Here is a 144,179-nt window from a genome sequence, read left to right on the forward strand (position 1 = left end):
CACACACGCCTACCAGAGTGAGGATGGGCCTCTGCAGGAAAAGAGGGCACCTGAGAAAATGGCAACTTCGCGCTCCGCGTCTAAACTATGAACAAAGAAAAACGAACCCTTAATAGTCATCATCTTTCTTTCATTCATAGCGAGGGTCTCGTTCTGGCAGACTCGATGCCTTCAGGTAGTACGTGAGGGATTATTGGTCAGCTGCCTGCTCGTGAAAAGATCACGTGCTACGTGACGCCAACAGGCAGAAAAAAAGTGTTCCACACTCGCCGCCATGGCTGCGATCAGCGCTAACACTCCTAGGTTTGAATGCACATATATACACCATAAAGTCGACGGGAGGGCGACCGCCGCCGTAGCTTAGTGGTAGAGCATCGGATGCATTATTCGAAGGTCGCAGGTTCGGTCCCTGCCGGCGGCAAGTTATCTTTTCGTCCACTTTACTTTTACATTTATATCCTAATTACTACAAATAACATCCCCTATATATCCCTTGGCATTATTGTCTGTTAGTTCTCATTAAGACCCCATAGGGCCTCTTTAAATCTTGGTTATGCAATGGGAGTTAAAAAGTTCTCATGGCAGAACTTTAGAATACGGTTCAGTATTGATGTGGCAAGTACAGCACTAAATTTATTTTGCACAAATTCCCAATTACTTTTGAGATCAAGAATGAACCAACTCGCCCACATCCATCCGTCACGGTTCAGTGTTATGGGAGGCAGCAGAAACTGAAGCGTGGTAATATCATGCTGCAGTGAGGGGAGATACTTTTCCCTGGAGCCCGATCACTGCTCTTGCCTCCATCAGCACACATAAGCAAAAATTTTCCCCTGCCTTCACCCATACAAGAGTGGAGGATATATTATTTCTTTTGTCATAAACCCAACCTCCTTTCTTTATCACTCTTCTTTTCTTGCTGTTTGTCTTGCCCACACTGCTTTGGACTATTTGTGCACTACAGGAACAATGTATTTGATGTGGTATGCCGAATTTGGACATCATCTTGTGTGTAATGGGTATAATTACTCTGCAGATACAACTGTCACTATGCGATATCTGCCCTGTGCTTGTCTGCGGGTAATGCTCAAACCTGATGAGAGACCCTATATTGCCAGTAACAGTTGTACTTTGTGGTACATTTTAGAACATGGCTGGTAATTTCGAAATTCTAGTTTCTATGACAAAAAATATAAACATGCAAATTCAGGAGTCTCGAAGTCAGCAACGCCCGAATTATAAAATATGTTTAAGCAACCCAAAATGTTAAAAAGTGCTTGCAGAAATTAAAACATGTAGTCAAAGTACAAAATTAGCAGAATATGTATTTCTTCACCTTCCTGAGGTCACCTTTTTGTGACAAAAATAAATGCGAATGTTCACTCTATATATCAGGCAACGACAAAACAATAAATTCAATCTGTCTGAATTCAATATTCCTGTAGATATCCGTTGTTAAGGCTTTGAATAAGGTACCACATTCCCGTCCAGTACGAAAATTTCCTGCTAAAACCTTCACCAGGCCATCATATCATGGGTATAAGCATTACTAACAAACCGACAACAATTGGTCTACACGAATTCACACTCGTCCCCTCTTTCTTCTGCTTTTACCATAGAAGTTTTCTCAACCCCTCCTCTCCCTAGTTTACATAAACAACCTACCACTTAACATCTCCTCTAACATGAGCATCTTTACCAATAAGTAAATAAATAAATTAATTATCAATTATTAAACTTTAGATAACACCATCTTCTTGTTAGTTACTCCCCATAGCATTTAAAGGAGTACTGACAAGATTTTTAGACATCGCAAAAGGGACATTTTTCACTTTCTTGGCATGCAGTGTTAACTCTCTCCACACACCGGAGTCAGACAAGACGTATAAAATATTTTACTTTGATTTTAAAGTTTTCGTCACTGAGAATGTGCAAGCCAGCTCCACTGCAATAGACACTATCCCGACGAGTCAACACAGTTCCACCGAGTTTGCGAACTCTGCGTCTTGCATGCAGCTTAAATCGCAGAGATCACTGTCGGGGTCTCTGGGCAACAATTCACTCATCGTTGTTTACATGCACCATGAGCAGATGACAGATCTGCCGCTAGTACGTCGCGAGTAGCTTTCTCCCCGTGACGTCACAACGCAATGACATGTCACTGAGAAGCCACCCCCTCGATATCGAAACTGAAAGTGTTTTTTTCCGGTAACGGTATTAAAAATATATTCGATGCATTCCCAGGCACCACAATACTCTCTTTAGGGATCTTGACACCAGTGTTTTTATTTAGAGCAACAATCAGAAAATATTTAAAATTCGTGTCAGTACTCCTCTAAATGCCAAACGGAGCTGACTGAGTACTGCCCCTTTTTACTCCATTGGCCTACATCGCTCACATTTCACATGCTAATTTACAGAGCTAGGAAATGGAGCAACTCGTGAAACCCACCTTTATTGACATGTGGTATGTGTGAGGATGATCGAAGTTCACACTACATAAGATATTAAAATGACTAACACTAGGCTCCTCTCAAAGAAGCACAGACATTAAATGTTCCAAGTGTTGAAAAACGAGCTTTGTTACGGGGAACATACTTAGTAATACACTACCTACTAAACATGTGCTAGTAAGCCAATGAGCCTCTGCAATATTTTTACACAGCATCAATTAAATATAAGTCCTGCCATACAACAAACATTTCAAGGCCCTTTTTGCTCTTATAGGATTCATTTACTCTAAATTATTTAGAGAGAGAAAAAAAGAAGAGGCTCAATCTGTTTCACCATTGCCAACAAGGTTGTCACCAAGTGGTGTCACCAAATTAAGATGTTTAAAAGAAAAAAAAAAGAAAACTGCTGCATCCAAGGGTTGCATTGGCCAGCAACATGGTTCAGCAAACACCTGCAGAGGTAGCTGCACAACCAAAAAAAAGGTGGAACTTCAATGGGCCAGTTGCTACTTAGAACAGGACTACTCACAATGAAGAACTATTGAATTGCGATGCTTCAGAATATATTTTATGAACAGTTTCTAGAAAAGAACACTCACCTTCTGAGCAGCACAACATAGTTATACTCTCAAAACTACAAGCAAAATAGTATGCCATTTCAGCAATGCTTCGTTGTATCACTGGCGCATACGTGCATCTGTGTGTGTTACGGAAAAGCCTGTGATTAAAAAATGTGTGTGGGCCGGCGACAACAAGTCTTTTGCTATAAATAGACCCATAGTTCACTTTAATTATGGTCAAATTAAGGTGCGAAATTTGGCAACGGTGAGATCAAAGCTCCAAATTATGATCATGTGCGATGTAATAATATCATCCACTTTTTTTCCCTTCTACATTTCGCAAACATAAACATGAGGATTAACCATGCAGACCAGAGGTACACGACATCAACTACCTGAAACGCTGAGAATCCTTCGGAAATTTCTTCGCCAATGCCCCAGACTCAACCTGGCCTTTGGACTCTTGGTAGTTAGAGTCAACTGAACGAAAAAAGAATATAAAACAAATTTATGCATCCTGCTGCTCCACTTTTAGAAGTCAATGCTAGTCTTTGGCCCAAATTGCTTTTTCAGTATCCGCTTAGCAGTACTTGGTAGTCATGAAATAGAAAGTGACACTAACTGTGTCCGAGAGCATTTCATTAAAACAAGCAAATATCTATTATTTTCCCAACTCTGAAAAAGCACACTTCATAAAGATAATTGTGCCAAAGGCTAGCAATGACGTCTCCAAAAACTACACACGACAGAATTAACAAAAAGCAACATTATGAATCATGCCTTATGTAACCTGCTACCCTTACAGAAAAAGAATAACTAGGTTGTATATTAAAAAGCTACACAAACCATCTTTTAAATTTTGTGGAAACATCTAAGAAGAACATGCCTGACCATAAAAAACAAACGAACTATAATAACAATAGTTGTATTACAATAAGTCAACATAGAACTCAGTCAGTATTCATCTAAAAATTACTAATAATTATGAAAGCTTAAGAAAAATGTTTTACTGTATTTGTTCACCAAATCACAACATTGAATGCCTCTACTTTTAAGTTTAACAAGGCTTACTTTAAACGTGAATATTCTCAAAATTCTTGCCATGCACAAATGCACTACAGATCACAAGCTAAGTACAACAAAATCAAGAAAAGAATTACCACAGTTAGTACAATCGGTAACCAATCATGCCAGGTGAATCCCGTCCTTGCACCCTGGGCTTCACCTATATACAAACAGCAGAAACAGATCAATACCAGAAGCCATAATGCTGTGCACACAATTTGTGGCGATACCAATAAATTGAATTACCACGAACCTCTGCAGTAACATCCTAGTTTTCAGCTGGAGAAGCTGCTAGTCACTTCAAACTTATTAAGTCTCCATCAACTTCTAATGGCTAACACTCAGCATAGCCATCGTCGTATTAGCTCACAAAAAGATTTCTTACACAACTTAACGACGAAAACATTTTAAACAAACTTCATCTTCAACCAATAAAAGAAAATATAAGTTTCAGGCACTTTGTTCATCTCAGCTTGTTCACATTAGAAGAATATTGTGAACAAACTTTCTGCTGATGCAGGTGTGCCCACATGTAATGTAGAATTGTGTAACAAAAAAAAATAAGCAAGTTGTGTGTGTGTGTGTGCAAGTACACGCACAGTCAGTCAAACAAACAGCCATACACTGCTGAAGCAATGGAAGAAAAAAAAATCAGAAGAGGAGCAGCAAGACAAGATCTCATACACTTACATAAATCATTCACTTCACAGAGCAATATCATGACAAAAAAGTCAAGTCCTATGAAAGAGCCACTAGAAGTAAGGACAGTAAGCTGGATGCTTTTCATTGAATGTACAAGGCATACCAAATGATGGGAAGAAGACAAAGCTTGCTCTGTCTCAGCAGTTTCCGTGCCCATCATATCTTGTATTGTGTATCTACTGTGATATGTATGAACTTCAGAAAGCAAATGTTACTATCTCCAACTACTACACTGATGTCATGAGGTCACCGATTTTTTTTTAAATACATGTGCTACAGTAGAGTAAAATTGATTACTAACATTAAAGCAATTTATTTTTAGCGTACGGCAACAACTGGAAGGCATCGGTTCTAATGAGTATGACGTACCAGGTGTTGCATAAATAGAAGTAATACACAACCCATCCCCCTGAAATAACGGCTTGTTTACACTGAAATTTTGCACAGAGGTAGCGTTTCATGGCAGATTCAGTTGAAAACTAAATTTATTTCCACACTTGCCCAGGACATTCACAATACAAAATGAAAGTGTGCATCATCTATTAACAGAACGTCAGCTAAATTCACTGCAATGTAACAGTTCTACTATTAGTGATGACAAATAAAGCCATTGTTCAACTAGGGGAAAATCAATATTTTTAGTAGCATTGCCCTGGACGACCCACATTTCAGTTTTATCACGGATTAAACGGGCAAGTTATGCATGCAAGTGTGGCATTAAGCTGAACCAACCACAAAATGCTACCTCAAAGCAAGATGAGCCAGTGACTTAGCTAGGAGAAATGTGTATACCAGAAACTCGTAATTTTTTTAACAGTTGTTACATGCACGAGCAATCTGAGAGTACATAAACAGCAAAACTTGCATTCTAACATTTCAACCAAAAATTAAATGCTCCATTGGATCAAATATTCAATGGAAAAGCTGCTTGGTGCATAATGACATCAGGTCTTAATCCATGTCATGAGTAACCCTGTGAAAAGAAACTTAATGTACCTTCTTCTAAAGATCACAAGTGTACAATATACGTTCAAAGGCTGCCATGGGTCCGTCAAGTGTTTGGGTCAGACGAGTGTTTCAAAGGCTACCCAGCAGTCAAGTGTTTGGGGAAAGTTGAAGATAAATGTTTCAGCTTTGTCCCAAAACCAGTCTTGAGCAATGCAGCACTGGGAATACAACATAGTATCCCCATTGCCCATTGTACAGTGGCCTTAGGTCAAATGCACTACCATCAAAAGCAGCATATCAACACACAGCATATAGAATCTAGATGTTTAGCCAATGGCAGCTTTTTGTTCAAATGGATGGCAAAGAATACCTTCAATTTTCTGCTGGCCTTACAGCACAGCCCACGAATGCATACGCCCAATGCTTACAGCACAGAGGCAACTGCAAACTGCATCCCTTGTGTACTAGCTGCATAGCTGCAGCCTAAAAAGTCAGAATTTGTGTTTTATGGCTTCCATCTTTTGAAAACTTAGAGAAGTAAGCTACCATGGACAAATATGCAAACGGAAAAGTACAATGCTGAATTCCTTTCACAATAACTAATGAAAAAATGCTATTTTGCATCACCATTGAACCATCAAAGAAAATGAAGAATTAATTAAAAGCAAACAAACCAGTCGTCCAACATCATGTTAAGTCACAAAAGGAGAAACAAAACACTATCCTTTAGCCCTAACTTGATGACATTTCATTTGTCAATGAAGCTGCACACATATATCCCACACACACACAAACGCACACATTAAAATTACCTTATCAAATAGGACTAATGACAAATTATTGGGACAGTAACACACACCAAATACATCAGCAAGAGGAACAGTGTAAAACAGGAATGTATACTTGATCAGGTGAAGGTTACGAATAAAAGCATAGATATATAGAGTACATTGTTTATTGTGAAAATAACTGAACTATGCGAAAAAATGTGCAGATGATTTAACTCACACAAATTGCAGTTGTCTTATTTGCTTGTACAAAGTTTTTGCCTCATACCTTAGTACATGAAAGACATCCAATGCAGCTGCACCATAAGCTAGGTATTTAGTTGCCTACATGTGTGTATAAGCAACTGCCAATGCTTCATTGCTTTCATCAAGACAAAGTTCATTTAACACTCATTAATTATGGAATGCAACATATTATAAAGCATCAAAAAGGCAAGAGCCCTGCTGCAAATTCATAGTTCAAATAATGACATGCCCAGTACACCCAATAGCATGAACCTAGTCCTGGTTGGTGTTGTGAGTATAGCATATCCTATCAGTTTTGCACTGTTCTTTGTGCCCCACCTGCATGACACTGCCTATATGTATCGTGAACAGAATGCCAGCAATGCAAAGAAAGTTCTATTTGCTACAAGATTACTAACAGTTTCAACATTTAAAAAAAAAAAAAAAGTGAACTACCACATAATTCACTCCCCTAGGACCATAACTAGTTCCTGCCAGAACCTCACACAGTCCATAGATATTGGCTTTCATAGACAATTTCATTTGATACCACACTTCGTATCAGTACTTGTTTGTAGAGATGTGCATGTGCCCAGGCCAGCCTGAAGAGTTGGATCCTGCCCAGCACATGGGCTGTGCTTGGGCAGCCAGGGTGGTACTCCTTTAGGCTCGGGTTGAGAGGCATATTTTGTCCAGTGGGTTGGTTTAGCATTGGAGCTAGATTTGTACCCAAAATTCTTGCAAGCACTACACTTCCACATGAAAATCATACTACACACAGGTCCACATGCCTGTTTTGCATTAGCACACAGTTAAAAGCATTGCTCACAGCTGGGCAGCCTCTGGCAAGCGGCATGATATTGTAGGTGACATTGTATAGGGTGGGGCATGCCGCTCGCTATTGTTTGTAAGGTAAGCAGCAAGTGCCAAGTGAGTGGCACGCCCGCACTCCATACAGTGACATCTAAACTGTAGCATGTCACTCACCAGCACCTGCTTGATACAATCGATACGACCGTTTCATAGCACAAAACATTCCAAGCAATAGTTGTAAGAGCAGCAGACAGTACCTGTCTCCTATGTGTATAGTTACATGTTAACAAGCAGTGGAGATAGCACATTTATTTGCCTTAATACACATGTAACCATCATGTGTTACCATGTACTTTACTAGAGAACAGCTGTAGGAAGGCATACTGGTCCACCATTGATTGGGCCGGGCTGGGTGGCCCGTGCTCAGTGATTTGATGGGCCAGGCTGGCTTGCCTTCTACAAGCATCAAAACTAAGGCCACAAAATTAAAGCACAAGCAGATTTCTACTTGTTCGCCTTTTAAAAAAAATAAAGACATGCCACCGGAAAGCAACTAGTCTGTCATTTGGACTTGTCGAAAGAAGGTTAGACATGAAGCAAGGTAACCAGCGCAGAAGTTGCTCTTTCAGTTCTTATTTGTAATGAGCTCAGCATGTGTCCACTCAGTTTTCGAACTTAACACTTCCATGGCCATGTTGTACACAATAGAGGCCTCAAGGACTTTCACATGAAGCAAGTATACCAATGTCAAGAGATTTACAAGCAGGGCAGTTGGTGGAATTTAGCTGCCTTGTGATGTCGGGTCACACACAAGCCTGAAGCATCGAAGAAGAGACATTTCAAATCATTCGCTTATGCTCTTATTCAAAGTGTTCAATTCATATCAACTGCATTTCAGACAACTTTAATACAAGACAAAAGCTTAGAGGTGGGCAAGTTTTCAAATCTTGCAACACATTACATGCATGTTATCTATGTCCGATGAAGACATCAAACACTGTATTGCACATATAAAACCGAAATAATGTAAACATAATCTGGATATTCCATGGAATAAAACGAAACATTTAACAAAAGAAAAGTAGTGCTATATATACATCAACTGTGTTTGACATGTCATGTCTCGCACGATTTTTTTGTGGTTAATAAAAATTACTACAACATTTCAGATTCCTTTTACGGTGCTGACATGTTTTGACTTCACTGGAAGTCTTTGCTATATCTAATTAATAATAATAATTTGTGGGATGTTGCATGCAAGAACGATGACACAATTATGAGGCACACCGTAGTGGAGGGCTCCGGAAATTTCAACCATCAGATGTTCTCTTGCGTGCACTGACATCGCACAGTACAAGGGCCTCTAGCATTTCACATCCATCAAAATGCGAACATCACGGCCGGGATTAAACCCACGACTTTCGGTTTAGCAGCCAGGCACCGTAACACGGCAGACTGATATATCTAATTACTAAAATATGTTCATTACTTTACCTATTGTAGTGATCATTTGTCAGTACAGAATATTCATACTGCTCTTGAAAGCAACATTAATTTACAAACTGGTGCAGGTTCTAGATACAGGGAGACAATCTAGCTATCTGTGCCACATAATTTGTAGTAAAATATGATACGAACAGATGGTGGGGTTTTTACAACTTAGCTGTCATATTATGCAATGCAGCAACAAAATACACAATGATGGCACATATGAATCTAATATTGCAACCATACACCTAGAACCATGAGAGAAATTGTGATGGGAAGCTTTGGATCAATTTTCATCACCTGGCATTCTTTATGAAGTGATACCAAACATTGGTGAATGGGCGCCTGCACATCTTGCCTACAGCAAAGTCTGGCTGCTAAAAACAGTCGATGAGCCAGCAGCATCATGGACAGCAACACAGTGGCCCAACTTATGAACTGCTTGTGACATCATAAATGCATCCACACCATACATGTTGACCATGTGCCACATAGAAGATAGTTATATGGATATTACACACATAAATGCCAGAGGAACTTCACTAATTGAGCAACGTTGCATTGCTTACAACCTGACTTTAAATAGCTTAATTATAAATATGGTAAAAGAGCACTCCCACTTTTGCAAGCCCTATGTACACTCCTGCCCCCAATACACTTATTTCTCTTCACCTACTTACATTATAATCTAATAGAGGGTGTAGGTAATCAACAATGTTAGCCAGACTTTTGGCCTTGAGATTTGATATTACTATTGGAGAATACATAAAAAGACACAAAAGATGAGTTTCACACAAAGTAACTTTTTTAGTGAAGCATATGCACTGCTCATCCCATCAAAGCTTCAAATCAAATTCAGCGAGTTAACCTTTAATATGTCTACGTAGGTACAGTACTCATGGATTCAAACACGACATCAAATTTTTTAGTATAACGACTTGTATGCACAATTGCTCGAGATAACCACGTCATGGCGCGACGAATCTGGTCTCTAAAGATAATGTTGGCTCTGATCTATGCATTCCAGTTGAAATTACGCCGATATGACGTGAACTGAAGACTGTAGAAACGAAAACATCTGCATTACTTAGCCCTAAACTGTCCTACTTCAATTCGTGAGTACTGTACACCATCACAGTCTTCAACCCATATTATGTCCACTGCAGGACAAAGGCCTCTCCCAATGATCCCAACCCACCATGTCCGGTGCGAGCTAATGCTGTGTAGGCACTATTGGGACAATAGTGGCCAGGACAAAATATTTGCAAAAAAGCTGAATTCATGTTTATCTGGAGAATATAGTTTCAGCCTGCAGCAGCTTTTGCAACCTGTACAGTCATCCATTAAATTATAAGGCTGATGCATTAACATTAACATAGCCGAAATTCACATTTGCCACGGAGCCTGTGTATTGGAGACTTTTGTCCCCAGGAGTATTATACTGCCACTTTTTTACACATACGCACCAACCTGACTATATCAAACGCTAAGAAATCACAAAATAGATATACTGATAATTCAAAATACAACATTTGACAATATGAAGCTTATCTAAAAACACCACACTTCTCCGACAATTTCAAAAGGTAGCAAAATGTGGAAATTTACTGATTTGTTTCTCTATGGCCACAACAATAACATAAAAAATAGCATAAAAGTTCATTACTAATTTTTCCTCCATGCCTTCTTATGAAATGTGCATATCAGACCTAAAGCCTTTTGCATTCATGAAGCAGCGTAGTGGCCTTCTTTCCGATAACAAGAGACAACAGGTAGTACATTTCACTTCACAGTGGTCATTTCACAGTGGTACTGGCATCCTTCACCACATTACAAAGCTGTGCTGCAGTGAAGGTTATTAAAATAAATTCATCATAATGGGGAACAGACAGCGTTCCTGCTGCACAACCAATCTATATTTTGACACATGCACGTTGCCTATTTTCCCATCATGGCTAGCACTGCCTTTCCGATTCAATATACTGCTTGACAGTGTCGGCCAACACAGCGCCCCTACATTGGCAGAGATGTTACCATGATGTGATCGAGCATGTCAATAAGGAGAAGTGCACCTGCAGGAGTGCAGCATTCTATATATCAAATATGGAAGGGAACAGGAGTTTGATAAAGGCATAGTGCAGTGCTATACAGTTGCATGCAATTTTCAAGATGTTAAGACTCTTTTACACAATGCGTAATTCGATATATACAAGCTCCGACTGCAAAACATATGTCAGTCATATGAGACTGTTATACGGGGTTGATGAGTTATATATGGCCGATTTGCCTCTCCTAAGAGAGAGGTCAACCATGCACACTCCCCAATATTGTAAAGGTAAGCAGAAATTTTACTTGCTTATTGGGTTTTCACAATAAACAAAATTTCAGATCAAGCAAGTGAACTGTGTAAACATCAGCCCATTTTTCACCGCTCATCGAGTTCATTTAGCACTCCTCATGCTGATTACTATTTAAGGCTCACAGCACCAGCAATAATTTCACCTTGACAGAAACAACCATATCCTCCACACGCTTGCAAAAAGAAAGGTTTGCTAAGAGAGTTATTAAGTAACATCACAATGAAAAGTATAATTTGCACACAAGTAGAAAAGGTTCTTTCATAAAATGCGCCAACATTTTACTCAGCCAGTACGTGGTTACTGGCTGAAACTCACTTGGCCATATTTATTTTATACAAAGGAAACTCAGAAAAGCAGATAATATATTATTACAGCTGCTACATTAAATGAGAAAAAACTTTGACTTCTCTCGTTCCTGAAGGTCTCTGAATTGCTACCAATGTTCTTAACTGAAAGGTAAAATTCCTTAGCCATATAAAGGTGCTCGGTTTGCAATTTAACATAGAGTGAAAATTTGCATTAATCAGAGAAACACCACCATCACAATAAAACTGCATTGTTACTGTTTGTCTAAAAGCATCACATACAAGCACACATATAAATTTTTTATGGCAAATAAAAATGTACAAACCTGCATATAAACACTGTGTCATCACAAGGATCTGCGCATACAGCTGCCCATCACATATCTCAAGATATTGATCACACTGAAAAGTTGGTGCTCCTAATCCCAAGCCACATCACTTGTCAGCATTGTAGATCATGAATCGTTCACAAAAGTACTAGTTCATTGTATGATAAGGATACTATTTTTTTGTAAAATGTAATAGTATGCAAGTTCCTGTATTTTGCTCAGTGTTAGACTAATTTCCTTAACGTGTATTGGTATTTTACTTCATATTTTCTTACCCCCTTCTGCGCAATTTCTGCAACCACTTCCTCTGAAATATTATTTGCCTTGAATAATAATAATAATAATATCTGGGGTTTAAAGTCCCAAAACCACGATATGATTATGAGAAACGCCTTACTTGGCAACTAAGTTAATTAATTAAAAAGTCACAGTAAATTACTACTTTTAAATTCTCTTAGCTAGTGGCAATCGCAGCTAATGTGCCAAAAATGAGAACGAATAAATAAAAATTTATTGTAACTACAGCTCCCAGTACCTTCCATGAATCTGAAGCTGCTTTAGTCACATATTTAATGGTAACTTGCAACAAACACATGGATATTAAAGAAATTATGTTGGCCACCCATAATAAACTCTTTTCCTGTATACAGTAAACTGCACAGAGCACTAACATACTTTAGAGCTACTCTGCTCAAACAGCACAATGTAAGCCTGTCTTCAACATTACAACAGATGGTGCACTAAACTATGCTAGATCATACAGTGTATGAGAATTATTCAAATGAGTCCATTAATTATTTAAAAGGCAAACAAGAAAATAGATTAATTAATCAAGTGTAATTTTTCGACATAGCCCACTTGACGTCAAGTGCACATATTTTAATGCTTCAGAAGTGCATAGATACCCTGTGAGAATAAGACTCTTAGTTGTGACTACAGCCACTAGACTGCATTCACAGTTCATTAAGCTGCTCACAAATAAGAAAATGATCTGTCTACAAGGCTGTGTATCATTAATCTTATGACAGCAACCAAAAGGCAATAAAGGTAATACAATGATGAGAGTTCACAGCAACATGCCAAAATTGGTCAGTATTGCCTATAGTTCTAAAACATGTAACAGACATCCATGCTAAGAATAGAAAAAAAATGTTAGGGAAGTGTCTATAGGGTTTCCACTAAGCAAGTGAAATTGCAATCGAGGCTGGACAGCTCTGATCCACTGTCCATTGCCTCTGGACCCATTTTATATTATTATAAGTAAACAACTTCTAGATTTAGCAGCTTTAAGGAGCTGTTAATCTATTACAGGGGGCGAACCTCTCGCTTGCGGCCAGCACATGACTGTTTTCGTCCCACATTTAAAATTTTTAAAAAATAAGTATGTTCGTGAGCTACACAGGCATGATTGATCTAATGCATTGTTTTCGTGAGGCACCTCATGTGGTCACCATGTGTTGTAACATAAACGTGAAACAAAAGCTATATTTCAGAATACGTGTCCAGGTTCTAGTCAGTTTTGCGATCGGTATCGACAGGTTATTAGAATCCTGCGCGTCAAATCTTCAGAAATGACCCGTATAGGAGATATGAAAAAAGTTTTCTGTCAAATGGCAACGTTTGTCGACAATTTGTACAAACTACCCCCCTTCGCCCTCCCACTCCAATCCACTGCCCCCCCCCCCCCATTTGCTTTTGCCTGACAGTGCAACGGATAACCCGTTGCACTGTCAATTGTTTTACGATGAACATCCACCAACTAGCCCAACTCGCGATTCTTCTTCCCTGTCCTGGCTCTTGCAGGACTAAATTGCGTGACTGCGGCCTGGTGGCTGAGGTGAGTTTTGAGACCCCTGATCTATTAGTTGCAAAATTCGTAGCCCCAAATGCACAGAGAAGCGACTTCTCATTACTGCACACACAGCCTTTCACCACTGGTGGCAAGCTAACTCATGAATGTGAGCCCTGAACCTACTTTTCTCCATCACTCACTGTAGCTGCTACTACACACCAAGCTCTTAAACTAATACAAGAGGCACATAAAGAAAAACGATTTAAAGCGACAGTGGTAAAAGACACTAGTAATGGCCAGGCCCCCGGACCTAGAGCCTCTGCATGTCTTAGTCAAGTCTCTTTTCCAATCCCCCAGTTTATGGAAGTAAACTGAGGGATAGGAGATGGAAGTAAACTGGATAGCTGTTCTGGTTAAATTCCCTACCTTTCCTTTCTTTCATCTCTCTCTCTTTCAGCTAGTCAAGCTATGGTGATGGTTGTATTACAATACACATTCTCACTTACACGGTTTGCAAGTGTTATAGAGATAATAAGCTCTGCGGCTTAATGTGCCAAACCCACACTATGATTATGAGGCATGCCATAGTGGGGGACTCCCGATTAATTGTTACCACATGTGGTTTTCTAATGCACACTTAAATCTAAATGCAGAGGCGTTTCGGTAAGTGCAATCCTCCTGCAGCAACTTTTGCATTTAAGCAGTCAACCATTTTGTTTACAAGTTGTTCGCACTTGCCCACTGCACTACTACCGATGCCATAACACTATGTGGATGTTCAGTATTGAAACTAACTTACAAGACCTCTGTTAAACCAACAGAAATTAAATTTCCAATGCCATACTGGATCTTTCAGAAATCTACGGGCATAATGCTTGTGATGTCAAGAAACAGAAAATGTGGCGGCCATGAACAAAGTTATAATTCAGTGTGTCACCACTAGCTAACTGTTTCTGCCACATCCAGGGGGGTTCGATCCTGACCTTATTGAAATAAGACTAGAGCAGCAGTTTGGTACGGTGAACATAGCACTCGCGTGTCATACCACTTTGGGTGAGCCAGGGCAGTGGCATAGACACAAAAGCTTTGCGCTTGTTTTTGCTTTCCATGATTATGGAGAGGAAATTGCCAGTGCAGTATCAAACCTCCACCTCTCAGGTTCAACAAAACTGAACTTTTTTATTCGTTTTTCTCCGACTGCCTTATTATTCAGACATTTTTGCAGCCCATTCAATGCAAAAGAAAAAAAAGAAAGAAAGGTTGGCAACACTCTGCAGAAAAGGTACAATTTCAACAATTCAGTATAACAAAGTTTTGATACAATGAAGAAATGTCTACATGAAATGTGAAAGAAACTTGACTTTTACAATGCTCTGAGTGTGAGTGCTACATGCAGACATGCATGCTGCATTACTGCTAGCCATCGTTTGTAGTTTGAAGGTCATGGGGGGAGGGGGGGGGGGAGTTCACAAGCATCACTCTTATATCTGCCTATAGCATATACACCCGTCAAGAACTCATGAAGTAACTGTTAAAAGTGCATGCATACGCCACAAGCAATAAAAAATACAAGTGTTTTGCTGAAATCGTGCAGCTGATCTACCTATCAACAAGCTTTCATATAAGATACGGTGACCAATTAACATATCAATTCACTGGGCATCATTTCACAAGTAGCATGTTCAATGTCAGAATCTTCACTGCTTATGGAACCAAAATGCCATTTTCTGAGCACTGACATTTACTTCTTTAGCTGATCCGAGATTGAACTTTGCACACGCTACACTGCACAGAAGAGGACCTTCTTTCTTTGTTAATGTGTAGCAACAAATGCACAAAATAAAGGCCCCTAACATTCGAACATTACAGACATTGCCACACACTTTTGCACAGACCAAATCTGCAAATGTTTTCCAAAACAACCTACTTGTGCATTACATTACTCAGATGTCATTGGCAGAATGCAGCAAATAGAGATATTTGATTCATTTTAAAATGCCACTACAAGCCTGATGCAGGAATAACAGTTTTCTAATGAACTACCCATTCCTTAGATTTTTTAAAAAGACAATAGTCTTGTTATTGAAGTTTTTTTTTTACCTTGCATTGGTTGGTGTACTTTGTACTTTGGTCAATATTTACTGTATATTTTCTCACACTTGTTAAATATAACTATTGCAACTTCCTCTGGGGCATAAAGAAAGCCTGAACTAATTTATATAAATGAAAAAAAAAAGGTAAAATAAATTAAACACCAATACGACTGTTTCTTGTAACAGTTTTATACAGCATGATCGTTTCAAATGACCAACTCATTTTATGATCTGCAAATGACATTTACATCACAAAGATACAGAATTAAAATACAGCACATTTGCTTGAAACCAACATGCAGTATTACATGGCTTTTCAGAAACAACACAAATACCAAGCATACAAACTAAATAAAATCACTGAAAAAGACTTACTAAACAGGGCTCAAAGTTCATGCATAATTTAACAGAATTATTAAAATGTATTGCTATTTTCCATTAAACACATTTTAGGAACAAGAAGTTACTGGCAACCACCAGATGCATCATGGGAGATGATTCAGAAGAATGAACTTATAACGGAGTGATGAAAAAAAAAAACTTTACACCCATCTCACTGACAAGATACATGCAGGTGAACTGCATGAATCTAAGTCAAGTGAATAAAATACTCCACTACTCTTATCTCTCTTTTTTTTACGATTTTTATTTTGTTTTTGATATGCAGTTTTTACGCAACATACACTAATGGGTGACCGCGGTGGACAAATGAACATCAACCATTTGCGCTGAAGTATGTAAGAAACAATGCAATGTGTATGCTGTATAACCTAAACAAAACTGACACAATAAGTGTTTTAATCTGGAAAGCACAATTGAGCAGCTGATGAAGAAAAATTTACCAGTGTATACAGAGCAATTCATAGCTGATGCATCAGTGCTTTTCAACAAACACTTATCTACAAATCCCTAAAAATTTTGAAGCAGCAGGCAATTATGTGCTGACCTTCCTGTATGTTTCATGCTTTGTGCCCAAATGTGATGCCATGAACGTGGTAATGTAAGCAAAAATGCTCAATGTTAGCTGACACTTGTACTGTGCTAGAAATACCTGTCAGAAGGCAGTCCAAAGTGCCTATCAGTTCTCAACATATTGGCAAGCAACAGGAGCTGCCACACACACTTGTAGTCCCCAAATAAGATGCTTGAAAATTCCTTCAGTCCTTTGACCAAAAACTTCGGGAAGATCCAATGCCCTACAGAAAAGAAGACAGCCCATCACGTTCAGCTCAGATTTTCGTGCCCACTACACCATCTATAAAATCGCTGGACGAGAACAACCTGTTTGCAAATGACGGGTACTTGCTCGCAGCCATCACTGGAGAACTGTTGCACAAATATGTAGCAGTGCTCCAGTGATGCAATGTGATGCCCTTGCAATAAAGGGCATATGCTTTTTTTATTAAAAGTTTTCAACCATTTCCACACCACAGTCATTTCATACTTTGCAGACATGATCGCCACTGCGTGACCTACACACCACTCCTGTTCATTTGCAATGCTCTAACATAATAATAATAATAATAATAATAATAATAATAATAATAATATATGAGGTTTTACGCATTTCGCCTCCATTAAAATGCAACAACCGTGGCCAGGATCGTACCAGCAACCTTCGAGTCAGCAGCCAAGTACAGTAACCACTGTACCACTGAGGCAGATTGCTCTAACCTAGTGCAGGGCCCTTTATTACAACCCTGCTAAGATAATATATGCAAGAAGGAAACGTTTCAGACTTTATTTGTACACAAATGTCTAAAAAAAACCAATCAGTACTCAAGCCATTCCATATTCAAGAGATCCATGTGTTTTATTGTCATCGTTTTATTGTGCTCCTTGTTCAAGTATATCTCTTTGTTACGTCAAAAAAACAATTTTTAGCCTTATCATATGCATTAACACATTTACCACATGACCGTCATAGTAGGAAACAAAAAGAAACAGTGTAGTGGAGCAGATGCACCCACAGGTATGCGCCTGCGGAAGACGACGACGACAAAAGACCGGTGCTGTGATTGCGCGAGAGCCTGTGCTGCTTTGCGGGCCTTGCACTGCTTTACCGTGTGGTCATTCTTCACCCCAACGTCATTGCATTAATAAACCTCATCAATAAACCTTACTACAAACAGTAATTACAATAAACAGTAAGGAATAGTCTAGCATGGCCACACAAGAAGCTGCCGCAACTATGATACAGTCGAAACCGCATATATCGAACCCACATATAACAAATTATTGTGCATATCGAACAGTTGTAAAATTTCCTTGAATATGTTTTCGACATATAAAATATTTTATATATCAAATTATTTATATATAGAACTCTTATGATCCCCTTTAAGTTCAATATATCCGGTTTCGACTGTATAACAAACTGGAAGAGAACATCAGAAAGAGTTGCACCATAAGAAAAAATGCCAGGCCTGCGCTGAAACCGCAGCACAAGCACAGCGAAAGCTGGAAGAGCGGCATTTCTACAGCCCATTGTAAGCTCTCTTGGGGCTACAATACAAGTACACTAGAAAGGTACCCACACGCCATAAATCACAATTTTTGTGAAGTTGTGAAGCACCTACTAAGCCATTATTCGTCATTCTGCGGAGAAGCGAGGCACCAGCTACACGTCTGTAAGGAATTATGTGCACTTTGTTGACACGACGACTGATGACGAAGAATTATGGCTCAGCCCTTTGTAATGGATTGGAAGTTTTAAACCGCCCACCAGTTATGTAATTTGCATTGGGTGACGCCCGGTCGCTATTTCCCTCTCCCGTCATGCTGTATAACATACGTTGACGTGGGAGAGAGACGGGGGAGGGGGGGTGAAGAACTTTACTGAGACCCCGAGGAAATGGATCATGCGCTTATGGGCTTCCTTGGCAACCAATACAAGTGCACATGCGAGGAACCCACTACGCTATAAATCATTGTAATTTTACCGAGACCCCAAGGAAATGGATCATGCGCTGATGGGCTTCCTTGGCAACCAATACAAGTGCACTTGCGAGGAACCCACTACGCTCTAAATCATTGTAATTTTACTGAGACCCCGAGTAAATGGATCATGCGCTTAATGGCTTCCTTGGCAACCAATAAAAGTGCACTTGCGAGGAACCCACTATGCTATAAATCATTGTAATTTTTGAGAAGTAGGGCAGCGGGCACTGTGCCATTTTTCGTCATTCTACGGAGAGCCACGGTACCTGCTTAACGCATGTAAGGCATTATGCGCACTTTGTTGATGCTGTGCCTGATGACGACAAAGAATTATGGCAGATTCCTTTGTAATGGGTTGGAAGCATTCAACAACCTACTCGTTGCGCAATTCGCATTGTGTGATGCCTGGTCACAGAATTCGCGTTGTGCGACGCTTGGTGCTTATTTTACTCTTCTACCACACTATATCGCATATGCTAATGTGGTTCCTTCCCGACATGAAGCCTGTATAGGATCTTTTTGCAAAGCAGTTTCAAGCACCGGCATGGCTCAGAGGTTGAATACTGGGCTCCCACGCAGAGGGCCCAGGTTCGAACCTCGTTCCATCCTGGAATTTTTTTCTCATTTCGTTTTTTTTCTTATTTCGAGCGATACTGGTTACGGACACCGGCGGCGGCGGACAACTACGGCGCCCAAAACAGCCGGTGAAATGATCTCATAACAGCTTTCGCTGTAAAACACAAACAGGTGTTACTGAGTGCTTACACTGAAAGTGTAAGCACTCCGCTGCTACTTTCCTTCACCAGCAATTTGTCTGCTTCCCAAGCTTATACTCCATCTACAGTACCCCCGCTTTTTTGCTGTAACATTATACAAAGCACAAGGCAAAGAATGTGACAGAGTAGAAGAATATGAATATTAATCTCAATTAAGGCCTACTTTTTCAGGTACTACTCAGCATAGATGTGAAATGCTTCCATAATTTTATTCAGTATTCACCAATAATTACAATTTTACACTGAAACCTTAATATTTTAATTTTTTTTTATAATTAAGCTTTTCCTGTAGTTAATGCTTAATATAGAACAGGGGTTCTCAAACCAGGCTCGCGAAACTCTGAAATTCCCACTAACGGGATTTCAGAGTTTCGCGAGCGGTCAGAATGAATGCGAACTGCTTCATTCTACCCCCATTAAAGGTGCCCTACACCCTAAATTACAAATGTTGTTTCTATCGTCCATTAGCTATCTATGGGTCTTGATGATTGCTGTGGCAAAAGTGAAAGCAGCGAGAGCAAAGCAAGTAATATTTTAATTTGTTTTTGAAGTGGATTTCCGCGTCAACTGCAGCATCGTACATTACCTATTTCTGCTCCCATGCTGGGCATATTCTGGGCATTTTGACTAGTTGGAAATAAAGAATATACTGTGCATGCTTGCAATGTACACAGTGTGAGGAATTCACAAATTGTGAAAAGGGCATAAGCTGCGAAAAAGACACCAATTCGCGCATTACAATTTCGATTTCCGTGCAAATGACACAGGTCAAACGGTCTACACAAAGTACAGCCTTCATCAATACACCGTAGTTTGCATTTGTGCATCAGGGCAAAACCATTCAATCCTGTCTGGCAAAACACAGAATATCCCTGTACTCATCGTTTCTAAACCATTCTGACCGCTAATTTGCCAACATAGAGTCATCTGTTAACTTGTGCTGCACCGAAGCTGCCAAAAAGTACAGCGGCTACTTGCAACAGAAAGGCCACAATGTGCTGCAAGGTTCCGGCACACCAATTAAATGTAAGCTGCGTTTTGATTGGAACCAGATTGACACATCACTGGGTGAGCGAAAAAAAGTCACAGTTTCACCACAAGGGCGAAGCAATGAATGCGATAGCAACAAACTGTAGTGTTACACGAAGTGAGGCTGGCAGCTAACTGTTTTGTATCCTATCTCGTGTAACTACAAAACGCTGGTGTAAGAGAATACAGCCGCTCCAGGCAGCGATACTCTCCCTATAGTCACTTCGCGTTGAGAGCGCAGGACGTAGAAGGGTATACGAGCCGTCCCGCTGTGACGGCTTTCAAGATAGCGCGCGGGCCAGCGATTGCGACCGCGTTCTTAGATCCAAAGTCTCGCGCGACAACCCCCCCCCCTTGCGTCTTTTTTCATGGTCATTATGACGGTGGGGCGCTTCCTGTCTGCTTGACGGCAGGCCTCCCGAGCAGGGTGATGTTATCGCATGCACCCTGCGAGCGACAGAAACGGGCCGGCTCGTTTGATCTCTGCTTCAGCCGCATTCGTCGCCCCCGCTCGCGATCTTTTACCCGCAGTAGAACAACAATGCGCGGGGGGATCTTATCAATTTGGACTTCATACCGGAAGGACATGACGGCGACGGCGACGGCCAAAACCCGTCGAGACTGTCCGTATAATTGCTATCGTAATAATACGAAAGGGTATGTCAATTTCTGTCGTCTGGTTTCATCTTGAACTTGTAAGTTCAATAACTTTTGTTTGCATGCGTCCATCTACAAAATTATTTTTGCATTCTTCTCGGGACGATACAAGGAACCCATTTCAATGTAAAAGTCGGCACGTAAAATTTGGGTGTAGGGGCCCTTCAAGATCCAATTTATTGATTTGGACAAGAAAATTTGTATTGAATTTTGCATTTAACATAGCTATCACACGCCACATCTGCACGATGGGAGTCTGTGAGTAACGAGATTCGCACGGTGGCAGCACTTCACACTTCTAATAGTGCATACCATGAAATTTATGCGATTTGTGCACCCGTGGTGATAGCATGCGCGAATAGCTCGTAAGTCATGCTTTCGAGCACAGTTTGTAACATCTGTGCACATATCAATTCGGGAATTCTGCAAGCCAAGAGATGGAAGATGATCTTGGCTGTTTAAACGGAATTTTGTAATGGACATGTGGGCTGCGTTATTTGCGGCTCATGGCGCATCAGTGTGCACATGGTGCAGTTTCTATACACGTCGATTTGACACAGCACTATGTTGGTTTTGTAATCAAAATGCACGACGAGCACTTTGATGCAAGCGAGGGGCATTGCTTCGCGATGACTGTCGGCTACACGAGGATTTAGGCTTAGGCTTATGACTAGTGTATCGATGGCCACCTCATATAGTGCAATTCGCATCTTTTTGTTCTTGTTTTTTTCACAAGAAATAAAATGTGCCTTTGTATGCCAGGACGTTCGTTTCCATGAAGATATTGTTTATGTCATGCAGTGCTTAGAGCATGCAGTATCTGTATGGTCGGCAAGTTCCTTAGGGTGCAGGGAGGAGTCGCCAGTCGATCCACGTATTATCGCCAGTACCACATCAACAGCGATGGACTTGATATTGAAGATAACAGGCTGACAAAACATCATTAATACTTTGATTACGCGAATCCAGAAGCGCTGTGTGCTCCCCCTTCCCGCTCTATTTTCTATTTCCTTTAAAAGCACATGAATGTAAAGAGGGAAGCTAGGGGCTCCGTGGCACGCTGGAAAAGCTGTTGATGGTACCCAAGCCAGAGAATTTGAGAACCCCTGGGCAAGAAAAAACAAACTTTCTAATGAATCTTCACCATTCTAGTTCAGTAGTCTGTATGTATGTAGATAATACGCAAGAACAGCTTTTTTTTTTTCCACCATCTCTAATTACTCAAGAATAAAAAAAAACATATCTGAGACAAAAGTGCAAAAACACTTTTACTTCATTTCCTTCAGAAATGCAGTAATATAAATTATTCAACTAGTAGCCACCAGACAAGTACCCATTGCCACAATCATTTTCCTTCCTCTTGGCTTGTTCTTATTCCCCCACCTCCTTCGACTACGAATTTCGGGTGGCAAAGTAAGCTCGATGGTGATTAATGCATTTTTGCTTCTGTAAAATGTAGTGCAATGCTGCTATGCTTAGGAGTTATAACCACACCAAAATGTTGCAAATTTAAACATATCTGGGGGCAAATGAGGACATCTTTTGGTGCAAACCTCAAGGCTTGAATGCTCTCCTGTGCCGTAAACCACTTGTATTCATCAGTTACACCGCCAACAAGCAAAGCTGCTGGCGGTGTAAAGCTTCATGGGTCACATTCACCAAAACAGAGAGACATTCACTAAACACTGCACAATGTTCTGCAGAACACACAGAAGATATTCAACCATCTTGAGGTATTGCTTGAAAAGAATTTATTTCTTTCCTTATTCAATGCAAACCTATTTTCATGGAAGCGATGCTTCACGAACTGTTTGTTCTGTTTGGGAGCACAGAAGTTCTCATCCACAGATGCACACCAATGAAGATGATTCCTTGCACGTATCTGGTAAACTGAACACTAAAGTTTACTAGATAAAATATTGTCACCTGCCTTTGATTAGTATGAATGTTACCGCTAAGGTTAGTCATTTTTAATGCTTAGTGTCTGTTTTTAACATTGGAAGTAATAATGGCTGGTTACCACTTGGTTCTGAAGTGTAATGAATTTTTAGGCTGCACTTATATATAAAGAAACACAAAGAAACTCAATGTTAAGAAATAGTGTTGAGGAATAACATGCATAAATTGCTGCAATTTTCAAAATAATTCTTTTAAAAGACTTTTAACCTACCCTATCACCTTGCACCACTGCCACTTCTGCAAGAAAAGCCAGTGAAAAGAACTTTTGTGGTTTAGATAAATATTACATATATACATATATTTTAGATATATATCGTGGCCTTCAACATGTGCAACAACTCCCTGTCGAGAAAGAAAAACAATTCATTTTCTGAAACAAAAAGGCAGTTAAGCACATTAAGCCCTATCCATAGTGTTGAAAACATTTTTTTCTGCAAATGGCACTCAAGACATCAGAGAAAATGGAAGTGACAATATTATTGGGTCCCCAAAAAATGCTTTTGTGCATTTCCTCATTTTCTTTTTTAAAAACCATTGAACTTCAACTTCACGCTTCAAGTGATGAGGTGTGCAGCCACATGTGCATTAAAATATGTGCAGACATAATGCTACCCTTAAGGCTTATCCACTGCGAAGGACTAATGAGGAGGGTTGTTCAAGCTGCTGTCATGAAACGAAAATTCTTCACATGTTGACGTACGAGGGGCGTTCAATAAAGATTTCCCCTGACTGGCTTCCATTTATTGCAGGATGCTGAAACTGCGCATGCGTAATGACATAAGTCGCTGTAGGTCGCGTGCCAATTTGCAACTCTAAACTAATAACGGTCTTTCTTTTAGAGGTGCTGAAGTGGTGTGAGGTGTGATAATGGATGCAGTGGAAGACAGAGCAGCCGTCAAGTTCCCGTACTTGCAAGGCCGCACTCCAAGGGAGACGTTCGATGAGATAAAAGAGGTTTATGGGTAGGATTCCCTATCATATGATGTAGTGAATAACTGGCATCGCCAATTCAAATACGGTCTGATTTCCGTGGAAGCGGCTCCGATTGCAGGGTGACCCCACTCCGCTGTCGATGAACACACCATCCAGCAAGTGGAGGCCGCCATTTTGGAAAATCGCCGCGTTAGCGGTCGAGACCTAGCCCAACATGTCAAGATTAGTGTGGGGTCCATGGAAAAAATCATTCAGGACCATCTTCATATGCGTAAGGTATCCGATCGCTGGGTTCGCTGGCTGCTCACACCTTTCCAAAAGCAGGAACGAGTCGAATGCTCCCAGGCTCTTTTGACCATGTGCCATGGAAACCAGCAGGACTTTTTCAACAGACTAATTACACAGGACGAATGCTGGGTCCATCACTATGATCCGGAGACTAAAGTCCAGTCGATGCAATTGAAGCACTTGGACTCACCGCCTCCAAAGAAGGCACGCACCCAGCCCTCGGCAGGCAAGGTCATGCTCACAGTCTTTTGGGACCAGCACGGAGTGGTCTTGATGGATTTCCTAGCAAAGGGTGCCACGATTACTGGGGCATACTATGCTTCACTGCTGCGGAAATTGCGAGAGACCATCAAAAACAAAAGACGTGGCATGCTCACCAAAGGCGTCCGCCTTCTGCGAGACAATACCCCAGTTCACAACTCACATGTTGCCCAGACGGAAGCACGCTCCTGCGGCTTTGAAATTCTACCGCATTCCCCTTATTCACCCGACCTCGCACCAGCGGACTTCCACCTCGTTCCAACATTGAAGTCATATTTGAAGAGCAAGCATTTTACAGATCATGAGACTCTGATTTCTGAAGTTACAACATAGATTTTGCAGCAACCTGTCGACTTCTACAAGCGAGGTGTTTACAGTTGTATAAAATGATGGGAGAAGTGTGCGTTCCGGGGTGTCACCTATGTAGAGAAGGACTAATAAATCTGCAAGGTTTCGTTGCTCTCCGTCCACAGGAAGTAGGTCAGGGGAAATCTTTATTGAACGCCCCTCGTAGTAATGCTTCTAAGGTGCCTTCATACTAGGCCAAAGCAATGGCAATGCTGATGATTGCCGGCTGATCACAAGAAATTGGTGGTGTTGGCAGACGGCTTGTCAACAATGGAACATGTTGACAAACACAGACACACACAACTGTGATATGCTTCTGGCCTTTAGCACTCACTGTGCTATTCTGGGGAAACAAAGCTAGAGTTCACCACATGTAAACCTATCATGACATGTGCCTACTGTCCACATAAGAAAAGGTCATGTTATGTGACAGCAAAGACCAAGAAAAAATAGGCAACGCTAATCATCAAGATGCCTTTTCACTGATTACATGGTACCAACACAGGCACTTTGCAGACAGCAGCTGCTGTGAATTCATACCATGCTTTTTCTATTGCCATTGTGTCTAGGTGTCACAAAGCAGTACTACATTACATTCTTAGCCCTTCATTTTTATTTTATCGTACACGGCTCAGCCTGTGTGTCATAACACTCAAACTTTTGTATTTATTTCCCCAGGTCATCACAGCATGTGCTGTGTACTAAATTTTTTTCTTTCATTTCATTTCTAATGCAATGCAGCAGTTATTTATGCATAAGATAAGACTTCATCGTGTGAATGGCTCCCTCTTAGGAAAAGCTATAAGCAGAGGGAAACAGTGTCACTAGGAGAGTGCATAATATATACCAAGTTAGCCGGCAACGTGTTGTCTGGCTATCAAAGCGAGAAAGTTGGCAGTCAAATGGACAGTTGCAGTCTTTCGGATGAGCATGCACTCAAACCAATATAGTGCCGTAATTGTTTACATTTGGGTCGAATGCTAATGATAGACCAAATCGACCAAATGCTCGCCTAGTATGACAGCAACTGGGCTCGTATTCCGAGATGATTGCTAAGGGCGATAGTGTCACTTTGAGTGATGTATAGTCTGATGTGTTCAATAACTGAATCAACTACCGTATATTGCCGATTATAAGTCGACCCCCCAACTTGCAACCCCTTCTAGGGGAAAAAAAATTGACTCCGAACACAGCCCCATGCTGCGGCCATAGCTCACCAATAAGTTTTTCAGAAGAGGGAGTGATGCAAAGAAACATTTATTTGCCAGTGAAACATTGCTTACGACTCGTCGTCGCTTGAGAGAAGGACGCAGTCACGGTCATTGCCATCGTGTGAGCCACTGCTGCTGCTCGCCGTCGGAACTGGTGCCAGTGGTACTGAGATGCCGCACGTGGAAAGCGCCACGCGGACCATGTCAGTTGGCAGTCCATACCAGGCATCGTTGACCCGAAAGGAACGGCGTGTAGCAGCGCATGCGAAGATCTTGGTCCTTTGTTTTCTCCATTCCCTCACGCACTTTTCCGACATATCAAACTTGCGCCCTGCTTCAACGTTGCTTTCCAACTCTGCGTAGAGGATCGCTTGCCTCTTGAAAGCAGCGCTGTACTGTTGCCGGGGTAGCGGTGGCATCTTGGCGTCCATTTGGCAGCGTCACAAATCGCGCACACCACTGCTCGCAAGTGAAGCGAAATGCAGAAATGGCGAACAGGCGTGAGTGCAAAAAGATGCTAAGACGCTTGCGGGCGTATGTGACTGGTCATGTGGTTTAGTTCCCCGCGAAGTGTTGCCAGCCCACACGGCGCTGCCAGCTTTTCTGTGGAACGCCGATACTTTGTCAACTAATCGTTTCTATTGTATGAAAACAAAACTGCAGGGCGCATCGCAAGATAAATTCCTCTTTATTCACAGAGCATCGTTCGCCCTCTATCAAAGGTGGGGAACACTGCTTTCGAGACCGTGTTTCCCAAGCAGTTCGCATTATTGCCATGCGGCGGTGATTTTTAAACGCGCTCCGTAGTTTCGCCTTGCGTGGTTTCGCTATAGTTTCGTGATCGTCGTGGCAGATCGCAAGAATGTCCAGCTCCGGAAGCGGCGCGCGCCCGTTGGGAGATAGCTGTTGCCGCGACTCCACTGCCTCTGCGGCTGTTGTTATCGATGCGTCGAATAGCAGGAAATCCGAGGACGACGACCTTTCGTTGGACCCCACAGATAAGTCGACGTTACGATTCCGCATATAGGTCGACCCCGATTATAGGTCGACCCCCAAACTTTGGAAGGTCATTTTATGAAAAAAAATACGTCGACTTATAATCGCCAATATACGGTACTTGCCCGTGACGTCGTTGTTGCACTGACCACTGGTGATTTCGAATGTCTCGCAACACAAGAGTGAGCGCACTGTACGAGCGCAGCGTGACCCGAGTGTGCCGTTTTCAAGCGTACTGGCTTCTACGCTATGGCCAGGGCTGGGCAAAGATACTTTGAAATTGTATCGCGATACGATACAAGATACTCGGGCAAGAAGTATTTGAGATGCAGATACAAGATACTCGCGGAATATTTGTATCCGATACGATACTTCCCAATTGTATCTTAAGATACTTCGATACATTTGCAAATTTGCTGTTATATATCTATATAATGAACCAGCAAAGGCCTATGTAGAAATGTGCTTACTTGAAAATTTCTTAACTGCGACCAGCTTTGTTTAATTTTAACAAAATATCTGTTTGTATCACAATATACAAACTTTCTTGCTCAAGGCGTATTAGTTTCATTTCTGAACGACTTATTGGGATTTGTTTGGCTGCTTAACATGACAGCTATTTAACTACTGTGCTGTTAGTTCTTTTTGCGTGACACTTCTGTAGTTTATTGGTGTCGCTGCTCTACTTGGCGACCAGCTAGCTGGTTACCATGTACTTGCAAGTGCCTTCGCACGATGGCGCAAATACCGCTGTGCAGTCTTACCTTATCCACAAGCGTATTGTTTTCGTAATACTGCATCCACCAACAGGTCTACAACAGCAACAACAATGGTAGCTGTATTGTTTGTGACGCATCGTGTAAAGACGATGAACTACATAGTCGGCTATCACAATTAATTGAGGGTGTAAAACTGCAGTGATTTTTTATATTTTACTTATCTGCTGGCGTAAAGCGTTCGTTAGCAACATATTCACTAACGTGCAATCTTTTACCATTTGTTCTCCGAGAGAACCTGAGCTGCCAGGAAATGTCTCAGACGTACTCTAGCGGCACAAAACGCCGCAGGTTATCACTGCTATTCCCATTATTGCCATTTCTAGCTCTGCTTACATGCGGATTTGTAACAACAATACTTTAAGGTGACCTAAAAGAAGGAAAACTAATTATATTTGAGTCAAACAGCAAGGTGGTTCCGTATTAAACAATCAAAGTAAATAAGTATACAGGATGTTTCACGTAAGTAAAACCTAATATTAAAAAAAAAACAAGTGATTAACCGCCGCTGAATGAAACCAAAGGTATTTGGTTTGCCGTCATGTGGCACTCGTTATTGTATGTTTTTATTAAGCTCAACTGGTTAATTAAATAAGGTCAATTAGACGACATTGCGACATTTTTAATATTCACTTTAGGGCCAACTGCACTTCGACACATCGTAGAGCGAATTTAAAAACGACCGACCCAATTTTTTTTTTTGGCAGCGTACATGCTGCGTGGTGAATGTTTTCGGGCTTTTAGAGAAAGTCCACGAAATATGAAATAAAACCACGTTCGTAGACAGTTAAAAAATAATAATAAAGCGGAGAACGTATTTTAGCAGCAGGTTACGAAAGAAATATTACAATAAACAGATGGGCGAAAAGCTATGCAGAGGACTAGGTAATGTATGGGATGTAAACGGAAGACAGCAAAGAAAGCACTTGTGCTAACACTCAAGTTTTAATTAAAAGAACGTTTTGAATAATTTAGCAGGTAGAACAAAGACACTGTACGTCAAAATATTTCCTGTTACGTAAATGCTTGTTCTATTGCATCTAACGTCAGCACCGATAGTGGGACGTTTGTTAGAATCTCCTCTGCATGCAAGTCAATCTCATCGTACTATGTAAGTCAAGCTTGCGTCCACAAGGTCTTTCAAATCGCTGATGTGTGAAAGACGCGAGACGCAAAGCAGCCCCATTCTTGCATTCTTGAGACATTGCAACGAAGCATCACGCAAGACAAACTTCGATAGCGACAGTATAGCGACAACAAAATTTGTGCGAAAGACGCCACACGCATTGGAGTACGTAGCAGAGTGCAGGGTATATGAACAAGTGTCATGACATCAACACGACTAAAGAGAAAGAAAACATCTAGAAAAAAAAGGTAGGCTGCGCGTAGATGTTCGCACGCTTGTTTTTGTCGCGATGGCTCGAGCGCCATCACGTGACTCGGCTCCACCAATAGGGACGCTTAAACATCATCGCTTGTGATCGCTGGAGCACTCTGGCGGAAATATACAAGAATGTTACTGCCGTTAGTTTTATTAAGGTGGCTCAGTGGCAGCAATATCAGCTTGAGAACCGGAATTCCGGTCGACGTTTATTGTTTCGCACGGTGGTGTTTTTATAGCAGTATCTTGTATCTTAAGATACACGATACATTATTGAATGTATCGGAAATACAGATACAGATACTCGTTTTGCAAGACGTATCGCGATACAGATACAAGATAACCAAAGAGTATCTAAGATAGTATCGAAGATACATGTATCTTCGATACTGCCCAGCACTGGCTATGGCTAGGCTCGGCTATATAAGTTTTAAAAGTGCTTTCAATGTTTCTGTGTAATTGTTTAAAGTGCAGTATAATTTTTAAAGCATGCAAACCCGTGTAAAATGTATTTTTGTTGAGAGTTTCACACGGCGTACTCGGAGAGTTCAGCTGTGGTGACCACCGCAGCAACATCATCTTAACACCTTGCCGGCACACAATAAAACACGCGGGCAATGCTTGATTCATGCTACTGTCACATTCAAACCATAAAAAAACACGCCCTCACAAAACTACAATCACTGAAAACACAACAAGGTAATGCTTGTTGAAAGCTTCAGCATAAAAAAAATGTTGCGCACTTACACCAAGGAACAGTACAAGCAGCTACCATTTCTGTCAGTGAAATGCTAGCCTTCACCACCAACTGATGGTGTAAAGATGTGTTCGTTTATTCCAGGCATGTCAAGAGCACCATAGGGCACCATGACTCAAAGCTGTCGTCAGCGGAAATACTAGATGACACAACCAATTTTCTGGTTTTACTCACTAGCCAATCATCGTGCATCAAAGGCGACAATTTGGCAATATCCCTTTTTGCAATCATCATCTTAGTATATGGCCCCTGAACATACATATGGCAGCTTTTCATAACTTGGATTATGCCCCAAAATGACTGATGCACAATGTAGAGTAAAAGCTGATTATTCGAAAGCCCAGCTTTTCGGACATGCGTGATAATTCACAGGCCTTTAGAGAACCACCACATGCCCCATAAAGCCAATACACGAGGAAGCTTGTAATTTTATAATCTGACACCCTTTGCCGTCCAACTTTTCTGGACTTACCGACGTGAATGCACATTCAAAACGGGATTAAAAAAAAGGCACAACCACTGCCATTTTTATAATCTCACCACATCAAACCAGCACTCTTGTGCAGTGGTCCACTCGATACTACCGTGATTCGATACTTGCTTCCAAGCTTCCTGCTGTTCAACACCATGACTTATTGAAAGAATTTGCCTTTGTCAGCAATGGCACTTACTATGTTCTCTAATGTCTTTGAAGAATGGAAAGGATCTAAGAAGCAGTGCATACCGTATTTACTCGCATATTATACTCGGGGACAACTTTCTGTGGCAATGCAGCCAAGGCTACAGAGCCAAACCACGCCGTGTCGCTGCGCAGCTCAAAGTAGTTCCACAAAAAGAAACGTTTTTTGTGCGTAACCTAATTATTTATAAATGTGCAGTTATAATTTTTAGCTGCTAATTGGTAATGCCAGAAAATTATTAGTGATATTATGTGAAATAGCGTTATATTTTACATTTTTTAGGGTTTTTTTAGTTGCCGCGTTCCCCACTGGCGTCGCATTGGCTCTCTTCCTTCACCATCATCCCATCCTTCAGAAAAAAAAATGGCCTCCGTGTCGCCTGTGCCTTCTTCCTCCAGTTGCTCGCCAAGTGGCGAGCCGCACAGGATATTCAAGAAGCTCGAGCACCAAAAGCTGTCGAAACAAACCGAGCAAGTGGTCTGCAATATGCACGCCCAAGTGAGATTGATGCAACCGAGACTCTCCGTCGCTTCCGTGTTTTGTTCGGTTAGCCAGCTTACCGGCGTGAGCGAGCGTACTGTCGCACGGCTCAAGGCGGATGTTTTAAAGGGTACCCTGAAGTCCTTGAAGCGTAAAAGGCCTCGTTTCACCGCTGAATCACCAGCAAAAGTTACTGGAAAGACAAGAGTGCAGCGGTACGATAGTTTTACCCTGTCTGCTCTTCGCCGGAAAGTACATCAGTACTACATTCGCAACAAGGCGCCAACGGCAGAAAAGATCCTCAGCAAGGTAATCGGTGACACCGACCTGGGGCTACCGAAGCAGCTGAGTGTCAGAACGATGCGCAGGCTTCTGAATAACATTGGATTTGAATATCAGAAGCGAAAATGTAACTGTGCACTGCTAGAAAGGAACGACATCATCGTGTGGTGGCGGAAATATCTGCGGATCATTCGAGAAATGCGAAAGGAGAAACGGTACGTACAGTTACTGCTTCGATTTGTTGGACAGAGATCTAAATGTCAACGATATCAATTAAAACACAAATGCCGCATGTAAAAATTCAGAGTTGAAAGAGTAGGAAGAGGAAATAACGATGGAAGGTTCTCGTACCGCTAAATATTTAATTTTTAATTAACCCGTCCTTATACATGTTGCCGTTCATCTTGATTTGTATTTTTTTTATGGCTTGCTTCTGCATCTGTGGCTCTTATTTGTATTTTGCCTGTTATTCTGGTTAGTCAAGCGAAGGCACAAGTACGTATCGACGTGTTCTAATGAAGTATGGATAGCTCTGGATGAAGGTATTTTGTTATTCATGTGAGTAGGTACCTTCTGCGAACATTTTTTTTATTTTTGTATTTTTCAGTACCACCCAAAAACTGCAAATATCTGCCTGCCCGGTAGAATGATATTAGATGCACATCATAAATTTCTTCTGTCTCAATTGACCCCTCTCGCTAAAAACAGAAACCTGGCACATCTTTCCCTTGCTTTCGCAGGGCTATATACTACCTTGAAGACACTTGGGTGAATGCTGGGCACACCAAGGAAAAGGTGTGGGAGGACGCCACTGTGTCGTCACGTGAGGATGCCTTCCGCAAGGGTCTCACAACTGGGCTTCGCGCACCGAGCGGCAAAGGTGGTCGGCTCATTGTCCTCCATGCTGGAAGTGAAAACAGCTTCGTAGATGGGGCATCTCTCGTTTTCCGGGCGAAAAAGAGTGTTACCAGTGACTACCACAGTGAAATGGATGGCCCACGCTTTGAGAGATGGTTCAAAGAACAACTTTTACCAAACATTGAGCCACGGAGCGTAATTGTCATGGACAATGCTCCATACCATAGTGTTCAGCTCGAAAAGTTGCCCTCGATGTCGTCGCGCAAGGCCGAGATTCAGTCTTGGTTGACTGAAAAAAACATCCCGTGGTCTAATGACCAGTTGAAGCCCGAGCTCATTCAGCTGGTTAACCAAAACAAGCACCGTTTTTCTGGATACTGGATTGATGCCCTGGCCAAGGTTGCTGGTCATGACATTGTTCGGCTTCCTCCTCACCATTGTGAATTCAACCCTACTGAAATGGTATGGAGCCAGGTCAAGGGCTATATTGCAGCCAACAACAGGTCGTTCACTCTTGCTGGTGTCGAAAAACTTCTGGACGAAGCCATTGCCTTTGTAACTCCAGAAAACTGGGCGCGCGACTGCGCTCATGTGATGTGTCTTGAAGAGGAGGCCTGGGAGCAGGATGGTGCAATCGAAAGCATGCTTGACAGCATCATAATTACTCTGGGATCTGACTCCAGCAGCTGCAGTGACAGTAGTGACAGTGAATTGAGTGGTATAGAGGAACTCTGGTGAACCCGGTGTGCGCTGGCTCATGTGATGCTGATTGTTTGTGAGATGCTATGTATTCCTTTTTGATGCCCAACAGCTTGGAAGTATGCTCTGTCATTCTAAAAAACAGGGCGTGCAAACAAGGACACAGGAAGGAAGCCAAGACACCACAAACGGCGACTAACAAGTGACTAAGTGCACTATCCACTTACGTGATTCTGGTTGCATGCAGCACCAAGCAATCATTTAGTATGTTTGTTGTCAGTCTGTGAATTAGTCTTTTGATTGTCAGTTGTGGGTGGCACTTGTACTTCACACATAAAACGGCAGCTGAGGAGTGCAAGCAGTGCTGAGTGATGCATCACATATCTTGTTTCACCCGAAAGAAATGGTGGCAAAATTTTGATTACAATCCAAGAGACTGTAAACAGCCTTTCCAAATAGCTGTTACGGGTGGATGAACTGACAAGACTGGATGAATTATAGCTCAAGAGCTGCGAGATGGAAGTGAATTCCAGAAATTCATTGTCTCATCATTTGTAACTGTTTCACTCATCTGGCAAAAAAATACCACCATCAGTTACACTATGTACGTGGATAATAATTAGTATCCACTTGCTCATGTTTTGTTTGTCTCTTCGATTGCACATGTTAATTGCTTAAGTAAATGGGCACGTTGAGCACAAATGCTTTTTCAAGTGCGTTTTTACAGGGCCAAATGACGAGGTCTTAAGGGAATACGCGCAGTAATGTGTGCGTCTTCATGAAGTTTTTACTGTACATCGTAGTCAGGTACTTCATATAAGTGCTCACGGAGTCATAAATGTTTCGTTGAAAATACACGGCTGTCTGGCTTTGATAGATTAAGTTGGCTTGAAAGAAGGGGGGACAGTATTAAAGGTTTATTCCTGTGACTGATGTGCATGTGTGTGTGCATTACTACTTGAGCAACTTTTAGATTTTAGCCAGCTGATTATGCAGGAAATATATAACAAAACACCTTGTTTTAGCTGCTGCAATTTTTCACGTGGCACAATTTATTCCTTCTGACAAATACACGCCATGTCCAGATTTAAAACTGTCTGCAACAGGCCGTGGTAGCCCGGTGTGTTCAAGGGGTTTCCTTGCTGGTTCAGAAATAGTGTGTGTGAATACCGGACCCAGCCACGAAAATCGAAATTGTAATGTGGAGGGAAGAGGGATGATGTAATTACCAGGCTGAGTATGGTTCATAATGTTGGCGTTGGACAAAGTTAGCTAATGAAATGTGCTTTACGATGTCAGGAACCAATTATTGCTGGCGAAATGGTAGGTGACCATTTATTTTTGAACTTTAGAACCAGCGCTAATTGTGTAGACACTCAGAAAGCATGACATTTTACAGATGTGCAGGGGTTTACACGCCTTCCTGTTCTAAGTAACCTAACAAGTGCAACATACAATTGCTATCCTGAGGCGTACATAACCGGAGTCATGCAGTATCATGAGAAATGACCGCATGCCCGTACGGTTTTAATGAAGGAGACAGAAACGGGCAGCGGTTGGGATTGAGCACAGGATTCGTGGGTTCTGCAGCGGCGCAAGGTCGCTGCTATACGTTTGCTGAGCCACGGAGCGTGTGGGCAGTGGGCCACCAATGCCTTTTGATGCCGGCGTAACTCAACGCGATCCAAACTGAATTTCACTTCGTGCCGCAGGATGTGCGAGCTGCTCTTTGATATACCACGCCCGCGCCATGTAAGCACGCTACACGCCTCAGTTTTCAGCTCCAGATGAGTTTACATATCAGTGCGTGCCCTAAAAACTGCAGTGCTGAAAATATTCACGTCATTTCTGGATGACACAGGATGGCACAGACAAATTAAGTGTAGGGAACGAAACGCCAATATGCCTGCATGCTCGGTAATCGTGGTTCAATGCAATCAACCAAGGAGCACATGCGAAGAAATGAACTGCAGGAAATATGCATCTGTCACGCCGAAACTGAAACCGAAACAAGTTCATCGGGGACTACTTTGGCGCAGTAACACAGAGCAGTTAGCTCCGCCCCCGAGCTTTCCCTTCATTGCCACAGAAAGTTGTCCCCGAGTATAGTTGCACTTGCTTTATAAAAAAATTTACCCAGATATGAGGGTGTGATCGTTAACCACAGTAATATTTTCAGGAGAACAATCTAGAAGCACCAAGAATTCAAACAAGTTGCAGGTCAAAATTCTTACAACAGCTACCATGACCATAACCAAGGAATGAGGTTGAAGAAAGCCTTTCTTTGTAACCAATGCACTCACTGCGCTATGCATGAATTGCTCCTCAGGAAGCTTGGCGCCCATGTGGGGGATCACAAAAAATTGCAAAAAAAGAAAAAAAAAAGCTTTTTAATTATAAACTGACTCTTTTGGCATCTTTAACGCCTAATCGACACTGTACTGAAACGATTTAGGTGAAAATGTAGCACGTAAAACAAGAAAGGAGATCAATATCACCAAAAATCACCAATGTTCACGGAGGTGTCTCGTCTTTGAACAATACCAAGATGGCAGCCTGAGCGTCATCATCTTGGTATTGTTCGAAGTTCTGCTTTTCCATCACAAACCTCCAAACATACAATGCTCATGTAGGAAAATAGGAAAAAATAAAAAAATAGCAATGATAAAGGCTAGTCTGAAAAAATTCGCGATGTACGCATACCTCCAACTAGCCCTTGCTACGGCAGTTTGTGTGCTGACGCTACAGTCTGAGTGCTTGCCTGCAGGCCTTCTTTGAAAACTTCGCTAATCCACAGTTTCTCTGTTGGATAACTTGGCAATCATAAACAGCAGCAAATAGATGCTCATTTCAAGTTAGAAACTGGAATTGCATATGAAGAGCAAAGCCCAACCCCTGATTACCTAGATTACCGTATCTGATCATATGGTGACAGAGGGGACGTGCTTATCGCAAGGCTCGTAGCCAGTGATCGCACTTACTGAAGAAGTCAAATACGTCGTGCAATCTCATACCACATTGTCAATTTAGTGACAGCAAAGCACTCATGCGTCGTCGAGCTCAGCGTTGGCATCTCCACATGTATTACATGTGACGATGCAAACGATGAGCGAGGAAAGAGCAGAAGAAAGCGAGGAATGCCCCTGTACTCGTTTCTGTAGTTCTCCTTGCGGCCACAGGTATTTGCCGACCATGTCCTGTTTCAAGATATGGTGCATCCAAAGTAACCATTAGGGAAACGATCCGGGACATTACATGGAAGCTACGCTGCCTCTGTACTTGAGTTCATATTCGATAGCCTTGAGTTCATACTCGATAGGCGTGTAACTTGCAGTCATGCCGAAATGGCACAAAGCAAGATCAAGGCATGAGGCACTGAGGCTGCCTCACTGCCATCAACACGACAGTAAGTTCGAGATGTGATCAATACGCAAGTGCAATTATTATTCAAGTAAACTACGATAATGCCTGTTCCTAAATATAAGCTTTACCGCAATAAGCAATATTACATGGTGAAGCACACACCATATGTTGTGGTGAAGCAAACTAAAAGTGGAAAGCGGCTTGTATCAATAGTTATAGTATTTGCTCCTTAAAGGGGTGGTGCCATCAAATTTCGAGGCTAATACAAGCCTGTTGTTGGTTTCCTCTGTATGCAAGGACATTCCACACGAAGGGTCGGACACAGCAGACGTTTAGAATATATTTTAATTCACTGCCAAAGTGTACCTAAATGCCCATTCTCCCGATCGAAATCCATCGCGAGCGCGCCAACACTGACGTAGATCTGTAGGATAGGCAACGAAAGTTGTAGTGACGTCACACCAAATCTGCTGTATTAACGTGAGTGGCCTCCGCACCTCCGCCACCTCCGCCACCTCCGCAACGTACGTACCGGCTGTAGTGAACTAGAATACATTCTAGTTCACTATAGTACCGGCAAAGCATCGGTTGCTACATCACTCGCCGAGTTTCGATCGCTTCCTGGCTATGTGCGTCACAGCCTTGTGTGGTCACGTGACCACGCCTCCTACACTTCTACGTCACTGCCCAACCTCGGCGCCCAGAAACCGAAACCGAAAGTTGTCCACATCAAAAGGCGATATTAAATTATTTAGCGAGAATACATGCATCTTGGTGCGTGCATCATGCTTCGTGGAGCTATAGGAAACACCTACAGCAAAGAACGCGCAAGCCACAAATTTGGTGGCACCACCCCTTTAATAGAATTTTTATCATACCAAGAGCCCCAAATGTCTAATAAGCATACTGGAAGATATTCACAGCTATTTTGAACATGGTTATGGTGATTTGAGCCCTTGAGTGCAATAAAAAGCATGCATTCATTGGGAGTCCAGAAAATCGGACAATGACTGTACCAAAAAAAAAATTATTTCATACATTACAAGTACTAAATTAACACTTACACTCAAATCTTGTCATGTATGAATGGGTGGGCCAGGGCATGATTGATCGATATCCGCTTTGCAGGGTCAAGCATCAAGGTCTTCTCCAAAAGATCCTTCAGCTGGCCTACTTTCTTGACTTGATCTTCTGGCAGCCGCTGCCGTCCAATTAACTCACTGGATAAGTCACGGGTCTGATTGATGTTTGTCATGACCACCACTTTCTCCTATACAGTGGCAACCAGAGCATACAATTATTTTTCATTGCATTTCAATTTCTCTTTTCACAGTGAACAAGGCAGAGCATATTTGGGAGACTTAAGAGCAATTACGCATTTCACAATGTAAAAGCCAGGTAAGAGGCTTTGTAATTCTCATTGTTTCATTAAGCAAAGCAAAAGAACAAAACAATACAGAATGCAGTATTTCGATGAGCTTTGATGAAGGGTTTGGAACTTTGAAGCAAAGGTCCAGAATTGTAATACCCATAAAGAATACTGGCAACCTTCAGAGAACCCTAAATAGCTTTTCTAATAGCTTTTCTTGTGAAAGTTTCAGTTTTGTTTTCCTTGAGATGACTCACATTGTGATGTAATAATAATAATAATAATAATAATAATAATAATAATAATAATAATAATAATAATAATAATAATAATAATAACAACAACAACAATTCATGGATCAAATACATGGGACAGTTCCAGCTGGAATAAGCCTGAAGGCTTGTGTGTGTGGCTGGGTAGCTGTAGGAATATGCAGAAGATGGCCACTGGGAGCACATTCTGGTATTTCAGCACTCCATCCACATTGCTTGGTCACCTGTTATGCTGCTATTCATAGTTAGGCCTGAAGTAACAGCATAGCAGACTACCGAACAAGCCCGAATGAGTGTCAAAACATCGTAATATAACCAACATCTGAGTCATGAGAATACAACACAGTCACCTCCTGAAAATTAACCGAAGCTATCAGTAAGAAAGCTATGACAGAATTTAAACGGAGCCTCAAGGACCGGAAATATATGTTCGGATTAAGAGGAATTCCATTTACTGAAAAAATTAGTGATGTTTCATTAAATGAATGCAGGCTATGTGCAAACATATGTGCATGTTCCCCTTGTTGTCCAAACCACTGCACATAGAATGTTTTAAAAATGCTTTTACTTTCTGTAAGCATGGCAGTTTTTTCAAGGCTTATATTTTTATTCTGCATATTTCGTGTCCATTTTTTTCATTTTGAAAACGTCTAAGGTGCCATTAATAAAGATGGTGAGCCATTGTAAGTAAATGCAGTGTTTATTAATTCAAGCAATAAGGTAATGCACTATCACAATATTCATTTCCCCTTTTTCCTCTTGTTGTTTGCCATCTTTGACTTCCAAAGGGTGATTGCAACACTTAACCAACACATGGCAGCACTAGTTGAGATTAGCCATCATTAGCTGACTCCTGCCTAATATAGTACACCCAAACTGTCACAAGCCACCTAGCCCATTTCTCGTCCATGATAATTCTCAGGATGAACGTTTTGCCATGACCAGCCACCCCCGTATAGAATATCTGCAAAGGCGGTGCTTGAGTACACACGCCTCCTTTGCAACATTTAGGCCCGTATTCATAAACGCTCCTCGACTCGACCCTCCACCTCGACTCCGTGGAGTTGAGGAAAAGGCTTCTCCTCAACTCGAGGGGCGAGGGACATTCAAGGATGTCCCTCAACGTTTTCTCTGACAAGGAGCCCTTCACGAAGGTGTCCTCCAACTCAACGCACCTGAGGGTCGCACGAAGAAGAGAATATGCAAAATATGCTGTCTAAAGCATGCCTTGAGCCTCAAAACAAGAATGTTTCTTTTTATTTTCCATTCTAAACAATTGCTGTACGGTTTTTTTGAGTCGGTGGTACAGCGGAGGAGATGTTATCGTGTGTTGTGGCGACTGAGTTCCTGACGTTGTTGTGTCTGGCAACATAACAGCCTAGTATGCGATCGAGCGGTAGCAGGTTACGATATTACTTCTTTACACGCATCGAAGATCCCAACACGTGTACGTGCCACCCGCATATTATTCTGTAGGCAATGGGTTCAGTAATTGCTCGCCGGAGACGACGACCATTTGGAAAGGGGACACACGCAGCGTGCTCTTATTGTAGTTCTCGCACAGAAATATTCCGCTGTCAGGTGGCAAACAAGTATAAAACGGTGTAAAACAGAAGACCACAACAACTGAATCTTACCTTGACTTGCTCAACTTATATATCACGGCATAGATTCCATCGCACTGAAAATGTGATGCAACGATTGCTTCGCAGACGAACGAAATGTAGCAGACGACCAAATGTTGCAGACGACCACATTTCTCTGCGAGCGCCGTCTGTTTGTAAATGAGTCGTTCGCACCTGTAGTTCATTTTGGTTATTTTAACGGCAACAAAAGAGAAAAGTCTTAATTTACACGACGTACGTTGTTATTATTATAATACAAAGGTTTATTCTAATAGCCACTTCCTTGCGTGCTCGATGCTGTGCAAGGGCCCCTGTGTATGGCAGACGACACAACAGTCGGCTGCAACAGTTGCAAGTTCCTCGGAAACATCATGAACATGAAAAGCAAATTCCAAAAAGCAGTCAAGTGACGGTACGTCTGCCATGTTTGCCTGCAAACTGTTCTGAGGAGCGCTCAAGGGAGCTTCTGACCTACCTCGAGATTCTCAAGGAGCACACTGAGGATTCTCTCCATTCGAGGAGCGTTTCGAGTGTAGAGTGACTTCTGCAACTCGAGACAGTCCTCAAGGATCCTTTGAAGTCGAGTTTCAAGTCGAGGAGTGTTTGTGAATACGGGCCTTAGACACACCTCTCTGCTTCCTCAAGTGCGCAATTCTCTTCTCGGCCTCCATGCACTATCTTTCTCCAACACTCACTTCCCTCGCAGGGACACACATAACATCGCTGATATTGAAGACAGGTCATGTATGCTTGTGCATAAGAGATCTAGAGAGATGCAGCGCTATATATAGGTCATACGCCGTCCTAACATTGTTGGATACATTATGCATAAAGATGTGAAAGTATAGCAGTTAATCTGTTAAATTGTTTAGGTACGGTCAACAGCTACTGCACTTACTATACTACGCTTCACCAGCAGAGGTGACAGCAACACATGAAAAGGAAAACATAACTCTTATGTGCTACGCTTTAAAATTTATAAATTTTTGTGCATTTAAGTCTTTGCCACTGCTTTTTTCTGAAGAAAGCTTGCTTCCGTGGTTTCATTTACAGAAAGCAGGGTGGAACAGCTGGAAAAGCTTTTGGTCATGAAGGAATTTTCTGAGCAGAACATGATGGAGCAGTGTGAGAATAAGACATTTTTCGAACTGCAAACTTTAAATTTGAAGCAGAACACCCCAGATAGAAAGTAACTTAATGATTTCAAATTTCACTCTATTCCCTCTTTTGCATTAACTTCTGCAGGACTTCTCAGTGTGCACAAGACTGCTACATACCGCTTTCTAGTGTTTACCAGATGCAGTGAGGTCCTGGCAACACTAGCTCCCATAGTTAAGCTAACAGGTAACTCGAATAGCAATTGGGGTCCCAAATTCGGGTCAGTGGTCGAGCACCATAACCACTAGGGAGGTGCTATGAGGCTTGCTAGTATAGTTTTCTTAGAGTTTAGAAGTCTATATTTAAGGGGAACTTTTTATGTCATTGAAGGAAAAGCTCCAGAGACAAGAAGAGCAAAGGCAAGAACACTGCTGAAAAATGCCTCACATTCTCATCAGCGTTAGCTTGAGCTGGCGATGAGAAAACAAGGCTGCAAGATAAAACCAAATATATCCCAGAGTGTTAAATTTGATAATTCTTCTACACTTCTACATTAAATGTAGCATTAAATGTAGTGAAACTTACCCTCTCAGTGACTTTGTCTACTTCGTGGTAGAGAAAGTTGCAGTTTGCATCAAAATGTTGGTCTCTGAAGATTCCTTTTCGAATAAGACGATTAGGAAACTTTCCTTTCAGATCCATACAGAACTTTAGCATCTGGTTGTTGGACTTCCCAGGAAACATGATCTTGCCCGTATAAAGTTCATACAATGTGCATCCAACACTCCACATGTCAATACCAAAGTCATAGCCCAGGCCAAGAACTGCATGTATACAAAAGATGCAATATGATATCAGCTGAATTCAACCCAAGCTATCATAAAATGTGCCACTGTGCGCTTTTACGAAACTCTTAAATAAACAACTCAATCTTGTTCGAAGGCGTGTTTAAAAAAACATTTGACAATGCAAAAGAAAACATTTCAGTTATTTTAGCCCAAATATCAATATGTCTTGGCTCCCATGGTTGTAGACTCATTTCTGTCTTAATGTCTGTTAATTTCCCCAATGTCTGTTTGCCATTGATGTTGTAGTATGGGACCATTTAAAAATGTTGTTGGCATTGTAGCATAGCCGTGCTACCTAAAACACAACAAAAATGGTCTTCATTGGAGATTGCTTTTTTAACTCGTAGTCTATCAGGAAACATGATATTCTATCAACCAGCATGGACACTGGCCAGTATGGTCACTAGATCCAGTGTGCAGTAGCATGTGATAGCCTACCATACGCAGGACAAAAGAAAAGTTGGCAATACAAGTATCATTAGCTCAGATGTTCAGCTGCATACATTTTTTAAAGCTTCATTATTGCATATTTTCGAAATAATAACTGCATATTTCTTATGTCCCTTAAGTCCTTATTTCTCTACAAAAAATATTTGTTACTAATTCCTAAACCAAAGTCCATGTTCTGAAAATATTCATATATGATTGAATTAAATTTTGACTTTGATCACTCTTACGCACCCCTAAAATCATCTAACGTGCTAGCTCCACACTAGCAAAGGCACATATACATATATATGATTTTTAACTATACAGGGCTGTCGAGTAAATCAGGAAAAGTCACTATACAAAAAAGACTGCATGAAACAGAAGCGAAAAAATCAACGTATTCATACAAATATTTGTCCAGAGTTATAAAAAAACTTGCCAAATGAAACTATTTAATTGTAACCTCCATCAGCTGCCCCGACGACCTTCTCAAGCCTAGACATGAAACAGCTGCAGATTTGCTTCACTTCCTCTCTGTCTCGGTTCATCACCTAACCTATAGTTTCCTTGAGGCCATTTTTGGTCCTGTGATGTTTTGCATTGACCTGTGCCTCGACGACGCCCCACATATGGTAGTAGAGTGGAGCGCAGTCGAGGCTGGAAGGAGGTTACAAGTAGGGTGACTAGTGAGTGATAGGGCACATTATCATGAAGCTGCAATTGTGTCTTCTTTACCCTATACACTGGAGCCAAGTTAAAACAAAGTTAATTTATTATGAGTTAAAATAAAGTTCATTCAGTAAATACAGAATAATTGCTTTCATGTATGTCACGTACGCAGCAGTGCTGCATGCAGCACCAAAGGCCAGTGTCCACAATTGTGAACTGCACCTCAACTGTTGCCTTTTCTAACACACAGCTCCTTCTAACACAGTGTACTTGATCCAGACACATCCGAAATCTCTCGTTGTTTCCCAAATATTTCCAAGCAAGGAGCTGAATGAAGAAAATTCAATGATGAAGTTATGAGCAGGTTCTTGCAGAAATTCAAAGAGGTCATCTGTATGACATTAACCTCTCCTATGAGCAGTGCACTGAACACAATACAGAAAACGTATCTTTTTATGGAGAAGGGTGCATGTAAGTGAATACACGTATGCGCACCCTACTTGACTTGAAGGGGAACTCCGGCGTATTTTGACCATATTAGGATACTGCCGTTTTCAAATGTTATTGACAGTCCTCATAACTGAGGAAACTTTTTGGCACAAATTGAATGAGGACAAAGAACAGAAAGGAACAGGACGGACAAGGATGGGCGTCCTCATTCAATTTGCGCCAAAAAGTTTCCTCAGTTATGAACCAGTACCAACTAGCTCAAACCAGTATTCTGACAGTCCTGAACTGCTGGGGTGGTTTAGTTTGCTTAAGAGATTCGTCAATAATATTAAATAACCAAAAAATGACGTGCAGCCTGCTTCGTGCAACGTCTACAATGATGTTACAGAATACTATCCTGCTGCAGTGAACACACACACAAAAGTGTTTTTGCCAGGGGATGAGTTGACACGCCGGACAGCAAAAAAACAGAGCGCTGTTGGGGGGAAAAGAGTAACAACAGACAGCCCTGGTTTTCACTGCTCTTTTCTTGGAACCTTCAGCACTACACCAGCTTCCCCCCCCCCCCTCCACTGCTTTTTACCACACACAATGTGGCTTAGAAAACCGAACAATTATCTGTGGGGACCGTCACCTTGGCGTCCGGTAGAAGAAAGAGCCCGGTTTGTCTGGTTAGTTAGACAGGGGAGATAGCGAGGTAAGGTACGTAACTATGCCACAAACACAGGGTGGCCTGCATTTAAAGGTGTTATTCTGGAATTGGTTACCAATTTAAAAAATTCATTTACAGAGATACTAATGACCTACAGTCATACAGTTTGGCACATATCATCAGGGTACCTAAGAGAATATATATGCTGAAAATTTTATTGAAATCAGAAAACACTGAAAAACTGCCGGAGTTCCCCTTTAACAAATAGCTCGGTTTCTTTCTTTCTTTTTTCTTGGAAGGAGGAGACGTGGCAGTGCAGCCACATATTCAGACCTGCTTCTCTTGCACGTTGTTTCATTGTAAGAAACATGGGTAATAAAACGTCTTAATGTCACCCTTTAGTATCGTTGGTAACAGCACAGCTTGTGAAGTGCTATTTTATTGCCTTTGTTGTACTTTAAGGTGAAGTTGTGTCACTTATACTGGAACCACAAGCACTTTCAAATGCCAGACACTCTGTACAAGGTGTACTTAAAGCTTGAGGCTCCTGTCTAAAGTTCTTAATACTACCAGCATGGCAGCTTAAACTCTTTACTCTACAACTTATCTTTTTGTCCACTTTGCTTTCTTCACATTTACATCATAATTACTACAAATAACATCCCCTATACTTTCCTTGGCTTTCTTGCCTGTTAGGTCTAATTAATGTGTCTAGCAAAGAAAAATGAGCCCTTAAATTCCCCCTTTCGTTTACTCCACAAGCCTTATTTTAACTTCCTAATGCAATTTTGAAGATATAAGGGATAAGAGTTAAGTTGCTAAAAGGTTCTCTCACCTATTTCTGGTGCACGGTAAAACCTGCTGACAAGATAAGGTGTGATGTCATTTTCAGCCACGTGAGAAGCCGAGCCGAAATCGCAAAGTTTTAACACCAGCTTCGTCTCGTTTACCTGAGGCGAGAAGAATAAGAAAATCATATCAGCATCAACAGATCATTAAAGATGAGGCACTAAGGTCAGCACCCCGCCATAATGCCCAGTGCTCAGCAAATGAAACGAGATAACTGGACCACAGGGTGCCCGGTGCTTTCTTGCGACATTGTTGAGCGCTGAGGATACCAATATAACTCATTATGGTGTCTAATGAAAGAAAAGCCTTGCTCCCGCATTGTGACAGCATATGACCACCGGGCGAAAACCCAGCATTCGCTGATGGCTCAAAAATGCACCAGCCGCCATGCAGGCCAACTATCACATTTCAACCAGACATCGCGTCGAGGAATGTGCAATGTTTTGTAGAAATGGTTGGCTGCCCTGCGTAGCCATGCACTTGTCACAAGTCAACCATAGACCGGTGAGCTTATCGTTGTCACCTGGCGAGCGAATGGCAAGAAAGTTTGTCACAGCACGTAGTGGCCACACTATCTGCACTACGCAGTGACACAGAACATAGCCATGTAACACAATGTTTGCTATGTGCATGACAACACTGGAACGCATTCTTGTTTTCACGCATCCCAGCACGGCCTTGAAGTAATGCTGTAGTATACTCTGTATGAGACGTGATCAACTGAGGCCCATAGTGTTTGAAAGAGCAAATGTCAGGTGCTGCCTGACACGAGTATAGGACAAATTGAAACATTAATCAAGCAATCGTCGATTGAGAATGAAACAGCAAATATGAAATATTAGTTCGTCCTTATCCGACTTCACAAGGAAATATATTTTACAGTGACAGAAAAAGCTAGTAAAATATGAAAAATGCCAAGTATGAACCCGCACACACAAGGAAGCAGTTTCATTAAAGAGTCACCGTGGGGAAGCAAGCTGCTCATCTATTCCTTGGACAAGCAGCAATGATAAAAGACACATTCTTTCCACAGTGCACCAACAAGTGGCAATTATATGATGCCAACATAAAGGAAACACGCTGCCCTAAGGGGCAAGCCAGACAGGAACGGCTCGCTTTCCCAATGAAACTGTTTCATGCCATTGCTACCCCATGCTTGTGGGTGCATAAATCAACAATAACCACTGAAGTTCTGTCAAGGAGGAACACGCCAATAAGTCAGTTTCTTCTTCTGCTATAGCACTGGCCTTGTCATCTCGATACTCTAGCTTTCTCTTGAAGGTGCATATCTATTTTTGAAATGGTGTGCTTTGACATGAGAGCACTTCCTTTATGACACAGTATATGTGCTCACACATCACAATTGTACCCTAACAAGCATTTCAGAGAAAGTTATGAAAATAAAAAAATTAAGAGCCAATTATATGTTGTAAATCAGATTGAAATACAAAAAAGCACGCAGCAAAGTCAGAAGTTATATTGCGTCCTACTCCTTCCTTACTGTGCTGTCCTGTTACTCCCAAAGGGCACAAGAAAAAGTTAAGTCACTTCGCAGGAAGAACAGTTACTCATTAGGCCTCACAGTGCATAGCTCGCAACACTTCACAATGCATGTTCTTAAGGATTTTTTTTTTAGTAATGAGTAATAAGTGTACTGGAATGGAGGAATGGGTCAAAAGGAGGCAGCAGCAAGCACAAAGGGTAAAGCAAAATATGCTGAAAATTTGGTGGTGTCAATTGCCTTATCCTGAAGTTCCGGCTGTTCTGGATGCACCAATTTGTTGTGCACCCATTCAAGCTCACATGCGAATCCTCTGTTGTCAGCTCAATGCATCATCATTTTTACTTAGTCCTAATCAATCTTTCTCTACTTTCTTTACAACACGTCAGAGGGGAATAACATCACTGTTTAAGTAATGCTGAATACCTTTTAATTTTTAGGTAACTTGGAAAGACAAGTAAGCCCAGGCAAAAGAACAACTGTTGTGCACCATCTAGCAAAACTAGACACAACAAAGTGAAATGCCTGTCAAGCTCTCACTGTTGGGAGTCATCCATGAAATCAAAGAAAGGAGCCAGGTGTGGAAATGGCATCTCTATTGTGCTGATGCAACCTTGGAAGCAACCAATGTCGTGCACGAGCTGCACAATTGGGAGGAAAATATTTCCAGTAATTACACTCACATCACTAAGGTAAGTCGGTATGTAAACCACAGGAATAACCAGTGTTTTGACGTCATGCCATACCAACATAACAATGCTGAATCACCGCTTTCACTCGTTTAAGCAGCCCACACGAGTTAAACTGAACACTCTTTGGCCTCACTTACTGCCCTTCATTAAAGTTAACACTGGAAATAAAAGTGTAGGTTTCCAAAACACACTATGCATGCTGCCACAATAGGGTCTTCGACAACATGTCCAGATGGCACAAGAGGCCCTTCATTCATGTAAGTGCGCCAGTGGCACAACTGATACTTCAATAAAAAAGTCACAGCTTCACCACAAGGGCGAAGCAATGAATGCGATAGCAACAAATTGTAATGTTATACGAAGTGAGGCTGGCAGCTAACTCTTTTGGATCAGATCTCGCGTAACTCTACAAAACACTGGTGTAAGAAAATACGGCCACTCCAGGGAGAGATGCTCTTTCCGCACAGTCTCTTCGCATTGAGAGCGCAGCACGTAGAAGGATATATGAGCCGCCCGTTGATGGCTGCCGAGATTGTGCGTGCACGAGCTATTGCAACCCGCGCCCTTAGAATCAAAGTTCAATGTTGCTGCTTCGACAGCAGGCCTCCCGAGCGGGGTGATGCTATCACATGCGCCCTCCAAGTGACAAAGATGGGCCGGCTCATTTGATCTCTCATTCAGCTGTGTTCGTCGCCACCACTCGCGCGCTTTTACCCACAGTAGAACATACGATGCGCAGGGGGATATTATCAATTTGGACATTATATGGGACATGACGGCGACGGCAAAAACCCGTCAAAAGTGTCCATATAATTGTATCACAATAAAAAATACCTCAGGGTGAAGCAGGTTCTGGATGGTCTCCCCCCATCTAGCACGCTCTAACAAGGACTTGCTTCCTCCAATTTCCCTGCTGCCCACTCTGGCTGATATGTCCGATACTTACCAAGTTGTTCATGACCCTTATCAGAAAAAAACTGAACAGCACTTCTAAAAGGGCACAGTGATAACTACGGAGCCATGTCTGTTGTTTTCACTTTATCCTGTTTGAAGCACTGTTCGACTTCGTTCCGGTATTGTATCAACCAGTACATTTCTCACAGTTACCAGACTTACCAAGGGGGCACACTGTAGCACGCTATGGTCATGTGAAAGGTGGATGGCTGCTGTAACGGACCTTGAGATCAACTATATCAGGGTAATCATCACAAGGCAGAACCCGAAATTTAAACACATTTTGGCCCTCTTTTGAACCAATCCTGAAGATAACCATTTTGTACATTGCAAAAACACTAGTACTTCACACTGACATTGACTTCACATTGAAAATTTCTTCCGAAGTTTAAAATAAGCCCTAACACCATCCATTCAGAAAGGTACCATATAAAACTAAGCCCAAATGTAGCAAGTGTATAGGTTTTGCACAAATACTCTAGCACAGGGCTGCAATAAACACAGCCACAAAGACAATGGAAGATAATATGAACAAAACTTACCAAAATGTTGTCAGGTTTGATATCAGCATGTAGAATATTGCATCTTTTCAGCAGTTTGAGGGCAAAAAACAGCTGCTGACTATAAGACCGCACAGCCTTTATGTGCAAACCGACATCTTTGCCGTACTTCTTCAGTACCTCTCTAAGGTTCATACTGGAAAAACAAGATCAAGTCTTTGTGTCTTAAAGCATAATATTAATACTTGCTCAAAGGAAGTGATATCGTTACCCTGAGCTGGCATAAGCACTACAAATTGAGCAAAGAAACAAAACAGACGCATCACGTTCAAGGTTTATGGGGCAGACATTACTTCCAGTTGTTTATTTTGTGAAAGCATTATCAAACATATCAACTAATGAAGTGCATGCACAGCTGCAAAGACAGAGAGACAAAATAAATCTATATCAAAGATGAGAGTAACAAGGCTGTATGACAAAGTAAAATTTATGTCTGAACTGAACAGTACAAAACAGAATAGTTACCAATTCATTTACCCCTCACCCCCTTTATATTTTAAGGTTTACCAGTATCAAGCAAGCATGCCTACTCAAGCCCTTGCCAAATCTTCACTATTTCAAACAATGGCCCACTGTGGGAAGACTTGACATGAGCTGCAAAATACACAGATTCATTTATATTTTATCATGAAGAAGTGAAGGTCACTAGCAAAAGCTAAAAAAGGAACACCAATAACTAACATCTTTCTCAAATTAACTTTGAAGGGACCTTCAATGAGCAGTAGCACAACTGGGATTTAACAAGTTGATGCTTAGAACTAAATAGCTGGGACCTGCCATATCTATTCGGGCCCTTAAATCGAGCAGTGTGGTTGAGTGGGCTTGCTGGTGCATAGTGAGACGAAGAATAAAACAGCACTTAGGACGGGACAAGAAAAAGACACAAACACAGTTCAGTGTTAGTTCAGCGCAGTGTATGCCTTTTTCTTGTGCCGTCCTGAGTGCTGTTTTATTCTTCGTTTACTAAAATCAAGTATTGCTGGCAATATGAAAAGCTTGTCTTGTGAGCTGCATATTCAGAGATAGAAATTATTGGTGGCCCTGACATGGTGGCTAGTGTTAATCGAAACATCAGGCATAGAAGTGTGCTTAACAGGAACGCTTATTTCCATATTTCTAAAGCAAGTGTAAAGTATAAAACTGCTTACCTTAGTGGCTCAAAAACAAGACACAGATGTTGTTTGTGAAAGAAGTGCCTAAACAGCCGAAGACAATGAAATTTGTCATCAGGGTCAGCATCATTGAGACGTCTCAGCATTTCAAGTTCCTTGAGCCCTGTACGGTGCCTGCAAAAATTTTTCTTTTATAAGTTTTCTAGCACTATAGAATGCACAATGAGAAAAGAGCTCTGGGAGGATTTCTTTCACACAGTTACATTGGTGCTTTTTAGTGGAGACTATCCCACGAGATCTGGCCCACAAAAAAAAATTTATTGGCTAAAGCAAGCTACAGCAAACTATGCACTGACTATTTTCAGTCTAAGATTACTTGAGTGATTTTTCAATGATGGCGATTCCAGACTTTTATCAATAGCCAAACAGTGAAAGCTCGATAATTCAACCCTCTTTATTTAGGAAAATTATTTACTTGGTAGTGTAATCTGGTCACTGTAAATATGGGTTGTACCAGCTAATGTTAGTCCGGCCTAAAGAAAAAATCAACTACAACTCACAGATTATGTGGTTATTAGCCCTACAAGAAATTCGGCCATCTGTCCGTTCCCCAATGTAACAAATTTGAGAGTAGCAATTATCCAGTGACTAAAAAAAAACTTAATTTAAACAAACTGCTCGGTTAGAGTTAGCTAGGCACTGACACAAACGAGCCCGTACACAAAGTTTGCGCCACCACCTACTAACGCCGTCAAATTATGACCACCAGCCGACAGCTCTGACCGAGTGCACGCAGTGATAAGAATTGGACACAATGGCAGTGCAGTGTTTCAATACGGTACAACCATCAGTACTGCCATGTGGAAGTATTGTATTTAAATGAAAAGGTGTCAGCTTTTCACTGAGTAGCAAATCGCAGTGAACATGCGAACATATGCATTGTACATATGTATATTGCGGAAAGCTGATTTGTGTGTCTGCCTGCACTGTCGCTATGTCAGTCACTGTGTTCCGGACCTTGTATTTGTTTAAAAATGCTTAATCCTTGGCATTGCCATTGCGCGTTATAGGGCAGTTGTGTGAGAGCCAGAATATTGTCTGCGCTTTCACAAAAAGAAAGAAAAGGCTTTATAGTGGGTACTTTAGGCAATATATTTGCTGTGGCATTGCATTTATTTCTTTGTTGGAAACGACAGCACATGTCGGGAAATGCAAATTTGTACTTGGTGGTTAGTGCATACTAATTCCATTTAGTGCATAGTTATACCGCATTCCCGGAAGGTACGTATTACCAAGTAAAGTAGAGAGGTGGGCGAGTTGGAACTGATGCATTCTTGAAAACTTTTCAGCGCAAACTGGACGGAGCACAAAGAAGAGGACATAAGAAGAGCGCTGAAAAGTTTTCAAGAATGTATTACCAAGGTTTTACTGCACAAGCAGCAAATCAAGACTGATCGGTAATAGCAGTTCAGTTCTAGCAATTCCTCAGAGCAGCAAAAAGTTGAAAAAGCAAGGTACAATCTGTACTGTATCTATTAAACTGTCCAGACCACGAAGTTTTGCAAGGCTCCGAATGAGCCTAGGAAAGAAAAAGTATGCAACAACACAGGCATGTAATAACGGCATGTAAAGGTATGTTGGAACAAGAGGCCAATGACTATGTAAAGAAAGAGCTTGTCACGTAAAACGGGCCTTTACTCACATGACTTCATTGTTTCGTATAATCTTCACAGCAACGTCCTGATTTCCTCGTGCCATGTCCCTTGCTCGCACCACATTGCTAAAGACTCCCTGACCCGTGTAGCCATAAACAGTATATCGTGTGTCCAGTACTTCACCAATACGAACACCTGGACAATGGAAGAAAAAAACAATATTTAACTTTCACTGCCTATTTTACCAGGCACAGGAGCACATTTGAGTTGAAGCAATTTATTTGTAAGGCACTTTCATACAATTTGTGCCTTTATTTTGTTTGTAACATCATAAGCTGCATTGAAACTTGTAAATTTTCAAAGGGTACAATGGTTATACTTTTAAAATGGCATGCCTGTGAGCATCCATCAGATATGCTAATGCACCTAACATAAAGGAGATGTAGCTCATAGCTTTGTGCTACTTTTAGATACAATTTGACTACATCTCCCTTATGTGAAACTTTTTTCACTTTGCAGACTTCCATCGAAATGATCTGCACTATTCAATCTCTGTGTGCTTTAGCTGTCAATTAATTCGACCCCACAAGGCTGCGATTTGCTGGCCTCCTGGTTAACTTGGAATGGAGAGAAACCAATCCAGAGGGTACAGGCCTCTGGGTTGCTCTACCTTTTTAAAGGTTAGAGGATGTCTACCAAGTTGACATGTAAAAATTTCCCGAGTTTACCAGGTTTTTCCCAAGTGCTTTTGCTAAAATTCCCTGAATGAAACAGAACTTTTATGTGAAGACTGGCTGACACCTATGTCGCCCGATGATGTCGCTCTTTATTATGCATGTTAAAGAATATAGAATGACGTTAATACCATTGGAATAGTATAGAGTACAGTCAAACATTGATATAACAAAGTCAGAAATTTACTTCGTTATATCAAAACATTGTTAAACTGAAACTGAAATACCTGTTAAGCAAGGTATAATTGCTGAAGGATTCAATTTTCCACTGAAAATGCCACAAGAATGCTCAACTAATATGGCAGTCTGAAAAAACTGACTTTTTTTATGTGAAAAAAATAAATTTTGTTGAAGCGGAGCTTTGGCGACCACGACTAGATGCCGTGCCGGCGAAGTCCTCTTCACAGAGTCGGTGCATCATGCGTACACTCTAAGAAAAAATCGAGTATTTGGAGAGTATTTCTGCCACGCAACAATAATTGTCATCTGGCTTGCTCGCGTTTCCTTTTCTTGAAAACCGGGCTCTCGTCACTTTCCGATCGAGAATGCTATGTCACGCTGATAACGCGCGCGCCGTTCGTGACCGGGAAGTGCCGGGACCGCGGCAATAACGCGAGGAAAGTACGCGAGATGGATGACGATTATAGTTGCGTGGCAGAAATACTCCCCAAATACTCCATTTTTTTTTAGAGTGTATACCAAAAGAATTGCATGTTTGATGCACTGTGCAAGTGCACCTATTCCGCTCCCACGGCTTGTCATCAAAACCTCGGGTGTTGCCCAGAGTGTTACTGAAAGTGCAACATGGAAAACCGTCGCACACTAGGGCAGAAAAGTCACTTTTGCCGCGAGGGCGAAGCAATGAATGCGATATCAACAAATTGGATTGTTCTACGAATAAGTCTAGCAGCTCATTTCTTTAGGAAACGTGGCCACTGCTGCAAGAGAAGTGACCCGTATATGGCTTCAACAGAAACTTTATTGCGATCAGAGCCCAACACGTACAAATGTATGAGCTGCCTGCTGATCCCCTCAAAAGATACAGCGGTGCGCGCAACTGTGGGAGATCACACCCGGTGGTACAAAATACGCATTTCTTGCCGCATTTATACCCGTGACACACGGGCATGTTTGAAAGGCCATTGAGCCGATGGCCATCGAAACGCTACAACTCCATCGAACTCGATGGAGTTCTCGCGTTGCCACACGACGGTTTTCAACGGCCGTTGACTGATTCAGGTGTTTCTCGCAAACATTTTGTGGCGCTGCTAATCTTATTTTTCGTTGTCATGTCGTTGTAAGTGAACTAAAATAAATCCACTTAAAAGCACACATTTGTGCGTTGTCTTGTTCTGAAATATAAAAAAAATGTTTATACATAATTATAAGTGCATTATTAGTTATAAGCAGAGTTGGTTATAAGTTTGTTGAACAGCGAAACTGTGGCTACGTTATAACCGCTTTACCCGTCCGGCCGCTTTTCCGGGTTTGCGAAGTTTACCACGTAGTTTTGCCTGGTTTTGCGGTTGCGTGTATTCATTTCGTTTCATTGGTTTCATTACGTGCCTGTTCCACCATCATGAGTGACCGTGAAACAGATGACAAGGCTGCTATGGTGTTCTACGCGGCTGCGATCATGCAGCTTGATGCTGGGATCGAAGCGGCGAAAGAGGAAGCCGACGCCATCAAGAATGAGCTGTTGCTCGCATGTTGCTCGTGAACAGTTTGCTGACGACTATGGATGCGGTGACAGAACGAAGCGTGAAATCACACAAATACTGTAGTAAATAAGTTACAACGACCATGCACACTACTTTCAATGCATACTCGTTAAATTTTTCCTTTTCTAATCATGAGTACGAGCACACTGGGAACGAGAGGGCGTGGTGACGCTGTTTCCACTTCCGCCGCTCGATGGTCGTCGAAGTTTCAATGGAGTTGTGGAGTGCTCCGTCGACTCGATGGGCCACTGACTCAATGGCCTTCGAAACTGCCCGTGTGGCAGCGCGTGCATCCCAGTTGAGTCAATGGACCATCGGTTCAACGGCCTTCGAAACGCCCGTGTGACACGGGTATTACACAGCTCCTCAGCCCCCCCCCCCCCCCCCCCCCCCAAATTCCAGCTCATCTCTCCACGTGCCTTTCGCGTGGTAGATGGCCGGCTCGTTTCACCTCTGCCTGAGTCCTGTTCGTCGGCAGCGCTCGCACGCTTTTACTCGCACACAGAACATACGGTGCTCGGGCGACGTTACTGATTACGGACTTTATATGGAAGATGACGGTGACCGCAAAAATTCACCTGGAGTGTCCCTATAACTACTATGGCAATAAAAAAAGCAACACAGCTGTGGCCTAAGATTGCATGAAAGCACGGCGACGACCCAAATTACGGCAGATCCATTTATGGTGGCCACGTTTTCCATTTTGCGACATCGCAAGCCTAGTCGAGAAAGTGCAACGCACACCTGTATCGCGAATTTCGGTCACCGCTATGCATTGGTTCAACAGAAGTCTTGTAATTCGGCTTTGTCACAAAACATCCACACAATGAGCTGGCAGCGGTGTGGCTGCTAACTATAAGCAGCTGCAAAAAATATTGGTGGTGGACTGCTTAAAACTTGTTGCAGCAGTGCCCTCACAGAAAAAAAAAAAGGAACTCTTAATTGTAGTAAATGCGCCTGCTAGTCACGATTGCTCTGACCTAGAAATTTATTGTATTCTTCACAGGGTCCAAAATAGCTTCCTTGGAGCTCGGGATCACAGGCAGTGAGCCAGCTATCTGATATCCCAGAACAAGCAGTGGCGTCTTTTTTCTCATCGATAGGGACGGCTTGCAAGATACCAGCCTTGTTGGCGACATGCACTGCCTGAACAGTCACGATCACTTGCAAGGTAACTGCGAGCTAGTTACATCTACTTCTGCTGCCTCTATGGCTACTGATGCTTGTTACTTGACATGTGGTCATACTAGCGGCGCAGAATACGGAACTACAGTGCGTAGTCCCAGAACACTTAATTAAACAACAGTGCATGATACGATGTGTCATGGTCACCAAGGTTCCCGCATACCACGCCCCTACGCATCAGCCTGGTTCTCTCCCACTCCACCACTCCGAAGGCGAGGAGAGCATCAAGGTGCGCCCTTTCCTCACAGCCGCAGTGGCCGGGGATTTGAAAAATGCATTCACAAAATCTCGAGCCAGCGTTACCACGACTTTCATTTCGTTTCAATAAAGTTACACAGCATTTTTCCCTGATGGAAGCCCAAATTCCCTGCATTTTCCCTGAGTATTTCCAGACTATCCAAAATCCATGAGAATTCTTGGTTTTTCCGGTTCGTACCTCAGGTTGGCCTGAGGTTCAGTCACCAGACCAAGAGATATTTTCCAACTGCAAACTTTGCAGCAGCGAAATGCAGTTCAACTGTGCACAAAAGCCCCTAAATTGATGTGAATGCCTCAGAGTTATGACAATGCCTCCACAGTACACAGCCACTGGTTGGCAGTGATACAGTAATGCATTCGCATTCTAGGCAGAAGCCGTTATATGGCTGCTTGAAAGCTAATAACATATTTTATCATGGAGGTCGGCAACATGCCAATGAGTGTTCCTTCTCTTTCACTATGTAAGAGTAAATTCAAGTTTAAAGATGTGGCTATGTGATAATGTGTTTCAGCTAGACATATTTCCTTGCTCTCTCTGGATCTGCATATCAAAACAGTCAATATGCAGCTGTTTTCATGAAATTCAATTTAGTTGCACGTTGGTGCTCTTTCGGTACGTTTCTTATTTCTTCGACAACAAACACAGACAATAAAATGTTTAAGCATTTGACAATACTTACGATAATAGCCCTCTGCATCATCCCAATTGTCTGTAAGATTGGGATTTTCTTGAGCTCGCGAAGATATCTTCTGAACTGAGTTGGGACTCTGAAAGAGAAAATTTCGACCACAGGTTACAAATTCACAATTAAAAATAGAAACAAAGTGAGAGCTTTTCTCACTAGCAATGGTAATCCAAATGCACCTTTCACTTACAGAATAATTCTCAGCAAACATGTCCTCTGAGAACATATCCAACTGCTTCTTTTTCTCTTGACCTAGAACAAAATTCAACAAGAATACTGGTCAACTTAGGCTACAAGAACAGACTCAGAAATATCAAATGTGTGTGCATAAACAATTAAGTTCAAATACAGCCAACTTTGCACTGTAATATTGTCCAAAAGTATGTGGTTGTTAGAAAGTTAGACTTCCCCACCTGTGTCCGATTCATTGTTGCCTTCTTGAACAATCATTTGCCGCTTGGCCATTATGGCAGCCTCAAAATCGGTTGTGTCTTCACTGTTCTCATTAATGTCCGACGCCTGAAAGAAAAATATGCCCAAGCTATACGCCACTCTCTAATGAAACAAGCCTTTCAAATGCTCTACATGCTATATGTGAGAACCGGCAGCTGAATGCTAGAGCAACACTTTAGCAACGATCCCTCCAGAATACCAGAATATAAAATATACAGTTAAACCTGGATATAACAAAATTGACAAATTCCCGAAAAAAATTTGTTACAAGCAGGTTTTCGATATAGGCAGTTTCAGCCTGAAAATTCTGAAAAGAAATGCACAAATTAAGCAAAAGGGGAACTGAAGGCAGAGCACCCAGAACATATATTTAGTGGTAAAAAAACTGCGTTATTTTGCTCTATTGCTTGTTCATGAGGGATGGCAATACTGGATGTTCATAGGACATCAATACAATGCTGCCCCGTCATCGTCTAGCCGCAGCCTCCGAGATTGGCTCTAACAGCGTTAATCACGGAGGCCATGGTCTCGTGAACCCACTGCAGGGAGCAAGACGGCAAAGCGCGTGACGAGTCGACCTCTGAAGATCCGTCGTCGTCACCGTAGTCTCAGACAGTTTCGACCAGCACTTAATTTGATAATCTCCTGGGTGATTCCACTTAAGATCGAACAAACGATGGCTGGTCGACCTCTTAAATTTATTTCAAAATTTTATATATTATTGCCTGATGAGTGGAAAGAAGAGATCCGCAATTTGTTTTGCCGCCCCAAAACATTTTTCGAAGCACAGGAAATCAATAATGACGAAGAGATGGAGTGGAGCGCTCATCCGCTCTGCTGTTTTGGCCAACTTTCGTTATGAATTGCACAAAATATATTAAAGTTAGGTAGCTGAAATTTCTTTAACTGAATATATGCATGTTTTTGCTTCTGCTCAGGTATTTCTAGTTTTTATGTGTAGTGTAGATGTTTTTATAAAAAACGTCAAAATTGGCCCAGGAAACATTTTCTTTACTTTGAAGCTCTTTATCTCAAAAAACCTTGTAGCAGAGTGATAAAAATTCCGCATTACGTTCTCCGCATACTTATCTACCAAACTGCCAAATCTTATGTTTATATAACTTTTCAGTATAGAGATATGACCGGGCTAATTTCAAGAAAATACCAAACATTGGAAACCTCTGACGACAATTAAAAAAAACATTTTTTATAATTGTTAAACTTTGTCCACTTATTCTCCTCCACATCAGCTTGAACAATCACTGAAAACATGTTGCATAATGTCGTTGCACTAATAGTTACGGCCCCTCCAATGAGACCCTTAGGCAAGGATTGGCAATTTCGACTTCTTGCCCAGCAAGTGTATAAAATGCAGGCGGGATTGAATTTGTTTTTATTGAAAGGCCAGCAGGTACCGAAAAAGGTGTCGCCAGCACTGAAGACGTTAATTTTGAAATTATTTGGTCACTGCAGCGGCCACGAGCGCGAGGCTACCGAGCAGGCGTGCGCGCACCCGAAATGCTCGTCGTAAGAGACGGTGCAGTGAGAGCTCGTTTTCGCGTCCTCAGACCGATTGAGTTCGAAACAGCAACACCTCTCGGGTGGCTTGAACGCACGTGCACCGGTGGCCGCAATGATCTGGTTAATGTTGTCGATTTCTTTTTCAGGGGGCATAAGAATGTCATCGTTAAACTGTGCGTTCCGTGAAGATCTTTTATTGCAGTGGTAGCAAAAGCACGCATAGCACAAGTAGTCCGTCTCACTGACAGTCACTGATCTTTTGTGCGTTAAACGTTCCTACAAAGCATTTATGTCTAGGTCGGTAACTATGCGAAATATTGGCTTCATTGCAATAATTAAAGGAGTACTGACACGATTTTGAGACATCACAAAAGGAACTTTGCTTTGTTCGTATGCAGTGTCAACGCTGTCCACACACTGGAGTCTGAAAACATGTAAAAAATATTTTAATTTGACTTTGAAGTTTTCGTTGCTGAGCATCTGCAAGCCAGCCCTACTGCATGGACATCCCGACGAGTAAAGACAGTTCCCCCGAGTTTGCAAGTTCTGCGTCCTGCATGCAGCCTAAATCGTAGAATTCACTGTCAGGGTCACTGGACGACAATTCACTCATCGTTGTTTATGTGCACCATGAGCAGATGACGGATTTGCTGCTAGTACGTCGCGAGTTTCTGTATCTCCGTGACGTCACACTGCTATGAAACGACACTGAGAAGCCACCCCCTCGATATCTAAACCGAAAGCGTCTTTTTAAGGTGGCGCTAATTAAAATATATACGATGCATTCCCAGGCACCACAATAGTCGTTTTAGGTTTCTCGACACCAGTATTTTTATTTAGAGCAACAATCCGAAACTTTTAAACATTCGTGTCAGTACTCCTTTAAGCTTCTTGTGCTTCGAAAGGTAGTCTCCACAATACACTCATTCCGAGCTATACTTTCTCGCCATGAGACGCACAGGAGGAGTAGAGTAAGAGCGAAGCACAAGAACTATCCGCGCCGAATGAAGTGTGAACAGCGCTCTGAACGCGCGGCTAGTTCAGGCCGTCTGCTGCCGACATCTAAGATAGGCAAGCGCATCCGGCTACCGATAGTTCTGCTTTTCTTTCCTTTCCTGCTTTGCCTCTGGAGCGCCACGTTAATGCTTTCCACTGATTGCAACTGGCACAGCACAGTTTTTCTGGCAGCAGCGTGCGTGAAGCGAGCGCTCATAGCTCCCTTATAGAGTTCTCATCTTGCTTCCATCTCTGCCTTGTTATCAGCGCCTAGCTGCGATGCGAACAGAGGGCGGATAGAATAGCGAAGCTCCAGTTCACGTGCGTTCAAGTCACCGGAAAGGCGTTGCTGTTTCGAACTCAATTGGTCTGAGGACGCGAAAACGAGCTCTCACTGCGCCGTCTCTTACAACGAGCATCTCAGGTGCGCGCGCGCATGCTTGGTAGCCCCGCGCTCGTGGCCGCTGCAGTGACCAAATAATTTCAGAATTAACGTCTTCAGTGCCAGCGACACCTTTTTCAATACCTGCTGGCCTTTCAATAAAAAGAAATTCAATCCTGCCTGCAATTTATACACTTGCTAGGCAAGAAGTCGGAATTGTCAATCATTGCCTAAGGGTCTCATTGGAGGGGCCGTAACTATTAGTGCAAGGACATTATGCAACATGTTTTCAATGATTGTGAAAGCTGATGTGGAGGAGAATAAGTGGACAAAGTTTAAGAAATATAAAAAATGTTTTTTTTTTTAATTGTCGTCGGAAGTTTCCAATGTTTGGTGTTTTCTTGAAATTAGCCCGGTCATATCTCTTTACTGAAAAGTTATATAAACATAAGATTTGGCAGTTTGGTAGATAAGCATGCGGAGAACGTAATGCGGAATTTTTGTCGCTCTGCTACAAGGCTTTTTTGAGATAAAGACCTTCAAAGTAAAGAAAATAACATTTCCTGGGCCAATTTTGAGGTTTTTCATAAAAACATCTACACTACACATAAAAACTAAAAATACCTGAGCAGAAGCAAAAACATGCCAATATTTAGTCAAAGGAATTTCAGCTACCTAACTTTAATATATTTTGCGCAATTCATAACGAAAGTTGGCCAAAACAGCAGAGCAGTTGAGCGCTCCACTCCACCTCTTCGTCATTATTGATTTCCTGTGCTTCGAAAAATTTTTTGGCGGGAAAACAAATTGCGGATCTCTTCTTTCCACTCATCAGGCAATAATATATAAAATTTTGAAATAAATTTAAGAGGTTGACCAGCCATCATTTGTTCGATCTTGCGTGGAATCACCCTCCTCGGTAGTGACGGCACAGTTCTCTGCAAAAAAAAAAAAAAAAAAAAGAAAGAAAAGAAAGAAAAGAAAAGAAAGCCGTGCATCATCAGGGGCTGCTCCATGCACGCGCAGTGAAACCACACATGCACACACGGCATCGAAAACGAAGAATGAATGACACAGATACCACGGAATATTCGGAAAAGCGCTCTCCATATGCAGCGTGAACTCGAAGTGTAGCAACACGAAGCAAGGATTATTTTCTTTCTTTTCTTTTAGTGGCGTCACCTGGTGTCACGTTAACGGAGTGCAGTTCAGAGATTTCTACAACAACCGAAAAGTGGCACTGTCAACGGAAAAGGAGGTTTTTTTTTTATAAGAAAGCCGGCTCAGTTAGCGTGCGTGGCGGCACCCATGAGTGGCTGGATGAGGTTTGAAGGGAGGGGGGAAGAGCACGCCCGCGCATGCGCACCGAGGCGGCAAGAACGCCGGCTCGAGGGGCACAGGCACACGGGCCTGCCTCACGCACACCCGCACACACAAATGAGTGCTCGCTCTCGCCTCGCAGTCGCTGGGACTACCGGGGCTTCGAGCGCGCCATGCGCGATGCCGCTACTTCGCGCTTCGTTGTCAGCGGGTCAACCACAAAAGATGCATGTGGCTCCTGCTCGTGCCAAAATGACAAAATTCGGGTCAAAATCCCTAGGTTGTCAGCGGCAAAAATTCGTTATTATCAAGGGCGTCTCCCGCTGCCACTTTGTTACATAGAAGTCACAAATACATGCGCTTCTATGGAGTAATAGTGGGGAATAGAAAAACTTTGTAATATCGAGGAATTCATTGTATGGAGGTGCATTATGAAAGGTTTAACTGTACATCCTTCGTCTTAAGAGCTTGCTGCTGCTTTTACCATTAGCTCTTGGAATGAAGTGGGCCCCATGCCATGCCCTTTTAATCTCCAGTCCACACCTCTGCAGCAACTCATTTCTCCAACATTAAGATGCGCATACAGTGGTGGCTTTTCATTCTACTTTGGAATGAAAAGCCACCATTGGGCAAAGATGTCAGCCACCATTCTACTTTGGGCAAGCAAAGATGTTTAGTGCACTCCTGACCAATAAAAATACTAAAAGAATACTGTCCGTCTGTGAAATCTGAGTGAGGGGGGGGAAAACACACTAGTAAGCTAAAGATCTTTTCATGAAGTAGGTAAAATAAAATTGAAGGTTACCATACAACACATCATGCAGTAATGGATTAATAGCAACATGAGGTGCCACAGTACCAACCAAAACAGCCTTTTAAATGACAGCATCATACTGCCAAAGCCATCATAGCCACCATTCATCATCACTGAAGTCATTCAATCAGTTCTTTCATATGTAGTGGAAAGCACAAAAAATGTTTTTACCCACGAAATAAAGATAGCAATGAGTGTGTACATCTACCAGGCCAACCGATTTAGTGTAACTGAGGCACAAGAGGAACTTGTTTCTTTCTCTTCGGCTGAAAATCGCCGTCGCACATGGTCGGCTGGGAACTTCATGGGACTGTGCGACAGACGCCTTCACGTTCCCTCAAATGTGTTTGTTTGTTCGCAAGACATCACCCACAAACAGCGTAAGCTTGGGGTTTCTGGTGGGGGCGAATATTACTCGCTCGATATCCTGGCATGGCAAATTGAACTTCTTCGATCTCACAATGTGTTATCTCCGCGTGCCACATTCACTGTATGATTCGACTCGCTGGATCACTGTAGAGAAGGTGTAACGAGTGCTCTTTTGTACATTTGCACTACTGTGTACTACGTCATTTGTTTCTCAAGTGCAAGAGGCCCCACAAAAATTTATATGCAAATTACAGTGGCCTTCTGTTACTTGAGCTCCAGTTAATTTGACTTTCATTATTTGATCTCAAATGAGAGTAACAACCGACACCCGTATATTTCTTTCGGACCAAGCTCTCATTATTTTGATGCTGAAATTAGCCTTCGCTGAACAATCCAAACATGGCTGGTAATCTTACAGGCACCCGACCCTAATGGTGACCATAGCAATGGTTCTAAGAGCAGCAGCATGAAACTTTAGGGTGCTTAGGGTACAGTCAATGCCTCAAAGACATGCCATCCCCCATCAAACTCACCAGTTTTCTATCTGCTCCAGCAAGAGTTCACACAGAAACAGTAGTTCACAATGAGCTATTACTGCATTTATCCGATGCTAGCACGTTCGCTTTTGTTTTTGCTTGAAAAATTTTTTGGAAAAATTCCTCAGTGGTGCAATCCAATATGAGACCCAAACTAAAACTCCGTTTGCCAAAACTCAGCCAGATCCAGCCCAGCAGTGCCATTGCCATTACCAAAGCAAGATGGCGACTATAGGCAGACAGTTTATACAGCTTGGCAACGATTACACGCAGCCTTTAGTATAAATAAGAACGCACTTTCAAACAACAAGTTAATTTCTTTGCTTGTTAAGCTAGGGGCAGCAAGATGCATCACATGTGCTCACCATATAATATACATATATACATATATAGTGTTACAAACATAATAAGCCTCACCATGTTATCAATGGTCACAGAATCTGGAGTGTGGGTTCCACTACCACGTGAATGCACTGGAGATGAAAATCCACTGCTTTCAACTTGGTTCTCAACACCCAATCTCTGGAAAAAGGGACATGGAAATGTTCAATGCTGTGTTTATTAAAACAAACAAAAAATTATCTTGACGTTATGTAAGCTTCTACACATAGACTTGAACCTCGCTATAATGAAACAGGCTGTAAGAAATAATGCTTAAACAAAGTATAAATAAGGTTCCTTTTGAAATCACCATAGAGATCCATATATATGACACCTCATTTTAAGTAAATTCACTTCCAAATGGATATAATGGACTAACTTTGTCCCTGGAAGGTTAACAGGACAGTCATTAGCACTGCATCTCTTCCAGCACCTGGCTGGCTGGCAGTCACTGACCAAATAAAAGCGTAATGCAAGTCATGAAATAAAAGCAGAACATGCATGATTTTAAACTTGTGTTTAGGCTCTTTTACCGTCATGCCTTGTCTCACATGCAACCAAGTAACTTGACTCATCCACCTGTACAAGGTTCCTAATAAATAAAACTTAATGTTTGTGTATTTTGAGCGCTGTTTTTACAGTAACAAAAAGAAAAAATGGTGATGACTATAGTAACTAACTGTAAAAAGAAGCTTCGTTGAAAACTAACTGAACAGGGAACTCTAACACTGCTACTTTTTGGCTCATAATCCAGCCAAAACAGCTTCAGCTGCTGCCATGTTTCAAATGCCGCGTGATGTGAAAAGTGCATTCACAAACAGCCACTGTAATTCAACCATATGATCCCTGCCGCCTGCAGAACTGTTTCAATTTACAGACTTGCTCTTCCTTTAAGGCAACAGCAAAACTTCATCAGCATATATCAAAACCACAAATAAACATCCTCTATTATATTGATGCATGGTGCTCTATAGAAATGAAGTTAGAAAAAATTAAATACTTTGTTATACTGACAATGTCATTACATTTACATTTGGTATATAGAGGTTTGACTGTATCAGTGTATTGGTAGTAGCGCCCATTCTGAGGTAAGTACAGTGCTACCTCGTAGCAAAATACACCGTTGTTGAACTTACATTTTTTAAACAAACCACCATATTAAGCATTAAGGTATAAATAAAAGCAATGAGAATGCAAATGACTTTTAACACATTATTTTGGAAACATATCTCAAAACTGTTGGCATATGCAAAATCTCTTTCATTTGAATATGTCTTCAAGAGATACAGTTTGTATTTTCCGACAACAACCATGCAGCAATTGGTCATTTGCTGATTAGATATTTCGATTTTTTGCGCAAATAATGTCTGCCACTTAATGGGCTAATCTACATGAAGGATTAAAATTGCACTAGATGCCCTGTGTTTTAATTTTTTAATTTTTATCTCCTAGTAAACCACCCTCCATACCACGGGTATCAAATACACGACCCGCGTGCCACCTTTTGCCAACGGTCCGTGGCTTTACATAGAATAATGTTTTGTGACTTTGCTAAATGGTTATTGCATTATTTCTTCACCTATTGCAATTAATAGCGCTTTGTTCGGGTAAGCTACAGAGACGGGATTGGTCTCAAGAACTTTTTTTTGTGAGGCACTCCATGCAGTCACAATGAGGTGAAACACCACCGTGAAACGAAAACTCTATATTTCAGAATCGAAGTCCAGATTTTAGGTAGTCATTTTAGAAATCAGTAGCGATATGGTTTTCGAAACACTATGTCAAATCGCCTTCATATATGACCCATATATGGGATACGGGAAAGGCATTCTTTCAAATAGGAACATGTGGCGACATTTTGTTCCCACTCTCCTCCCCACTACCATCTTCACTGTCGCGGCCCTTGTGGGACTAAATTTCGTGACTGTGGCCCACTAGCTGAGGTGAGTTTGAGGCCCCTGCTCTATACTATACCAATACAATTGAGCCCCATCACAATTCTACAAAGTTGCACATGAAAGCCGAGCTGAAATGACAATCTATATCACAGATGTTAGGCAGGACATTATAAACTACTGCTGACCACACCTTAAGCAGTTCCTGCCGTTGCTGTCGTTGCCGTTCAATCACCTTCTCTTCATCTTCGTCCTCCTCGATTTCGATATCATCAATCCTATTAAAAAAATCAGAAAATTGTTTAGTTTTAAAAATGCAAAGCAAATAAAAAAGTTGTCGATTAAAGGTAGAATATAACAACACTCTTGGATGAGCCTGGCAAAGTTACAATAAAGATAAGTTTTGGTAAAACCATCATGAAAGTAAGCAGAACAGAAAGTTCTATCAATATAAATTGTTGCCAGTGAGTGTAACTACCATCAAACTGCAACACAACATAGTAAGCAAAAAAAAAGCATTGCTAAATATATCTCGCGTTTGTTAAGGTCAATATGTATGCTGTTATGTATTTATTTTTATTAAGTGCAGGTTCAGTGATTAAAGGGGTACTGACACCTTTTTTCGAAGGCGAGTTTACTCTGCCATAGAAATCTCCTGTATGCAGAGACTGCTCTGAGCAAGTGTGAAAATCAGCAAATGCTGATAAGATATTTTATTTGGATATTAAAGCCAATTTTTCCATGGCACACCCACCGACATCGACACTAGCTTGACGTCAGACTACAGTACTAATTCTGGTGACTTCACGCAGCAGTCTGGCTAGTTGTGATGACGTCAGGTACCAAAACTTCCAAGATGGGCCGCTTGTGCGTCACCAAAACATTCAAAATGGCCACTTGTGCATCACCAACGGAGCCACGGTGTGCAGCAGCCGTGGAAATGTCACTATATATTGTGCGAGCACATGACGAGAAGCTCATGTGCTCATGTTGTGACGTCAGGGTACAGTAGGAACCAAAACTAGCTTTTAAAAACATACTGTAATTGCTTTTTCAGGGTGCACTCGCGCTTAGCACTACATTTTCTAGGCTCTTGAGGGCTTGGCCTTTCGTTTGACGCAAAAAAACAACTTAAATTTTCGTGTGAGTACCTCTTTAAGGGGAAGGGGGGTAGTTTTTAAATGTTTTTTAAATTCTTGATCAATTTTAATGAAACTTGCCGAGTTTATGCATAGGATCTTGTTTCAAATAAACAACAGTTTTTCTAGTACAATATCTACTTTTTTAAATACTATCAGACATTTCATGTGCCTTTCTGGGAGCAAGGATTTTTCCTAAACTGAGGGAGTTGCAAAGTAAATCAGCATATCACAATAATCTGGAATGGGTACTGTACTATGTAGTAAAATAAGAATGGATGTCCTAAACCCATCTGAACAAAAGTTACGGTATGATTAACATTTGCGAGTGAGTCTATGTCACGCTGGGATTTCACTCATAAATGTTCAACATACCATAACTCTTGTACAAAGGGGTTTAGAACACCCATTCTTGTTTTACTACATACATTACTCATTCCATATTATTGTGATACAAAGTAGTGATACAAAGTAGCAACAAAGGATGGCACCAACGGAAGCACAAGGATGATATTAATTTTGTCGCAAAGTGCAATATCATTCATTCACTGCTTCTTGCACAGCCAATTCTTCTTTGCACAGCCAATTCAAGCCCAAATAAAAGGTTCCAGTCTAAAAGAGCCAAATCCAAATTTTACTCCCAAACACCAACGATAGTGAGCTATATACATATTAACTGCAATATAGCTTTGAGGTATTTTGGTGACCTAAGCGCGCTGGCAAAAAATTGTTCGGGCACGCTCGACCATATTGTCGATAGCAAACAACTGCATTTTTCTCAATTCGGCTTAATTAAAATGGAGTTGGCTCTTTTAGAAAAGCTCCACAATTGCATATTTGAAATCAGCACACAAATATACGTAAACTAAGCAAGTTTCATGAAAAACAATCAAGAATTTAAATATATATATATTAAAGAGCAGGGTCCCCACTAAAGGAACCGGTGAAAACAGACAAGGTTTAATGTGGGCAAATTAAATGGTGTTTGACCTGTTTGGCACATGGCGTGCAAGAGGTACTAACGCATTTTGAAGCAGCTCTGGAAGTAACAAAATTATGACTCCAAACCACTGGTGAAGAAGGGACTGCTCTTCTCGAGCAGAAGGACTGTAGTACAGTAAAACCTTTATTATTTAGACTGTTATTGTGAAATCCCACTCAGTTCGAAGAATTTCTGTGGTACCATATTTTCTAATGCAGATATGACTGGATAATTTGAAGTGGCAGCCTGTGCCTGTCTGGTTAATTCAAGCATGTGGCCATTCCTGATCCTGATTTTGACAGGACTGTCAATTTTGCTGCAAACGACAGCCTTACAGAGCCATAAGGAAACGCCACACAGCAATGCTGATAGGTGGTTCACCCCAGCCTCATTGCTGCCAGGACAAAAAAAAAATTCTATGGTTTATAGGGCTGAAAAGTGTGAAATGCTTCCCTACAGAGGAGAAGACATGCTTCACTGTAACATGGTGGTCACACGCGGGCAGTGAGTCACGTGCTCCTCGAAGCATCAGTGCGTCAGGATGCGACCATTTGCCCATTCTTTCTGCGAAAAGCAAGGAATAATAAAGGCCAGTGTGACAGAATTCTTGGTGTATGTGGACCTCTGATTGGTATTGCTTCAGTAACTTGTGCACTGTCGCTGCTGGCGAAGTGCTTGCTTGTTACACCTTTGAAAACTTAATTTGAAAATTCCAAGGGTCACGCTTTCCAGCCAGCATACATTGTGAATTCTGTCAGACTGGCCTTTATTACTTTTTTCCTTTTTCCCAAAAGGAATGGTAGAAGGGCTACATCATGACGTGTTGACACTGTGAGGAGCATGTGACATGCTCGCGTGGGACTTCTGTGTTGCAGTGCATCACGTCTTCTCCACAGGCACGTATTTAAGCTGTCCGTAAAGTACAACTGCGTACAGTAGAACCCCGCTGTTACGTTCCTTTCTAGTGCGTTTTCCCGGCTGTTACGTCGTTTTCCGCCAGTCCCAGCACAGCTCCCATAGGGTACAATGTATTGAGAACCCACTGTTAAGTCGTAACTGTGGGACCGTTCTCGTATCATACGTCGCGAAGTGTGCTCCGAGCCGACCGAGTGAGTACCTAAGAGAGCGGCCATGGTGACTTTTCACGCAGCTTGGCCTGGTTTGACCGTAACATTAGCCGCATGAGAGGCGCAAGCCATAGAGTTTCCTACAATACTTACCAGAGGGAACTCTGGCGCTAGTGTCTATGGGAGCTGCAACGCATGGCGCTTCAGCCAGCATGGGAATGATGGGTAGTACACGGATTTGTCTAAACTTCGTACTTTCGGCTTCGTTTGGCTGGGCGTTGCCTGCATCCGCTTTGTCGCAAGACAACGTTCAACAAACGTTCAACAGTTCCACTTCACCACTTTAACCATTTTAGGCTCACCAATTCAAATATGGTCACGAAGTTCACAACGATCCATTCTTTTATCCGAAAGAAAACCAAAACACAGCAATAAACAAAGCCACAAGTGCGTTTGAAGCCCGCAAGTACGAAGACTAGGCAAATTTGTGTGCTACCCATCATTCCCATGGTGGCTGAACGATCGCAGTGCCAGAGTCCCCTCTAGTTAATTTTAGGAAACTCTATGGCGCAAGCGACAGATACTTTCCGTTGCACAAACAAAAGCATAGCCTTCGAGATCCGTAATGCAAAGATGGTGTCTATGACGTAAGTGCCTGCAAAAGCAAGGCCTTCGAGATTGGCATTTACTTATGACAAAAGCATAGCCTTTGAGATTTGTATTACAAGCGTGGCGTCTATGACGTAATTACTTACGAAAGCAAGACCTCCGAGAGAGACATTTACTTCTGCCATCGCGTTGGCGTTTATTTGTCGGAGTTGTTCGAGCTGGTTGGAGTTCACGTGGTCGTGCGCACGGTTCGTTGTTGGACTCGCCGCGCTGGTCGTGCTTGCGTGTGCTTAGTTCTTTCACGCCTACAGCTGTTGGTGCTAAAAAAATCACATACGTTGATTACATTTCTATGGATGACGCCGTCCCCAGCTCCGCGTTTCTATCCGTCGACTAGACCGTGGCTGAGTGCGCCAATGTGTGCACCAGTGACGAAATTTAGGAGTTGGTGGAGCCGCTTTCGGGGGAACTTCTACTTTCGCGAGGCGTTCGACCGTTTACTACAAGCCACGGTGGTCCGACAGTATGCCAATGGTCCTACAGTATTGCTCGGCGACACTGACGCAACCGCCGACAACCTCGCGGAGGTATCGCCATAAGCGATCGCTTGTCAGGTGTCGGCCGTGGTGGCACTATATTTATGAAAAGGATGCGAGACTGCAGGTGCTCGAAAAACTTTTCGTGCTGCTCGGACATGAGTAAAAGCACCAGGCAACGTTACACGGTTCTTTCACGCGTAAGCATTGAAATAAAATTCTGTACCAATATTTTGTCGTTTTTCCTGTTTTTCGGCTCTTGCGTTTCCAGTCTCTTACGTTCATTTCCTACGGTCCCTTGAGAAACGTATCTGCGGGGTTTTACTGTATATACTTTTATTTCTTTCTGCGCTGGCAGAAACAAGGCTGAGGTAGTTCACCTATCAATCAACAATATTATGCGGCGTTGCTGTATAGCTCCATAAGGCTGTTGTTTCAAATGGTCTGCGGTGAAATTGGGACCAAGTACTGCTGGAAAACATGACCCTTGAAGCTGCAAACTACCAGACCTATGATTAGTTTCAGTAATACAAAGTTCCCTAGATCCCATTGTTTCATACGTTCATTCGAAAATCATCTTCATTCAAAGATTTTCCCCAGTGACTTCAAGTTAACGAGGTTTTACTGTATTTTGCTGCACTTTGGTAAAGCTTGATAATAGTAAAATACATGCTGAATAAGAAAATCAGTAAAACTGCTACATATCTCCAATCGATGCTACTTCAACATTAAATGTAAGCTAACCTTGAAGGACATGAATAAATCTACCAGTTCTTCACATAAAACTACTAAATGGAAAGACTTCCTGAAAGCACAGCACGTTCAGGTTCCTCTAGTATGCAATGCCACTGTATGTGCTCGTTCTTCAATCCCTATTTGATCTGCACAATGGTGAACTTTCACCAACAAGCCAGGTGCTTCTGGAAGCTTGTTGGTGCGACAAGCACCTGGGAAAACCACCTGTATTTACTGTGGTGCCTACTGTGGCACCACTAGCATGCACCCAGCAAGTGACGGTTGTTGCTTCCAGATATTAGTGCCCCACTACATCATTCATTTACTTTTAATTTCACTGATTGCTTTTGACATAACAATATGAAACAGCGCAAATGCTAAGAATAACTTGAAATGAGAATGTAGCCTGCACAAGTGTAGGCATTGTAGGAAACTGACAGGCTAAGGCAACTCCGCCCAAAATATTCACTGGCTTTCCAGTCTATTCATATCCACCCCTCGACATTAGGCATCATATTCTGCATTGCCAGGAGTAATAGACAGCAGAGCCCATAAAATGAGCTTCCTTCATTATGAAAGGCCATGCAAACATGGCAAAAGTGGTGTGGTAATTGTTAAGAATATTTAATTGAGGACCGCCGTTGAGGACCACATCTTGATTTACGTGTCCTTCCCTTGAAAATTACACGAACAGCTCGTTCATGCAAGGCATCATACAGAATCAACTTCAGTATCATGTTCAGGTAAGCTTACTCCTCAGATGAAGAGGAAGGTGATTTTGGCTTCTTTCTTGAGCTGTTTGCATGACGCCCTTTATCATCTCTGCGGTCCCAGTGATCCCGACTGTGCCTAGATCGTTCATCGTTCCTGCAATGCACAACACGAAGATAATGTATGAAGAAAGATCATGAGAACAAACAACCTATGTTACAGTCAAATAAAAAAAAAAAAATTTGAAAGGCTTAAAATGATAAGTGGCAACATATCATCAAAGAATTACTGCTAATTTAAGTTTAAATAATAAATAACACAATAATAAACTATTGGTTTTTCGTTGGTGTCATTTATTGTTTAAACTACGGTCAAATGCCGATATATTGAATCTGATGGGGATCACAGAAGAGTTCTACATAAAGTTAATTTGATACATTATAATATTTTATATATTGACAATAAAGGGTGCTTTTTTTTTTTTTTTAGACAATACAGATTTGTAATAGAAATCGAACAACAGTAAGGCTACCACACAGCACCATTCGCTTATTAGGACCCGACCACTTTGATAAAAACCCTTTGTTACCGCGAGACATCCGTGAGCACCAACAGCTTGAGCGAAGAAAGTACAGTCCACCACACCCTCATCTGTCCTGGCGGGACTCCTATGACTGGCACCATATACAAAGGCAACATTTTGATACATATACTCCTCCACAGCTGTGATCGCTCTTTACAAAGCCATGACTGACCATGCAATCATGGTTAGCGACTAGGCAGACCTGAAGGCAGGCGGCCTATGTGCACCGAGTCAAAACAAAACTATGTACTATTTGCCACAAACGCTGTAGACAAAATCACGGTTGCTATCAACACAATCAAGGATGGTGATCATATAACAGCAAGTGCCCAATGTAGGTGGTGCCAAATGCAATGGTATATGGAATGGTAAATGCAAGAATAAAGGCTATAAAGGCACTAATAAGCTTTAACCATTTCGATGTCCCTGTCATTCCCACATGGCTCATGATGATGACTATAGCCACCTATGGCAATGTGCACTCTGACAATTCATTTTGGTCTGATACCAGCGGGACTTCCACTCATTTCCATAGCACATTTGCAGCACTTCATACACGGTGCGTTCAGAGATTCTTTCGAACCACGCTCCCACCCAGAGCACTTAGAGGTACTCTCGCCTCTGATCAGGGAGTGTGACCCAAGATCTGGCAGAGTTTTAGCCATGTGGCTGCATGTGGATTAGTGGGCATCATGAAAAAAGAAGATGTAAAGAAAAATGTAGGGCCAGGAACCACCGAATGGCAGGAACTGTTGGCTCAGAAAGAAAATTGTGATAAGATCTGAACTTTTGCAAACTGTTGCCATTACACAGTGCCCAAGCACAGTAAGCTGTAACATTCCCAATTGTATGCAACATAACTACCTGCATCAGGAAACTTATTTATCTACTTGCTGTTAAAAGTTAAATAATAACCCAGTACTAGTGGTTTACCTGTTCATGCCATGAGGAGAGCGGCTTCGCCGAGCCAATGTCCGAGCATCACCTCTTCGAGGGCTCCGTGAATGCCCAGCTCTGCGCCGCATTGGGCTGCGGGGCCTTGGTCGTCGGGGGCTTCGCTCCCGCCCAGCTTCCCGGCTGTCTCGCCGAACATCCCGGTTTGCTTCCCTGCTAGGTTCCCGGCCAATGTTCCTGCCAAAATGCATTGCAGAGTTCACAAGAGCACATACAGCTAAACCTGAACATATAATGAAGACGCTCATATTGGCACTTCACTTTGTCATATCAAAATGCCAAACCTACCATGGCGATTTACTGGTTAAGGTACCTCACTGCTGACCCGAAGGTCGTGGGATTGTATCTCGGCCGCTGTGGCCGCATTCGATCCAGGCAAAATGCCACAGGCCCGTGTGCTTAGATTTAGGAGTACCGTTAAAAAAACCCTAGGTGGTCAAAATTTCTGGAGCCCTCTACTACGCCATCTCTCATAATCACATTGTGGTTTTGGAACATAAAACCCTAACAATTATTATAGCAAAATGCTGCTACGTTGAAATGTGATCTTTTATGAAAATACAGTCTCCAACCGAATCTTTTCTTTCACAACCTTCGAAGGTTGTGGGTTCGGATCCCACCGATGGAAAGGGTGATTTTTTTGTCCACTTTAATGTTTTTTTCAATTTAAGTAAGAATCATTACAATACAATTAGGAAACCACAAATACCATCCCCTATGCTCTCCTTTGCTTAACTGTCTGTCGATTTCATTAGTTGTGTATAACACAGAAAAATAAGCCCCTTGGACAATTATCCTACTTTCGTAAATACCTATGTTCATTATACTGAACTTCTGCTCTCGAAACAGTTCGAATACACCATGAGATTTCGCAGATAACAGAAAAATGATCACTTCATAATCGCATATAAAGAAGGCGACAACCTGAATTGCAGTAACTTCGTTCACAGCTGTCACATTTCTTGTTATGTGACAATGCTGAAACTTCAGTCACCAATATCTATGGGTTCAAAAGAAGTGTTATAAGTCAGTTTTCTTTTTTTTCTTTTTCCATATACAGCCAGATGGACTAATGGAGAGTAGGTACCACTGCTAGCCATCGCAGTTTCAATTTACTGCCTATGTGTTTTTCTGTGGCAGCAACGAAATTTCGTTATATTGAAATTGCAAATAAACACAACACAATTCATCCATATATTGACATGAAGTCACAAGAACATTACTACAAAAGAAAGCCATGGCTTCATAGAATCCTGTATGAATAAAATAACAAATGCTGTATAAGAAATGAAAAACAACCCGCTATGCTTTCAATATTGCTGTCAAGTTCCACTGCAAAGCGTAAGGTACCAAATTAAACTTCAAGGGACAACAGCATTGTTACAAAGAGTAGGTCAATTATGTTATAAGTAGGTTCTTTTTTTCTTTTATATTCAGTGGACCGTAGCGTCAAACAGCAATCACACCACTTTTTTTAATTGACTAAAGCTTTTCCAGGTCTCCCATATATTTAGTTCCAAGTATTTTAAGTGTTTACATGATCAAAATACTGCACTTGTTTGGCCTCTAACCTTAAAATAAGGAAGAAAATGTGCCACAGTCAACAAAGCATTTCCTTGATCGAACTGGACATTTTTCCATTTTGTTATCTGTTCACAACAATATCGAGTTAGGTTGACCACCTTTGGAAATCTTTCTTTTGCAGCTATTGTTCCTTGCCTCAGCCTTTGCATTTTTTTACTAATGCCAAATGTTGCGACTAGCATAATGCTGTATAGAATGTGCTCTACATGCCCTGGATATAGCATCAACGTCACATCCACAAGGTAGCACATTAATTCACCTCAATTGCAGCATCAGTAGGTGCAGGATTACAATCCTCTATCAAGTTCACAAATCTTAAATCAATTATTGAAAAACATGGCCCAGGCTGGGAAGGAACCATGCTAAAAATAAGCTAGTTATAGTTTCACATGAGCCAGCATAGTTTTGACACCTTGAAACTTCTACTTATAGTCGAAATGCTGAAGCAGACAGTAAGGTGGTGGCAACAACAATACACTGAATTACAGAGGCAGCATATCAATATTTTTAATTAGAAGCTTAACTAAGATGGCACCACCACACAATAAGCAGTCACAATGTCAACGTTCCAACGACATGCTAAATCAGAGGTTTCCTGACAAAAAATGAAATGTTACCCGATGCTGAATGAACCATATCTAAACAAATAATGAAATGATACAGCCAAACCTCATTAAAACGAAGTCACATTAGATCAGAATTGTATGTAACAGATCACATGTAATTGATTACTCATGAGTAATCACCTTCATTACTTTCAAGCAATTACTTACAAGCAATAATGTTTTGCAATTAATGAATTACTTTTTTTAGTCAGTTATGCTCACTTTTTTAATTTTTTGCAATTAATGAATTACTTTTTTTAGTCAGTTATGCTCACTTTTTTAATTTTTTGCAAAATGTATTACATGCCATCAGTTACTTTATCAATAAGAAGGTTTAACAGGCAGCACATCTGTTTGCACTTTAATTTGGTGGGTATTACTGTGGAACAGCTGCTGTTTTGCCACTTTTAACCTCGTGGTTACACATGTTCAGACAATATAAACTGGGCGTTCAGTACCTGTTTCGATGCTTATGTTAACACACGACCAGATTTTGGCCAATTGGCTGAACTACTCTAATGTGGCTCAGTAGTGATGGCCATTTCACCTTTTCAATGGCACTAGCAGGAGCACCTTCTCCAAAGGAGTCTGAGCCCTATCATATGCAAAGCTTCATGGAGGATCAAGGAGCAAGCATTAGGAAGATATAGTTGCATTCTAGTGCACAAAATATTCCTGTGCATTGCACCACTGCCCTGCTCTCCAGCACACACACCTAGGGAGTTTTCAGTGTAGCTGCTGATGTTTTTAAAAAGAAATGTGAGAAGATGACCACCAAATATTTTGCAAATAGCACAGCCAGCTCGTTCTATCTGCTGTATTTGTACAATGTTAATGAAAGTTGGGAGGAAAGTAAAGTAGGAGTAATCAATTACTTTTCAGTAATTCCTCAATTACTCTCTTGGGGCAATAATTGGTAACAATGATTCACATTTTTGAACGAACTAGCTGTAATCAGTTAATTTATTTTCTGTAGTGTGTACAGGTCTACATCTGACACGAATATACCTTAGTGGTAGCAAATATTCATTGTAAGCATATATTTTTTACATACTAACATTGACAACTAATTTTCTTAACAAAATAATTTATATTCATGGTCCTTATAAAGGTCAAATGAGAAACGAGATTGATTTAGTGAATAGATGGGGTTTAACATCCTAAAAAACACTTGGATTAGTGCTTTTAGCATGCAAATGGAACGTGTCTTATTGTCTACAGAGCAAGAAAACAACTGAGCACAATTTTTCGCATTCATTGGAAAAAAACAAGTGATGACACATCTACAAACACACAGTTTGCACTGTTTTGATATTTTGCACATAACCAGGCTGTATTTATATGCCACTGTATGCACTGTGTTGGGGGAAGTTGCATTGGCAAGGTTCACTGAAAGTGCTCCGTGAACCCCAACAGGAAGCTGTTTAAGCAAACCATGCCTATTTTTTCCAACCTAATTAGAAAAGTGAAGTACCATGCTCGTAAAGCATTGTAAACATAAAGCAATTTTGAAATGATCAACCAAACAGCATCAACAACACTTCTTTAAAAAAAGCTTAGAAGGTGTCTACTAAAAAAGTAAGGGGTACTCCAGCATACCTGGGTGGTGATAGCCGCCGAGGAGCTGCACGTCGAGGCGAAGGACTTCTAGGAACATGTCGATCTCCGGCACGCCTTGGTGATAATGAGCGCCGTCGCTCAAACTCTGGTCCTCGGTAGCGGGGTGGTGAAAGTTTCCTCAATGGTGAAGTTTTCCTACTGGGCGAGCTCTTTCGTACAGGTGAGACTTTTCGTACTGGGGATTCTTTTCGTGAAAGTGATCTTCGAAATGGTGATGCCCTGCGATCTGGTGACATTCTCCGAGATGGTGAAGCTCTCCGAGCAGGTGAGAGTTTGCGTGAAGGGGATACCTTTCGAGGTGACGCCCGGTGCAAAGGTGACGCTCTCCTCGGAGATGACGCTCTTCGTGAAGGAGACCCCTTTCGGGCTGGAGAGCATCTGCGGCCTGGAGACATGCCCTTGCGACCAGGAGAAACCCTGCGACTGGGGGATATTTTTCGACTCGGTGACAATTTCCGTGACGGTGACTTGCGGGACGGAGAGCTTCGCCTTGAGGGGCTTTTCTTGGGGCTCTTTCGGTGTCGTGAAGGGCTCTCCTTCCTCTGCATGGACCGTTTCTGGCTTGGACTGGCGGCATCTTGCTGAGCCTTTTCAGTGTGGGCTTTCCTGGTGAAATAAAGACTCATGTTCAATATGCTCCAGTTCAACAATTATTTACTACTTTGTTTTCTCGGGGTACACCAAGGCCAGAATTAAAAAAAGCAAGTTTAATTTTCTTATGGAAATTATGACTTCAATATGTTACAGTCGGGGTGACCTTAGGAAGGACAGGCCAGTTTCCCTTCAATAAAAGTTCCAAAATATGTGACAGCAATATTACTAGAGAAACAAGAACTTTAAATTTCCAATTTTGTAAAACTTAATTTCTAATTACATCTGCCTGCTTCAAAAGCAGTATGGTATACTGATACTAGTTGTTCTCAGAGCTTGTTATTTACACTTCAGCAATTGTGCAAAATTGAAGATATGTCACTCACTCACTCAAGAAATTTATGATGTTCTGAGTCGGTGAGTGCTGTACTGTACAATGGCTCTCAAGATGAAACAGCCCCGTGGTGCAAAATTGGTAAAAATTTCAAACAAGCTGCATTTTAGGCAAGAGTCAAGGTGACACACACAAATTCCCTATGCAACCTGCATTGTGTAATAGACTGAGTGCCAATGAACAGGACACAAGAAGACATGACGACTACACGAGTGCTCGACTACACGAGCGCTTCTTGTGTCCCGTCCGTTTGCGCTCAATGTATTACAGAATGAACCAATGCGCCCAACAAAGCATTTTATTAATCAACCTGCATTGCTTGGAACATGACTGGCCATAGCACAGTGCTACGGTACCCCATCCAACGGGGAACATGCAATGCTGCCGCTGTAAATATGCCACAAAACAAAATAGAAGGAGAAGGGAAAAAGCAGGTAGAGCTCGCCACATGAACATGACACAGTCCTTTGGCTATGGCAGATGGAAGAATTTAGGGAAGGAAAACCACTTGCAGACACTAGCCGAGGTAAAAGGCGATAGTGTGTGTGTAGCAGCTCTGCCCTGCTGGCAGCAAGGTAACAGGACATTTCAATTTCTTATCTCCTCCAACAACACAGCAATTAAAAAAATTGAGTAAAACACTACACAGATGGTGCCTTACAACTTCCGGTACATAACCAAAATTTACAATGGGGTGTGGTGGGGTGGGTCCTTTAAAGGTATGCAAGCACGATGTACATCAGCATGCCTTTGCTTAGGCAACAGTTTTTATCATGTCGCAAGGTACAGGACACGTCTACGAGACCAGTCAGTTATGTGTGCTTTCTTTTGGCTGGCCAAGTGAATGCTCTGGTTCATTAAATCATCATCTATCTCACAGGTTTGCAAGCTCAGAGAACAGTACAAATATGGAAGCACAAGGAACTTATACTTTGGCCTGTACAATAAAATAATAGAACATTAATAAAGTACTCAGAAATGCATGAAATACAATAAAATCTACAGCACATGACTTTTATGCATGTACCTGTGCCTGAAATGCATATTTCTTGAAATTTTTTTTAATCAATACTTGAGACAGTTTCAAGTATTATATGCTGAATGCCAATAAATTGTTTGCCACTTCTGGCCTTGCACTAACAAAAACAAATTGTGCACGAATTGCAATCACTGGCAGCAAGGATGAACCAACCAACCAACCTGCTTGAACGAGGAGAGCCATCCCTTTCCCTTTCTTTATGATGATCACTGCGAGAATGAGCATGCTCTCGACTTTTTCCCTCCCGATCAGCCTTGTGGTCTAGAGAAGATGTTCGTGAATGTTTCTTGCTGCCACTGTCTTGGCTTTTGCTAGACAGCTTGGTCTTCTTGCCCTTGTGAACCTCTTCATCTGAGCTTCCATAGTCACTAGGGACAAGCGTATAAAGCTTGGCCTGTAAAATTGCCTTCTGCTCTTCCAACTCTTCAAGGTTCATGTTGCTAACTTGAAGTGTGTCCTGATTGGTCACCACGTCTAGAGGAGGGGCTCCCTTGTCACCACTCGACTTGCGCTTCTTGTCCTTGGAACTGTGATGATGCTTATGCTTGTGCTTATGCTTCCTCTTTTTGTGTTTGCCACCCCCTTCCTTGGCCTCTTTTCGGGTTGGTTCTGCAATTGGCTCATCACTGCACGAAAAACAGAAGAAATGTGGCTGAGATGAAAAACAATACAACAGCAATTGTACAATGTCTATGTTACCTCGTTTATAACCATAGCATAGCACACCGCGTTACGAATGAGAACAAGTATGCAAGCATCCGAGCACAGACGCAAACTTGTAAAGATAGCTTAAGAAAATTAAAAGGCTTGTCTCACACTCAAAACATACAGACTTAAATTACGTTAACTTGTGCAGTGCTTGCCTCATAATTTTACGACATCTCAAGAGATCTTTACACTAGAAAAAAAAAAGAACCACTGGTCATAACTACCTACACCCGATTACCCACAGACTGCAAAAAATATTCTGCACAATTTATACCTCAAAAGGCTTTGTCACCGTGTGTTGTTTGAGTCCATGAACTACCACCACAAAGCACAACATCTATCATATACGCCAATAACCACCTTGGGAGGGCTGTGCAGCTTACTCATAATGGCAGTGACACAGCACATATTTTGACGTTGGGAAACATGTTTGAGGGATACCAGGCGATCAGGAGTAAGAAAGATATATTACATAAAAGCCTCATGCCATCGGTACTACAAGGTGTCTGCTTTAGTGCTCATTTACATATACAGAGAATAAAGGAAAACACTAAATTAAGTTTTATTGCTACACTACCAGTTTCCTTAACAATCATTTGACAGCAAAATATGGAATAAGATTTTATCAATGGAGCAAATAAAGGCCAATCTTTAGAATTTTGTGTCTATACACATAATACTGCAACTGTACAATGCAATAAATTTCATAATACCGAAGATATTATTACATATTTAGAGTAGTAAACAAGGTTTTAATTTTAAATACTATGATCAACATTTTGTTAATGCCTATTTAAGACAATGCCCTAAAATAAAACATTATGGGGTAGGCCCACATACCAACATGAATACTACCTGGATGCATCCTGTATATTTAAGTAATTTCGTGGCATACCAAGCTCCATCTTCAGTAACATTAGTCTAGTGCTGTTCCAGTAGTGCAACCTGTCATCCTGACTCCAACTTATTTTTTTTTTGTCCCTATACAGACGTTGCTGCACAACATCGTTTTTCTTAGTTCTGCACTGGCTTTTATGACAAAGATAAGAAAGCAAATTCTTATGCTGGGTTCTATTACAAAACAGGATACTTAGTATGCACTAGACAACATCATATCAGCTGTCAATCTCATTAAGCCATTAGTGTCACAGCACAGGTGCAGATTACGTTTGCATATACCACATGTATAAACTTCAAAATGCTCCTTCATGCAGTGAGATATCACTGCCTTACTTTATTTCCCACAGGTACAAGATGACTCTGAACCCATACAGTGGCTTGGCAGTGCACAGTACACTTTCTTTCAATAGGGAGAAAAAAGATGTGACACACATAGCAGTGTAATAAGGGTTGCTTAATTCAGCTCACTCAAACCTGGCAAACGGAAGTACTGCTTGGCTATGTACTTAGTAACATGCTTGCTAAATCCTGCGCACATACTACTCAGTCCAGCTTCACAACAAATGCTAAGCGCTTGGAATCTGCCAGTTGTCTACAGAAATCAGTCAAGAAAGCTGGCCACGCTGCTGCAAAATCCTGTGGTGCAATGCAAAAGCAAGTGGCAAAAGTTGCAGTTATTCCATACCTGCATCTGATTAGTCACAATGTGAGGTGTACTGGCAACAAGCCAATGAGCCCTAGATAAGTTCTCAAAAATGCGTTAAGTCAACACTACCAGGGACCTAGGCAAAATGCCTCACTAAGCATAAAGACAAGTTCGTGCTTCGTGATCACAGCACTGTTTATAATACACCATTACCATGCAATAACGAGTATGTAAGTCAAACCGGAATGTGCCTGAACAAAGGTCTTACAAAACATGTTTGTAATATGGAAAAGCATCTTTGAAGCGGGCGGCGAAAAAAAAAGGACAAAAGCAAGGTACGACACAGCACACAGCGCCTATGCAAAGATGCATAGCCAATTCCAACTTGCCCAGAATATGGAAAAGGCTGTCAGTGGACAATTTAGGCATTGTTGGGATTGTGACTGCCAGACTATTTTCAACTACGTACATGAGAAGCAACAGCAAGAAGCAACGACAGGATTGTACATGAAATTATACAAGTACCAGAAGTTTCGAAAAGGTATAAGAAGTGCATCAGTTGGCATCACTTGCACTTTCAAGCAATGAGTGTGATTTTTTATTGCATTATTTTTATTATTATTATTATCATTATGAAAGTTTATTGGTGCAAAGGTTCACAAAGCGCCAAGACTATGGGAGATTTTCTATTGCGAAATATGCAATATTGGTGATGTCTTCCGCTGATAGTCATTCTTTGTGTCTCATCATCATCATCATTATCAGCCAATTTTATGTCCACTGCAGGACGTAGGCCTCTCCCAATGATCTCTAATTTAATCTATCTCGTGCGAACTGATTCCATTTTATCCCTGCAAACTTATTAATTTCATCACTCCATCCAACTCACTGCCGTCCTCAGCTGCATTTTCGATCCCTTGGTAACCATCCTGTTGTCTAACTGACCCCCTGTTGTCTTTCCTACGCATTACGTGGCCATCCCATGTCTATTTCTTTCGCTTAATGGCAACTAGAATATCCGCTACCCATGTATGTTTGTTTCCTGACCCATTCTGCTTTTTTCTGATCGCAATGTTAGTGAGCTGCCCTGTTACTTCTTGTTCTTCGGGGTTAGGGTTAGGAAGTGTGCATTTATACTTGCAATTAGTAAAGTTCAGTTGGAAGTTCAGCACAGTGAGCGTCTCTTTCATTTGCCCTGGCCTTATATGCTGGGAAACATCAAATATGCAGCACCAACTAGCACTCTGTGGGGTGTGTTCTTGCGTGTTTGCGTGTGTGAATGAGGGAATGCCAAGTTGCACCAAGTTTCTTCAATATGACGAGTTACCAACTAGCCAAACAGTAAGTTCTAATAACAATTAGCACAATGCTCAATGTTGGTAAAGAATGTTTCTATGCATTTTCCACATTACCACAGTATGAGCGTACACTCTGAATGGTAAGCTTTCCACTGCTATAGAAAAAAAAAGGTACCACAAAAATTGATTGTGAGCCTCTTATAGAATTCATGGATGTGAACAGGAGAAACAGTACATGAGGCCATGTCCCAAACTTATTTTACCTTCTTAATACATCACAATCAACAGCATTCATAGAATGGGCAAAGACATCAGATCATGGTGCTAAGGCGGCAGCTGTCGTGACAATATTGACCGACTGGCAGCTGCTTAAATGTGCATTTACCTAAGCACAATACATTAAAGGGAACATCTATCTCTCATCTCTCTGCACATTGTAATGATAACTGTTTAAAGATTTTCATTAATTGTACTAAGCCCATCTCCTAGCAAGAAAAAAACATTTCAAAAAAACAAGATTTCACAGAATCTTTCCATACTTAATGGCAGCATGATAAATGTGCATCTGTTCAGTCTATTTCACTGTTAAAGTTATGAGCCACAGCTTCTTGCTGATGTATTCCACAATGTCACTTCAAACTCCGTCACATGGGCAAATTTTGTGTAATTTTCAGCAAGTGACTTCACCACTAGTGTCATTCACAGACTGTCACGTGGAAATGTTAATGATTCACACTGCAGAATGCACTCTCACGCTAGTGTGTTTGGTGAACTCACTTTACTGAGTTGAAGTGCGTGAGCGTCAATAGTGATGGCTAAAAGATAAAGTAATATTGAAAGCAGAGTTGGTACTATTTTTAAACCATTGTTTTACACCTATTGATGAAGCAGCGCACAAGACGCATTCACACACACACAAAGAAAGACCCAAACAAGCACGTGTCTGCTGTATATGTGCGTGAATGTGTCCTTTGTGTGCTGCTTCACCATGGCTAACCAACTAACCTATCAGCGGATAAAATGTTTTACAGCATAAGCTGTTACGGGTTCATATCAGCAGTTAAATTGGAGTGATGTTGTCTGCTGTTATTAATGTCAGTTGCAGCGAACGTGTATAATGAGAAAAACATCTGGATTCCCACCGGAATAAAATCCAGGCACTCTCCATGCGAGTGAACTACTCTACCACTGATCCATGCCAGTTCTTGATGAAAGTGCTTTGAAAAAATACGCCATAGCAGACATCCCATCGGGCAAGGAGTTACATGTTCAGCTACGCAAACATTGCGTGGATGATGGGCGATGTTGCAACAAACGTCACTCCATGCCACAAGAGTGCACAGCTACTAGGTGCACACATTGCTGCTTCATAGTTTTGTACCAGTTCTCAAAGTAGGTCAACTGTGTAACGTGTGGATGCATTAAAGCTGCCTACATATCACAAGCAGCTATGCCACAATTTGTCACCGTCATTAACAATAGCAGCCTCAACAGCAGCCTCAACAGCAGTCTTCTATTGCCCAAGGAGTCCTGCGAGCAGCTACGTAGTTACAAACATGCGTGGCAGATGCATAGTATTGCATCAGGTGTCATGCCATGTCAATTGCGTAATGAGTGGGTGCCTTAAAGCTGCCTGCCCATTACAAAGGGCACAGCCATGATTTATCATTGTCATCATCAGCAGCATCAAGAATGTCGACTTGCATTTGGGTAGTATAGATCCTTCTGTCATGCCATATGAATTATGCAACGCGTGAGAACTTTAAAGCTGCAATTTAGACACACTGCTGTGCCACAATCATCAGTGGTCCGGCCATAGTTTTCTCTATGGCCTAGTTAATGCAGGCAGTTTAAAGCTACTCACCAATTACACGCTATGCTACAATCATCATCAGCAGCCTGGCCATAGTTTTCTTTAAGGCACTGCTAGCGTGCACACTTTCATAGCCTTGGTAGTAGCTAACAGACTACAGTTACAATTGTTTGCCACAATCTTGTCATGGCCTTATGTAGAGACTGTGTTTATAAACAACTAATATAATAATTTTGGGGGTTTTACGTCCCAACATCACGATACGATTATGAGGGACGCTGTAGTAGAGGGCTCCGAAAATGTTGACCATCTGGTAGTTTTTAATGTGCACCTAAATCTAAGTACACAGATCTCTAGCAATTTGCCTCAATCGAAATGCGGCCGCCGCGGCCAGGATTCGATCCCGCAACCTTCGGGTCAGCAGTCAAGCATCATAACCACTAGACCATCGAGGTGAGTCGCTTATAAACAATCAAATTTTTGTAGTGTCAAAATGAATATCCTTCGTAATATACTTTTTGGCTAACTATGCATATCTGACAGCATTTTAATTAATGTGTACATTAAACCACTACATTCAATGACCCGCATTTGCAGTAAGCACCCTAAAAAGCTTACAGGTAGGCTCTTCAAAGGCCGCTCATCCAGCATACGCTAGTGACTGTGCCAAACAGGCCTGTAATTTGTTATTGGGAATGTTATGTAATAAAATTTACTGAACTACGAAATATAACTTACTATTTTCATTTACAGGCTGTTTATGGACACGGTCGCAAGGGGCTTGCCACCACTCATACCATGCAATGGTCGTATAGTTTACTCCTGAGCAGCCGTTGCCATTGGTAGCAACAGCCTGTGATTCATGATGTTAATGTGATTGCAACGATTTACTTCATGTGTTAGCAGCGAGCACTGGCTGCTAACAGTGCTGTGCCATTATATGTCCACAGACAAATAAAATTTCCCCTCCTTTCCACTAGAACTGAATAAGTATATAGGCTGTACTGACACTATCAAAATACAGGGTGTTGAATCTGATCTGAACTGAGAACTATACCCAAACTAGAAATTTGGCCCTAATTAAACTCAAACTATACCTGAATCACAAAAAATAACAGCAACCAGTCTGGAAGACAAAAAAAAGTTAGAGCACTTTGGGCAGTGCACACAGTAAAAAAACCATGAAGCCAAACAAAACAGATTTGCTTCAACAGCTGGTCCATCCCACTTTCGTTCAGTAATTACCTGCAAGTTGATTTGTATGCACCAGTGAGGACAGATGCTGCATACATACCAAGAACCACAGGGTACCTAAGCAAAGACACTTGAGGTTTTTGACTTGCCGTGGTGGTCTAGTGGTTATGGTGCTCGACTGCTGACCCGAAGGTGGTGGGATCGAATACCGGCCACCGTGGCTGCATTTCAGTGAAGGCAAAATGCTAGAGGCCTATGTGCTTAGATTTAGGAGTATGTTAAAAGAACCCCAGGTGGTAAAAATTTCCGGAGCCCTCTACTACGGAGTCTCTCATAATCATATTGTGGTTTTGGGACATAAAACCCAACAATTATTATTATTACTTGAGGTTTTTGAACTTATGCAATGTTAATGGGCTTTTCAAGGCAGAAATGTTTTTAGAGGGTCTCAAGAGAACAACCAAATGTGTTACACGTAAACGCAGGCCATTACTACAGGAAGCTCAAACACTAGCTGTAAAAAGAGCAGCAGCTCAACTGAGGTGACGAAACAAAAATAAATATTTAAGGTATGCACACCAGAAGATATGAAGAGCAGACGAGATTATGGAGGCAATGAGGCAAGCCAAGAAAAGGAGCGGTAGCCACCATGCTGCTGGCGTGACCGAAACACATGTTGCCACTAACAAAGTGGGGCAGACCTCGATTTGCGCTGCTCAAGATAACATTCACTTTAGCAAGGAAGAGATCCAATCAAGCACTGAAAAATAATTATGAGCCTAAATAAAAATGCGGCATGAGGCAAACAATACCACTCGCTTACAGCACTTGCATGTGACTCTGCTGTTGGTGAAATTATGCCAACAGAATGGAAGCTAGTGCAAGCCACTTAGGAAGTAGGATAGTGAACCATGCTGTTTTGGTACCGTCAGACATATGGTGAAAGCGCAACTGTATTGCATGTAGATTTGAAGCAATGTGCATATGAAACAAGGTGCATTTTAAAAAAGTTTAATTTTTAAGAATATGTGGCTGCGTGCCCTCTCACAACACATTTTATTGGCATCTTATATTTCATCCTTTAATTTATCTTCATAGTTACCAAGAAGATGCAGCATTATTTCCTGTAGTGCATTGTCACTCAATCAAAATTGTCAATTTGTGCAGAATATTTACAACTGAATCATAATTACTGCTTCTTATGCTAGATAACATCTAATTATATGCAGTTATCACATATCACATTAACATTATGACACAATAAGTTGTGGCAAGCAAAATATCGACCTTTACAGGATACACACTTCTCAGCAAAATGTTTTCAGAGATGCGGGTAAAACAAATCTCCCAAATATTTCTCTCATCCATATGTATATTTGTTCAATTTAGAACACCTAAATCTAGCCAGGCAAATGATGTTATTGGTAAAGAAGGCATGCACATTTCATTTACCCATGCGATGAATTTCCACACTTAAAACCGTATTAAGCACAAGGTGCTGTTTCCCACATGTCAATGAAGCCCCACCCTTATAATCTGCGGTAAGAACTTGTACAGACTAAAGTCCCTAGATTTTTCCTTTTTACTTAAGTACCGACAACTGCCTCCTTTCCCGGCCCTCTCTCGTGCGCAGCTGGCGTCTGCCGCCATTTTCTTCTAACTTAGAAGATTTACAAAGCCATGTGCGTCTAAGTACATTAGCCACGCATCTTTCAGCAGACAATACTCTAACGCGACGCGCCTTTCTCCTCCCGTCAACCCCCTGTCATTAGTGAAAGGGGGATGCGTTTCACCAGGTGCTGGAAAAGCCTTAGGAAGAACATGGCTACCGAAAACGAGTGTTAACCAATGAGATTCGTCGACGGCGCTTCAATGGTTGTCGGTACTTAAGAAAGAACAGGGAAAAATCTAGGGGCTTTAGTACAGACAAGTTAGTCAGAAGACTACGTGCACCATGTCACATAATGTCAACATGGGCAGCCCGGTATTGAAAGTACTGTTCTGAACCAGTTTGCACATATTTTTGTTTTTGTTTTTTACAAGAATACAAGAACAAGACCTGGATCAAGCCAGTGTCTTTCTGTGGTTTGACACCCTGCAAAAATGAAACGTCTTTTTGCCGAGACTAGCTGAATATAAAACTGGTTTTAACTGGGCCAGTTTAAAGCCAGCTTTTTGGTAATAATAAGAGTTCCTAGTACTCAGGGAAAGCGGCAACATCACAGAAAACAAAAACCACACTGATACATGTGCTACTACAAAAAGAGCATCAAAAAATGTTACATGCATAAAGCAGGAAGCCAGGTGGACCCAGTTATTCATCACTGGCACCAGCTGACTTCTAGACGAGACCAGCAAGCTTGACAAAGTACAAGTCTAACAAAGGTAATATTTAACTGCGACCCACTGACCCCAGTTGCTAAAACACACCTAACCCTTCCTGGGTTGAATCTGCCATCCAAAGTTGGTTGTTACTGCAGTAGAAACAAACTTGGGACTGGCATACTAATGAGCTCCATAGTGAGAGCGCAAATGGCTCATTTACAAGCCAGTAAAGCTTTGCTGCCAGTCTTTCCTGCTGCACAAAGTATGGCCACGGCATCAACATGCACAAGAAAATGCAGTTCATAAGAAGTCTTCAGTGTACTTGGACTCTTAGTGGGTCATCAAAAAAGCTCTGTTTTGCATTCTTGAGTGATAAATTGTCAATACAATACAAGTATTTTCAACATGATTTGTATCAATGTACACAGTCATGTCTTCCCAATATGCATTATGTAGCAAAACTGTATCTTGAATTCTTAACAATATTGGTGGTGAGCTGGTCTCATTGTCCCTCATATTCTCTTCAAAGGTTTCTGATATGCACTTGCTGCATTTCAACCTTTAAATACATTGTTTACTAGCCTTGAATCCAAGCCAGCTGCAAAAGCTGGTCACAATTTCCAGATGGAACCAGTGGACAAGACCCAAATGAAGTCATTAGACCAGTCCTAACTGGGACCATCATAAACTATTTAAATGAAGCCCAGCATGGTAACTGCTTGAAATGCAGTTTAATTTGTTTTGCTTGAGGAGCTATTCCTTAGATACTACAAGCACATTAAAACGAGGGCTTATGCCCTGCAAGATTTACAAACAATTTAGAATCGCAGTTTTAAAACAATAAAATACAACAGATAACTTGCAAATGCGTTGCTAGGTGTATGTTCAAGCTAAGAAAGAATTAAAAACAAGGCGAAGTACTATACAAATATGTCGATTATCGGTCAAACCGGCACATTCGACCAAGGCTGCACGGAACACAAACTATTAGCAGGACACGGCAGAGCACTGACGAATATGGTATTTGCAGAGATTTTTTTTTAATATATATTACAGGTATAACTGAAGAACAGAGGCCGCGTTACCTTGAAGGAACAAAAAAAAAAAGTACACATAATACGCGTGTTCGACCGTGACGAAAGATGCATATCGCATCTCGCGCGCAGGAAAACTCGTTAATGATATAAGCCAGTAGAACGCGCAGTGTGGTGCACCATACTCGTTGCTTCTTTAATGGGGTTACAGAAATACATTTTAAAAAGAAGTTCGCCGAGCTTGTTTACCTTTGCAACTGCTTCTTCTTCAGCGACACCATTGCGCCAAGTTGCACCTAACGCCGTGCTACAATAAATATGAGGCCCACTCAAATGGTCTATAGCGCGAAAATGTGTCCCCGTAGCGAAAAAGCTAATGTATACCGGGCACTCTATCGTAATATACCGTGGCCTCTGAACAGCTGCATGTGTTAACTAGCACGGCTACCGTAACAGCAAAACACAAGAGGGCTCTTCACGCAATGTTGCTAGAACATACCCTGAATTGCTACAAGGAGCGATCGACCAAATACTGGCCGAATACCATGCTCGTGTAGCAATTTTTTAACCTCTAGATATTAAACCTATCATCTCTAAAGGTCACGATATAACATTGCGTTACGTGTCCCGCGCTCGCGTGAAAAACGTTCCAAGCGTACGGCGGCGCAATGCCCCACTGAACGGTACTTGCGATCCTACAAGTGTTTACACGTGCGTTCTATTTTGTTCTACAGTTTGCATCACCCGTTCACACTTTCTGGGACGGCGAGGACAATATTTCATTTCGCAAATGACTAAAGTAATTATCAAAAGAACATCGTCCCGAAGTTATGCGCTTACACTGCAACCTCATCGACGAGCCATCGTTGTGCACTTACCTGAAATCACCATTTTTCACGTCTTGCGTTGTATCCACGCTGAGGACGGTACTTTGAACACAAGACTTCGCCATTCTTCCCACTGCACGTCTTTACAACGATAAAAGATCACTGACGCAGTTCACGAAGCAACCTAACGCATTCGACGAACGGCGACTGTTGATGTCACAGCGCGTGAGAAGCCACCGGAGCCAAGTAAGTGTGCAGGCACCTCACCGCTAGCTGTACGCCTAAGCGGCCTAGCCGCTGACCGCCGAATTAAGTCCTTTGATCATAGCCGCGAAATAAAGCCGATACTACTTCAGAATCCGGCCATTCTCGTGCTTGGCAGGGCGCCGAAACTTTTACGTACTCCAGCCGGCCTTCACGTTTTTAGGCATGGTAGTTCGCGCAAACAGCGCAAAGCCGACGGATTGTGGCGCCTACTTGCGGCGGAACCGAATAATTGCTTGTTCGTTACATGGCGGCGAACAAAAAAACAATTAGTATATTTTTTTTTCCTCGCACCTGTGGAGCAAAGTTAAATTATTTTTAAATGTTTCATTTACAATTGTTGTGCGGAGATCAAAGGAAAGTCCAGTGGTCTAATGAGTTGTGATATTTTGCGCTTGATGCGGTCACTGATGTTTATGCAGCTTCAAAGAAACGTCTGAACATTACTAGTTTGTTTACTTGATAAAAGATGACGCAACGATCAGTAAGTTCATTGTTTGAGACCAATGGTTTGTGCGTGGTGTGTTTTGTTGAAGGGATGAGAGGGGCTCCAGCAGGTAACAACGCTCAACAACGAAAAGGGTAGCGTAAGGGGAGGTGTGGATAGACATTTTGGGCTAGTTGGTAGCATTCTAAAATCATCGATCTCCATACCGATAAAGTTTACTGCTACTGTACGAAAATATATGCCCTTCCATGTGCAACTGCTGCTGGATGGAAAGACGGAAAGACACGCGGTGAGAGAGAGAGAGAGATAGAGGGCGTGCTTCATAGAAATGCTGTGGTCAACCGTGGTAATGGTAGTGATTTGAAGAGAGGAAAGACGCTAAATTTATGCAACACATGAGGAAGCAAGGCGCAGCGTCGTTGGGGGGAGGGTAACAGGGAGTGAAAGAAGCGAGCTGAAGGGAGCGCCACGCCATTGGAAAAAGGCTGGCGCACTGGGAATTGAACTCAGTACCTCCTGCATTGGAGGCGGCCGCTCTAATCACTTAACTACGATGAATTTCGCGCCTTTTCCTCCCCGCAATCACATTCTCTCTCTCTCTCTCCCTCGCTCTAAGAGCAGCAATCGACTCGAGCGCGGCTGCGGTTGATACTTTTCTTTTTACTGCGAACGAGAGTGGCGTTGATCAAACAAACGATCCATTTCATTTCCTATTTCTGTCTTCGTAATTTTCACCGTTCTCGAATGTACTCGTCGTTGGCCGCTCAGCGCGGCGCATGATAAGAAAAAAATTATGGGAAAATTAAACTAGTCGTTAGAAAATGAAAACAGTACGAGCGCTGTGTTACGTACGCTGTATAGCTTATAACTCTGCATCAGGGGCGTAGCCAAGGGGGGGGGGGGTTGGGGGGGGGGTTCAAACTCCCCCCCCCCCCCGAAATTTTTCAATTTTGCTTGTGCATATATACACCCAGACGTACAAACGCACGCACGAACATACATAAAGTATGGTTGAAACCCCCCCCCCCCCCCCCCCGAAAAAAATTTCTGGCTACGCCCCTGCTCTGCATGTCTGATCAGAAACAGCGGCATCGCCTTTGAAAGTTTGTAGTGGAACACGAGAGTCTCTGAGGCCATCTGAAACGCTGTGTACGCAGAAATAACGCTCGCTAAATGTAATACTAATAATTATTACACTTATTAATTAATTAACTTTTACTTACTATCCTTACGGCAGATATGTCAATATAGGTGTTAGAGGTACTTAAAAAAATTAATTTCGCTGTATTTTCCGCGGCTCTTTTTTTCCCGTGTGCCAGAGAAAGCCCGCGAGATATAAATGTCCACCGCGTGATTACATATGCTGACGCCGCGACGACAGCGCTCTTTAGCAAGTTAAGAAGGTAACCCAATGAAATTGCCTAATATAATTATTGTATGAAGCTCTACTAGCTATACGCATCACCCTGCGCAGGGTACCGCGGTTGGGCTGGCTGTCGCGACGGCACTAAAAGTCTGATTTGGTGTTACAGTGCGGTGGCTCCGTCTGTCACAAGTTCGTAATCCATGCAGGTAAAGTGAGGGAGAAGCTCTTCTAGCGCCCTTTAACTCGGGGATTACCCGTGAGAACTCTCTGATGTAATAATTGACCACAGAGGTACTCAATTAATGCCGAGGTGTAATTCAGAGGCGTAGGCAGAAATTATTTTCGAGAGGGTTCAACCACCCTTTATGTATGTTCGTGCGTGCGTTTCTATGTGTGCGTGTATATACACTCATGCAACATCGAAAATTTTCGGGGTTTGGACCCCCGAACAACCCCCTCTGGCTACGTCAATGGTTCACAGTGTCAAAGTGGTAGTCACTAGAAAAAAAAACTTTTTCCCTAATTGTTTTAGCAGGAGGAAAGTCCACATAGCAACAACCCTGTCGTGACGAGTCAATAATCGCCGTAAGATAAACTCCGAAATGGGGAGTGAAATCAGGGAGTCGTAGAAAATAATTCATTCATATTTTTCGTCACGCGTGACCCTATTCAAGTTACCATGTATTCAATATTTTTCCATGTATCTTGGTATCTTGGAAACATTTTGAGAGAGAAATATTATTGGTGCAACATAAAGACATCAAAATGTCTTGCACTCGCTATAACTATCAGCAGTTGCGCCTTTCAGGGTGCCTTTATGTCCCACAGCTATATTCGTAATCTGCATGGCTTGCTTGCGTCTCATTTCTTGAAAACTCGGCGCTGGCCACGTTCTTAATTAACGAGAATGATATGTCACGCTGGTTTCGCGCGTGCCTTTATAGTCCTGAAAGTACGGGACGCGCGGGTTCAAAACAAGGATTAAGATAGATGAAGATTATCGTTGTGGGACAAAAAAGTACCGCCGTAAAGGTTGACCACCCCTCAAACAGTGGTTTGAGAGGTGGTCATGTGATGAAGCTTACGTAAGGCGGGCGATTCAAAGAGTGTCCAGACTGGAAGGGGGTCACGTGATGCAGGTTACGTAATGCGGGCGATTCAAACAGCGGATTGAGAGGGGTGCTGTTGACCCTGAAATGGCAGGAGGTAGACTGGGGTTGATACAGGAAAAGACTTAGCAGAAAGAGAGAAGAGTCTACGGTAACCTACGCCGGCCAGAGCCCTTGACCGGAAGACCACAACAAAGAAATTATTCAGAAGTAACTGGGAAAAACGAAAGAACAGGCCTGAAGGGACCGAATGAAAGGGGCAACAGCTTCGCTGTGCGATGGTTGTCACGGCGTGGAGACAGTGTTTTTTTTTGTTTTGCATCACGATAGCTTTGTTGCTATAACGTAAAATTACTCCGTTCTCTCAATTGTCTGTCTTTAATTCGCTCTATATATACTTGACATGAAACCTGTCATTGTTTTTTTTACTGTAAAACTGTGTTTTTCCTTTCTAACCCCCCTACAATAATGCCCACTTGGGCGATGTAGGTTTCACTAATAAATAAATAAATAAATAAATAAATAAATAAATAAATAAATAAATAAATGGGCTGAATTGCCCAATCAAAGGCTCATCTTGTACGAGTTTTCTTTTATTTATTTATTTATTTATTTATTTATTTATTTATTTATTTATTTATTTATTTATTTATTTATTTATTTATTTTGAATATGAATAACATTGCCTGCTTTGACATTATTTCCTTAACTCTCCGGCTGGCATAAGTCGATGAGCGCGCAAAAAGGAGAAGGTTTTCGTTGGGCCTAGCTCGCCGAGTGAAAGCGGAAGAGCGGGGTATGAGGGTTGCATCTGCGCCTCTGATTGGTACGGTTCCCCTTGTGTATCTTGCGGTAGCTTGCAACGATCTTCAATGGCTTGCAATGGGGCGTTAAATACAGCGCATCACCAGCGAGAGAGATCGCACAGCGATGTCGTATATGCTTGTAGTATTTGCTTGACAGGGTTACAATGCCATGCAAGGTACTTATTATGCGCTAATAAATTCATTTTCGCCGGTAGATACCAGGGGCGTAGCCAAGGGGGGGGGGGGGGGGGGCGTGCCTATATACGCAAGCAAAACTGAACAATTTCGGGGGGGGGGTTAACCCCCCCCCGAAATTGTTCAGTTTTGCTTGCGTATATAGGCACGCACACATACAAACGTACGCACGAACATACATAAAGTATGGTTGAACCCCCCCCCCCCCGAAAAAAATTTCTGGCTACGCCCCTGGTAGATACGAGCAGATATAGTGCCAGTACGATCGGCAGACATCCGTCTTCTATTCTTGTGCGGCATATTGGTACATTGTTTAGCAGGGGCGTAGCCAGAAATTTTTTTCAGGGGGGAGGGGGGGGGTTAACCATACTTTATGTTCGTGCGTGCATTTGTATGTGTGCGTGCATATATACGCAAGCAAAACTGAAAAATTTTGGAGGGGGGGTTAACCCGCCCCCCCCCCCCCCCCCCCCTTGGCTACGCCCCTGTTTAATGCGTACACGTCACTTTGACGTGGCGAGTTTTGCGCATTCGTGATGTCGCATGACAAAAAGGCCATGGCGCTGCTCGAAAATTTTTTACCCATAGCGAGGGGCTAATGGAGACAGGAGTGCATAATTTGAAATCATGTTTTCTATATTCTTCTTCCTAATTGGGCATAAGCATGTCTGTACATGTCATACTGAGATGGGGCGTTCTCACGTTTTTTGTTACATCATAGACAAGTGCAGTGGGGTCATTTCAGCTAATCGCGGAGGGTAACGGAAAACTCGGAATAGAAAAGAACGGAATAGGTTTGCGTCATTTGGCCTTTATAACCATCGTTTGTAACGCATTTTGTCTTGTATGTTTTTTGCGGGCCTCTGGTATGTGTGTGTGTGTGTGTGTGTGTGTGTGTGTGTGTGTGTGTGTGTGTGTGTGTGTGTGTGTGTGTGTGCAACGCCTTGCTGTGTGTGTGCGTGTGCGTGCGTGTGTGTGTGTGCGTGTGTGTGTGTGTGCGAATGCTGGCCGAATGCTGTGTGTGTGTGTGTGTGTGTGTGTGTGTGTGTGTGTGTGTGTGTGTGTGCGTGCGTGCGTGCGTGCGTGTGTGTGTGTGTGTGTGTGTGTGTGTGTGTGTGTGTGTGTGTGTGTGTGTGTGTGTGTGTGTGGTGTGTGTGTGCGTGTGTGTGCGCGCGCGCGTGTGTGCGTGTGTGTGTGTGTTACCGCAACCCTACATTGACAATGCCTTGAGGCCGAATGCTGTGCGACACTTACGCAGCCAACGATTCGTACGTGAAAGACTTGTAATTTGACTTGAGAGGCGACACTGTGCAGGTTTGCCAAGTTTGGTCATAACCTGCACAAGTACATGTCCCACTGGGCGGTCATTTTGACGATACAGTTCGGCTTGGCTGGCAACTGATTGTCAGATGTTGCGTTCAAGCACTGCTTCTTCTCCCTGAAAAATAAAATAAAATAAAGCTTCGCCTACGCTCTTGTAATTCCCTGAGGATTCAGTTCAGGATATCCTGTCCGATGTTCTGGCTGGGCCTGAGAACCGGCAAGTGGACGACAGTCAGCGTTAACCCGACTGCGATGCCGGCCATGTGGCCCAGAAGCCAGGCGCGCGCCGTGTACATGTAAAGGTGGGCCACCTCGGTCATCAGGCCGAACCAATGAGGCACGGCCATCTGGAACGAGGCGAAGTCGTAGTCGGATTCGGGCCGCTCCTTTTGCAGCAGCATCTTGAGCGTGAGCAGGGAACCCGTGAAGCCGCTAAAGCAGGTGTCGCGCAGGGAAGGCGGCAGCAGCGGCCTGATCAGCTTGACTGGGTGCCGCGACAGGATCCACGCGAGCAGGCAGTGCGTCACGTTTACGCACACCGTCACGAAAAGTACGAGTAGGAGGAAATTGTAGTGGCCGTAACGGGGCTCCATCTGGCGACCGAGGCTGAGAAGCGACAGCACTACGTAGACAAGGTGGTACGAACTGAAGGTGTACAACGAGGGCAGCAAGAGCTGTTGCCAGCGCCCTTGCTCGAAGACCACCCGGAAGCTGACGCACGGGTCCAGGTCAGGCCATAGCAAGTGTGTGGCGAGGAGGAGGCCCGCGATTCCGTACGTGGTCGGCAGGAGTGGCGCCTTGAAGAACAACGCCGCTTCATCGCCTTGCTTCAGGCTGCGCGATATCATCACGAAAGTATAGCCTGAGAAAAAAGTGAATGGCGCAAAACAATTTTTTTTTCTATCTTGCGTTTATTTAGCACCAGGTATTCTCGCTGCGCTAGAGCGTCCTCGATAATGTTAAACACTCTCATCTCTCGCATCATCCAAACGTACTTTATTATAAAACAAAGATCTTACTATATTTAACTGTATTCGGGCTTGTTTCCTTTTATTTTGCGTGTAGAATTTGTCGTCGCTTGTGGTGCCACGTCATCCGTGGTGTTCAGTCACTATGGGTTACCGTGTAGTATAGTAATAGGTTCGTTGACCATTGTTATTTCTAAGGCAGTATATAATTCATTTCCCTGCATGTCAGCATTTTTCTTAGGCGTATGTCTGAATACCGCGTTATTTACCGTAAGATTACTAATGCTTCTAAAACATTTTTCAAACTGACTTGTATGCACTTCATGAGTGTATGGTGTCAAACTTGGCGTACGAAACTAAACACCAACTAATGCGAATTTATTCATTTGTTATGCAAATTTTCAGTGATAATGTATATTGTTAAGCGCATTGCTCATCGTCTTTGAGATCGAGCTAACTACATACCGGTACCTTGACGTGCATAATATATATATATATTTTTAAACGACACTTTTACCACATTAAATCCAAAGGAAATCATACATTATGTTGCCTAGCTACACCTTGACTTTTCAGTTTGATTTAATAAAATGGACTAAGGCACTTAATAAAAAAAAAGGCACCTCGTTTCATTTTGTCTAATCATCATCTCAAGATCTAGCGATCACTGAACATTGATGACTTTCCTGGTGTGTACTTGTTATTTATGTATTCTTTGAATTATGCCAAGCTATCCAGTGTATAACTACTTATTCCTGATTGTATTGTTTGTATTTCACTCCTGCATGGGCCCGAGGAGGGCCTGCAGTATCTGTAAATAAAAATAAAAAAAAACTTCCCACGAAGGTGTCACTACAACTACACCTTCATTTGCCACTTGCAGCGAGCACTATATTATACTACCACAACTTCTCTTTGTATTCATGTTAAGTTCGTCCTGTACCACTTACCCGCACATCATTCGCAGATGGTTCACTTACACCAAAGTATACAGTCCCACTTTTTTTTTTTTTTTTTTTTGATGAGCTCCAAGATTTCGAGCTCCTTTCCAAGGACAGTAGCAAGCATCATGAATGCGCTCTTAACCCAGTTAGCCTGTTACTTAATACGATGCAGTGTTTCTAGAACTGCTATTGCTTTTACGTAACAGTATAGTGTTGCTTTGCGTTGCAAGTGTTATTCACATGCTAGATTTTTTTTGATAGATTGCCTACATTTCTCTTAATGCGTATATTGTATTTACACTCTACACTGGAAAGTATACTTACGCACTTTGAGAGTATAAATAAATAAATAAATAAATAAATAAATAAGTAAATAAATAAATAAATAAATAAATAAATAAATAAATAAATAAATAAATAAATAAATGAACGAATAATCTGTGCCTAAAATGTACTGATGGGCTAGTTGGTGAGCCATGATTTTCGAAAAGGCAGCGCACCAAAGGGCAACGAACACGTACACAAAAAAAAGACGCAAACACAAGCGCTGTGTACGTGTTTCGTTGCCCTTTTGTGCGCTGCCTTTTCGAAAATCTGTGCCTGGCGTACTTATCCAAGGAAAGGACCGTACCCACAATTTTTTTTTCTTTCTTTTTTTTAACGTGAAAGTGTTCCATGGAAGAAACGCGATTGAAATTGGTGTCAGAATGCGGGCCCGTGCTCTCATTTCCAATCTCTGCATATGACACGGTGACGACGAACCCAACTGCTCATTTATATACCATGCGTGTGTCCGGTACCTGACAATGCTTTCCGTGAAAAAGAAGCCGACCAGGAGTCCGCTCAGCAGCGTTGTCAGACTCCGCGAGCTGGTCATATGGAGCACGATAATCTCGAGCCAAGTGACGCGGGGTGGCGGTAGCTCCAGCTCCAGGAGGCCCCAATGGAACGCATTGAATCTGTGCCGCTTCTCGTTGACGACCTTGAGCGCCACAAGCACGCCCGCGAACGTGCACATGCAGATGTCGTCGTACCCGACCGTGTAGTTGAGCAGCAAGTCGCACACGAGGTTGAGCAGCGTGTTGGCCACACCCACCATGAGCACCAGCTTGGCCATGGCCACGACGAACAGCGGCGTGCCAATGGTCGTCTCAAGCACAACGCCTTTCCAGAGGAACGAGACCACGTTGACGCCTAGCTGCCAGCGATTCTCGTGGTGGAACGCGGCCAACACGACGCCGCTCCAGTGGCCGTCCTCCAAGATGGTAGCTACGCTAGCGCAGAGGCTGTGGTCGCACCGGTACGTCGACAGCCAGTGCACGAAGACCTGCAGCGCGGCCAGCGCGATCGTCGCCAGTGGCCAGTGGTTGCCTAAGCGCCGGGTTCCTCCCGTGGCCACCACGAGTGCGGCCGCACCGCCACCGATTTTCGCTCTGATGGGCCGCACGGCAGCTGCGTAGCCTCTGATGTCATCGGCGGACTCGCGCAGCAGTAGCGGCGGCAACGGCGACAACGACGGCGATGAAGGAGGCGACGGCGACGGCGACGACATGGCTTTACAGCCGCTGCTGCTTCTGATGCTGCGGATGATGGTGATGAGGGTCTTTATGCATGGCACGTACCCATAATGGGAGATGAGCTAAGAATCGTGTGTTTACTAATAACTACCGGAATTAGAGGGAGAAAAAAAGAAGCAGCTTAAGCTGGGAAATCATGCAATTGAAATTAAGAAATCTGCAGGAATAAAACTGAATCAGCTCGCTAGTACAGGGTGGGTTGGATATCATTCGGAGAGGTCCTTGTTCAGCAGTGGACATAATGTATAGGCTGTAGATGATGATGATGGTGATATTAGGTGTGGACATTTCGCGTCTGGATGACTTCTAATGCCTTTGAAAAATGCGAAATAGAACCTGTACACATATTCATGCGCCCCTCAACCATTCCAATTTTCCCGAATATAGGAGGCATTAAATCGTTCCAATCCTCATACATTCACAGCCACTTTAGCTTAAAACCTTGGGTATGCTTGCTTTCTTCACCTTGTTTTTTTTTGTTGTTGTTGTTGTTTTCGTCTTTGTGAATGCAGGGACTTTCGTCAGGTCAGTGGGGCCGCGTATACTAAACCCCGGCCACAATTAAACGTACGTGCATCGTAGTACCTAATTAGACTAGAGCTAACAGGCAAGAATGGCGTTCAAGGTCATAGGTCGGCAAACTCACTCATGAGTCGACTCACTCAGACTCACTCAGACTCAGATCGAGCCGTGAGTCTCAGTATGAGTGAGTCCTGGGTGAGCAATATTTTGGTTAGCTTGAGCCCGAGTGAGTCCGGTAGTAAAAATTTTCAGTGAGTCTGAGTCCGAGTAAGTCCGGTTGAGGAAAATTTCAGTGAATCTGAGTCCGAGTGAGCTCTAAGCGCAAAATAGATTTCTTGGGTGAATCTCAGTGAGCTCCGCACTTTTTTTTGCCGACCTATGGTTCTATCTAAACAACTTCAGCATTAATGTCAGCCTTATGTCGGCTCACATTTTCACTCCCGTCGACTCACACATACTTCAAAGCACTAGTGTTCATACGCCAGCTCAATATTCATTGATCAAAGGCCTGAGCTACGGAGGGTCGGGGGGGGGGGGGGGGGGGGCAAGCTCTTTCACAGGTAGTTCTTGATAAAAATATCTCGTGTGAGTCATCTCTTTCAATAAAACTGCCCTTACTGGATTGCGACCGCTGATAACTTATTTGAAGGTACGAGATTAAAAGGCGCCAAGTAGAGCACCATTTATGCGAGATATTGGCGTTGACAGCATGGTTGAAAAAGCTAGTTATGTGCTAACGGATTCATGAGTCGACTCACTCAGACTCACTCAAAGTCAGATAGAGCCGTGAGTCTGAATCTGAGTGAGTAATATTTTGGTGAGTTTGAGTCCGAGTGAGTCCGGCTGAGAAAAAGTTTAGTGAGTGTGAGTCCGAGTCCGAGTGAGTCCAGTTGAGAAAAATTTTGCCGAGTCTTGAGTCCGAGTGTGCTGTAAAGGCAAATATATATTTCATGAGTGAGTCTGAGTGAGCACCACATTTTTTGCCGACCTATGGTTCGTAGAGAAAAACGTGTTTTGTCGTGTATTTAGGCTATAAAAATGAGCTGTTGGCAAAGTAAAGGGGTAACTATTTTTTCTCCCAACTCTACTTCTCGTACTACCATATGGAGCACGTTACATTCTGCTCGATTAAAAAAAAAAAAAGCTGTTAAATTTTTCGCAAGAACTTGCTCCTGACTGTCGCAGAAGTTGAGAGCTTTCCTTTTGCGTGTTCACTGCAATGACATTTATATGTTTACTTCTTTTCCCCTCTCTGTTTTGAGATACAAGACATCAGATACCATATCGTAGTGACAGCGTGTCCTTACATGTGTTAATAAAAACATGCTATCTTGCACAAATTTAATTAATGTTCATAACAGCGCAAATGACGCGAATTACGTCCGAATTGCATCTCTCTCTCTCTTTCTTTCTTCTCCCACAAGCGAACTATGTCTCCCTAAATATAGGTTTGACGGCACTGCCATGTGTCCGTACATCAGTCCAGCACATGTGACACATCGCAAAGCGAACCCCAAGCCGCGCCACGTATACCCTTATTGTGCAACTAAACTTAAACACTTTGAGGTAGCTCACCAACTTCAAAAACGCATTTTTTGAAAAAAAAATGATTTTTTGGGGATTTAATATTTTCAAGCTCCCTGTCTATTCAAGAATATTTAGCAAAAATAATTATGCAGTTATCTTGAGCCGTTCGAGGGTTATGATCATTTTTCCAACCCCTCCTAGACGCATCCGAAACCAAAACTGAAGGTTTCCGATTGCACAACACTTGTCATCTTGACATAAATGTATTTTCATATACATATAACATAATGCTAAGTTGTTTAAGGACGTTCTAAAGCTTTTGGAGCGTGTTGTTTTCGATTTATTTTAAAATTTTCATTACACGGCTGCGGCACGCACGTGCCGCAGCCATGTAGTGGAAATTTTAAAAGGTGCGTTTCACTCGGCTGTCTGTGCTTTTTGATGGCATTTCGAGCTCTTGGACTTATTTCTGGCTTTTCAAGGAGACAGTTATAGTACTTCACGAAATATGGTGAAGTATAGGACGAAAAAGAAGCGTCAACGCAAGTTAGGCAATCAATATACCAAGCGTGGACCCACTGTGGAGCACGTGGATGAGAGTCAGCTTGAGCCGCAAAACGAGCTAGGAAAAAGATACGTGCTTCAAAAGGAGATTGTGCCGCTTCAAAAGAGGTCCCAAGCTATGAGCCTGGTGAATTTCAGGCATTTTGAATGTTTCTTTGTTACGTGGACATTCGGTTCAAATCTTTAACGCCATTTTTCTCAACACGTGATTTTTTGCATCTTACAGTTACGCGAACAGTGATAACTTTGTTTCTAATAAATATTTCCGCATAAAATTTTTCATGCTGTTTCTTTATACGTGGAACTGTGCATTGAAGCAGAATGATTGAAAACTAGCGGTAACTTTTTGTACTATCGCTAATTGTGTACAAGACAAACCTGCCAAATATCAATTTTTTCCGGTCTTTTTATGGTAACGCACCTTAGCTTCAAGATATGGTGATCACGGAGTTTAGGTGCACAGAATACTGTCTTCACTATGACCTGCCAAGTCGCCTTTGAATCGCTCCAACAGTTTTTTAGTTATGACTGTTGGCGCAACATGCATATTTTGGCACTTTTTTATTTTTATAAATTTTATTTTTTACATGTCTCGTAATTTCGTTATTTTAAAGATTAAATTTACATAAGCCCTACAAGCCAAAACTATAATTATAACTTTTGGACTAAAACTAAAATTTTTTCTCGAAGGTGGTGACAATCCAATACAAGTTGCCGTGAAACTTGGCCAGTCTGCAGCGTGCAAAACTGTGAAATGTTTGCTGTGTGCTCAGAAACCTGTCAGGTCTATGCATTGCACAGACTTGACCTTAACTCACTTTTGAGCACGTGCCTTTACACAGCAAGAGACCTGGCTCCTGGCCTCGTTGGTACTTGATATTAGCCATAATTGTTGCTAAAAAGACGCCCACAGCACAACGTCCTTTCGTTTTCCGTTCGTTCCTGAGTTGGGTGCGTCTTTTTAGCGGCGTTTATGTCTAATGCCTTCATGCAGATCCCTGATCAGTGTTCCGTACCTTTGAAGGTATGCATCCCCTTCATTGTTACTGCGCCGCCGGTGTGCGGTTTAACGAATATAACGCAATTTTGATACATTGACAGTGTGTTGTTGCCTACCACACACTGCTTGTGCATTCCATAAGTTTTGAAGCGCTCACTGCTGGAACGCTGGTAACCAGGAAGATAAAGTGACACATTTTATATACAACGAAAGGTGTCCGTTAAGCCAAAGCATGAAAAGAAAGTGCAGACTCCGGGTTTAGAGGTAGGTGGTGAGCGTTTATTCAAAATAGACGAAGACACAGCTCTTGTTGGACTATGCGAAAGGTGGTGGCTGGTTGTTTCAAAGCATGTGCTCATACCTTTGGTTGTACCACCGTATATATACTGTGGGAAACGTATATTCCGTTCTTAATGAACCTCGTCGTGCATGTGAGACAGCTTGTGGAAGTCGGAGCAAAGGTGACATGCATTTAATTACCAGAAGGATTTCTCTAATTCTTTCACTCTTATATTTTGAAGGAACGTCGCAAGTACGCACTGTTGCAGTTTGGAACACTTAAGAAAATAAAAAGGGCTGAATGACAGCAAAAAAATAAAAGGAGAGAGGAAGACTTCCTTTATTGACTAAGCAGGTCACTATTGAACGGGATCACGAAAGATGGGGCTCCACAGTAAAATGACACACAAAGAAATGGTTACACAAGTGGCACAAACTTCACATCACAAAACAAGGGTCAGGGGCGTTTGTGACAAGCCGTTCTTTTTTTTTTTTTTTCGCGCGTAAAAACGCAGTGCATTTATAAACTATATAACATCTTATTGTAGCAAAAATATTGCCAAAAAGATAATATGTCTAAAACAACACAAGGAGCGCACCAAATTTAGCGTTTGGTATACAATGCCAGCCACTCGTATCATTACGCGAAATCGGCTAGTGACAATGTGAAATGTTCATGCACTTCTTGCGGACAACGTTTATATATTCAAAACAAAACAACAACAAAAAAAAAACAAATCCTATAAGTGGAAAGAGTACACACTCACTCCGCGAGAACATTGTTGTAAGACACTAAAGAACAGTACAAAAACACACAAAAACAATGACAAAAAACATGCCCAAGGGTGTGAGAAAGAATGATGTGAGAAAGTAACAACCTTTTGCTTTTTATTATTTGGTTAGGAAGACAAAACAAAAGACAGGTATGTAAAAACCGCGAAGATACGTATATGAGCCGTATTTATACTGAAACCAACGAGATGTGTTATGTACAAGTATTTACAGCCTAGTTTCTCGCGAATATATTCACCTGAGTGGCAGTGTGACAACGACACACACGCATGTTACGGAGGGGGGGGTCACCCGAGACAAACAATCGTAATAGACACATTCAGCACAGTGCCACCCAAAACCACACTGATTCCTTGTTTCCCAACGGCATCGACACGCCGCCAAGCTCCCTCCATCTCGGGAAGTTAAGATTCCAACTGTGAAAATTTCTTCCTTCCAGCCCTACTTGCCTCCCCGAAAAGTCCCGCCCGAGCACGTCTGCTGCCAGGTTGGAGCAGCCTAGAGTCGCTGGGAAATGTTTTGTAGAGATCGGCAGCTACCACGCTTGGACCATCCGTTGCTTCCAGAACTGCGGCCATGTCTTCTAGCAGCCGAGCGGCGTTGGACAAAACATCTCACCGCCGACGCTTTGCCCACAAAAATGTGATCACGCCAGAGCTTATTGTAGGACTGGATTGAAGCCCTCAAAGTTGATTCTGTAGCCCTTGTCTATTTCCGTCATTCAAGCCCTTCGTCTGCTATAGCTCTATATGAACCAATTCTGCCTTTGGTAGAATAATTTAAGGTTTTGGTGACACACGTGAGCTGGAGAACTCCACGTTTTCTTATCTACGCCCGATAATCGTTTGACAGCGTTTTTGTGCAATTTGAAGCGATATCCGGGACATCTTTCTTTTTTCCCAGCGACTCTATGGTGCCGCGCAGGGGCGGGACGTCGGCCGTGTATCGAGGCCCTCAGTAATGTCCGGGAGGTCACCACCAACCCTCGTAGTCTCCGTGTCCACCGTAGCCGAATCCACCCAGCAGGCCACCGCCGAAACCGTGGCCGTAGTCAGCGAAGAAGCCGTGACCGTGACCGTGGCCGTGACCGTGACCGAATCCGTGATCAGCGTAGCCGAAGTCAACCAGGCCATGATGGTGGTGGTGATCGCTGTGCGAGTGCACGTGGAACCTGTGCGCCGCGTATGTGCTTATAGCAGTGCATTTTTCGGAAAGTGACCGCGGCGGCCGCATTACGATAGGGGCTAATTTTAAAAATGTTCGTGTCATTTTAGATGCGCGTTAAAGAATCCCGGGTGGTCAAAAGTAATCGGGCGTCTTCCACTATGGCTTGCCTCATAATCAGATCGTGGTTTTCGCCGCATAAGATCCCAAAGTTTTTTTTCCCTTTATTTTATTTTTCTTTTCCTTTCTTTTCTGTCTCCCATTTTTTCCCCCGACACGAGTGAACGAGGTGGGATCGATGACCTTCGATATGTCTGTATTACCTTTATTGAGAGGAATTTAAATGCGCAACGCGTATTTTAGACCTGTCAGCGAGTAGCCAGTGGGTGGCATACTAATGATCCTAAGTCTACCGTGAAGATGGGCTGTACGATCTGCCGCCTACGCCGTAATAGCCTCGTTCGACGCTAATAGTTGATACATTCCGTACTACATGAGTCTATGTTCGCTCTAGCCGATAGCAAGTTGGTCTAGGGCATTTAGGAAGCGTGTTTACAGGTCTCATCGAGAGAGAATGGCGTCATCGTACCTTCGAGGACGTTACGAGAAAGCATACACGAGTAGAGATGATTGTGGCCACTAATCGACTCAATATGCGAAGTTGGTCGTAACCGATCGTCGTTGTTGGATTAGACTAAGACAAACCAAAAGACACCCCTGAGTGTCAAGGCGACCACCTACGGTTAATCTTTGAGACTTTGAAGTAGATTACACGGGGCTGTAATTAACTGATAGGCTAGTGGATGTCAGGCCGTATTTACTCCAAACCAAAAATTCTCTGCACGCTGCCAGTGTTCCGCAACAAAATCAACGAGAACATTCCTTTAAGTTATACCTAATAAGCCTGATGTATAGCATAAATACCCGCCATGAGCATAGCAACTGTTTCTTTTTCTTTAATATCGGATATGGAACGCTGAGAAACACGAACAGTATAGTACAATTCCTGGAAGTCATTTGAGGATGTCGTGAACTAAATGCACGTTAGACTACTTCCGCAGCATAAAAAAATTGACAGCACGTTTTTCATTTCCTGTTCCCTTCTACGTAATTAATGACATTGCGTCCACGCTGCAAGAAAATGCTTCCGAAGCGCGGTAAGCAGTACCAGCCATGTCAATATACAAGTCACACCAGTGGCAGATATATTATGTCAGTTAAGTGGTCTGCATAAACAGGTCCCTGTATGGTCTTTATTAAATTTCTTTCAACCGTTACGCAGCGTGACACTGTGCGAAACCATAGAACAAGAAAGCGATTTCAGCCCAAAAATGAGCTCAGGTACACCGTTAGCGTCGAGTAGTTGTTTTTGTTTCTGTGAGTTCTGTTGTAGTGTAAGTTGAGCTGTGAAATAGTCATCCAATTTTTTTTTGTTACACTTAATAAAAGAAATATGCTTAGAAAGCTGTCTGAGAAATTGCCACACCAGGCGCATTTTTTCGCTGTGCGTTACACGCGTAATTAATCTGGGCCCGCATTCACGAAAGCGTCTTACGCTAAAAAAATTTCGTAAGAGAGTATTTCAGTCAATCACGATGCGGGACATATCATTAACGAAGCCGGCTGACCAATGGGAAAACGCACTTACGAAAGAGAAGTTTTGTGAATTCGTCCCCTGGGGAAGTGTTTGGAAAGTTATACGTATACAAATCCTCGTATACATCCTTATAATATTTTATATAGTACGACATATAAACGCATGTCGACCAGCATATCGTCTTGTTAGATCGCGCTATTCGTGTTCTTTTTTTTTTCTTCATATGAAGTGGCTAAAGCATTCAACGACGAAAATATATGCTTTCGCGCAACGCTGAAGCGTGGTACATAAATGTTATAACTTCAGCTTCTCACTCCCCGCTCTTCCGAGGCTCCGTTTTCAGGGTTTAAGAAAAACAAGTGTCAAATCATGAGCTGTGAAAACTTTGCCAAGCTTTAATCGCTCGTTGAAAGAAACCTGTTTGTGCAGGCAGTTGTCTCGACCATTTCTAACCTGATGTTAGAAAGTCTTAATTGTCGCCTTAAATGCTCTTCGAATGGCAGAACTTGAGCTTTTTTATCAATAACAAATTTCAGATTGCGTGGTCGCTAGCCGAAAGCATCCACTTTAAAATGGATGAAAAGTATAGTAAGTAGTTTTTCTTCAAAGAAAGAAGATGTTTCGCTACACTGGACTGCACGCAGTGCCGTGATGTGCAGTGGGATCGAACAACAAATTAATGAATTGTTTTACTCAGAAAACTCAGCTATCTGACCTGAATTCGCGTCACTATAGCTTTGGTGCTACAGTGATGTAGTGTCAGGCCTGAAATAATCACGGAATAAGCGAAAATACTGCAGCAATTATGGAGTAAAAGGGAAATTGCCGAACCGTGGTCAGCGCATGAGATAAGACAGCGATGAAAGCTGTTTGAGGAAGCTATATATCCTGCGTATGGCTGATATAATAGAGGAAAAGGAAGTAGGCAAATGAGTATATAGAGCAGGAAAAGCGCCTATGTATAACATTCCGCTAATCGTTACGCTGCCGTTTATGAAAAGCCGCACATGGCCAGAAGCGGCGCGATATATAAATAGATCGCTGTTTCCTGCATTTGATGAGGTACTTTTTTTTTTTTTTTTTTGCGGAGCGTGTTTGGGAATAGCGAGCACTGTGCAAATATGAATGTCGTTCGCACGCGTCGGCCAGACAGTTAAACAGGTGCAAGAATAAGGAGAAGAAGAAGAAGAAAGGCCACATATAGAGAGAAAAGGCAAAGAAATATTTATTACAAGGAAAAAAGCTGAGGTCTCGGCCCTTTCTCCTCAGCGTCGGGCAAGGATAGAAAGCCAGAGAATGATGATGACATGGAAGAAATTTGAAACTGATGCTCATGAATAAAACGGACAATAAAAGAAATATTGGAACCGTTTGTCGCCGTTACTTTGTCCGTCGTCCACTGAGCTTACTTGCATCGATGCACGCACAGAAAGAGGCGACAATCTTTAGAGAAAGGTGATAACATTGTGAGTACCAGCGGACTTTTTTTTTTTTCACTGATCGCGAAACTTCAGATTGAGTTTGCCAAGGCAGAAGCTGCCGCTAGGTGCACGAGGGCAAGCAAGCAGGTTACGACGGGCGCCAGACGCTGGCCTGCTTTGGCGGTTTCTGTTTTAACGACTCGTTTACGCGGTGTCGCTACCTTTTAGAGTTTGCATTGTGGTATTCGCCTCGCTTGCGTCCAACAAGTATATGAGGGAAGCTTCGTGGTGAAATCGCAGCTTCCGGAGGACGTGAATGACAAGAGGATGCCTTTTCGGTTATGATGTATTGATGGTGTGACGGATATTTCGCGCTAAAAAGATGCACAGGCGTAAATTTACATGTTTAATATATCATATATCATATATATCATATGGCATCTCAGGGTTATGATCGGAGCAGTAATCGGATCCTAGCGCAGGACTCTTTTCGAATGAACGCGTTCGTGTGCTTATACTTCTTTCGTTCACCCACTGCTTTAGATGACGCGTCCGAAGCACCCAACTTAATTTTTTTTTTAATATTACTATAACCCATCACTGTTTCATAATCACCGACACTTGGTCCATCTATGCGTTCTTCTTAACGGCGTGAAGAAATGAACACCACACAAAAAAATATACTACACACAAGCACCGTGTTCTCTTTGCGGTAGCACGTTTTCGTGCCGTTAAAAGGAATGTATAAAGAAGGAAAAACAGCTCTGAATTTTGGACGAACACAAAGGAAGACAGACGATGACAGGCTCGAAATTCAGCGCTCTTTTCCCTTCTTTGCACGACGAACCAACTTGCCCAAGCCTTAACCCTAGCCAGGAATGTGTAGTCAAACGACAGCAACTTGCTTAGCAGCAAGTTCTTTTTAAATGTATGTGTTAAAGGGGCCCTGCAACACTTTTCCAAGTAATCATCGAATGAATTCATTAGAAGAGCTTGTTGTCTCACGGATCGACTGCCGCAAAAAGTTTTAGAACCTGTCAAGTATACGAGCGGAGGAGTTACAGTGGTTTGTCGCACGCTTCAAGCGCTTTCTTTTTCCTTTTGTAGCAGCGAGCGTGCGTCATGACCTTGAGCCCTTTCCTTCCTTTTTTTCTTCGAACGTGCGGCTTACCTTCAGTGCGAGCGCTGGCACGTGGCGGCATCCCGAGGCGGCCGCAGGTGACTAAGCAGCTCACGGTGCTCAAATCAGCCAATGGCCGTTGACTTTGGGTTTATGGCGCGGTCATTTGGGTTTATGGCGTCATTTGTCGAGAGAAGAGGGAATAATTTCTAGCTGACTTTGAGAATCAATTGTAAATTCCAGGCCGCGTGCTGCGCTATAATGTTTGGCTCGCGTGTTCTCAGGAGCCTCGACTACCGATCGGCAGCGTTTTCTGACCACGCTGAAAAAGTGTTGCCGGGCCCCTTTAAACGTCTACAACCCACAATTTTATCTCGAGGTTCTCATATGTTTTGAGGATTCTTTTCTGCTGATTTTATTCATCTCTTCACATGTGCTCTCTGAACTGGCCGATACTGGCAGTAGTGCGAACTCGGCTGCGTGCGAGCCAGTGATAGGCTATTTATTTTTGATATACATAATACTAGCCCCCCGTCTTTCCACACTAAAAAAAAAAAAAAAAACCTCCATATTAACTTATATGAGCACTGTCTTTATAACTATGAGAAATTTCTAACCGCGTACGCTTGCCCATGATAATTATTTTACCTTGTAATATTTTTACCAATGTCAGTGGCCTCGCGTTGCTACAAAGGTCAGTTTCAAAGAAAGTTAGAATATCATGACACTCTTTCCAGGGTCTCACTGTAAGGAATGTCATTATTCAAGGAACGAAAAAAAGAGACACTCACGGGGTCCCTTATGCATTCGCCTAAGACGACTCGAAGGCGACAGCCATCCGGTGTGGCTATTTTCCCGTTCACTTTATGCTATGCGAACACCGATTTATTATTTTTTTTAAGGACGCGAACGCCGCAAAGGCGAAGTGAACGCGCATCTCGGCCGCCTCGATCTACGAGGTGCGCGGGTGGCCCTGTGACTTTTGTACGACACACCTCAAGGTCACGAGAAATAAAATTATTTCGCTCTGCTATTACCAGCTCTGGACTCGAAGAACAGCTATGGGCAGTCCAACGGGCCCGCGACGCAGCAGAGAGACTTGGTCTTTCTGTTCCGACGTGGGAGCGGCCCGCAACGTGCTGGGGCGCGTTCCGAGGGACCGAAATAAAGTTTATTCACCCTTCCATCCACCAACAAATAACTAGAAGCATCAAGGGCCCAGACCACACACAACGCGCGGAAAGCACGAGCCCGCTCATAGTGAACACGGAAAGGTGGCTTTTCCACTTGTAATGTTTATTGACGGCAGAGTGTGCTTACAGGGGCGCTAGCGCTTTTAGTTAGCGAATAGCGTGCAAGATGTATTGAAGATAGCTTAATGCTGCACGTGCCAAGCTTACCTATCGCAGTGTCACTTTGCACCCGCCTACGCTCAATAGCAATGAAATAAATTAAAACAAGACAGTAAGATATCATTGTGGCGATTCCGTCGGGCATGACCTCTTATCCTAGGCCATATGTCAAGAGCGTGAAAAGCACAATTGCCATGCTCCACTAAAGGCTCAGAATAATAACGTTGTGAAGAACTGGTGAATTGTAATGAATTTATTGAGAGCGTTTATGATAACTTATAGAGGGAAAACTATTTGTTGCATTTTAGGCCTGTTTTGGTGATATTTATTTCGTCCCGCAAATTTCGTGCACTTCCTATCTGCAACTTTACTTGCTTCGCTTTATTATGATGTCTTATTGTTCACACTATCAGTGTTCTGCACAAGCACGTTAGATGAATATTAGTAACCACAATCTTTCTGTTGCTCGAATAAGGTCGGCGCCACGTTAGAAGCTCTGAGGTGGAGTAGTTGCTTCCGATGCCTCCGCTCCAAGCTTATTCGATACGCGTAGTTTCAACTAACACGACAGTTATAACATTGACCCAGTCACTAGAGCGCGAAAGCATAAAATAGCGTTCCCTACTTTACTGCAACAAATGCTTATCCGCACATTTTGAGCGTAACGAATTTGGCTTTAGAAAACTTGGAAAAGACGTGGCTGAAAAGGTTGTCCTTTCTGGGCATAATTTGAATCGCTCTCTCCTATTGGCATCAACATTTTGTTTTATTGAAAACAGCATATAAGTAAAGTGGCTTCTTTCTGACATGATATTCCAGGCTGTGACAAACCTTGATGCGTGTCATAATAGCCATTTGCGCATTGACCATACCGAAGTGCGAGGAGTCGCGCACATCGGTTTCTGAAAATTCTTTCCGTTTTCTCGGTACATATCATAAATAGCCCTCGTGCCGAATTACTGTGACTGGCGTAACACGTCGAAGACAAAAGCACTAAGTAAGGGGGCATACGTTATGAAAGTTGAGAGTTCCCAAACATAACGTTTCTCGCCTCATCCACGTCACCGAGCGTTCAACGCGATCGCAAGACAGATTAATAGTGTTCCCTTGACGAGGTGTCATATGGCAACGCTCCGCCACAATGCCCGTATGTTTGCTAGTCAGCAAGGCAACCTACATTGTTTCCAACTTGCGATACTGTCTGCTCAAAGCTTTCCTCCTTGCGGTCTACACCAGCATTTGAACAAGACTAAGAACGGCGACCTTCCGGTGAAGACGGCAATGTATCTGTTCGCTTCAAGACCTAGAACGGACCTTACGTCGAAGGCAGCGTTATAATAATATAATATAATACTACTAGATTGCTTTTTTATAGTATTACCTGTACCAGCCTTAGAAACAGAAAGCACCAAGAGCACACTTTCATTGAGCGTTGAAGCAAGCCACAAAGTGCGTACCCTTGACACAAACCGTTCATGGTCGAGTGACGCTCTTGACAACACTACAACCCAGCAATTTACGTACGAATGGCTAAGTGGAGAAATTGCAGCACACAGCGCTGGCGCGCACCGCTGTTGCACTCACGGGATGGGTATGTGGACCTTGTGCGTGTGGTGGACGGGCAGGAAGTGGTGGTGGTGGTGGTGACCGCCGTGGTGATGGTGGTGCGAATGGATGAGGTGCGAGACGGCCGCGCTGCCGACGAGCGACGCACCCGCGGCCCCGGCTGCCAAGGCCAGAGGCGTGATCTTGCCCACGGCAGCGGCGGCCGCAGCAGCGCCCAACTTGAGCTTCTTGATCTTATGGCTCTGCTCCGTGGGTGGCACCAGGCAGGCCATCAAGAGTACAGTCAGGGCTACAGCCCCCAGCCGAAACTGCGAAGACATGCTGCGGAAGGTGCAGGAGGATGCGCAACTATCAGAGCCGGCTATAATACCTTATCTGCTGGCGCCTTGTAAGGCGCCGCATCTGTAATGCCAGCACGCAAGAGACAGGCAGTGCGCCCATTACTTCCTGAAATTGCTGCGTTAACTTGGATGAGAACGCCACACTGTTCCATTGCCAGTGCAGCCGCACTGCCTATCAGCAGCCCGCTGGTGGAGGATGCCTCAACTCGTAACAATATTACCGCTATTTATAACATTCATGGCCAATGTTAAGCCGAAACTACAATTTACGCCCTTGCGCAAGTGCATTTCTTGCTATCACATGAGCTGCGCGCCTTATGTGCTCTTCCTAGAGCTTCCTAGAGACAGCTTCACGGCGGTTGTATACTATTTATGCTGCAGAATCGCTATAGTTACAGTGAAGGAATGAGAAATTGTTGAAGAGGGAATGCCGCTGGAGCCAACGTTTCGACAAGAGGACTTGTCTTTGTCAGGGCAGCAAATGATTTCCTTATCAGCGTTTTTATGCACGCCTTGCTTACTCGGCCCACCCTCAATGAAGGAGGAAGAGAAGAGTGAGCTTGTGCGCACAATCCTACTCTGCGCAATCTTACTCTTCTCATCCTTCACTATTCAAGGTGGGACAATGTGAGCAAGGGGTACATAGAAAGGCCGCTAAGAAATAGAGTTGCTTCCCTGACAAAGACAAGTCCTGTTGTCGAAACGTTGGCTCCAGCGACATTCCCTCTTCAATTTCTCATATTTCAAGCCTCCATCTTCTCAAGAACCTCTGTCTTGTTTAGATTAGCTTCGACAAAGGAGAAGTCGCTGGTCGAGAAAAGAAAAAAAAACACACACAAAAAAAGAAGGCTCAGTGAATGCGTTTATATTAATACTGCGGAGGCCTGCACGGGCTAACAAGCGAGATCATGAGAATCCGTTTTGTTACTGCGTTGGAGGTGTGTGCTGTTAATAGAACGCTCCCTTATCTGCCGCACTTCGCTAAAACGTATCTCGCTCTCGAGTTTAGTGATAAGCATGGATGCCTCTTGCATGAAATACATAAATATAGTTCAAGTAAGAACATGGTTCGGAGATGAAGCTTCTAAAAGAACAAAAAAATATTTGTCACAATACGTTTCAACAAAAGGATATACCCCTTGCATTGCAATTAATCAGCTCTCAGATTCATAGATAGATAAAAAGCACGGGATAAAAGAGGTTCGTGAGAGCCAGATTGTAGTGACCTGCGCGGCCCTATAACCCGCCCATTGTATGCTAGCCGATCCATGGTTGAGAAACGTGACAGTGCCTTGTAGGCAGAAGATTATGATCGCACTTCCTGTATGTGAACGAAAAGCGCTCGCCGAATCGTCGCATCCCGGTCAGTTGAGATATCGACACTTCAGCTGAGCGTTCTCTTATATCGCATCGGATCTGTCAATCGCGTCACCCTTTCGCAGGCCGGTTGGCCTCGTAGCATTGCGTGCTAGAAACATTTATGCGCGTGCCTGATATGACCGTGATAAAAAGGAAAACGAAAGTCTTCCGGCGCACGTTATCGTCCTGTTACCTTCTCGAGTCAAGCGAAGTGATTATCTAACGGTCATCACTCGAAACAACACCGCATATCCACCGCATGTCCTACGCAGACACCTTTCGCTTCTGCTAGCTAGATCAGCTCCACGAGCTTAGACAACATGCAGGCAACACGTTAGTTTGGGTCTTCACGATGCTGGGCCTTCGCCGACGATTTCCCGATTAGCACAGCGGTTTCGGCGCTTCCTGGGGCGGCATAGTCCACCGTTTGGTAACTGCAGGCGTAGCGCACTCGCGGGGTTCACACGTTGCGCGTCCCGAGCTGTCACGTCGCGGATCCCGTTGCAGCAGTGACGGCGGCGACATTGGGAGGCGTGCCCACAGCACCGGGCCTGACGGGCGCGAACTCCAAAGGAGAGCCCGTCAGTCGCGGTGCGGCCGGCGCCCGCGACTCACCCGGCGTCTGCTTTTGGTCGGGGAGGTATATCCACTGGGAGAAGCGAAGCTGTGTCTGTGTCCGGTGATGCGGCCGGATGTGGCCTTTTATACGTTCTCCCCTGGTCCACGTGCTTATTGCAGCGGGGAAAGGAACGGGGGGGGGGGGGGACTACCGGCGAGTCCAGGCTTCTGGGTCACCACGCCGGGCCTGTCCTCGAGGCTGCCGGTGGCCAGCAGAAGTACGGAGAGGAGAAAGTGAGCAGCGGAGAGAGCCGCGCGCCGCTCTCGCCTAATAGGCCGACGGAAATCGAACAAGAGCACGCTGCCGCCGCCGCCACAGCAGCAGCAACAGTACGCAAAAATAAACGGGCGGAGCGGTGTTCGCGCCGGCCGCTGCCACCGCTCGCGCGCGCGCACACACAGCTAAGTTTAGCATCGGGGCTACGCGCTCGGCATCGCGTCTTCCGGATAACGCTGGGACATGCTACAGCGCGCTGGCCGGCTGACTTTCCGGTTTTTGGGAGCTCGACGTAATCGCTTTCGACTACTCTTTGTTCACCTTCCCCGCCACCTCGCAGCCGTTCGTTTGCCACGTTCTTTTCTCTCTCTATCGAGCGAGGGGAAGGTGACGTCTAACTGGCAAACACCGGAGGATTATATATGCGGCAAACACGTAACACCGTTGCATACACAACGCCAGACGGGACGGCGCGCGTGTCAGCTCTTCGGATGGGACTCGCTACGCCTTCGTGAGCGATCGCGAGCAGAGACAATGCGCTTTTGTTTTCCTCGTTTGCTTGCCGACGTTCGATGATTACCTCATAGGCGGGAAAGCTGTCGCGTGATGCCCCACTTCGCTGTGTCTTTTCAACGGTGATATTTCGTTTTCTAAGTGTTTGTATTTCAGTTAATAATATCTTAAACGGCAAAGTGAGCACTTCGCTATAGTAAACATAATCATACATTTCTATGCGAAGTCACAATGCAGAAATGAGGAGAGACGCAGCCGTCCACGTCACTTACTGAATTACATTATTCTCTGCGCATATATATGAGCGTATCCTTGTTATGTTTGCTTTGAAATCTGTGAAAATTTCACGACAGCGCTGTCAAAAGTAAAATCTGCATAGTCACACACGACTGGCACGGCCAATTTTAGAGTGGAGTCGGTTTAGTTCAAATCCTTTGCACATTCTCTAAGAAAGTCCATGGGGAAGAGGTCGTTCATATCTCTCTGAACAGGCAGCCGAGCGAGATTTAGTTGGATGTATGTAACACCTATTTGACATTGAAAAGCAAAATGCGTGGCGCGTACCTCTTCAAAGTAAGCTGCAGATGGGGAAGGAGTCTAGCCCATACGAAATCAGGTTCAGCTTTGCGCATTTCCTGTCAACCTGCGGGCCACTGTCTGAACTGCTCTGTAAATAATGGTGTGGCTGGGTGCACTGTCATTGCATCTCAAGTAAATAGCTTTCTGTGGCTCTTTCAACCGCCATTTTCGCGGTCGGAGCTTCGGACTTTCTCCTCCGAGACAGGGACGCACATTCAAAAGCACGTGCTCTCGCAAAATCGAGTTGCGAGGAGCGTTCGTCGCCGAGCCCCAACTCTTTTCGACGCACGTGCTCTTGCACGAGAGCGTTGCGGCGCCAGAAGGTTTACGTACTGCAGTCGGCGGCGGCGGCACCTCGTCTCCCGCTCTGTCACTCTCTCTCTTTCTCTATCGGTCGCCGTTGTCTGCTGTGCATATTTTGCCGTAATACGTTCTTTTCGTTTAGTCTCACTTCGAGACACTCGCTGTACTAATAGTATCCGCGTGCTTTAAAATCAAATGACCCGATAAGTATCTGGCCTCCACGCAGTAAACGACGGCAAGAGGAAAACGCATATTCGCTGCCGTTTTACATACTATCGTCATTTTGGCGACATTATTTCGTTGTTGTCACTGCGCCGACGCTGTTGTGGTTCCGTTATTATCGTGCTATCTTGGTCGAGCTACTGTCCTTGTCACGCCGCCGTCACCTCTATCGTCGTCACTCCATCGTCCTCACAGCCTCCTTATAGTCGCGCTGCCGTCGTCGTTCCGCCTTCCAAATTATGTCAGCAATAATTTGTGCCACTATTATCAAAGATCGTTATTGTCGTCTGCAATACACTTCGCGAAAGTATTGCCGGTGTGACCATTCGTTTGCGCCAGGGACGTAGCCAGAAATTTTTTTCGGGGGGGGGGGGGGGTTCAACCATACTTTATGCATGTTCGTGCGTGCGTTTGTATGTGTGCGTGTATATATACGCAAGCAAAATTGAAAAATTTCGGGGGGGGGGGGGGGTTGAACCACCCCAACCCCCCCCTTGGCTACGCCCCTGGTTTGCGCCGTCCGTACGAGCCATTTACTATAACTTTCTTTCTTTCTTTCTTTCTTTCTTTCTTTCTTTCTTCTTTCTTTCTTTCTTTCTTTCTTTCTTTCTTTCTTTCTTTCTTTTTAAAGCAGCGAAGCTGTTCTTTTAGTCGACCATTCACCGTCCGCCTGTTTTCGCTCAGCGCTGGCTGTGAGGCCTTGATGCGGTGTCTAGCCGAGGGAGTGGCGAGGGTGATGCTCGATATAGAGGTTGAGCCAAAGGGATTCGCGCCCGGAATGGTAAACGAGATGCTCGGCGGAAAGAGTGTCTTAACGCAGCAGTCTGAAAGAGTGGAAACGCGTGTCAGAACGCAGCTGTCTGCGAGGAGTTCTTAGTGGCGTTCGCTCTTCCAAGGTGGCCAAGACTACTCGTACTCCCCACCCCATAGCTTAACATCAAGTGTCAAATGAAGAGCAACGAAATAACACAGAAATACTTAGAAAAGACTTCCAAAACACAGAAATACTTAGAAATACTTGCAAAAACAGAAAGACAATAGCCTGACGATGGGGGGGGGGGGGGGAATCAGCTTCGCTGTTTCGTCGGCTTTCACAAAATGGAGCTGGCTGCTTTTTTTTCTTGTTTTTTTCTTTTGTGTAAACAGGACGTGAGACCACAATGTCACCGAGGGCAGTCATCAAAATATTGTACCGTCGTAAGGGGTGCAAGGAGTGGGCCGCGGGAGGGCCGTTTTTTCTTTCCTTTTTTTTTTCCTTCGCACTCGTCTGTGCGCTGTTTTATTAGAGGAGTTTGGGGAGGTATGACATTACGATTGAGTTGAGGGGTATAAAGTATTGCCTGATGAGCGGTCGTTACTCGCCGAAATGTGCGTGTAGAGTGACAAAAGTGACGCCAACGTACGCTATAAGACGATTACGTTCAGATATACCTTCCAAGTCCCTCATAATCATATTGTGGTTTTGGGACGCAGTACTCTAACAATTATTATTAATATATGGGACTGGCAACACAAGTGATGGAAACACAGAAACACACACAAAAACGCTTGGCTGCGTACGTTTGTTCCCTGGGTTGCCGTCTCACTTGCGCTGCCGTTACAATGAACATGAACCGACTCCCCCAGTTTCACAGCCTGCTGAAATGAGGGCCTTGGTCGGCCTCGAAAATAGATTTGTTTAGAACAGCCCGTTAGCTACAGACGACCTATTGGTATTTATGCCTAACGCTGATAATCAGAAAGTTTATTACACATTGCTAGATGTTGCTACATAGTGACAGGGACGCCGCATGACGAGCGCAAGAAATAGTGTTACGAAGACAGAAAGCTCCCGGCGACGCAATGCGATTGCGGCAGTCCCGCTTGTGTGGTCGATCTACGGTGTTTATGGCGTAATGGAAGCATCTTTCTTGGCACTCAGGATTATCCCCAGAGGGCATGCTTCTCAGGGCTCTCTGTCTAAGCAGGATAAACAGCTCCGCATGCGCTATAGCTCGGGTGACTCCGTCTTGCTCAACATTTCCTGACATGGACAAACTGTGTCGCTCGATGAAATTCATTGCATGAATGACATTTTGAAATACTCGCCAGTAAACGACCACACTCGAATATTTAATGACGTTAGAAAGGGCGTCATCCATGTAATATATTACATGGATGATATATTAATATACATGGATACATGGATACATGGATGATATAATTAATATATATTACGTTTCCATGTAATATATTACAATTCCAATGACTTTCGCATTAAATCAGTAGGTGATTTGCATTCCTGAAAGGCTCACAATGATGACGTTTACCGCCAAGTTGTGTGATTGTGCATTTATTTTTACATGAGAAGTGTGATGAACCTGTTCTACGCGCTCTACACTTCGCATTTATACAGTGCCACTTCGATTCCATCATGCAGGATCTTGGAGCAACGATGTACTTAACAATGCTCAGTCATAGAAGCGGGCCCTAAGAATTCTTGTCCTAAGCGTATTGATAGCTGTCGACCCTTCCTTTTCAGTATGTACTATATTCTCGTGTACTTAAAGGGTCCCTGAAGTTTACTTAAATTATGTGTGCGTTTAGGCTATAACATCATCAAATTATTCGCTCCATAATTTAAGCGAAGCACATTGTATCGAGGGAGCTGCGGGTGACTAAATATTACCATTCTCCATAGCAGTGCCTTTACTGCGGTCGGCTTCACTGGAGCTTAGTGGTCGGGTCCTAAGTTCCACCTCCAGCTGTCGTCCGTCGGCGATCGCGGGGCTACGCTCGCGGAGGCCACGCTCCGTCTTTGTTCGGTTGAGCTCTACGCCCCCAGGTGCTTCGAAAACCCAGCTGCTCTGGAGTAACTGCATACCCTCATCTGTAAACACAATATAAAATGCAAACGCCAAGAATATTTTCCGACAAACTATAGCTCTCCGACAACGATAACCATAACGATGAATACAGCAATTGTAGGGTAACCTTCCGGTGTAAAGTGATGACCGCAAATGCGCGGATCCCCAGAGAGAGAGAGAGAAAGAGAGAAATAAACGTTTATTTTTCGAAACAGTGCCCGTTGTCACGCTGATGTGGGAGGGCCCAGGGAGCCTCGATCTTCGACTGTCCTCTTGACCCCGGCGACGAGTTGTCGCTGGTCCGCTGGTCTTCCAAGTCCACGGGGGTGAGCTTGGCATCATGTTTCGATTAGTTGGTCTTCGCTTGTTTGTTTACATTTGCAAATTTCATTTCACCAATACATCCTACATTCTAGCGTTGTCACGGCTCGGGGCCGACGCACAAGCTCCTCCCAAGATGTGGCATGGGGGTTGGGCCTCTGGTGTATGGCTTGCGCCAATTGCCGGTATGAAGGAGTCAAGGGCCTTCTCCAATCAAAGAACAACAAGCTTTAATAATGTGTTTAAACAAAGATAAAGATATTTCCAAAAGAACAGAACAGTTATCTTCAAGACAAAGGTGAACTAATGGTACATTCCACAATTATAGTGAACAAGTGCAGCATGCGTGAAAGTTGAAATATGTAGCGACAATGAGCAACATCGGATCGATTACCAAGCAACAAGAGCTGAACCAATAATTAGAGTTCGCAGTCCACAGCCGAGTCCTTCAACACCGGCGCCGTTCATAAGTGACCCTCGAAGCTGGCGACGTACGCACGGGTTGCTGCTGTGGTTCACACTTCACTTTCGGTGGCCTTCACGGGTGAACAATTAACTCACACACAAAACACCAGTCACGTAGGCACACGGTCTAACACGTAGCTCGGATACAACGTCCTGTGGTTCAGACTCTGCTGTCGGTCACCTTCACCGCGAGCAGTTCAATAATCTACAAAACAAAAGCACGTGAGCTCACACGTAGCTCGGATGCACGTCTTAAGGTTCAGACTCTACTGGCGGTGACCTTCGCGACGAGCAGTTCAATAATACACAAAACAAAAACCCATGATCAGACACGTAGCTCGGATGCTACGTTCTGTGGTTCATATTCTACAGGCGGTCACCTGTCCGAGCCAACAGTTTTGGAATTACATAAGACGCGAGCCACTATAGTTCGTATACGGTCTAGCCTTGTTAGGACATAGACGTTTCATATTTCCTTCGGCTAACATTAAGTGGTGCACGTACGCTTACGGCACAGCATTCTTGGAAAAGAATTACAAGTACCTTCGCCCTTGAGGCCAGTGGAAAAATATAAACACAAACAAAAAGGCCATCACCTTCTCGAGCGAACAGTTTTGAAATTACACAAGTCAAGAGCCACTACAGTTCTTATACGGTCCAGCCATGTTAGGACATAGAGATATCATATTTCATACGGCTAACGCTAACGCACACAAGTGGTGCACGTGCGCTTACGGCACACCATTCCCAGGGACAAATTATAGCTCGTTCGCCCTTGGCGCTGGTGGAAAAACCCCTTTTCATGGCATACCTTAGGACATTATGCGCAAGAAATGTTAAGCCTATGCTTATAACTTTTGTGACAAGCGTGGAGATGGGGGGGGGGGGGTCTCAGATTTTTTTTGTCCGTATTGGTTGGGGGCCTGGGACCTCCCCGGGACACCGCTGACTTCAAGCACTGATGACAACTATATAGCGTTTACAAATAAAATGCAATATCAAGTGTTCTTGGATTTCAGTCCTCGGATGCTGTACACTTCATCACGGGTGATGCCTGCAGAACGGATAAGATTTTTCTCTCTTCCCTTTTTTTTGAAATCTTTAGTTCCGCTTTAGGTTTTAGGGTCGACTCGCACCACAATGTCGTCACTGCAGACAGCAACACTTGCAGTCGCTATAGCTTTGCAAGCTCAGCTTTGGGCGATTACCGTACAGATTGTGCCATAAAGCAAGAAAACAAACAGGAGAGATTGTCACTGGGGCTAAAAATGAGTATCATGCATTTCTGGCTTTTAAGAGAGCGAGTTACAAGATTTTTAAAAATTGTGGGGTTTTACATGCCAAAACCACGGCATGACGCACGCAGTAGTGGCAGACTCCGCATTAATTTTCACCACGTGCGCGCGAGCTAACCCACCGCGTCGGGTTGGACGGAGGCGGTACCTCGGTGACTGGTCAGAAGGTCTTTCAAGATCCTTTATTCACATTCAACGAGGTTTCTAAGCACTACCAGCTGTCTAGGCGAACGTTTCCTCTTTCGCACGAGAAACTCTCCAGGCCTCAGGCTGCCACGCTTCGAATGCTGCAGACCAGGTCTTATCCTAGTCTATCAACCCTAAATTCTTACACGGACGCTTTTGAACCGGACTGTCCCAATTGTGGCGTGAGAAGCAATTTAGATCACATGCTCTGGCGGTATCCCTCCTTACGGGGCCCTCAAAGCCTCACTGAAGAAGAGTGGTGCTCCGAGCTAAGGAGCTCGAATCTACTACACCAGTTAAGGGCCGTCCAGAGGCCCCACGACGCGGCGGTGAGGCTTGGCCTCCCCGTCCCCACGTGGGAGCGGCCCGCGGCGCTGCCGCCCTGAACGGCTGCGGTGCTCCTCGGGACTATCTTAATAAAGTTCATTTTCTGTCTGTCTGTCTGTCTGTCTGTCTGTCTGTCTGTCTGTCTGTCTGTCTGTCTGTCTGTCTGTCTGTCTGTCTGTCTGTCTGTCTGTCTGTCTGTCTGTCTGTCTGTCTGTCTGTCTGTTGTTCCTTAACATGCTTCTAAATATTAGTTTATTTACTTATGTTCATTTCGCCCTTATCGAAATGCAGCAGCCACGGCCGGCAATCGAACCCGCGTTCCCGCGGTTAGCAGCACAACACCTTAACCGCTAAGCGGCGACGGTAGGCCGTCAATTAAGAGATGTAGACAATGCTGCCCCGGAAAAATGCGTTATTTATAAAGCCAGGAAGCTGTATGCTGGGATTTCTTATACGTACGCTTTCGCATAACAGATAGCATAAGTAATCGTTCTTGCCCGCTAATCAGTAGGAAAATACAAATTATCGTACAGTCAAATAACCAGCACAAGTCCATGGCATGAGAAGCGCTAAGCTTCAAAAGGTGCAGAGAGAAAGCCGTGGTGCTAGCTATCGAACTTTTCCACAAGCAGTTCGAAGAAAGAAAGGAAGTAAAAAAAAAACGCATATCGCTTTAATATGTAGAAGTGTTAACATACAGGCTGGTTGGTATACGTCCATAACAACAGCGCAAAAACAGACGGGTCTAAGCAAGAGAAAAGGACAGGACAAACGCTGACCTTCAACGGAACAATTTTTAATTGAGCGACAAAAAAGAAAAATGAAACAGCAACCTCAAAAAGCAACACCAACAACAAAATACTGCGCAGGCGCACAGTTGGTACAAAGCCACGTAATCGAGACAAGCAATATCTGCATAAAGCAAAGGAAGGGACGGTGCGCCAACGCACATATCAGCCTGTTATTTTATATGTTAGATAGACCTCCACACCTCCTCAGTCCTCTGATACCCAGCCCGGAATAAGATTGAAGTATCATGTAATGCCGGAGCGTAGCCACATTCTGCACAGTGCGTCAGAAGGTGGCTCGAAAGCGCACCCTTTAGCGAGCTGCAATGTTCCCTCAGGCGAACATTCACGCACCGTCACGTTTGGCAAATGTGGGAGTACCCACACGTGAAGGGAATGCTGTACACATCACTAGACCTGCAAGGCAAGAACATTTTTACGCGTTTGACTCCGCAACCATCCGTATACTATCATTTGCACTAATCTTTTTTTTTTTTTTTCAAGATCTGGACAAATTACTCGAGCGCGTCAATGTCGGCACAAAATCGGTATTTTGTGAGATACGAGGGATATAAACACGACTTTGATGAATGTTTATTAAGAATGTTTATGTATGCTTATGAAGTTCGTTGGAAGAACTCACAGGGGCCCTTGTGCGTTCGCCTAAGACGACTCGAAGGCGAAAGCCATCTTCTTGTTCTTTTTCTTCTCAGTCGATGCATTGATCCTCCCGCATCATCATCAGCCTGTCTACGCCCACTGCAGGGCAAAGGCCTCTCCCATGTTCCGCCAATCAACCCGGTCCTGTGCTTTCTGCTGCTACGTAATACCTGCAAACTTCTTAATCTCATCTACCCACCTAATTTTCTGTCTCCCCCTCCCGCGTTTGCCATCTCTTGGAATCCAGTCAGTTACCCTTAATCACCACCGGTTATCCTGCCGACGTGCTACGTGCCCGGACCATCTCCATTTCTTCTTCTTGATTTCAACTATGATGTCCTTAACCCCCGTTTGTTCTCTGACCCACTCTGCTCTCTTCCTGTCTCTTAAGGTTACACCTATCATTTTCCTTTCCATCGCTCGCTGCGTCGTCCTCAATTTAAGTTGAACCCTCTTTGTAAGTCTCCAGGTTTCTGCTCCGTAGGTAAGTACCGGTAAGATGCAGTTGTTATATACCTTCCTCTTGAGGGATAGTGGTAGATTACCATTCATGATTTGATAATGCTTGCCGAATGAGCCCCAACCCATCCTTATTCTTCTAGTTATTTCACTCTCATGGTTCGGCTCCGCGGTTACTACCTGTCCTAAGTAGACGTACTCCTTTACAACTTCCAGTGTCTCGCCACCTATCGCAAAGCGCTGTTCTCTGCCAAGATTGTTCCACATTACTTTAGTTTTATGCATATTAATTTTCAGACCTACTCTTCTACTTTCCGTATCCAGTTCAGTAATCATGAGGTGCAATTCGTCTCCCGCGTTACTCATCAATGCAATCTCATCAGCGAATCGTAGGTTACTGAGATACTCTCCATTAACTCTTATCCCTAACTCTTCCCAATCTAGGGCCCTGAAAACCTCCTGTAAACACGCGGTGAATAACATTGGAGAGATCGTGTCTCCCTGCCGTACGCCCTTCTTTATTGGGATTCTGTCGCTTTCTTCATGGAGGACTATAGTGGCTGTGGATCCGCTGTAGATTTCTTCCATTATGTTTATATAGGCTTCGTCGATGCCTTGATTCCGCAGTGCCTGCATGACTGCTGATGTCTCCACCGAATCAAATGCCTTCTCGTAATCTATGAAGGCTATGTATAAGGGTTGGTGGTATTCCGCGCATTTCTCTATCACCTGATTGATAGTATGCATATGGTCTATTGTTGAGAATCCTGTACGAAATCCTGCCTGGTCCCTTGGTTGATTGAACTCTAATGTCGTATTAATTCTGTTAGCAATTACTTTTGTAAATAGCTTGTAGACAACGGACAGTAAGCTTATGGGCCTGTAATTTTTCAGGTCCTTGACGTCCCCTTTCTTATGGATCAAGCTGATGTTGGCATTCTTCCAAGATTCTGGTATCCTCCCCGTCGAGAAGCACTTCGTATACAGGGTGGCCAGTTTCTCTAACATAATCTCTCCACCGTCTTTCAACAGGTCTGATGTTACCTGATCCTCACCAGCTGCTTTGCCTCTTTGCATTCCCTTTAGGGCTTTCTTTACTTCTCCTGTCAATATTGGTGGGATGTCAGATTCCTCTGCGCTATTACTCCTTCTTACGTTATCATCCTGAATACCTCGGCTGCTGTACAGATCTCTGTAGAACTCTTCCGCTACCTCAACTATTCTATCCATATTGTTTGTGACCTTGCCTTCCTTGTCCCTTAATGCATACATCTGATTTTTGCCTATGCACAGTTTTGTCTTCATAGCTTTGAGGCTTCTTCCGTTCTTTAGAGCATGCTCAATTCTCTCCATATTATACTTTCTTATGTCGGCTACTTTACGCCTATTGATTAACTTCGAAAGCTCCGCCAGCTCTATTTTGTCTGTTGCATTTGAGGCTTTCATAGCTTGACGTTTCTTAATGAGGTTTTTCGTCTCTTCGGATAGCTTACCAGTGTCCTGTCTAACGACTGTACCCCCTACTTCCACTGCACACTCCTTGATGATACTAGTCAGATTATCATTTATTGCGTCAACGCTAAGGTCGGTTTCCTCGGTTAAAGCCGCGTACCTGTTCTGAAGTGAAACTCTGAATTCCTGAACTTTCCCTCTCACAGCTAGTTCATTAATCGGCTTCTTGCGTATCAGTTTCTGCCGTTCCTTCCTCACGTCAAGTTGAATTCTAGATCTTTCTATGGTCACTGCATCGGATCTTGTTAACTACTTCCACATCCTGTACAATGCCCGGGTGGCCGCACATTATGAAGTCTATTTCATTTTTAGTTTCGCCATTAGGACTCCTCCACGTCCACTTACGAGTAGCCCGTTTTCTGTAGAAGGTATTCAAGATGCGTAAATTATTGCGTTCTGCAAACTCTACTAGTAACTCCCCTCTGGCGTTTCTAGAGCCGACGCCATATTCCCCAACTGCATGATCTCCAGCCTGCTTCTTGCCTACCTTTGCATTAAAGTCGCCCATCAGTACAGTATGCTGTGTCTTCACCTTACTCATTGCTGATTCTACGTCTTCGTAGAAGCGTTCAACCATTTGATCATCATGGCTGGATGTAGGCGCGTAGGCCTGTACCACCTTCATCTTGTACCTCTTATTAAACCTAATTACGATACATATCACCCTCTCATTAATGCTATAGTATTCCTCTATATTGCCAGCTATATCTTTATGAATAAGGAACCCCACTCCTAGTTCTCTTCTGTCAGCTAAGCCACGATAGCATAGGACGTGTCCGTTCTTCAGCACTGTATAAGCCTCCTGTGGCCTGCTAACCTCACTGAGCCCCATTTAACACCCTCTAATTCCTCGAATAATACAGCTAGACTCGCCTCACTAGATAAAGTTCTAGCGTTATACGTAGCCAAATTCAGATTCCAATGGCGGCCTGTCCGTACCCAGAGATTCTTAGCACCCTCTGCTGCGTCGCAGGTCTGACCGCCGCCTTGGTCAGTTGCTTCGCAGCCGCTGGGGACTGAGGGCCGAGGGTTAATTGGTGTATTACTCCCCTCCAAAGGCTTCCTGCATCTAACGTGGTTTTGCATTGCCGCCTCCAAGATCGGAAGCATTGCAAGCTTTCTGCACCTCCCCTGGTTTGCACTGCCTCCGTGATTGGCCCACGTTTGACCAAGCGACGATATCGTATGATGACTTTTTTGCATGATTCGTGTTGACACCGCCGACGGTCAATTTTCGCGTTTGATGAGGCAGCTTGGGCAGGTTGATGTAGGTTGATGGAGGCAGGTTGATGTAGCAATGTGGTGGCGCGGCGTTCTGTTGAAGTCGGTGCCCGGGCGCAAGTGACAGTCCCCGATGATCGCTGGTCATTCACTGGCACACTTGGGAGCCAGATAAGTTGGTCTGATCTTCGGCAGCGATGGTGCAGCAATGAAGCGGCAGGGCTTGACTGGCACGAGGCAAGGCACGTCGATCTATAACGGCAAAGCGTACAAATTAGGCATATGCCATTTGTGGCCGCGAATCCAGTCAACCCTATCTTCGTCCGTACGGAAAAATTCAAAAATTCGCTTTTAACTTTATCGATAAAGGAATGGAATGAATTACCTTCCCGGATTGCTACAATAACTGAGGCTTTTTTTGTTTAATTCAGCATTGCTAACCTATTTGGAACCCTGTGACTTTCCTTAATAATTATGCTTTATCTGATGTTTACTCTTGTTGTATTGCTTGCCTTGTTACTACGTTCTACGAATTTCTTTACTATAGCATTGTATTAACCTGCAATTATTCATTCTCTGTAAAAATTGTGTTCTGTTTATGCCCCCCCCCCCTATGTAATGCCCCTAGTGGGTCCTTAGGGTACTTGTATAAATAAATAAATAAATAAATAAATAAATAAATAAATAAATAAATAAATAAATAAATAAATAATGCTTTCGTCTTAGTAAGTGGGCCGATCCTGGCCGCGATGCAATGGTAAAACAGGGCCGCTGGCTCTACTAGGCTAGGCCCATTAATCGCTCTGCTGCAATATGTGCTGCCAGGGCGTAGCCAGAAATTTTTTTCGGGGGGAGGTTCAACCATACATTATGTGTGTTCGCGCGTGTGTTTGTATGTGTGCATGTATATATATGCAAGCAAAACTGAAAAATTTCGGGGGGGGGGGTTGAACCCCTCCCCCCTTTGGCTACGCCCCTGTCTGGTGCAGAAGATTGACCGACTTGACGTGTATTTTACTATCTCACTACGAAATCATCGTTTCACATATATTCAAGCGTGTGTGCTGGATCTTTCGTCGTTCTACTCGTATAAATTTATATACCTCTCAAACTTACGAGCACGCTTCGACGTGCTTTTACAAGTAGCAGTCGCTGAATTCTGCCTGAATTTTGTCATGTCAACTGCTTCGTGAATTCGTTTAAACACCCGGATGTTCATATCTGTTTGTCGTCATGGTAGAGAGCCTACCCTTACGACTTCTGCTATATTTGTCTTCCCTATTTGCTTCCGCGAAAACACCATGCTTTCATTACTTCTGATCACACATTGTTTTCCTTTCTTCTCTCGCCAGCCTTCACGCGGGCATCTGCAGGGGAAATGGTAGTCAGCCGTGACACCGTCTGCGTACGCTCGGATGCACCAAGCGGTATGTCGCCAAGACGGCTAGTGATTTCTCAGGAAGTGACGTATTAACGTGGCAGCGATCTACTCTTGGCAGAAACAATTTGCGAAGGGCCGCCTCTGCACGAGCTTCTTTCCATAGAGATTTCTGAAATATTTGCTAGAGGGAACTCTGGCGCTGCGATCATTCAGCCACCATGGGTCGTACAATGATACGGTAGTTCAGCCACAATGATGCGTATAGTACTAGGGTGGCTGGAATAGTAGTAGTACATGGATTTGCGTTTTCTTCGTGCTTGTGGCGGCTTCGAACGCGCTTGTGGCTCTGTTTATTGTTGTGTTTTGGCTTTTGTTTCGAATAAAAGAGTGATTCATTGTGAACCTCGTGAGCTGATTTGAAATGGTGAGCCTAGAAGGGTCATAGTGGTGAAGTGGGACTGCTGAACTTTTGCTGAACTTTGTCTTGCGACAAGGTTGCTACAGGCCACACGGAGCCGAAAGAGCGAAGCTTAGGCAAATCCATGTACTACCCATCATTCGCACACTGGCGAGCGCCATGCGTGGCAGCTGCCATAGACACTAGCGCCAGATTTCCCTCTAGTGTGCTAATATGAAACTCTACGCTCTTTCCCCGCGGAGGCGGTGGCTGCTTGCTGCTTCGCCTTAACAATTCGGCTTATACGTAACCCAAATATATACATACTCCCTGCCGGCTGTATCCTCTACGGAATTGCGTGGCAAAACAGCAAACAGTTTGATTCTACAAGTATGCGCTCAATTGCTTCAGTGAATCGAAACTTTCTACGCCCTCTTCCTCTGTATGCAGGGACGACGCGCGTGCTGAGTTGACTACTCGCCGCCGAGTAAGGTAAGCCGGTCCAGGAGGTAGAGATATACATAGTAAACGGGGCTGATCCCGCAGATGGCATGATGAAATGTAGGCCGATCCCGGAAACAGTCTACTCCGAGGTCGAGCGGATTACGTGCACGGGTCACGGGGGTGAGAGAGTTGCTGCGTGTTGCTGATTTTACGTGCACTGCAGGCACGTAATCGATACGCTGCGAAACGAGTTGCAGACTGTCAACCATTTTATAGCATTTAACCGGGCGCTTCACAAAAGCTTCCTTTCGCATTAATTCCAAAATATGGGTTAGATCTGTCTTAGTTAGTTAGTTTGGTTATATATTTACAATGCTGACTTGGAACATACCATTGTTTGCGATGTATGAGTTGCCGTGGCGTGTCTCTTTTTAAGAAATATTTGTTCCTGTATCAAACAGACTCTTCGCAAGCTTCCTTTATGACGTCGCTTCTGAAATACGAACACATTTAATGTCCTATCAGATATTAGAAGCCTGTTTTTTTTTTCGCATTTGGTTTGATACGAAAATTGTGCTGTTCGCATGCATCTAGTGCCAAGAGAAGGCAACTGCGAAGTCAAGGACAGCAGATAATTACGTGGCGTGATGAAATTAGGAAATATGCTGGCACATAGCTAAAATTACTTAGCGCAGGACAGGGTAATCGAGGATCGCTGAGGCAAGTGTACATTCTGCAGTTGACACACCATTGGATGATGATGAGGATGACCCTGCAGTGGGGTGGAGGAAGTATGGGTTAGAAAGAGGGCACAAAGATAAAAGAACAGGAAGGGCGTCCGCAGAGGCCAGTAGTTCGCCGTAAGAAGCGCAGTAACGGCTGCGGGGCCTTCCGGTGCCACGATGAATCCCTTCGATAGTGTATAGTACAACTACCTCTTGCTACAGGGGCCGGTCGTCGAACTAGGTGAGCACTGTTAAAAGCGTTTGTCTCTGCGCACTACGGACACGAGCACAGAAGACGACGTAGTTTCGTCGCATCGCATGCAATGACCGCAGACTGCGGTGTCGACCATCCCTAAACATTCGAAACGCGTATACACTGGCAAACGCAACGCTCAGCTGTAGCCGACACAAAAGAATGGAGCCTGTTCGTAGAAGTACTGATGAAAATTGAAGGTTTCAAGCAGGATCCAGGGAATATATAATGAGCATTACGCTCAAACTTGCACCCCCCCCCCTTTCCCCATTACGACGTGCCCTATAATCAGATTGAGGTTTTGTCATGGGAAAACGAACAATTTTTTTCTTTTTTTTTGTGGGTTTTTTTTTTCTCCTTAGCGCCACTTTCAAGCTTTCAAGCAAGGTCATAACCCTGGCATTCTGCAATTTGAAGACATATGCACACGCGTGTCCTTGTCGATAACGGGTTCATGTTCTCTTGCCGTCACATTATGTATGCTCTCGGCATGGCCCTAGTTTGGTTTGTGCTCGGCTTTCGACTAATTTAAATTGATGTTACAAGACGATGCTATCTCGTGTGATCGCTTTCAAAGGCATGCACATGTGGCGTACTTTATTCCCAGCACCTAATCATCTCTGGGTATTCACTTTACATCGATGATTACATCAATTATATCTGTAGATAAACTGCAGGGCGCTAGCTAAAACTTATGCAGCAAAAAAAAAACATTATAGACAGTTTTGGGGAAGATTTAATGTTATGCCTACCGTAGGATAATCCGCTAGTCTTGCGCATGTAGTTGCTATAGATGCAAAACGAAGGCACCTTTAGATGCATGCGTTTTTCACATTCGGTGGTATACATGTGAAGTCTGGCAAATTATTGGTGCTGTTGTTTTCAGTGCGCCTTAGGCGTTACAAAGAACAAAAATGAAAGAAAACTTGGTGTGCTTCCGCCTTTTCCAGCGTGTCTCTCTGCAACACCTTTTTTTTTTTCTTAGCTCTAGTGTGTTCAACGTCGAATGACCCGTTGTTTTTGGCACCCAAGCGAAACGACATTCGTTTCGCGAGATTGCGCGGTTTACAGGCCCGAACGCGATTCCTAATGGAGTAATTCTCGCGCGCTGTTGTCCTTTTGCAAACGATCACCTTTTCCAAACACGCAGGCCATCAGCCAAGTTCGATCGCAGTCTTTAAAACCGACTGTCGTCATCATGGGACCCGACAAGGAGCTCCGCCGCAACACAGCCAGGAGGTCGCGCGGACACGGCACGTGTTTTTTCCAGCGTGACAAGTAATCTACGTGCCACAGTGAACCAAGGCGCGGGGCTCTATCAGAAAGTTGCACCGTTAGTTGCTATTTTCCACCCGCTACTCCAGTGCAAGCGCAGCAAAATCGCTTCCTTGCCTCCCTTCATGAGCTGGGTTTGGGGGGAGGTTAGAAGGAGCGGGAGGCTGAATGCTGCACTTGCGAAGGGGGCGACGGCTTGTGTTATTCCGCAGAAGCACGCAAAGCAAGCTCGAATATTGCACTGCGTTTCCTTTCTTTCCTGTACACTTCTTTTTCTTTCTTTTTTGAGCGTATGCGCAGGCTCCTTTCCGCATCTGCATGAAAAGTGAGGGCCCTACACATTCTAATTTCTGACACCGGTGCACTTGGTGCATGCTCTGGCGCTTACCTTCTGCGTCCTATCTCGAGGCCTTCTAATGGTCCCCGCGGGGTCTCGCGGCGTGCCCAAGCGGGTTAAGCGAGAGCGCTCACTGTCGTTACCACGCAGACAAAAACTTGGACACGCTACATTTTTTGCTGCCTTCCTATACTTTCATTTTTATCTGCCGCGGAATTTTCCAAAGTTTAGAGGAACACGTAACCTGCGCGTATTTCGGCACACTCGGTCTCACATCCGGAATGCGTGATTGACGACTCGCTTTTAGCCATGTAGAGTATTTCAGCACCGGGCAGTCACACGCACCGGCTTGTTTTCGTGATAGGCTCGAAGCACTTGCCACAGCTAACTGTCAGTCGCGAAAATTAAAATAACGCCCACCGGCCGCTTTTATGCCTAAATCAAAACGAGATATCTCCTTTTTTTTTTTCTTTATCGCGTTAGAGATTAAAAAAAAATCATCTTCAGCACATTTCCTTAAAAGCGTAAAGTCCTGCTGTATCGTTCTTTTAATTTTTTTCTTCTTCTTCTTCTTTTTTTTTTACTGTGGGCTCAATAACTTGAACTGACAGGCAGGTGTGAAGTGCATCCCAAATGCGGCGCTTGTTTTCCTTCCGGACGATTACTGTGATTCGCGATTGACGCGTCATCGGATACCTCGGTTATCTGGATATTCTGTCTCAATTATTACCTTCTTTCTCTTATTGCGCCGCAGCGAGACCTAATCAGCCGCTTCGTGGCGAGCAGAAAACGCGAAGCGTTTACACCGTAATAGGTACGAGAGCGCTCGACGGTGCCGCGAGATACGATCGGCATACGTGATCGCTCGCCGCACGTGCCGCAGAAGTCCCATTCTGCAAACCGATTACGATCTCGTCCAGCCAGATTGCGTGGTAGCACTCACGTGGGTTTACGGCGCTAATGTGGTTGACCGAGAAAGCATGTGACAATGATTCGCCTCAAGGTGGCAGAAATGATCATCGCTAACTTGTATTTCTTTATTACTGGTTTTTGCTCCTAGATGTAGACGCCCTTTAATACCAATGTCTTTTTTTTTTTCATTCCCGACATAAAACTTTGGAACAAGTGGAACGGCTTTCTAGGCGATGTTTATTACAATGGAGCAGAGACGTAGTTTCCCCGTTTCGACAAAGCCGGACTGGCCTCGGCCGGGGAGGGGGGGTGAGGGGTCGAGCCGTAGTGACAGTACACTAAGTCTGTCATTGTTGTGATGAAAATTTGTTCATTCCAGTAGTACACTACGTGCCTATAACAAAATGCAGCCCTCATAAGGGCATCTAAGGCATGCGGCCCGGTGATATGGTAATGGTGGGAGGGGGCGGGGTAGGTGATCGCGCCCCTCCCGTAACCGAAGCCTCTGTACCGCTGACATACCAGTTCTGAGAACGAAAGAAGCAGAATTTTTTCGAGGGGCTCGTTCCTTTGTTAGACACAACGAAATGAATCCAACGCATAATTAGGCCAAGGAAAGCATGGATGACACTAACTGTTGTCCTTACCTGCAGTGCAGTAAGCATGACGTAAATTGAAACGAATTAAAGTGGACGAAAATTCACCCTTCGAAGGTTGTGTATTCGGATCCCATCGACAGGAAGGGTGACTTTTCATCCAGTTTAGTTCATTTTACTTAATACTTACTACACTACAGCTAAAGACAACAATTAATGTCCTCTATGCCTTCTTTGGCCTACTTGTCTGGTGGATTCATTTCGTTGGGTCTAACGAGTTCTGAGAAGCATACAACAAGAGAGCTCACGTTGTGCTCTCCTCTATATTGTCATTGTCTGTGCAAGCACCTTACATCATTACTCCGTGCTGATGTGCGTTCGTTGACAAAACAATTATAGTAGTGTTGTCCGCTTTCGTTTTCTCACTTGGTATGACTTCCTTCGCTGAATCTGCACTTTGCTTCGTCATACAACCAGCTTCTATAGATATAGGCGTAGGAATGCTCATCTCCAAAATCGAAGCGATTAGAGAAGGTGCGGAATCAAATACGGATAAAATGTTTTCGACTAACCTTTAAAGTATGGAATCACTTGTTATCGCTGCGTTAATGGTGGTTTGAAACAGTCTCCAGGTAATTTGCCAGCTCATTCTTGGTCTTGGACTCAGTCGCTGGTCTTGTAGTTTCCAGAAGTCTCGTCGTGACTGACCGGTGATCTCCCGTTTTAGAAAACCTTCAGAAATCACTATTCGTGATCGATCGCCAAGCAATAAGTCAAAGCAGAGAAACGCAATTAAAGAAATATTTCGCTCATGCAGTCTTGCCGATGGCCCATTTATTTTTAAATGAATGCTTTATGCACGAGTGAATAAGGCCGCTAGACCCCCCCCCCCTCTCTCAATTTATTTTTGTCACGGAGAACATAATAATGACAACTCGCACAATTACATTAGACATGTAGTTTACAGAGAACAAAGAACAATAAACAAAAATTACACAACCACACCGTGCGACCAAAAGCTTGTATCTCAAGTGCGCCTCATACAAGCCTAGTCAAGCGATATCCTTAATAACTTCACTGTAATCGGCAATTAGTAGCCTTTTCTTACTTCTTAAGTTTTTAACGTTTTGGCAGCGAGTCTAACTAACTTTGCTACTTAATTCAGTGTCTGCGTGTTCCTTTTCGTCCTTACTACGTCGTCCAGTTGGGGATGACAAGACGCAAGAACCTGTCGTTCACACCAGGTACCCTTACAAAGCTGAGGCATACAAAAAAAAAAAACAAAGAAAAAGAAAGCCTATACGGGCAAGGTGTCTCGTCGTCGATATGGAGCTCAATCGAGCGCTTCACTGGGTCGCGTACTTCAAGCGGTCGCGGCGGTCGCTGACAAGATCCGCAGCTCTCAGAAGCGCCCACTGTCGCCTTTCTTCTGAACAGATCCGTCAGACAAATAGAAAGTGACGAAAGCGAAACTCGAATCTGCGGCCGTTACGGCGTGAATCTCGCGTTTGATACCTGTTGCCGCATTCAGCGACAACAATGGGTCCCCCAGTGGCCTAGATTCCCCGAGCATCTATACGCGGCGCACATACGCGGGCTACACCGGGGCCCCGAGGCTCCACGCAGGAAGGCGGATTCGGCGCGCCCGCCGGTCTTCGGCATGCCTTCGGACCGGCAACCAGGCACAGGCGGAAAAGCCAGGCGCGATCCGAAGTGGGTATTTATATAGCTTGTACAGAGCATATAGCGCGGCCCACTCTAATTTTTCTTTCTTTCGCGGCTACGCTATACCCAGCCGCCGCTGGGGACAACATGCGACGGACACTCCCGCTGGTTCGCCGTACCGCCGGTGCTCCGCGGTTGCGCGTATAGTATACAGGGCGGCGGGCGATCTGTATGCTCCGAAGGTCACGCGCGAGTCGTGCTTCGCCGCCGCGTGTATATGGAAACGCGGGCAGCCCTCCTTACAGCGCCTCCCTTTTCGGGCTGCTAAGCTCGCGCCGGCTTCCTTGTCGACTTGTTTCTGCCGCCGTGTGACCCGCTCGTGCAGTAAGCGCAGCGCGCGTGGTATTGGCGTTTCTCCGGAGAAGAAAAAAAAAAGACAGAAAAAAGGAAGAGAGGGAGAGCGGCCGCGCTAAGGAAAGCCGGCGTTTTGGCGAAGTCTTCACGAAATTACGCGAGCTTTGCGTAACGAGGTGATAGGCGGCGCGTGCCGTTCCGCTGTGGCACCCACTGCCGGACGCAGCTTCCTCGTCGCACAACGGCAGCACCGCCGAGTGCAGCGCCTTTCTTTCTCTCTACAGCGCAGCCGCGGATCGTGTATGATTGACGTAGTAATTGACAGCTGCCCGCCGCGACTGTGTATCCACAACGTCGATAAGCGGCCCTTCAGCGGAAGAAGAACCTCGATATTTACTGCACGCGTGAAGTAATACTGAAAAGGGGGCCGCTCGCCACCATCGAAAGATCGTTTAGCGCGTTTTGACGCAGATTGATATAAGCGGCTCTACTAAAACGCTGCAGCTTTTGACGCACCGATCGCTTTTCGTTCTGCTATTGTGGGCGTAGCTATAGGGCGAGGGTTTCTTAGAGCGAATCTGAAGAAGTTTTACAATTCGATACAATTTCGGGATTACCAAGGACCGACATTATTGTTGACGACGTCGTGATTTTTTCCGTGGTTGTTGCAGCAGGATCTTTAATAATAATATCTGGGGTTTAACATCGCAAAACCACGACACGATTATGAGGGACGCCGTAGTGGAGGGCTCCGGGAATTTCGACCACGTGGGGTTCTTTAACGTGCACTTAAATCGAAGTACACGGGCCTCCAGCATTTCGCCTCCATCGAAAATGCAGCCGCCGCGGTCGGGATTCGATCCCGCGACCTTCGCGTCAGCAACCGAGCGCCATATCCACTATATAGACCACCGTGGCGGGGTGCAGCAGGATCTTTAAAATACGCGAAAGAAAAGTGTCTTGCTCCACCCACGCGAGCGCGCCGAAAGTGTGGGCGTGGAAACCTACGTCATCTTCGGTTCCTTTCGACAGAGCCGTGCTGCACCCCGACGGAAGGTTCCCGCCACTCACTTATCCGAACTGCGAGGGCGCTGTTCATGTGACGAAGGCTCAAGTACGTGTAGCGAAGCTGCAAGACCTGCAGCTGGATTACGATATCTGTTATAACAATAAACAGCCGAGCGCTACGTGCACAAGCGTCTCTCGTATCTTCAACTGTGGCCTCCGTGACTAACTCGTGACGTGCCGTTGCTGGAGCTAATCGAGGAGGCCGCGCTTCAGCAGTGCTGCTGTTGCAGATAACGCGGCATGACGTCACCGCTTTCACTCAGCATCTCAAGAAGCCCCGCGGCCACAGCCTCCGTTTTTTCGCCAAAAAGTGCTATTTGCGCTCACTTTTGAGAGCTCTCACTTCGCTTTTCGATTTGAGCAGGGATCAAACTCTCCTTACACGCTCCAATATCATTTTTTATTGAAAAGTGCTTCAGCTTCCCTTTAAAGACTGTCGCGTACAATTTTAAAGCGTATAAGCTGTCTCTGAGAACTAGCCGCGACTTCTTGCAAGCGTCTAAATATCTATGGCCGTTTTCCTTTGATGATCCCGAAGATATATGTGCAGTGTAACACGGTGGTAAAAACTATACTCTCACGGTGGTCTGTGCTCTCCTATAAGCGTTGCCTAAGGAGACTGTGACTTAGTTTTAGCGAATGCTTCCTTTAGGCTCATCTCGAAAATAAGCGGGTATACTCCGATGCATACAGCTGTCTTTTTCAAATGATGAATATTTGGCACTTTATATTGATAATAAGCAATCTTTATCCTGCAATGCGTGCAAAACACGATTGAAAACACGATGCGCGCTCAGGACAAACGCTTCTTCCCTTTCTACTTCTGGTCTTCGTTGTTTAGCGCATTGCGCAACATATCACGTTTCAATGCGCCCAGTTCAATATCTCCAGAAGCGCTGTTGCCTTTAATTGATCTCTTGCTGAGAAGTTCGAATATCCTGATACTTGTTCCGTGCTATATCCTGTATTTTTTTATTCTCGTAAGTGCCAAACGCAGTTGCCACGTCCTGGTGTTAACGGGGAGTATAACAAAATAAAAGGGAAAAACACAAAACAGAAAAAAAGGAAATATCAAGTAAAAAGGTTACTATACGCCACACGAGTGACACACGTAAACAAGCCAGAGGCTGTTTCTCGTCTTAACGACCAATAATTTACTTTCCAACAGGAAGCAACTACGGTGTCACATTTCCTGTCTCTTCAACGTCTGCGGTAACTTGCGATGCGATGCAAGAACAAAAGAAAAACAACGACTGAAGTCGCAAACAAGCCAACGAAAAAAAAAAAAAAAGCAACTAAGTGGCTTTACGTTGGCAACAGTGTAGCGATGGGCACCGGTTCTAACCGTGTAATGGCGCTGTCAGAAAGAGGCCCTCTTCATTCCCGCGCGAGCGTTCGTACTTATTTTCTTCGCTCACTTTTCTCCGCACCTTTCATTCACCTACCTCCATCGTCTTTCGTTTATTTTTTTTTTCTTTGAACGAGCACGCAAAGCCTTTCTTAGCAGGAAATAAGAGCAGCGGTTAGGACGCCTTTCTGCCAGCCGGATTGTAAAAGAGCGCTTCCTGCGGCATCGTCCATGTTCCTGCTCGTACAGCAACGCCCCATTGCGGGCGCAGCCGGTCCAGCCTGGTCACTCGGTTGCAGGAGCGGTCCGTGCGGCCGACCAACCGACCCCGGCAAAGTTCTCGCTTTCGGTGGCCCGTTGCACGGCAAGCCGGCTGCCCATTGAGAACGGACGTGTCGCATTTATTGATGCCAGCCTGTTCTCCTCCCGTGTGCAGCCTTGTTTAGCCTCAAGTTTGTGTACCCGTTTCCTCGAGTGGCTTTTTTCGGTTTCACCTCTGGGCACTCCACATCAACGGCGTGGTTCAGCCAGATAGCACGAGCGTGTCCCGTTTGGCACGGCCACGGCGGCCCGTCATCAGCTGTTATTCGCGTGCACTTACTGGATATGAAAGCGCGAAGACGATCGGATCTTCTTTCCTTCCTTCTTTCTTTAGTTTCTACGTTCACCCGCCTCGTATGGTCCCTGTTCACTGCTTGCATCTTGATCGTATGTGTATGTTTGTCGCGCAGTTTCCCCCGTTTATTTTCTCGCTTTCTTCGTGACGGCAGAACAAATCTGCGTGCAAACTTCACCGTTGCTGTCTTCCGCGCAGTCCGTGTCACCGCAACGCGCAGAACGATCGGCACAGAGACGACGTATGAGGGGACGAGTTTGAACGAAGCTATTTCGAACGTCGAGGCCGACAGGAAACCGGATTTTGCGGCGCGTTGGACCCTTCATGCCGCTCTGAGAGCCGTGTGGGGCGGCGGCGCTTGTTCTCGCGAAGACCGCGAGCATGTACACCTAGATCAGCCTCCAATGTGCACCAGTTTATTGCTGCACACGTCAGATCCAAGGGGTATCCGAAGCGTCCGGACACTTCGGTCACGTGCTTAACGCTCATCGATCAAAACACGCACGCAACTCAAAAGTAGGCGACTGCATTAGAGGATATATAGTGTTTGCAGCTAAAACGCCTGTGTACCTAAATTTAAATGGGGTTTAAGGAGCCCCAGGTGGTTCAAATTATTCCTGAGATCCCCCCCCCCCATTATATACGGTTTGCGTCTCATAATCATATCGTGGTTTCGGCGCGTAAAACCTCATAAATTTGCAGCTGAAACAGCACTGAAAGGACCATGCTTTCTGTCTGCTATATGACGTAATATTGTGTTTCCATTTCATCGTTAGTCTAGTCGAACGTGCGCTTCGGCTACCCTTTCTGAAGCCGCTTTATCATACATACGTTTTCCGTCCTTCATCATATACATACGCTTCTCGATTGAGAGGCCGATTGTCTCTCCCTGTCCAGCACTCGTGTAGTGGTAGCATGCTAGTATAGTAGGATTACTTTATTGGCTGTGTCGAACAGTATGCAGAGTAATTATTGGCTTCTCGACATACCCAATTAGACAGCGTCTTGGCGCTATTCCAGTGTCAGATTGACATCCTACGATCCAATTAACACCAGTCAAAGACCGCTATACGCTGGGTTAGGTGGTGTTGCATTGTGTAGTAGAAACAGCGTTAGTGATGTGCGGTGCCTTGTCCTCGTTTCTCACGCTGCTTCAGCCACAGGATAACAGAACGCAGGGGGGACACGTACGAAACAGAAATTAAATGGGAAAGGCAGATAAATCAAAGGAAGGAGGTTGTCCTGGTTTGCTATCCCACTGGGAAGGGCAAAGGGAAAAGGAAGACAGCAAGAATGGCGTAGCGGCAAAATGAAGCAATCGCGCCAAAAAAAGAAGAAAAGAAGCTTGAAGACGTATGTGAGAATTAAAATCTCTCTAAAAGCGCCTGACGGCCATTCCCTATCTGTTCATTTTTCTTGCAGGGAAAACCTGGGACATGTCTGTACACGTAGTTATGCAACTGTACAGGGCCCTCTTTCTCGGATACATTTTATACAGCTCGCCCCTGCTGACCGACACCTGCAGATTTAACATCCGCACAACCGAAAGTGCTCAGGACCAGGCGCTCAGGGTTTGTCTTGAATTGACACGATGCACAATTGAAGTTGTGGACAGCAGAAAACATCGCGGCACAGCTGTCCAGAGTCGCAATGCTGCATAGAAACGCTCAGAGCACACGGCACTATTGCTATTCGCATTTCTGCGAGACACGGGTCTGGTCAACGCCTGGTGAACCACCCCTACTACGAAAGCATGAGATGGCCAACACCCACCTGCTGAAACACCACCAGCACCACACCAACGTTTATGAATACTTCTTTTAAAAAAAGTATCTAGAAAGTGGCACCACACGTCTTGTACGATGCTCGGGCCCCTTCCCACCATCTGGTCTAACTGTCTGAAGACTGACCACGTGCCTCTTTTTAGCAGACACTATTGCCTTATCGCGTGCACACTTCGACAGGTAATACAGCTGCAGCGAGAGTTCCAGCTCCACTTGACGCTTCGCTATACGCCAAAAGTCCGGCCGTAACACGAAATCTTGCCTTCAACTATCGGAGTAACGTGCCGAGTCCTCAATCTCGGAGTCTGTTATTGTATATATCTTCCACGCAGCAAACCGTGAAAAAGACGTGTTAGCCCGTGAAAGGAAAACCCCCCTTCCATTTGTGGACATGTTGGGAAATTAGGAAGTTTAAGCGAAAAACTGCAAGAGCACAGGTGAATCTAGGTTGATTAATCCACGTCTACATATTGTTCTACAGGAGAAGTAAAGAAAGCCCTAAATGGAATGCAAAGAGGCAAAGCCGCTGGTGAGGATCAGGTAACATCAGACCTGTTGAAAGACGGTGGAGAGATTATGTTAGAGAAACTGGCCACCCTGTATACGAAGTGTCTCTCGACAGGGAGGATACCAGAATCTTGGAAGAATGCCAACATCATCTTGATCCATAAGAAAGGGGACGTCAAGGACCTGAAAAATTACAGGCCCATCAGCTTACTGTCCGTTGTCTACAAGCTATTCACAAAAGTAATTGCTAACAGAATTAATACGACATTAGAGTTTAATCAACCAAGAGATCAGGCAGGATTTCGTACAGGCTTCTCAACAATAGACCATATTCATACTATCAATCAGGTGATAGAGAAATGCGCGGAATACAACCAACCCCTATTCATAGCATTCATAGATTACGAGAAGGCATTTGATTCGGTGGAGACATCAGCAGTCATGCAGGCACTGCGGAATCAGGGCATCGACGAAGCCTATATAAACATAATGGAAGAAATCTACAGCGGATCCACAGCCACTATAGTCCTCCATAAAGAAAGCGACAGAATCCCAATAAAGAAGGGCGTACGACAGGGAGACACGATCTCTCCAATGCTATTCACCGCGTGTTTACAGGAGGTTTTCAGGGCCCTAGATTGGGAAGAATTAGGGATAAGAGTTAATGGAGAGTATCTCAGTAACCTGCGATTCGCTGATGACATTGCATTGATGAGTAACGCGGGAGACGAATTACAGCTCATGATTACTGAACTGGATACGGAAAGTAGAAGAATAGGTCTGAAAATTAATATGCATAAAACTAAAGTAATGTGGAACAATATTGGCAGAGAACAGCGCTTCGCGATAGGTGGCGAGACGCTGGAAGTTGTAAAGGAGTACGTCTACTTAGGACAGGTAGTAACCGCGGAGCCGAACCATGAGAGTGAAATAACTAGAAGAATAAGGATGGGATGGGGTTCATTTGGCAAGCATTATCAAATCATGAATAGTAGTCTACCACTATCTCTCAAGAGGAAGGTATATAACAGCTGCATCTTACCGGTACTTACCTACGGAGCAGAAACCTGGAGACTTACAAAGAGGGTTCAACTTAAATTGAGGACGACGCAGCGAGCGATGGAAAGAAAAATGATAGGTGTAACCTTAAGAGACAGGAAGAGAGCAGAGTGGGTCAGGGAACAAACGGGGGTTAAGGATATCATAGTTGAAATTAAGAAGAAGAAATGGATGTGGGCCGGCCACGTAGCACGTCGGCAGGATAACCGGTGGTCATTAAGGGTAACTGACTGGATTCCAAGAGAGGGCAAACGCCTGAGGGGAAGGCAGAAAATTAGGTGGGTAGATGAGATTAAGAAGTTTGCAGGTATAACGTGGCAACAGAAAGCACAGGACCGGGTTGATTGGCGGAACATGGGAGAGGCCTTTGCCCTGCAGTGGGCGTAGACAGGCTGATGATGACATATTGTTCATGCAACGAAAGCTCAGCGAATGGTAAAGCAGCCGTGTCTGTTTGTGATCTGCATTATCCGAATTTACGGTTGGGGCTCTGATGTGCACTTCGTGCTTATATAGGTGCGTCTGGCCAAGAGGGAGTGCAACGCTTTTTTTGCACTCTTTGGCACAACAGCTATCGCAGTGCATCGGAGAGAATGTAAGGCGAGGTGCGCATGACCTCTGTGTTTCTCTTCGTGCGACTCTTACGAGAACAAGCAAAGAGGACTGCATGTTAGCATTGGCTCATCGAATAAGTGTGCACGCAATAAATATCGAATTGGCAACCCAAATTGCTTTCGCATGCTCAAACCCACCCCCCTTTTCTTTCCCAAAGAAAATAAGAAAAGTCAGTTCGGTATTGCTACGTTCAGCTGCGTGCACAACCGACTTCGGCGACAGGTCGATTCACGCGGTTTCCTGTTGGCCTCGCTTTCACTCCTCGGAATAGGAGGGTCGCGCGGGTCCTTGTCGCGTCCATGTAAAATAGGCTCCTCGCGAGCAAGCAAAGTGCCCCACTGCCCATAGTGACGGCGCTGAAGAACTCGCGCGCACGCGCTCGCGCCGGTGACACGTACGCACGCAAGCACGTCGCGTTTCACGTGCGCCGCGGGCAGGGCACTTCCTCGTGCTGCGCCTGCGTTAAGGGACTCGCGTGCCGGTAGCCCCGAGGGCGCCTTTTCTCTTCCAGGATTATCGGCGCCGGCAATCGGTGGCATGCGTGGACGCGAATAACCGGAGCTAAATGAGCCTTACGCATGCGCGGGAAATGGCGAAAATGTGGAGAATGGCCGCGGACTCTCTGCATTCGCTTATATTGAGATTACGCGCGCACGGGAACCGAATGCAGGAGCACCGAAAACGAGGAACACGGGAGAGGTGTGATCACACGTAGACTGCGACCTCGTCACCTATAGAGTAAATCTATTTTGCTTGGTCAAACGCTATTTGCGGTATAGTATCCGTTAGACTGTATGGAAGTTAATATTTCATCCAAATGAACTTCTGCATCGAGAAGATAGAGCAAAGGATAATATTACAAAAAAAAAAAAACTTTTGCTAGATATTGAAACATCGTTGCAACCACGTAGTCAGGGCGCTTAAGGGAACAATGTTACCAAGACAAATTTAACGATGTACGACAATGCAGGAACTGAGAACAAAGCGAGGTGCGCTTGGGGATTTGTACTGGCGGCCAACGTAATCTGTCATATCGTTGGTCCTATAATATAATTAATAGCTTCCAGCTTTGCGCGAACGCCTTGAAACAGTTCCTGCTTCCACAGCGACTGAGATGGGCTATATAAAGCATAGAACGCTCACGGGTGAAACCTGAGCTCGCTTACGCGTGATCCCGGTAACGGCGTCATGCGTCGGCCGACCGGCTTTCGCGCAGCGCGTCGTTTCCGTTCCAAAGTGAACTGTCCTGGAATCTGTGGTCTTGGCCTGCAGTAAATCATTACACTATAGTTCAAAAAGGGTTACGCCTCAAGTATCTTGTAAGACTGCTTCGTTGGCATTACTAATGAACACGACGGCGCCCTTTAGGCGGTATGTTCGCGGGGTCATTCGTCATCAACATTTGCCCCTTGCACTAATCTGCAGAAGCTTGCAACATCGTGATAACCTCACTTTATAACGATTTCAACCCTAACTCACAGGCATTCTAATGAACTTCCGCATTTTGAAAGCTCGTTTCTTTCGCGTCCACGTGTTAGCGCGTGAGCACCTACTGCAATGACCGAAGCCTTTCTGATGCTTGCATAAAGGGAGAGCGCTGCGTGCCTTCAATCGTGTTCGGACTCCTGATACAGCAGCACGAGAGCTTCCGTACTAACTACTCATCATTAAACGCCCAAAGAACTCAAAATGTAAGTTCCTTAGGGCGCGCCCAGTAATGCCTTATAGTAAACCAACCTGCACGCGTATCCGGGGCTCCTGTAAATGAATCAGTTATGAGAAGCGCATTAACGGTTTCGCTCTTTCGGCCGCCGGGTCTCCATTGTTTCCTGCAGCCCTTGACAGTTTTACGCGCGAGTCAATAGAGGGGTAATTTTCTGTTTGCTTGCTTTTCCTGCACTCCCAGCATCCCCGCCTTATAATAACACTGCTTGGCCGAACCAGCCCTACGAGGCCGTAAACCATGGTACGGTATACCTGGCTGCTCTCCCCGTGAGGCGAAAAACACGGTGTCGGGCGCGGTGCGCTTATAGGCGGGTGGCTCGCGCACCGCCCGAAGCCGATATCTCTAGCGGCGATCCGCTGCACGCGCGTGTGCTTCTCGTTCCAGTCACCCGAGAGCGGCCGAACGGAACGGGGGCTGCCCGGTAAAAGCCGCGCAGGCGCTATTCAAACAGAAAGCTCGCTCGGCGGCGGAAACTGAGATCAGTGGCGTGGTCATTTAGCGCTCGGCATGGGCGCGCGGCGCTGCAACATGCCGTTCGCTGTTGTGTGTGTGTGCGATTCCTGCACTTCCTCCTGGCTCGCCGCCGCGAGGAGCGGTGTCGCACGTCGGCTTCCGCGTCGTGCATGAAAGAGGGAGAGGAGGAGAAGCAGTGCAACCCCGAGGCGGGACGCCTACGATCGCGCCGCTGTCCGGTCAACCGCCACGCGACAGTCGCGCTAATTAAAGCCGTCGCGGACTCGCGAGTGCGTACCCGCGCATCCCGTCTCTTTTCCACCTCCGTGTTATTAGCCGTCGATCGTGGCCCCTCGCTATTTCCTTTTCCTTCGATCACTCGGCCGGCCGGCACGCGGAGGTGCTGGTGCCCCCGAGCACTAACGTGATTGCTCAGACTCAATTATCGGTTGCAGGTGGTCCCTGGCGACACTGCTGCGTGTCCCGCCTGCGTAGAACGAGCAGCTCAGCGCCAGTGCAGCGTCGCTCAGGCCCTGGAGCTCCGGTTCGCACTATGCTTTACTCGGCTGTCCACTTAGAGCACGCTTGTCCTGCGGACACCATTTTGCGGCCATTGACAAGTTTATACTGCGTCTAGATTTTGTAAGTGATATGTCTTAAATGAAAGAGGTCAAGTTAACGAGCGGCGTTTTTCTTTTTCTTTTTTTTTCGCATTAACGCCACTTCTTGCGGGCCTCGTCTCAGAGCGCGAATAGCACCGTGAGGAAATTAAACGGGGGGCATTTAGTTCAGAATAAACACAGCGCAAACAATTTGTTCGGGTTAGTTTTCCCACGCAAGTGAAACGTCTGCACGTGGCTTGCGGGAATGATTGCGCAGCGCGAGACGGCCCGCGTGAGTAGATCAACCCGCGGCTTACTTTCCTCCAAGGCATTCAAGAATTAAGTCCAATGCGATAACAACGTTAAAGAACCCTGCAAGTTAATCCTTTCGCGTGTTTCTCTCTCTCTCTCTCTCTCTCTCTCTCTCTCTTTATTTTTGAAATTCTTCAGAAGCTTACCGTTCAGCGTTAAAACAGTCAAAGTTTCGCAGTATAGTGATCGTTTGCTAGTGACGGCGGTAGCGACTGGTATACATAGTGACTGTACGCACAATCCCTGCATATCACATATCGCACATTGGTAGCTTGTCATGACTTCACGTGACCGTCTACCTGGCCTGCATCGACCTGATATGGTGCCCCCAATGTCCGGGCGACATGGGAGGCTATGTCCGGGCGACATGGGAGGCTATGTCCGGGCCGCTCTCGGGCCGCCCTTGCGAACGGCGGCAAAAACAATGCCGTGATAGCTTCCGGGGGTCACTATGTCACAATTTCAGATTTCGAGGGACTGAAAAATTGCGTTCTCGATTTTACGAACTTCCCTATTTAAAGAAATAATTAAAGCCCAGTCGTCACTTTGTTAAATCGAGTTTCAACTATACATGCCTTAAAGCAAAAAAAATTTAGAAGTTGATCAGCGATCCTTTTTTAATTATTAAAGAAGTATCGCCCTCACCAAACTGCGCGCACGCAAGATTAGTGCCAACGCTAACGCGCAGGTTACGCGTTTATTAGAAGTAGGTTATGCTCGCATTGTAGATACCACGCACTCTTGCGGAACGCATCAAGAAGTCAATCATTCCTTCCGGTTCGCACATGCTTGCAGAAAGTAGCGAGAACAAAATGAGAGTCGTCAGTATTCCCTACATCTTTACCTTGCCGCACATTCTTAATAACGTATGGTGTAAATACACGGGGTTAAAGTTGTGTTCACGTTTGCGAACATATGAAAAGTATGCGCCCTCGCGCATAGGAAGAGCAAATTAACGACAAGAGAAGGGGCCTGAAAACTGTTATGTGAAACACACCAACAAATTCGCAGAATTTGTTGGTGTGTTTGCAAGCGCCCTCCAAAATTTTATAAGAGTGTCGTTTTACAGCGAAAGCTCGGTCACAACAATTTTTTGGCGCCTATAGTTGTCCGTCGTCGCCGCCGGTGTCCGTAACCAC

General features: G+C 43.7%; 3 protein-coding genes and 1 non-coding gene across 6 annotated transcripts; 2 read left to right on the forward strand and 2 right to left on the reverse strand.

The window, feature by feature from the left end:
- Nucleotides 1-349: 349 nt before the first annotated feature.
- Nucleotides 350-421, forward strand: Trnam-cau (transfer RNA methionine (anticodon CAU)). Its single transcript has one exon. It is a non-coding gene; the product is annotated as a tRNA-Met (tRNA).
- Nucleotides 422-2,861: 2,440 nt separating this feature from the next.
- On the reverse strand, nt 2,862-88,916 carry LOC119375118 (serine/threonine-protein kinase PRP4 homolog). Of its 3 annotated transcripts, XR_005180349.2 has the most exons (20): nt 88,527-88,909; nt 77,892-78,356; nt 75,686-76,312; nt 71,877-72,074; nt 70,403-70,516; nt 64,775-64,859; nt 62,723-62,827; nt 56,328-56,433; nt 56,105-56,166; nt 55,909-55,996; nt 51,378-51,525; nt 49,712-49,849; nt 48,546-48,699; nt 44,843-44,957; nt 41,545-41,783; nt 37,660-37,865; nt 16,973-17,117; nt 4,174-4,238; nt 3,409-3,493; nt 2,862-2,917 (listed from the first exon to the last, which is right to left on the reverse strand). XR_005180349.2 is itself a non-coding variant. In XM_037645317.2 (17 exons), exons 1-16 carry the CDS (start codon nt 88,598-88,600, stop codon nt 37,662-37,664), a joined length of 2,922 nt encoding a protein of 973 aa, XP_037501245.1. In that variant the 5' UTR covers nt 88,601-88,909; the 3' UTR covers nt 16,877-17,117; nt 37,660-37,661. The 3 variants fall into 3 exon arrangements, 2 of the variants coding, with proteins under 2 accessions (XP_037501245.1, XP_049276363.1); XM_037645317.2 differs by lacking the exons at nt 2,862-2,917; nt 3,409-3,493; nt 4,174-4,238 and having other exon boundaries at nt 16,877-17,117; XM_049420406.1 differs by lacking the exons at nt 2,862-2,917; nt 3,409-3,493; nt 4,174-4,238; ... (1 more) ...; nt 37,660-37,865; nt 41,545-41,783 and adding an exon at nt 46,898-46,998 and having other exon boundaries at nt 44,857-44,957; nt 88,527-88,916.
- LOC119382002 (uncharacterized) lies at nt 31,277-33,271 on the forward strand. Its single transcript, XM_037649746.1, has 2 exons — nt 31,277-31,890; nt 32,416-33,271. The coding sequence occupies exons 1-2, from the start codon at nt 31,277-31,279 to the stop codon at nt 33,269-33,271; spliced, it is 1,470 nt and encodes a 489-aa protein (XP_037505674.1).
- Nucleotides 88,917-101,691: 12,775 nt separating the features above from the next.
- Nucleotides 101,692-112,840, reverse strand: LOC119375131 (urease accessory protein UreE). The gene is made up of 3 exons (XM_037645330.2): nt 112,695-112,840; nt 110,398-110,700; nt 101,692-103,330 (listed from the first exon to the last, which is right to left on the reverse strand). The coding sequence occupies exons 2-3, from the start codon at nt 110,697-110,699 to the stop codon at nt 103,132-103,134; spliced, it is 501 nt and encodes a 166-aa protein (XP_037501258.1). The 5' UTR covers nt 110,700; nt 112,695-112,840; the 3' UTR covers nt 101,692-103,131.
- Between the last annotated feature and the right edge of the window lie 31,339 nt (nt 112,841-144,179).

The sequence above is a fragment of the Rhipicephalus sanguineus genome, chromosome 1, assembly GCF_013339695.2.
Source record: "Rhipicephalus sanguineus isolate Rsan-2018 chromosome 1, BIME_Rsan_1.4, whole genome shotgun sequence".
In the NCBI taxonomy this organism is placed as follows: Eukaryota; Metazoa; Arthropoda; class Arachnida; order Ixodida; family Ixodidae; genus Rhipicephalus; species Rhipicephalus sanguineus.

Bases quoted from the DNA above. Each gene is read 5' to 3' on its own strand.
- LOC119375118 (XM_037645317.2), bottom strand. From the start codon at position 88,600: ATGGCGAAGTCTTGTGTTCAAAGTACCGTCCTCAGCGTGGATACAACG. The intron at 55,997-56,104 runs GTAAGTGAAAGG...TTTCTCTTTCAG, and splicing joins TGTTTGCTGAGAATTATTCT to AGTCCCAACTCAGTTCAGAA. The intron at 51,526-55,908 runs GTAAGTATTGTC...TCCATTGTCCAG, and splicing joins TGATGCAGAGGGCTATTATC to GTGTTCGTATTGGTGAAGTA.
- LOC119382002 (XM_037649746.1), top strand. From the start codon at position 31,277: ATGGCCTCCGTGTCGCCTGTGCCTTCTTCCTCCAGTTGCTCGCCAAGT. The intron at 31,891-32,415 runs GTACGTACAGTT...TTGCTTTCGCAG, and splicing joins GAAATGCGAAAGGAGAAACG to GGCTATATACTACCTTGAAG.
- LOC119375131 (XM_037645330.2), bottom strand. From the start codon at position 110,699: ATGTCTTCGCAGTTTCGGCTGGGGGCTGTAGCCCTGACTGTACTCTTG. The intron at 103,331-110,397 runs GTGAGTGCAACA...CGCGGCGCACAG, and splicing joins AAGGTCCACATACCCATCCC to GTTCCACGTGCACTCGCACA.